Source organism: Xyrauchen texanus, chromosome 42 (assembly GCF_025860055.1).
Source record: "Xyrauchen texanus isolate HMW12.3.18 chromosome 42, RBS_HiC_50CHRs, whole genome shotgun sequence".
In the NCBI taxonomy this organism is placed as follows: domain Eukaryota; kingdom Metazoa; phylum Chordata; class Actinopteri; order Cypriniformes; family Catostomidae; genus Xyrauchen; species Xyrauchen texanus.
The window spans coordinates 22,430,947-22,541,908 of NC_068317.1; the positions used below are offsets into that span (position 1 = coordinate 22,430,947).

The 110,962-nt window shown below is 37.6% G+C and overlaps 8 protein-coding genes across 13 annotated transcripts; 3 read left to right on the forward strand and 5 right to left on the reverse strand.

Moving 5' to 3' along the window:
- Window positions 1–21,733: 21,733 nt before the first annotated feature.
- On the reverse strand, window positions 21,734–28,195 carry arxa (aristaless related homeobox a). The gene is made up of 5 exons (XM_052115223.1): window positions 28,002–28,195; window positions 27,067–27,616; window positions 24,867–24,912; window positions 23,023–23,348; window positions 21,734–22,795 (listed from the first exon to the last, which is right to left on the reverse strand). Exons 1-5 carry the CDS (start codon window positions 28,183–28,185, stop codon window positions 22,540–22,542), a joined length of 1,362 nt encoding a protein of 453 aa, XP_051971183.1. The 5' UTR covers window positions 28,186–28,195; the 3' UTR covers window positions 21,734–22,539.
- Window positions 28,196–42,048: 13,853 nt separating this feature from the next.
- On the forward strand, window positions 42,049–47,257 carry hgd (homogentisate 1,2-dioxygenase). Its single transcript, XM_052114428.1, has 14 exons — window positions 42,049–42,241; window positions 43,158–43,229; window positions 43,314–43,402; window positions 43,539–43,644; window positions 43,784–43,843; window positions 43,957–44,048; window positions 44,139–44,173; window positions 44,385–44,464; window positions 44,583–44,682; window positions 44,799–44,923; window positions 45,883–45,987; window positions 46,086–46,212; window positions 46,300–46,481; window positions 46,567–47,257. Exons 1-14 carry the CDS (start codon window positions 42,227–42,229, stop codon window positions 46,708–46,710), a joined length of 1,332 nt encoding a protein of 443 aa, XP_051970388.1. The 5' UTR covers window positions 42,049–42,226; the 3' UTR covers window positions 46,711–47,257.
- A 406-nt stretch (window positions 47,258–47,663) lies between these two features.
- Window positions 47,664–49,059, reverse strand: LOC127634759 (NADH dehydrogenase [ubiquinone] 1 beta subcomplex subunit 4-like). Its single transcript, XM_052114432.1, has 3 exons — window positions 48,853–49,059; window positions 47,988–48,134; window positions 47,664–47,793 (listed from the first exon to the last, which is right to left on the reverse strand). The coding sequence occupies exons 1-3, from the start codon at window positions 49,027–49,029 to the stop codon at window positions 47,731–47,733; spliced, it is 387 nt and encodes a 128-aa protein (XP_051970392.1). The 5' UTR covers window positions 49,030–49,059; the 3' UTR covers window positions 47,664–47,730.
- Window positions 49,060–49,124: 65 nt separating this feature from the next.
- c42h11orf65 (chromosome 42 C11orf65 homolog) lies at window positions 49,125–64,297 on the reverse strand. Of its 6 annotated transcripts, XM_052114425.1 has the most exons (10): window positions 53,549–55,274; window positions 53,044–53,100; window positions 51,255–51,378; window positions 51,084–51,176; window positions 50,935–50,988; window positions 50,550–50,762; window positions 50,194–50,327; window positions 49,911–50,087; window positions 49,668–49,723; window positions 49,125–49,516 (listed from the first exon to the last, which is right to left on the reverse strand). In XM_052114425.1, exons 2-10 carry the CDS (start codon window positions 53,082–53,084, stop codon window positions 49,491–49,493), a joined length of 918 nt encoding a protein of 305 aa, XP_051970385.1. In that variant the 5' UTR covers window positions 53,085–53,100; window positions 53,549–55,274; the 3' UTR covers window positions 49,125–49,490. The 6 variants fall into 6 exon arrangements, 3 of the variants coding, with proteins under 3 accessions (XP_051970385.1, XP_051970384.1, XP_051970383.1); XM_052114424.1 differs by lacking the exon at window positions 49,125–49,516 and having other exon boundaries at window positions 49,526–49,723; window positions 53,044–53,097; XM_052114423.1 differs by lacking the exon at window positions 49,125–49,516 and having other exon boundaries at window positions 49,526–49,723.
- Window positions 64,298–72,871: 8,574 nt separating this feature from the next.
- On the forward strand, window positions 72,872–80,847 carry chodl (chondrolectin). The gene is made up of 7 exons (XM_052114429.1): window positions 72,872–73,148; window positions 74,826–75,171; window positions 77,328–77,485; window positions 77,565–77,615; window positions 77,723–77,809; window positions 78,443–78,539; window positions 79,709–80,847. The coding sequence occupies exons 1-7, from the start codon at window positions 73,073–73,075 to the stop codon at window positions 79,791–79,793; spliced, it is 900 nt and encodes a 299-aa protein (XP_051970389.1). The 5' UTR covers window positions 72,872–73,072; the 3' UTR covers window positions 79,794–80,847.
- Window positions 80,848–82,251: 1,404 nt separating this feature from the next.
- On the reverse strand, window positions 82,252–84,065 carry lyz (lysozyme). The gene is made up of 4 exons (XM_052114431.1): window positions 83,869–84,065; window positions 83,529–83,684; window positions 82,940–83,015; window positions 82,252–82,751 (listed from the first exon to the last, which is right to left on the reverse strand). The coding sequence occupies exons 1-4, from the start codon at window positions 84,002–84,004 to the stop codon at window positions 82,652–82,654; spliced, it is 468 nt and encodes a 155-aa protein (XP_051970391.1). The 5' UTR covers window positions 84,005–84,065; the 3' UTR covers window positions 82,252–82,651.
- Window positions 84,066–87,597: 3,532 nt separating this feature from the next.
- abcc13 (ATP-binding cassette, sub-family C (CFTR/MRP), member 13) lies at window positions 87,598–101,448 on the reverse strand. Its single transcript, XM_052114820.1, has 22 exons — window positions 101,387–101,448; window positions 101,176–101,305; window positions 100,800–100,975; window positions 100,518–100,697; window positions 100,053–100,311; window positions 99,859–99,924; window positions 99,562–99,699; window positions 97,982–98,128; window positions 97,815–97,893; window positions 97,273–97,321; window positions 95,385–95,445; window positions 95,029–95,248; window positions 94,799–94,953; window positions 94,547–94,702; window positions 94,230–94,381; window positions 92,850–92,970; window positions 92,663–92,764; window positions 92,313–92,448; window positions 90,722–90,882; window positions 89,060–89,226; window positions 88,073–88,267; window positions 87,598–87,941 (listed from the first exon to the last, which is right to left on the reverse strand). The coding sequence occupies exons 1-22, from the start codon at window positions 101,446–101,448 to the stop codon at window positions 87,860–87,862; spliced, it is 2,994 nt and encodes a 997-aa protein (XP_051970780.1). The 3' UTR covers window positions 87,598–87,859.
- A 2,422-nt stretch (window positions 101,449–103,870) lies between these two features.
- zgc:112408 (uncharacterized protein LOC550260 homolog) lies at window positions 103,871–108,263 on the forward strand. The gene is made up of 7 exons (XM_052114430.1): window positions 103,871–103,976; window positions 104,074–104,177; window positions 104,505–104,574; window positions 105,412–105,494; window positions 105,575–105,778; window positions 105,976–106,110; window positions 108,075–108,263. The coding sequence occupies exons 1-7, from the start codon at window positions 103,880–103,882 to the stop codon at window positions 108,261–108,263; spliced, it is 882 nt and encodes a 293-aa protein (XP_051970390.1). The 5' UTR covers window positions 103,871–103,879.
- Window positions 108,264–110,962: the final 2,699 nt, after the last annotated feature.

Here is a 110,962-nt window from a genome sequence, read left to right on the forward strand (position 1 = left end):
GCCGCCTGTAGCCGACGATGGCTACTTATCCACAATACTTTTTGATTGATGTCATTTGATTAAAAAGGACCTCTTGGAATAGACTTGTACATTATTTATTTTTACATGTGTCGATGAGGTTCCGAGTCGAGCGCGAGAGCCGTAGATATATATAATGTGTAATCAATAGATGACCACTCAGAACGTGGAGCAGGCCGAGGGGAGTGTGTATGGGGGGGGGGGGCTAACATGATTATAGACTTGGCTTCTCTGTGGAATTTTATTTCTTTTTCCCCGACTGTTGTTTCTGCGAGTAATTGTGGCCAATCTGCGGCATTTCTGTCAGCCACACTGCCCATCACTGCAGCCGGGGCTCTAACTCCTAAACGAGTGATTTTAACACTCTAGCCCTGATTTTCACCAGGTGGAATGAGAAGTGACGTTCACTTCTCCTGTCCTCCCCCAATTTTCCTAGAACGTTGTTCTCAGAAACCATTTCTTTACAATTTTTTTGGTTATATTTAGTAAAAGGCTGCATTATTATGTCTAAAGTCATAAATGTTGATTCTTTTGCTTGATATTGTAATCACAGTTTTTCATTTTTATGAATAATTTTCAGCTCTACGACATCTATAGAATCCAAAACAATTCCAACAAAGAAAGCTTTGGTTTTTCAGTATTTCAGAATGGTTAAAAATTACACTTTAGGACTGGCTGTTACTAAGATCTATAGGCAAATATGAACAACTGACTTGCCAAATAAGCGCACAACGATCATGTCTGTGATTGATTACAATTCTAAAGTGCCGCAAATAGGAAACTTGGACGCAATGTATGTAGACCTAAATGAAATGCTGTAATTGGCACTTTTGACAATTAGTTAATTGTGGCAGCCGTAATCGCATTCTCTAGTATTTTTCCAATTAATTGCACCTCCCTAATTTTGTATTTTGATGACAGATTAAGGCATATGCACTTCACAACAGTTTTCTATGCTGATTTATAATATTTTTTTTAACCCGCTGTATATACACCTATCAGCCACAACATTAAAAACCACCTACCTAATATTGTGTAGGTCCCCCTCATGTTGCCAATACGGTGCCAACCTGCATCTCAGAATAGCATTATAGCATCTAGAGATGCTATTTTTCTCACCACAATTGTACAGAGCGGTTATCTGAGTTAGTGTAGACTTTGTCAGTTCGAACCAGTCTGGCCATTCTCTGTTGACCTCTCTCATAAACATGGCGTTTCCATCCACAGAACTGTCCCTCACTGGATGTTTTTTGTTTTTGGCACCATTTGGAGCAAATTATAGAGAGTGTTGTGTGTGAAAATCCCAGTAGATCAACAGTTATAGAAATACTCAAACCAGCCCATCTGGCACCAACACTCATCCATGCGATTATCTAATCACCCAATCATGTGGTTGCAGTGCATAAAATCATACAGATACCGGTCAAGAGCTTCAGTTAATTTTTACATCAACCATCAGAATGGGGAAAAATGTGATCTCAGTGATTTGGACCGTGGCATGATTGTTGGTGCCAGATGGGCTGGTTTGAGTATTTCTGTAACTGCTGATCTCATGGGATTTTCACACACAACAGTTTCTAGAATTTACTCAGAATTGTGCCAAAAACAAAAAACATCCAGTGAGGGGCAGTTCTGTGGATGGAAACGCATTGTTGATGAGAGAGGTCAACATTGAATGGCCAGACTGGTTCGAACTGACAAAGTCTACGGTAACTCAGATAACCGCTCTGTACAATTGTGGTGAGAAGAATAGAATGCTATTCTGAGATGCTGGTTGGCGCAGTTTTGGCGGCATGAGGGGGACCTACACAATATTTGGCAGGTGGTTTTAATGTTGTGGCTGATCGGTGTACGTAGGCATGTGTGTGCATGCACGTGTGTATTGTGGGATTAGTGGAGGACATCACACACAGAGCTTTGAAGTATAGCCTTGAGACGGTTATCTCCCCTCTCACTTTAATACTACACATTACTGTATTATAGACCCCCAGGTTTATAGGGGTCTAGGGGTGAAATTACAGGGCTGGATGGCTTGTACTTTCTTTACCTGGTCCAGTTTCTTATTTATACCCTGGGATGTAACTCTTCGAGTTTAGGGGTTGTGAATATACTCGCTCAATGGATATTTGTGCCGTTACTGCAAATGGGTATTCACATGCCGTAGCTCCAGGTGCATCACGTTGTGAAAGCTATGTGGCTAGTAGATGAATTTATGCATGCATTTCTAACCCTAGAAATATCTGGGAAGTTTTAAAAATTTTATTTCCAGGCCTGGAAACATCATGGAGATGCCTAAGGGGAATATTAATCTTTCTTAGTTGTGCACATACCTAAAATATTTAAGTTGATGGAAATAGATTGTTACGTGGACAATTACTATAGAATATGTTTAAAATGTCCTTATCCAGTAACAAATTAATGGAAAAGTCATGGAAATTCATTGGTCAAACAGTATAGGAACCCTAAATGTTAGCCTTCCATGAATATGTAACTTGCTAGCCAAAAGGCAGAAGACAGAAATTGTTTAATTTCATTGCAATATTTTTATTCCCTTCACCCCTTAATGCATTTGACCTAATCCAGTTTAAACCAATTTTAATGGTTTAGAGATGTGTTCACCTAAAACTGATCTGTAACGAGCTAAAAAGCAGACTGGTTAGATTGGTCATGCCAGAGGTGTTTCGTTCTATTCTATAGTCAAATGGAAAAATGTAAAGATCCCAAACATAACAATAAAACACATATCCGCTTGTCAAAGGTTTTATTTTTTTTTTTCTAGAAACCTGTTACACTGTACAACCAAAGTGTATTCTCTTCAATGAATTTGCACCAATTATCCGATTGCTACAAACAAAAGCAGAGGGTTGAGCTCTGGTCTGCTCCTGTTGACGTAGTTGGAAACGCTTGTGAGCGATAGTGGAATAAAGTACAGTTCAGAAAACTTTTAGCTGCCCTCTTCACACACACACTCTCACACATACACGCGCCTTCCCATAATTTACCAACCACCTCCCCCTCACCATAAAACATTTAGTGTCGTATCTGCCAGATTTTCTGTCTGTCTCTGATGACGGAGGAATTGCTTTTAAAGTGGGCATTATGCCAGACCAGCAGCACAATAGAAAAACCAATCTTCCCCCTATTCTGTCTACTCCGTTGTTATTGTGGCGCTTTAGATAACTGGAGACGTACGTTGCTGGTAGATAGAGCGAGAGAGAGACGTTTCTGTTGGACACTGGGGTTGGAGGTTAGAAGCCTCCAACTGACTTTGGTCGCTGGAAGCCTTTCGAACAATAAGAGAGGGTGAATGAACCTTTTGGCCAGTCTGGGAAGTTAAACTCGAAGAAGCGTTTAAATTACTTGATTGATGTAGTTTGTTTGGATGTGGTTGCAGTGTGCCGTCTTGACCAGAGGTGGTACTGTGGTTCAGTTGTACCGGGATGTATTTCAGGGCTGTGATGGAGGAGGTCCATGGTGAATTCATCCATCTGTTGCTTGATGGTGAAATTGCTGGTCAGTGCTTTATCCATTTGCAGTCTTTTCCTCACTAGATTACCTGATTCCTTCTGAGAGGAAAGACTGATGGAAATTGGCCTCCCAACCCCCCTCCACACAAATACATACTCTCACAATCACATCCAGAGCACCATAAAGGAAAGAAAATGCTTTCTTTCAAGTATGTATATCAAAGTGAATGGCCAGAGAATGCCAGTTTCTCTACCCGTCCACTCACCATTACCATACATGTCACTGTACATTCACACCACTGGATGCATATGTGCCTTTGATAAGATTGGTGTCTGCTTCTCAAAGAAGCCCAAGTCTTCTTACTTTAACAAAAAGTTTTTTTTATTATTATTTAAAAGATGGATGTGGCAGCAGTTCTCCAGTTGCAATGCTGCATTTCACTTGTAAATATTATTTCATTCTTGAGCTTCAATGATAATTAATTTGTCATACAAAGATTGTATATAACTTTTGTTAAACATCCCATCATGATTTGATTTATAAACAAATTTGACTTGAAGACCTTTTACCACCATTAACTAAACAAGATAAACAAGCACCTAGGGAAGTGGTTCCCAAACTTTTTAAAATGTGGCACTCCTTTATAGTGTTTTCCCCTCACAGCTCCCCATCCACTGAACAAATTTGCGATTGAAAACACTCATTTATTTAAAAAGTTTAATATTGATTTAAATATTAACAAGTTAAATTTAAATAATGTAGCCATCAAGTGGTTCTCCTAAACGTTGCTTCAAGTTTTTAAAGTTATTATTCAAGAGCTAATAATAAAATAGAGAAATAAATAGTGAACAGTGCTTTAAGTTAATATAAAAAAAGTAATTAAATGAAGACTAGAACAACTTGAATTTACTATGTGATTATTAGATATACAGTGGGTACGGAAAGTATTCAGACCCCCTTAAATTTTTCACTCTTTGTTATATTGCAGCCATTTGCTAAAATCATTTAAGTTCATTTTTTTTCCTCATTATTGTACACACAGCACCCCATATTGACAGAAAAACACAGAATTGTTGACATTTTTGCACATTTATTAAAAAAGAAAAACTGAAATATCACATGGTCCTAAGTATTCAGACCCTTTGCTGTGACACTCATATATTTATCTCAGGTGCTGTCCATTTCTTCTTATCATCCTTGAGATGGTTCTACACCTTCAATTGAGTCCAGCTGTGTTTGATTATACTGATTGGACTTGATTAGGAAAGCCACACACCTGTCTATATAAGACCTTACAGCTCACAGTGCATGTCAGAGCAAATGAGAATCATTAGGTCAAAGGAACTGCCTGAAGAGCTCAGAGACAGAATTGTGGCAAGGCACAGATCTGGCCAAGGTTACAAAAAAAAATTCTGCTGCCCTTAAGGTTCATAAGAGCACAGTGGCCTCCATAATCCTTAAATGGAAGACGTTTGGGATGACCAGAACCCTTCCTAGAGCTGGCCGTCCGGCCAAACTGAGCTATCGGGGGAGAAGAGCCTTGGTGAGAGAGGTAAAGAAGAACCCAAAGATCACTGTGGCTGAGCTCCAGAGATGCAGTCGGGAGATGGGAGAAAGTTGTAGTAAGTCAACCATCACTGCAGCCATCCACCAGTCGGGGCTTTATGGCAGAGTGGCCCGACGGAAGCCTCTCTGTGCAAGACACATGAAAGCCCGCATGGAGGACTCCAAGATGGTGATAAATAAGATTGTCTGGTCTGATGAGACCAAGATAGAACTTTTTGGCCTTAATTCTAAGCGGTATGTGTGGAGAAAACCAGGCACTGCTCATCACCTGTCCAATACAGTCTCAACAGTGAAGCATGGTTGTGTTTTTCAGCTGCAGGGACAGGACGACTGGTTGCAATCGAGGGAAAGATGAATGCGGCCAAGTACAGGGATATCCTGGACGAAAACCTTCTCCAGAGTGCTCTGGACCTCAGACTGGGCCGAAGGTTCACCTTCCAACAAGACAATGACCCTAAGCACACCGCTAAAATAACGAAGGAGTGGCTTCACAACAACTCTGTGACTGTTCTTGAATGGCCCAGCCAGAGCCCTGACTTAAACCCAATTGAGCATCTCTGGAGAGACCTGAAAATGGCTGTCCAACAACGTTTACCATCCAACCTGACAGAACTGGAGAGGATCTGCAAGGAGGAATGGCAGAGGATACCCAAATCCAGATGTGAAAAACTTGTTGCATCTTTCCCAAAAAGACTCATGGCTGTATTAGATCAAAAGGGTGCTTCTACTAAATACTGAACAAAGGGTCTGAATACTTAGGACCATGTGATATTTCAGTTTTTCTTTTTTAATAAATGTGCAAAAATGTCAACAATTCTGTGTTTTTCTTTCAATATGGGGTGCTGTGTGTACAATAATGAGCAAAAAAAAGAACTTAAATGATTTTAGCAAATGGCTGCAATATAACAAAGAGTGAAAAATTTAAGGAGCTCTGAATACTTTCCGTACCCACTGTACATTAATAAATATTCAGTACAGCGTTTGACTGAAAAGCAGACCTGTTATTGACATTTATTGGGCTTAAAGCTTCTGAAGTTATCCAGCTAAAGAAGGTATGGAATTGAGTCAGTACTGGGTACTGCAGGCTTTTAACAATTTGGGAACTGACCTAGGGTCCTCACCTGGCAATGGCAAGGGAATTGAGAGAATTGAACATCATTGAAACTATGCATTATAACATTCTTTTTGCCTTATTTTTATTAAAAATATAGTTTTCTCATAAATAAAGATGAGCCACATTCTGTCTCCTAGAGATAAACATAGTTTGGTGCGAAACGTGCTAATCAATCCCAGAACAACAGCAAAGGACCTTGTGAAGATGCTGGAGGAAACAGGAAGACAAGTATCCACAGTTAAACGAGTCCTATATCGAAATAACCTGAAATGCTGCTCAGTAAGGAAGAAGCCACTGCTCCAAAACTGCCATAAAAAAGCCAGAGTACAGTTTGCAAGTGCACATGGGGACAAAGATCCTACTTTCTGAAGAAATGTCCTCTGGTCTAATGAAACAAATATTTAACTGTTTGGCCATAATGTCCATGCACCTAGGTTACTAGGTTATGCTTGGAGGAAAAAGGGTGAGGCTTGCAAGCCAAAGAATACCATCCAAACTGTGAAGCATGGGGGTGGCAGCATCATTTTGTGGGGGTGCTTTGCTGCAGGAGAGACTGGTGCACTTCACAAAATGGATGGCATCATGAGGAAGGAAAATGTTGTGCATGTATTGAAGCAGCATCTGAAGACATCAGCCAGGAAGTTAAATCGCGTCACAAATGGGTCTTCCAAATGGAAAATGACCACATGTACACCTCCAAAGTTGTGGCAAAATAGCTTAAGGACAACAAAGTCAAGGTATTGGGAGAGACCATCACAAAGCCCTGACCTCAACCCGATAGAACCTTTGTGGGCAGAACTGAAAAGGCGTGTGCGAGCAAGAAGGCCTCCAAACCTGACTACGTTACACCAGTTCTTTATGGAAGAATGGGCCAAAATTCACAACTTATTGTGAGAAGCTTGTGGAAGGCACCTAAAAATGTTTGACCCAAGTTCAGCAATTTAACTCAATGCTACCAAATACTAACGAAGTGTATGTAAACTTCTGACCCACTGGGAATGTAATGAAAGAAATGAAAGCTGAAATAAATAATTCTCTCTACTCTTATTCAGAAATTTCATATTCTTAATATAAAGTTGTGATCCTAACCAGACTGGTCATTCGGGTGTTGCTAGTCATCTTTCCTACTTCACTCTGCGACCTCTAAAAGAAAATGTATTAAATAATTTGTACTCAAATGAATGTTTCAAGGCCTTTTATTTGATGAGTAGCCTTGTAATATACAGGATAATGAGCAGTGATATATACGTTTTGACAAATAAACACCATAAGAATTCTGATGCAACCCAGATGTGGAATTCAGCTATTTGTTTCCATTCACATAATGTAATTTCAATGCAAACCAACATTTCGTGTCCATTTATTTATTTGGTTGGTAGCCATGTAATAAGCAGGATCTTTTACAGTCAGCTAGTCATTATAGCAAAAAAAGCCCCTTCAGGGGGATATAAGATCACCTCACTGACATTGTAAATATTTACCATGCCCTCACCCCAACCCAAACGAAAGCCAGTTGTTGATTCCTGACCCCAATGCTTGATCTGCTGATCTTTTTCTGAGTTGTCCTTAGAAATCACAGTAATCTTAAAAAAAAATTAAAAGCTGTGATAAAAAACAATCCATTACCGTGTTAAACATACTAAACGCACTCGTACGTTTTTTGTTCACGTCGTCTTGGACTTAAACTGACACCTTGGGGCATGGTGCAGCATCATTCAAACTCACGTTTTCAGTTACTGATGTTAATAAAGAAATTCACTATTCACAGTCAGCCAGGATTCATTTATAGTTATAGTTCACCCAGAAATGAAGGTTCTACTATCATTTACTCATCCATATGCCATACCAGAAGTGTCTTTCTGTCTTCTGCAGAACACAAACAAAGATTTTTTGAAGAATATTTCAGGTCCTCACAATTCCAGAGAATGTGAATGAAAGACCTGAACTTTGAAGGTCGGAAAGTGATAAGTAATCCATATGACTGTAGTGGTTAAATCCATGTCTTCTGAAGTGATATTATACTGTAAGTGTGGGTGAGAACAGATCAATGTTTATGTCCTGTTTCATGGAGAATCTACACTTTCACTTCCACATTCTGGTCTGGAAGTTTCTTTACTTTCATTTTCACCCACCTATTGGTTGGAGCTGGTCAAAGATGGTGGAGATTGATAGTAAAAAAAGTAATGATCTGTTTCTCACCCACACCTATTGTATCACTAAAGGAGATACATACTGTATATTGTGTATATATACAATATACATGCTGTATATTTTTCTAAAAATCTTCATTTGTGTTCTGCAGAAGAAAGTCATACACCTGGGATGGCATGAGGACAAGTAAATGAGAGAATTTTCATTTTTGGGTGAGCCATTCCTTAAGTCCCTGACACAAAGTGTCCAATTACAGGGTGGTTACTGAGATTAGGCTGGTAGAATTCAACTGGTCATGAGATTTTAACATGGCAGCCCCAATGAGGAGACCCTCTCTATCAGAATGAGCTTTATTGCCAAGTATGCACATTCAAGGAATTTGTCTTGGACAGAAGCATCCAGTGCACAAACGATATATACAGTATATATAGAAATACACAATAAGAATAAATATACACTACCAGTGAAAGGTTTTGAAACGCTTATTCTTTATCATTTTTATTTTTTTTCACATTTTGAATAATGGTAAAGTCACTTGCTTACCATCATATCAAACACAGTTGAAAGTTATTTGGTTCGTTAAATGAAGCTTTACTTTGTCTTTGTGTTTGTTTTTGAGTTGCCACAGTATGCAATAGGCTGGCATGTCTTACGGTGAATATTAGAAAACAAATGGCAAAAAAAGAAACTGCTTTCTCTAGAAACTCACCAGTCAATCATTGTTTTAAGTAATGAAGGCTATACAATGCTTGAAGTTATCAAAAAAACTGAAGATTTTATACAAAGGTGTACACTACAGTCTTCAAAGACAAAGGACAACTGGCTATAACAAGGGCAGAAAGAGATGTGGGAGGCCAGATGTACAACTAATCAAGAGGATAAGTACATCAAAGACTCTAGTTTGAGAAATAGATGCCTCACATGTCCTCAGCAGACAGCTTCATTGAATTCTACCCGCTCAACACCAATTTCATTTTCAACAGTAAAGAGACGTCTCAGGGGTTCAGGACTTATGGGAAGAACTGCACCGAAAAAGCCACTTTTGAAACAGAAAAACAAAAAGAAAGTTTGAGTGGGCAAAGAAACACAGACATTGGACAACAGATAATTGGAAAAGAGTCTTATGGATCTTAACTACATTAAGCTTTTGTGGAATCAGCTAGACTGTAAGTTGCGTGAGAAGTGCCCGACAAGACAGCCACATCTATGGCAAGTGTAGGGTTGCAGCGGTATACTGGTTTCACGGTATACCACGGTATGAAAATTGACGGTATTGAGAGAAAAAATGCAGCCGGATGGAGAATCTCACCTGCGCATGTCAGACTCATCAACTTGCACCACACACACACACACACATGCAGCGGAGAAAATATCAGAGAGAGGCGAGGGGGTCTGACATAAGTGAGTGTGTGTGTGAGTTAAATCAGTGTTTCTCAACTGGTGGGTCGCGACCCAAAAGTGGGTAGCAGGTCTATTCGGACTGGGTCGCGGACAGCAGAGAAAGAACAATGCCATGGTTCTCCCATTGAAGATATTTTGACAGCCGCCCAAGTGGTAGCCTATTTAGGACTGCCGAGACCGATTTAATGGTAATCTTGCAATCAGTTAAAGGCTTCTCTTCTGCACTTTCGCACAAGTGTAACAGAACCAGCTCATGATAATGATCTTCTCTGGCTTGTGCAACAACCAGGCATCCCTCGATATTGCAGAGTGCAGACCTCAAAGCTGATGCTACCAATTTCAATTCTAGTGAGCCTTTTCTAGTTTAAAGCGTTATGAAGGAAGTCAATTCAAACCTCTCAAACAGTAGCAGCCCTGACATGCCAAACAGCATTGAGGAGGAAAAGAGCAACACTGTGCTATGCGCAATTTATTATTTTTTTTTTCATTATCAGTCCTTTACAAAATTGTTAAAGTGAGTAAATACAACTATATATTTTACAAAATGTTAGTTTCATATGAAATAATCTAAAGGTAGAATCTATTAGACCTCATTTTATATCAAAAGGGGCAGTTGTAGTTAAAGTTTCAAGATGTGTTTCAGCTAGTATTTATTTTTTCATAAATACTATCATTTGTTATTATTATTACTATTATTTAAGACTAGCTACACTTACCTAACCTTGGTTATTAGGAGACTTTCCTCCTGTGTAATATGCATGTTATGAAATTAGGAAACAAACGGGATAATAATGGGCTCATTTAAGTAAATATGCTCTTCCATTTTTAAAAGGGGGGAGAGAAAACTTCCTGTCGATTTTGTTGACATCCTTGTCGTCCTTGTACTTGAAAACCATGAACAAATATATGCAACATAAAAGGAAATGCGACCCAGGATACATTAATTACAGTTTATGTTTTTACTATGGTGGGATGGTAGTTACTATACTTGTTTTCCAATGTAAAATCTGCGTCTTTTAAAGGTACAGACAGAAGCAGTCTGGCTGCGCTGTCATGCCCCTACAGTATATGTTTATTGTTAATAATAATATGAGATTACTTTAAAAGCTCACACAGCTGATGTTTTTTTTCATTTAGTAGTTAATTTAACATGCTAAGCTAACATGTAAACTAATTTGCTTTTTGTTATATAACAAGTTATAGTTACATTATATTTGTAATCATGTTTATAATTTGGTTTATTATTATAATTCTGTTAACTTTCTTATTTATTTTCAAAAGGGAGACTTTTTTTTTTTTTACACATAGTTCCATAAAAAAAAAATTCAATTATAATAAAGCATTTGTTCAACCAAAAAAAAAACTTCTTTTTTCACTCCTTTAATGGTCATTTTAACTGATAATAATAATTATGATATTTTCTGAGACTGTTATTGTACCATGATAATCTCATACCATTGCAGGTGCTACAGGAAGCATGACGTGACATGTTATCTAAGTATATGGACAAACTTACAGCTAGAATGCTAAAGATCTCCAAAGCTGTCATTGCTGGACGTGGAGGGTTTTTATGAGAGCTCTTTGAAGTAGATTTAAGTAGTTTAATTTTCAAATTGAAAAATACATTTCTCACGTTGTTGATGTCCTGCCTATACATTGTGATCAGCTGAATCCCACTTTGGTGAATAAAAGTACCAATTTCTTTCCATAAGAGCAAAATCTCTACATTATTAAAAATGTTGGCAGCATGTGTGTGTGTGTTTACACGTATGTACAAATGCAAATTTGTTATTTACAGATGGAAAGAAATGTATGGTAGAAGAGGTAGGATATGCTAGATGAATATAAATGGACTAAGCTGTGTATTGCACATCATTATTGCTCAATGGGGCAGTTATTAACTGTTCATGAGATGGCTAGCTTGAGGGAAAAAAAACTGTTCCTGTGGCTGACGGTTCTGGTGCTCTGTAGCGCCGTCCAGAAGGCAACAGTTCAAAAAGGAAGTGGGCTGGCTGAGTGGGGTCCATAGTGATTTTTCCAGTCCTTTTACTCACTCTAGAAGTGTACAGTTCATGAAGGGAGGACAGGGGGCAGCCAATAATCCTCTCAGCAGTCTGAACTGTTCTTTGTAGTCTTCTGATGTCCGATTTTGTAGCTGAACCAAACCAGACAGTTATTGAAGTGCAGAGGACATACTTAATGACTGCTGAGTAGAACTGTATCAGCAGTGCCTGTAGCAGGTTGAACTTCCTCAGCTGGTGAAGGAATTATAACTTCTGCTGGGCCTTTTTAACAATGGATTCAAAGGGGGTGTTCCACTTCAGGTCCTATGAGATGGTAGTGCCCAGGAACCTGAATGACTCCACTGCTGCCACAGTACTGTTTAGAATGGTTAGCGGGGTAAATGTTGGGGTTTTCCACTATCATCTCCACTGTTTTGAGCGTGTTCAGCTCCAGGTTGAGCTTAACTGTAGGTTGAGTAGCAGGAGGGGGGTTGTGGGAGATGTGATGTTTGTGTGAAGTGAAGGTCAGTGCGAGTGTGGGGTGTGAGACTGGTCCTTTCAAATCTACAGTAGAACACATTCAAGTCGTCAAGCAGTTGTTGGTTTCCTACAGTGTTGGGGGAAGGTCTCTTAAAGTTAGTAATGTCTTTCTGGCCACTCCACATTGATGCAGGGTCGTTAGCTGACAACTTGTTTTTCAGCTTATCAATAGCCTATAGCTTCTTATAACCACACATATTTCCTTATTCAGTGTGTTCCTGGCCTGATTGTACAAGTTTTATCCCCACTTCTGTAAGCATCCTCTTTGGCCTGACGAAGCTGCCTGAATTCTGCTGTAAACCATGGTTTGTCATTGCTGTATTAAATAAGTCTTAGTAGGAATGCACATGTGCTCACAGAAACTGATGTCACAGTATCTGTAAGCTGTCCAGATTGGTGTCTGCAGCCTCATATACCCTCCAATCAGGGCAGTCAAAGCAGGTTGTAGTTCCAGCTCTGCTTCATTGGTCCATCTTTTTGCAGTCTTTACTACAGGTTTAGCTGATTTTTGTTTTTCTGCATATAGGTTTGAAGAAGATGAACCAGACAGTGATCAGAGAGTCCCAAAGCTGCTCTCGGGACAGAGCGATATGCATCCTTTATTGTTTAGTAGCAATGATCCAGTGTATGTAACAATGACCTAGTGTATGTAGCAATGACCTGTCTCTGGCTGTGCATGTAATGTGGTGCCTGTTTTTGGTAGTTCACAGGTGAGGTTAGCTTTATTAAAATCTGCCAGAATAATAATAACTGAGTCCGGGTATTGTTGTTCCGTGTCTGTGATGTGATTAGCCAGCTGTTACAGCGCTGCGTTCATGCACGCTTGTGGAGGAATATAAACACTCGCCAGAATAAACGAGGAAAACTCCTGTGGCAAGTACAAAGGCTTAAAGTTGATGAAGAGCACTTCAAAATTAGGAAAGCACATCTTCTTAAACGTTGTTACATCTGTACACCAACTTTCATTGATATAAAAGCATGTTCCACCGCCTCTCATTTTCCCCATTAAATCCGCAATGCGATCCGCTCTGAATGCTGAAAACCTGGAAGATGTAACGCGCTGTCTGGTATGGCTTCACTTAGCCAGGTTGTTGTGAAGCGCAAGGCAGCAGAGTTTGAAAAGTCCTTGTTTGTACGGGTGAGGAGATTAGTTCATCCGTTTTGTTGGGAAAAGTGTGGAGATTCGCTAGATGAATACTCTGTAGCACTGTTCGAATACCGCACTGATGAAGCCTGACCAGCGTGCCGGCTCGTTTCCCTCGCCTGGGTCTCATAGCGCATTTAAACAACAGAGCTGTGCCTCAGACTAAAATGTCCAGCAAAACATCAGAATAGTCCAAAACCAGGAAAAGATTGTCTGGTATGAGCTACCGAATGTTCAGCATTTCATTCCTGGTAAAACTGATTGGAAAAAATTACTAAACACAGGACAAACAAACAAAGAATTGGAGAGTTCTACACCGAGGCAGCCTTCTGTGGCACCATCTGGATCGATCCAATGTATAATAAAACAGCTTTAATAAAGTTACTAATATGTCTGGACTCTGGAGTCTTTTTACAATTTTTCTAAAAATTACAATTAATAACTATGGAAACTTGTGAAAATGAAGTAAAAGTGTGCACCTTTAACCTCAAGGTAACACATTATCTCTGTTATGCCATTATATCTAGCTTGGTTTTCACCATGAAAATAGCCATGAAACAAATAAACAATACATTCACTCTGACAGCCCTAGTTTGAACCTGTATTCCCTGTGTGCCCACTTCTAGTTTGAGAGTGTAGACTGCTGAACATCCACTCATGCACATTTTTGGGTTATTCTACATTAACTTAGGTCTCCAGACCCACTGAAGACTCTGCCCTCCTGACAGTGAAAAGAAAAGTCTTTGCTGCCAACCCATTAAACTCCCATCCTCCTGTCTAACTACCTTCATGTATTCAGTGTTCTCAGTGGCTCTGAAAGCAGATTATATCACACACACACACACATTGTGTCTGCACACAGTATGCGTGGGGTGCTTTTCTTTGAGTATATCTGCATGCGAGAAAGTGTGAGAAATGAGAGGCATTTAGATGCAGACTCTGAGTCTGATCTACATGTAAACCACAGTCCTCCGCCTGATTGCAGCTACTGAGTTAAATGTGGAGGCAATTTCATACACGGCAGGAGTCCTTCCATAATAAAACAGTTTTTTTCTCCAGTTTTGAAAAATTAGATATCCCATATCAATGACTTCTAAATCATGTTGAACTCTGATTTCATTCTTTTCATGAAGAGCAATTCATAACTTCATTTAGACAAGCCCTTTGCTCCCTGTTTTACATTTCCTTCTCTCTCTTTCTCTCGCTCTGCCATTCCTTCTCCACATCGCTCGCTCCTCGCCGTCACTCTCTGTGTCTCTTGATCTTTCTAATTCACTCTCCCTCTCTGCCTTGTCTCCTCTTAAGTGTGGGCATGTGATTATGTTGAGGCAGTAATGTAATTTCACTGCATTGATAAAATAGAAATTGTCCTTTATCTGTGTGCTGATAGTGCTCAATTTGCAGGCGAGCTCCTCAGCAACCTCTTCAGGGCACGATGCGCATGCCCTCCCTCACCCCTCCTCCCCCACGCTCTGCCTGCCTTGAGCTGCTGGAAATCTGCGGGTGCGATTGTCAAATCAATTATTCATTCTGTGCAATTACACTCGCACAAAGAACTTTTCTCTGCTCAGAATGATGATTAAATTAAAAGCTATTCCAGCTGCCTGATAACATCTAATAGAATATTCATAAGCAGCCCAAATGGAATGTATGATCCCCATTAACTTCATCATGCTCACTTAATTACATGCTTGTTATTGTATTTACACCTTGTTAGAGCGCATGGAAGTTGATACACTCTCTCTGTTTCTGGACTAGCTTAGCTGTTCTCGGTCACAATGTTGTCGTACCCACATTCTGTTTTATGCTCCTTAGCTCTGCTCATTTTTTTCTTTTGTCTCTTTCCCTCACTATCTCTTCACATCTTTTTCTCCTTATGCTGTGTATTGTAAATGTAACTCCTGCCGGGCTGGGAGGGAATGTGAGGTCTCGGACAACCTCTTTGGCATTTGGTTTCTTTTATACATTCTGCACACAGTGATTGAGGGAAAAGAATGAAAAAGAGGAGAAGAAAAAGAGGGAAGAGAAAAACAATTCTCCCACCTTTCAAAAATGATGACATGATTGCTTTCCCTTGATCATGCATCATCATCAACCCCTCAGGTAAATAGCCCCCTCTCCCTATTTCATGTGCTTGCCTTCTGTTTTCTTTCACCATCTCTTTCTTCTTAGGTTGGTAGAATGTGTGCGATAATGGTAGCCAGTCCTGCAGATGGTGTGTTTGGAATACTATGTGTCTATGCTGTGTCTGACCTTTCTTCCCCATGGGATGACACTCTGACTCTGTTCCTACTACAACTGCTAATGGTGACAGACTGTGATTGAATCCCAGACCACCAATTGGGTGCTCAAAAACATTAAGGAGCTCAAATTCAGTCATCTTTCATGCTTGAGAGTCTCTTGCTGTGCTTAAGTCTTTTGGATAAGGGACAATGATGATGCCAATACAAGCGTGAACACATTTCAAACTAATAAATGGTAGAGAATCATATACATTTTATATTCCTAAATTTGCACACAAGCTACTTCTCACCTGGCTATTTACATACTCTTGTAATGTTTTACTTGAATGGAAATAAATCTCTTCTCACTTTTTGAAGAAGACCCTTGTGCAAAGAGTTGCTTTTAACAAAAGTCTTTGGTTAAAGGCCTTTGATTCAGCCTGTAATTCTCTTTCAGTCCTACTAGCCTGCCAGTGACTCCTCTATCGTCTCTATGGTATTGAAGGCCCTCCTGATGGGATAAATGACCTTGCATATCGACCCGATTGCATGACCCCATGGCCCCCTGGCAGAAGAGTCTATTTAGCTTCTGCAGACACCTAGCCCTTTTTGCCACTGCTCTACCCTCAAACTGTCTGGATTGCTGGTTCCTTATCGATTCTCAAAGACTTTCATTTGAAATGATACTTGATAGAGCTCTCCAAGAACATGTTCGTGAGCATAGTTCGATATTATGACTGATATTTTTCTATCTGATCATTTTTGCCTTAGTATGGCTCCACACAAGCCCTACCTTTTGCCCTAAGGAATATTCTGGGTTTAATACAAGTTAATCTCAATCAACAGCATTTGTGGCATTATGTTGGTTACCACAAAAAAATATATATTTCTACTTGTCCCTCCTTTTCTTTACATAAAGTGAAAATCTGGGTCACGTTTAGGCACTTACAATGAAAGTGAATGGGGCCAATCCATAAACATTAAAATACTCACTTTTTCAAAAGTATAGCCACAAGGCATATACGATATGCGTGTTAACATGGTTTGCATATGAAAAAAAATCGCTTACTAACCTTTTCTGTGTAAAGTTGAACATGATGATGAAACAATGTAAACCCTGTAATCCTGCAAAAAAATTATATTTAAACCAATTCACAGCCAAAATAATACACTAGTTTTAACAGAATTCATGTAAGTGTTTTTATCCAATTGTAAGCTTCATATTACTGCCCTTAAAGCCTCCAAAAATGGTCCCCAATCACTTCCATTGTTAAGTGCCTTATCTTTATTTTTTTTCTCGTTTTTCCCCCACTATTTTTTCCCCTTCTCTTTTTTTGAGAAATAGGATATACATTTCATTATATGATATTTTTAGTTCTTCTATGGTGTAGTCTGATGATGTTAACACATTATCCTTTCCTCAGTGAGATTCAAGAGTGGCTGGAAAGGAGAAAAGGAAGTGTACAAAATGCTGAAGGAAGTAAAGACAACATCCTTGGCACCAGTGGATACTCTGAAGTTAACCTTGCCAAACTTTTCCAGGCCTTTATGTCACTCAAGTAATGACTGACTGTCCCAGAGTGAAACTTGGTGATCAGGTGCGGCATAATATTTGTCACAGCTAATTTTGTCTTCAAGGTTCTGCCCACAACGGAAACCTTAAAATGTTTCCAGCTCCCGTTTTCTCCCTGGCTCAATTATTTCCATCTTTTAAATCCAGTCTGATGTAAATACACCATGTGATTTTGTAATCTATGCTATTTTATGGTCCTTTCTTTACAATTGTAATCTGTGATATTGTTTTTGTCCCTGACAGATTGGGCATAAATTAAGGTCAAAGGTGATGAGCTAACAATCAATCTGCATGTAATCTCAGAACCTTTCCATGTTGGAGCACCTGTCTCTCACTCTAATCTGTGTTCTTGTGTCCCATCCTATTTAGCCTTTGTCCAGGTCTAATCGATGATGAATCTGTAGTAAAATGACCATGATAAGGGGCTAAAGACACTCAACACAACCCAGCACCCATTCCGCCAGTAGCACCCCACACAGGGCTCAGAAAACAATCAGGGTTAATGACAGGCAAGTTCATGGGGAGCTTGTAATGGTTTGAAGGGGTCTTAGTTCAGTAATGACTTCTCTCTGTACTCCCTTCATCTTTAACAGCACGGCAATTAGCCAATGATACAGAGGAAGCCAGTGATTTGTGTAGTTTTGAACGATTGAACTCTTGTTTGAAATCCTCTCAACTGGTATGTTGTGAATTTATAAGATGGATCAAGTTTTTTGTGTCTCTGTCTAACACTTGGTTTAGGCGAGAAGTTTTTCCAGTAACATCTCGCAAATGTTTTCACTTGTCAGATTTCTTGTTTCATGTTGTCCCTTGGGTTTTTTTTCAATGTTCATCAATGGCATTTTGATACAGAAACATCAATAAAAGGATTTCAGAAGGCAATTTATTTTTTACCCATTTTTTTTCCATTGATTATATTATTTAGCATGTTGAAGGGAGAGATGACATTTACACATTTGAAGAGGGCGAGTTAACTTCTTCAAATGGATGGCTCCATTTTCAAGACCTGGAGAATGGAAAGCCAAGAGTGTGTGAAAGCGAGGAGATTAGTCCACTTAAATAGAGTCTGTTTTAAGAATGTGGTGCTCCACTCGCTCATTCCATGAGTTTATAATGACAGTTAGATGATGTCTTAAACCATTTCATCAGATGTCAATTTCCATAAATGCCATGCTTGAAAAAATCGCCTTAAACGGCTACGACTAATGGCACCAACCTTGGAGAGTGCAGCAACACTTAAGAGGTACTTTCTGTCCACAGTGTGACAGACAGCATTTTGTGCTTTGTGGGCCTTTCCTGCTAATGTATTAAAAATACATAGGCCTATATATAATTTGTATTAACATCTCCTCTTAGCTTGGTATGATACTTAACTGATGCAGGTAGTTTCTTAATGTTCTATTGTTGTACTTTTACGAGATTAAGTCATTGCATGATCTAGGGCTTTCAATTGGACATTCCTTTAATCGTGAACGCGCATTATCGTGCTCGCGGAGGCTGTTTTCAAACTGGGCCACTCAATGCCGACGAGGCTTTGCATTAATTTACCCCACTAAGCTAATAAGAATGATTCGTTTTTGTTATGCTAAGCTTTATTGCCTGTCTTTTTGACCAGAATGGTGGTGTTGAGCAAAGCGGTGGACAAGGTTCTCTTTGATGAGAGAATTAGTGCCCTATTCTTTCTCTATTATTCATGGCATCGCGGAATATGTAAGTACCCGTGGGTGTCAAAAGGAAAGCCGGCCCTATTGCAAAGTGCTCCTCTTGTTTCTCTGAATAGCAGGCTATGAGATGATAAACCGCTTAATACACTGGACTAATTGGATGAGGGTAAAAGAGACGAAAGAATTAAAGCACACCAAAAGGGGACAGGGTTCCAGTGGCCCGCCATTCAGTCCCTTTTCACCGTTATTTCTTACTCTGCTGCTCCAATGGGAGACGAGAGGCTCATCAAAGCGCCTTTAGAGCTTTCGCCTTTACCCCCGGTGTCTCGAGCTGCTTCGGGATGGAAAAGAGTGATTATATTCGGTCGTGGTTGAAGCGCAGTTCCAAAATCACAGGGAATAGACCCTATTTGTAGCGCAATTTTTTATTTTTGACGGAGATAAAACGAGGCTGAGGAATAGAATTCTCCTCATTGGTTGACGTGCACTGTATAAAGCTGTCTAAAAGTCATAGAGCACAAAAACATTTCATTTTCACAACTGCTGTTTTGCTTTTTTAAGCGGAACGATCAAAACTATTTAAATGAATTTCCGACTTCATAATGTTGTTTATGACAATTTTTTTATTACAAATATTGGTTGAAACTTAATATGGAAGTGAATGGGCCAATCCGTAAATGTTAAAATAGGCCTACTCAAAAGTAGGCCTACAGCTGTAAAACGTCAAAAAGCTACACTCGCTTGCCAAGTTTTTTTTTATTATTTTTCTTTTGTAAAGTTATATTATTTGCCATTTGCCATTTAAACGACGTAAAATTGAATGTTTAAACAGCTTTACAGCTCAAACAATACAATAATACAACGCTAGTTGTAACAGAAGCATTAATGTGTGTTTTATAAAGATATAAACTTCACGTTTCTGCCTTAGTGACCACATTTACTTCCATTGTAAGTGCCTCGCTATAATCTCCATTTTTATGTGGGTAATTAACATTATTTCACAAATGCTGTCGATGTGTTTAACTTGTAATGAACCCGGAATTTTCCTTTTAACAGCAGTAGCCCTACAACATATTGAACAGCCTCAAAGTCTATAGCCTCGTTTTCATTCCCCGGAAAAAATAAATGGCGCACTTTGAATTTATCTTTTTCTTCTGTTCGTGTGTTTTTGGCCCTCTTGGGTTTACTTTCTGGTGTGAACATTGGCTATAAATCATCTATATACAAATTTAGTCCCCACCATGCCAGTTTCTTCATTCATGAATTGTAACAAAATAATTAAAGAGAGAGGCGGATTAAGTAGCCTATCCTACTTCTGGCAAGTTCCTCTACAAGTGTGGCGATCATTCCCCAGATATTACTAGCAAATTGGTTTGCGATTCATTAATAGTGTTCACAATAAGATTAAGGCATTCTGGAAAATCTCGTAAAAACCCCAACCGAAGTGGGCTGTACGCTCCAGAGGTCCCTCTCTTGGAGGTAAGGCGCAGGAGAGAAAATTAGATTTCGTTGAACATTCTGCTGCTGACATGCATGGCACGTCAACATGTTTTATACGGGCTTGCTGCAAGAGGGGGGGTCCTTAAAGCACGATATTTAGAAGAATTTGTTGGGCGTTATAGCACTGATCCCCCCCACCCCCTATTTGTGGCGTCATAATGAAACGGATTAGCGCGGGTAAAACAAGGAAAAGAGAAATCTTTTCAACAGCGCACGTGATAAAGGAGAAAATTAATCCTAGGGGTAATTTCACGCGATTTGGTTCGACACCATGGACGGGTCAAATGGGGGAAAATGACTTGGAATGGAGCGCATTGATTGCAGTAATGGCATCGCTTCTCGCGTGAGATCCAACGGAGAGGGATTTGGGGAATTAAATAAGGAATTCGAAAGAAAGACTTGATAAACTGGTTGTTACTTCATTAATGAGAAAAGGGCCTTTACAGAGTTGGGCATTTACAGATGTTGTGTCCAATTTGGCGCCTCTACAAGTTTTAGTGCCTGTTTTGTTAACAGACAAATTAAATAACAGAGTAGGCTAATAGCAAGCCGACGCTTTTGTCAAGATTGGAGATGTCATGAATATGCAGGCATATTTCGTATCTGCCAGACTAAACCATTTATTTATTTTTTTGTTTCATGTTAAACACAAGTTATTCCAAATCATCTACAACAAATTCAAGCAAGCAAAAAGTCGTATTTCCATTACGTAAATGTTAACTTCACTGATCTACCGTGTTAATTGATCCATGTTTTAAGTGACTGCTTAAATCATTTCCTCATATGAACTCCGGATTCCCTTCGAATTTACAAAATAATATGAACTCTGCATACAACAAAACAAGGAGCGAGAATAAACTTTATCATTACATAGAAAATGTAATCTGTAATGAACTGATGTATTACCCTCTATAATGACGTTGACGAATGTATAAATATATTTCTTATTATCAATTATCATTAAAATGTTAAATTTATAATTAACATTCCCGCGGCTATTCATGTATTCAAGTCAACATAAACAGCGCTGATTTTTTTATTTATTTATTTATTTATTTTTTAATACACATTCAAATACCAAGGCAATATTATGCCTATATTATGGTTATCCTATTTGGTGATTTTTAGCCTTTGAGATATCATTTCTCAATGTTGAAAATTAGTTTTTAATGATACCCTCAAAAATTGAAGATGCCCATATTTTTTTTCAATTCACTTTTTTTTACTGTATATATCACTTGTCAACAATGCAAAAGGGTTTTAGTTTCACCAGTTTATTTTATTCCAACTTAACTGTTCTCTGTGCGCGACAGGGAAAACTCACTGAATAGCAAAACTCCCGGCCTGAATTTCAAGCCCTCTACCAGGTAAACATAAATAATCATCGAAAAATCAAAAATTTTAATCAAACGAACATGGGATGAATCTACTCGAAACCATTTCTACAGTACTACACCGAGAGCAAATTCTCAAAACATGTTTTGAAATGAACTTTTTTTCCCTTGTCCTTTGTCCACTTTTCATTCCCTTTTTACCAGAGCTCTATGTACAGGATATCCTTAACAGACCAGTAAACAGGCTTAAGTTTAAAAATTTCCCATTATTCATCCTTAAAACATTACATTTCTTTTTTTCATTATTTTCTCCTAAATATCATATTTAACATAAGAGTTGGAAACCAACAGAAAGAAAAGCTGAGTATCAATTTTCAGAAGTTATTTTTCCATTAATGATGCCAAACATGAATGAGTGATTCAGGACTGATAAAAGTCAGGTTAGGGTCACAGGTTGTGGCAGTTCCCTTTGGCATATTTGACCCATCACTGCTTCAGCACTGAGAGAAGACTAAGAGATTGGATTCTGTGTGTATTGCAGTGTGTGTGTGTGTGTGTTTGTGTGTCTTTACAACACTTCCTGCTGACCTGGGTTTAATGACGGTTCCAAGCACAGTCTGTCTAACTTACCTTACACTCTTATTATACCCTGTTTTAAACAGAGGGCAAACGTGTTTGCTTCACTGTGTGAAATAGGTAAGGATGTCCAATGGGAGACACTGTGATTATGTGATGACTTCAATGTCGGATGGATCTCCAGAGTGCTAGTGCTATGTGGATTTGGTCATGCTTCTTTTTGAGATGGTTTCTTTTATATATTTTTTGTTTTTAAGGAGAAGGATCAGCACACTTCCTTCCCTGCAGTGCTGGATGGCAGGATGTTTAGCTGGGTCAACTGGGCTGAATGTTCTTTTGCTTTGAGACGCAGAGCTGCAATGCTAGATGCCCTGCGGTCTGCTGCCATAGAGGATGAGGAGGAAGAAGGTTCTGGCAAGGTTGCGGGTGACTGCACTGGACTCTCCACTGGCAGTGCAGTTTGCCGCAGAAGAGCAGCGGCCGTGGAAGCACTAGTCAGAGGACCCATACTTGAGAAAAGTCTGAACAGAAAGACAGAATTCCTGTGATCCATTGTACTGAACTTTCATTAAAATTCCACTCTCCTTAGTCTCTCATACATGCTCACACCATTGGTGTAAGTCAATGTTCTTTACCATTTTAAATTGCCACAAACCTAAAACAACTATTCTTTTTTTGTTGTTTTTTCTTTAAACGGTTTATTTATTTTTTGTTATAGTTACAATATGCTTTTTCAAATTGTCTTTACCTGCCAAATGTGGGTCCAATGAACGCTGGATGCCTGAACATTGCTGTACCCAGGAAGGTCCCTAGGCCGAGGTGTGTGGCAGGAGGGAGGGCAGAGCTGTTGGGTGGTGGGGCCAGGCCTGGGAATGCAGCAGCCGCTGCAGCTGCAGCGGTCCATGCTGATTCCAGAGCCGGGTGAGTGTGAGGTGGGAATGGCCCTCCTTCCAGGTAGTGACTTAGGGGGTGAGCGGCTGCCAGTGACCCAGGAAAGGGTAAGCCTGTGGGGTGAGCCTGGACACCTGCCTTCTCACGTTTCCTCCACTTTGCTCTTCGGTTCTGAAACCAAACCTAAAAGTTGGAACAGGAGCTTGAGTAAAAAGGCCAAGGACCCTAACTTAAACTTTATAGTTAACTTCTGGTGTTCAGATGAATGCTTCTAATTTCACTAGCAACAAAACATTAAGTTGTGCTTCCTTAAAATGTACTTAATAGTTGGCCTGGAGAAGTTCCTCTCTTCACATCCCTGATATGTCCATTAATATTCCACCTGACAGCCTGCATGGCCGTTTAAGCATGAGCTTGTCACCCTTGTTCATGTGCAATATTTGGTACGCTTTAATGAGGTGACAAATAGGCTGGAAGTCAAGGGTAATTACATGGCCCCAAATTTACGGTCTGTTACCCTAACTTTGCTAATTAAAATCTGGTTTGGGCAGAGCAAAAAACAGGGTGGAGCGTGGTAATTAACAGTCCTGTTAACAAAAGACATTGAAAACACAGCTGAACAGCTTCCAATAACAATTAATGCTCTTTAAATTAAATTCCTCTAAATGTAAGTTGCTTTGAAAGGGTATTTAACTTTCCCACGATCCCCCTCCCATCCTGCTAAACCCCACCAGGTTATGCCATAGGAACCTGACCTGCAGACAGGGACTAGTATTGAGGAAAGTGTCAACAGTGGAACCAATAGGGACCTTGGCCACTCACAAGTGTTTTGCATTACATGGCTCCTAGGGAATTTATTAGCTTTATCACCTCCTGATCCAGCCTGTTAAGTGATTTGTTCTCCCATCTCCAAATTGACATCTGTTGTTTTACATGGGCAATAACCCTGGTAGCTTCCTAATGTTTGCACCGTCTCTTTGGTTATGAGAGTTGGGCTTGAACATGCGAGGCACGCTTTGAATAGAGAAAGGAGGGGTGACAAACACCGTTAATAGTCTCTCATTCGTTCCAAGTGCAAAGCATCGGATCAATGCTGGTCTATTGCAATCACAAAATGGGAAATCAAATAGCATTATCCCCCCTACCCTTCCCTCTCCCCGCGCTGGCGATGAGAATTCAAACACCATTTTCTCCCTGGAACAGCAGTGTTTGCTCTCTCGCTAAGTGCGCTTTTATGAATCAAGACCGGCTGTGTAATTGCTGCTAAAATGTTCGCTCTATTGTATATAATAACTTTCGATAACAGGAAAGACCTTGCCATGACGTACAGGGTCATTTAACCAAGTTTACGATTGTCACTTTAAAATGAAATTAAATATAGACCATTAGGTATATTGTCTTAACGTCTATGAAAGCCAATTTTAAAAATTCGTGGGCCTACATCATTTTAGTTCAACTTTACCTTCAAAATGTTGACAAGTTGCCAAATGTAGGCGGTAACATTGTCAATTTATCTCAATTCACCGCATTTCAAATCCCTTTAAAATGTTCATGAGATCAGGCTATTAAAATCAACTATATACATTGAAGGAAGTGATGCTTCTCATTTCTGTTGTCTAACAGCATGTTAACAACAGAATGAGTTTTATTTGTAGTATTATGATTATTATCATGCTAATAATAAAACAATCAAGCACTTACTTGCACGCGCGCTTCTGTGAGATCCAGCCTCATCGCGAGCTCCTCTCTGGAACAGAAAATAGATTACCAAAATGTGTGCAAGGTTGTTGTTTTTTTTTTTCTTCTTCTTACACAAACAGTGCAAGAAAACAGATTTTGCCTAAATTGTCAAGAACCTGAAAGCTGATGAAAATCGAACGGATAACTTTCTACCGTTTACACAATGGCTTGTTTCTTTGAGCGAGGCTTTAGTGTGCACTGTAACGACATAATGATGGAAATAATAGCATCCAAACTATTATATGACAATAGAGCATTTACTGAAAATATACCTGGCTAAATTTACGACAATTATCTGCCACTGGAATGAACAACGTCAATATAAACATCGATATTTCATGATCAACACCAAAATTTTTTGTTAAAGAAAAACGTTCCTCGGGTAAATTTGTCTATTATTAGGCAGGTGTTTTGTCAGGCATGTATATATATATATATATATAAGTAAGCTTTTGTTGTGTGCTATATTGATTGCTTGTCTTTCATACAACGTGACTCTACGAATAACGTGTCTGTGGGGCAAAATTTTGAAAATAAAATTTATAGTAAAACATTTATAATAATACAAGTCTAACAAAAGTCTCATTAATGCTCATGAACAATTATGACCATGTTCATGAACAAAATACTTCATCAATTGCACAGCCATATATTTATTTTATTATTTCAGTAACAAAATTACGATTGTTGCTAAATCAATAGCAGCTGGAGTAGCTTAAATCAGTAAATTAATTTTAGGCCTAATTTTATTAGACTATTAGCTATTTCAAGAAAGAAAAAAAAAAAACATTTTAAAAAGTTGATAATGGGAACCTTTATATTTCTTGTGGACAGTATCACTTATAGACTAGTGCTTTTTATGTTGTTTCACACTTAAATTGATTAGTGTAAAATGAGTGAATGTGAATCGTTTTAAACATTATTTAATGCATTTATTAATCAGATGATTGTCCGTCCTATATTTCCACGATTATTTTCCCATGTTGTCAAGTAAAAATCCACTACACAAAATGGGTCTAAACCACAAACACATTCACAGCAGTCAAATGCAAGTAAACCACAAGACTATTTGAAAACGATTAATTTATATATTTCAGTTGCCTAGAATTCAAATGCCTAGAATTGTTCATATATATATATATATATATATATATATATATATATATATATATATATATATATATATATATATATATATTTATATAGTAGCTAAGCAAGCAGAATTAATTTATTAGCCCACAGAGATATCAATCACAACAATAAACTGTTCAGTCATGACATTAGACGAGTATAAACTACACCTTATTCCATTATGTACAGAATGCTGCACAGAATTATACGCGTTGTGCCCCGTAATTATTGCGAAACTGCATCAAAATCTCTTCAGAAATTAAGGAAGACATTTCGATTTGAAACAGAATATATATCCACATCAGAAGCTGCTTCTAAAAAGGTTTTTATTCTTGAGTCCATCTTATTTGAATTAATCAAAATAATAGAATATTATTATAGTAATATTAATATTTTCATATATATATATATATATATATATATATATATATATATATATATATATATATATATATATATATATATATATATATATGGGATGTGCATTTTTACCAATATATGCTGAACATTATTTAATTTATATAAATATATTAAAAGCATACGTTTTAATATTTATATCACCGATTTAGCCCTACAAAATTTGAGCCTGTTTGTTTATTTGTTTACAATTTGTATTAACAAAAGTAAAACGAATAGACTAATAGGCCTAATATTAATGTTAGATATAGGCTATTCATTTATGTGTTGGAGGAAATCTTATAATAATTTTGTTTAAATTATCGTTGCAGGCCCATTTAATAATTTTGTTAAAAATAATAATAATAATAATAAAATACTGATCTAGAACATGTAAATTCGAACTATTTTCGGGCAAGCTATTTTGAGGAATGCCGTTGCTATAAATATTCTAGATTTGTAAATATTTTTCCAAATATTCCTATTATTGTTAATTTGTCTGTCATCCTTGTCAAAATCTATTAAATGTCATATACTCTGTTCAAACATTATCTCACTGAATAACGTTAGAAACCTGTTGCAACTGGCTCACAGATCTCTTGCAACCACATTGTCTTTATCTTTCTGTATATACCTGGTAAACACGTCAGGGTAGTGTGTCTTCTGGAAGGCCCTCTCCAGTTCCTCAAGCTGATAGCTGGTAAAGGTAGTCCTGTATCTTCTCTGCTTCCTTTTAAGCATGCCCTCCTCTGAGTCGCTACCAGCCGACATGCACACACTGTCCTCTCCATCTTTTACATCCCCATCGTTGTGCAGGCTCTCTTCATCCTTGGGTGACAGACTAGCCTCTCCGCACGCTTCCTCTTTGACAACGTCCTCTTCAAACTTCAGAGTACTGAGTTCCACCAGCTCCTGGGCTGTGTGCTCGGGGCTTTGGCCTTCATCGCTCTGGCTGAAGGGCGCATTCTCCCTGTACGACTTGCTACGGCTGATGCTGACTTGTGGTGCCTGGCTGATTTTGAGACTCTCACATGCTTGGTCCAGGAATCTCTCCCTCTCACCCTTCTCTAGGTGCTCATGAAACCCCCTCCCGGAGTCCAGGTACTTCCCCCCAGGGCCGTAGAGCCGGCGTAGTTTGGGCGGCAGGTGCATGTCCGAGTCAAATGAGTTTTCTTTAGAGGTGACTGGTGGGAAAACAAAGCGGTGGAATTCAAGGGTCGCAGTTTTAAAATGATATATTTTTAAAACGTGCCATAAGCTCTGGGCATTTACACAACATTAAATGCTCGCCTTCACCTCATTTCAACCCATCAGCTTCAGGCATTTAAAAATGATAGGCCTACCTATAATATAATTTAATTCATTTTATTAGACCAAGGTAGTTAAAAACATTTCAGACTGTTTTCACACCCAAAGGCACTGTTAGTGTAGCATCTGACCGGACACTGTTTCCCTAACTATGAAGTTGAATGGACACGAAATCTATTAACTGTCTAATGTTTGTTTAAAACACTGCAAAATAAGTATAATAACATTTTAATATGGAATGCGTAAACTGCAGAAGCTTACCTTCAGTTGAGTGGTCGTGGTCCGCTCTGACGGGTGCTGGCAAACTTTGCGCTCCCTGTTGTCGGACTTTGCACGGGCTTCTTCTGCCCAGTATACTGTCTATGCAGTACGAGGAAAGCACGGTGGGCGACTTGCTTTTATACTCGCTTCGGTCGCGGCTATCGTCGTCGAACTGACTACTCATATTTGTATCGTCTAAGTTTTTGCTTGAGTCGGTGACTATTAGCCTGTCGCACTATATCTGAAACGTCTCTCTTGCCTATCCCACCCTGGCCGCTAATGCCATATGCACTGATCCGCGGTAGCTCCGCTCTCCATTCTGTTGCATTGACGTGTAACGCAAATCTGATTGGCTCCCAAGGGAACAAGGGGGATCTTTATATATTTTTCTATTAACGTTAAACGGTTTGAACTGAGCGAATGTTTTGATGGATTACAGAAGTTAGCTGGATGAGCACCTCCAAATTTAGATAAAGAAAAAAAGACAAGATAAATAAAACCTCAGAATATGTACTGATCTGTCTAAACAAGTGGAAAAAAATATTTAGAAAAACATTATATCTGTAGGCCTAGTTTACCCCTGATGCTTTGTAAATGTAAAATATTTTTAATAATGATATCAAAATTATTATTATTATTATTAGGCTATTATTATTTAGGCTGATTTTTTCCTATTTTTATCTGAAATAAATTTCTCCAAAGGAGAAATAATAATACAATTAAGGAGAAAGCTTTAAGTTGTAAAGAATCAGGTTGAAAGAGTATATTACAATTTTTACATTGACTGTTTTACACTCTTAGTGCCACACATCTATTTTCTATTTTGCCATTCAAAAAAGGAGAGACAGACAATTTACTTGAGGCAAGGCCTGACCGGGAGAATCGTACATACACCGCTCAGCCACAATATTAAAACAACCTGCCTAATATTGTGTTGGCCCCCCTCCTGGTGCCAAAACAGCGCCAACCCGCATCTCAGAATAGCATTCTGAGAATAGCATTCTGAGATGCTATACTTATCACCACAATTGTACAGAGAGGTTATCTGAGTAACCATAGACTTTGTCCTTTCGAACCAGTCTGGCCATTCTCTGTTGACCTCTCTCGTCAACCAGGTATTTCCATCCACAGAACTGCCGCTCACTGGATGTTTTTTGGTTTTGGCACCATTCAGAGTAAATTCTAGAAACTGTTGTACATGAAAATCCCAGTAGATCAACAGTTACAGAAATACTCAAACCAGCCCATCTGACAATCAATGCCATTCTGAGGTGCGGGTTGGCGCTGTTTTGGTGGCACAAGGGGGACCTACACAATATTAGGCAGGTGGTTTTAATGTCGTGGCTGATAGGTGTATATACACTTAGCCTAATTGCCTGTCCTCTCAGAGTGAAGCGATCAGATAGCCATATATGATTGACTTAAAAAGTAAGGGGGGTGATAATAGGCCGCTGAGAGCGTGCTCCAGGCAACTGGACTCCAGAAGACTGGAGAGACAGATTGAGAATGTAATTTTAAATGAAAGTCTATTTAACCTGCTGAGAATGGCATGACCCTATCCGCCGCTCAGACCCATCAATGTTAAAAGGATAACAATTCAATCCCAAACTTGCAACGATGCTGCAATTTACTCTCTCCTCTTCACTGGTTATATGATTCTGCTCTGGTGAAATAGGGTTGTGAAATGTGAGAATGCTCGAGCCTAAAAGTTTTTATGTTTTACCTGATTGGACTGTGAGTTGTTAGGGATAACCCCCTAACATCTCAAATAGCCATGTGAACACAATCTGAACAAACATAAGACAAATTATGTATTTCCTGAAACTTACTAAGACCAACTACAAGCAGATCAACAGAGCAGAGTAATGACAATAATAACAATATAAGACATTTTTTCTTGTTCCCAAACAGGCACGAAATGCAGACGGTATTTAAAGTCGCTATGTAATTTGGGGGCACAATTTGATTCATTTATACGCGCTCTGTTATTAACCCAAGAAAAGAAATGTCAGGGACTATTACCTCCAGCAGGACATCCGCGCTTTGTTTAAATGCTCTAATTACAAGCACGCATTTGGAGAAGAAAAAAAAAATGCGCAATTTTCCCACATTCAATCCTGAGACTATTTAGAGCTCTACGTGCGGCCAGGCAAGCTGTTAGTGGGTGCCAGTCAGTTTCACGCTCCTCTATTACCCGATACCACAGTGTGTCATATTTTCACAACAGCCTAACTTGATAATTTCTACAATCGTCTTCTGTTTTGCAGGGTTTGCATGGCCCATAATCCGTTGGGTTTTGACTATGCATTTGCAAACCACCCCCTGTTCCAGTAACGAGAAGCTTTTCTAAAACTATAGGCCTAACAGTAGGTGACACTTTACATCGTTTCAGTGATGCTAAACCAGACAAGTCTACAGTCAGCTGAGTGTGTGTCTAAATCCCCGATATGGACTTTATTACTCCCATGTTTTCAAGCAGCGCCATCTTCTGGTTTTAGCGATAGCCTAAAACATGGCTTATGTAAAAAGCCTTCAGGTAAGATAAGACAGCACACTTCATGATCGACGAATTCATATGGATGAGATCCCGTTGGTGATGGAGAATCATGGATAATTGCACTGTAATTTGTACAATCTTCATTTTTCTATTTAATCATATTGACTCAGATGACCTCAGAACAACTTAAAACCATATATCGCAAATAGAAATGAGCAGGAAGATAACATTATCAATTAGTTGGTGTAGCAGTTACTGTGTGGTTAACGGGCTCTATGTTGAATTTAGGAGCCCCACACTGATGACATTTGAGCTCCAGATGTAGTGTGTCTTCATTTCGGTTGCTGTGACTTAATTGGATGCTGCTCTGCTTGAAAGGGCGAACAAAAAGACGTGCACTCAGACGCGCGCGTAAGCAAAGTTAATTAGTGGTTATTAACACCACAAATAATGAGAGCGCGAGGGAGTCAAGTTGTTAGACTTTGTTAGCTTAAGTTTAGAATGACAGTCGATGATCGGAACAACAACAGCAATCCCGAACGCAACGATCATCTGTAATTTTCAACCGTAATACGCACTAATAAAAACAAAAGGACTCTAATTTTGTTCATCTGATTCGATAATTTGAATTTATTTTCAAAAGAGAGAAAGAAGAGGAAAGACGACTCAAACATGTTAACCAAACATTAGCCTGTCCATGAAGACACAAGTAAATAGGACCAATTGTGTTATTACTTGCATGCCAAATAATTATTGTTTATTTGGATGTGTTCCTTAAAGATGCTTCTGCGCAGACTGAGTGATAGCACTTAATTGACTACCATTCTTTGATCCCTAATTGCTCTCTTGCATCCATATGAAATTAAGAGCTATTGCAACTCACAAACATTAGCAGATTTGCATGCCTTCAGATGCATGACTTGCAGTGGCCATCCAAGTTCACAACCACAATTATTCAATGTGCGTAATATGGCTGCAACAAAGTTAATTAGCACAATCAAATGGTGAGTTATTGATTTGACATATTGTCAAGCAAAAGTAACAATCACAATAGGCCTAGATTGTGATGCAAATTCAACCATTATTTAATGTGTCATACATTGCTTGTCTAACCATGATGTGTTGATCACTGTAATTTCAGATAATGAAGATGATACAGACAGGTCTATCTGAAAGATATTAAAAGTAATTGTCATTGCTCATGTGGATTGTATGTATTGCTATCTTACTGAGGTTGAAGATGAAGTCAATGGTGCACCAGTAAAGATCTGTTACCCTGTAAAAACAGCTCTTAAACTTCACCTCACCACATTTTTTAAAGAAATAGTTCACCCAAAAATGATAATCATCTCATCATTGACTCGCCATCATGCCATCCAAGTTGTAAATGTTTTTCTTTTTCTATAGAACACAAAAGAAGATTTTTATGAAATTAATCTTAGCTCTGCAGGTCCATAAAATGAAGTGAATGGTGGCCAGAACATTACCCCCCAAAAAAATTCACATTAAGGCATAAAAGTAATTCATAAGACTCAGAAGCGATATGATGGTCGTGAATGAGAAACAGGTCAATATTTAAACCCCTTTTAACTAGAAATACCCACCTTTGACTAGCCCAGACCAGTAGGAGGCGATATCAGAACCCTTCTAATTGGGGAGCCAACAAGCTTAGCCTAGCATAATGCTGCGGTCCCATAGAATTTCTATGGTGGTACCCTGCAAAGAGAATAGAGGCTGTACTTTTTGAAAGGATGTCTATAGAGGAGATGCATCAGTCTGATGAAAAAAGCTGCTTTTGTTAGGAAACAGCTTAACACTTAATGAATTGACCACCTTTCCTCAAATCTTCAACATGTTTAACACTGAACAATCCTTTTGGATTTAAATACACTGTTCAAAAGTTTGGGGTAACTTGCCCCAAGTTTAGTTTTGTAGACAAAAATACAATTGTGCCAACATATGAATATATTTAATTACAAAACTAAAATTTTATTTAAAAAAAAAAGTTTTTGAAATGGATGACTTGGAACGAATAATTAAATAAAGTAGCCAATATGTGCCCAACATAGATGGGAACTCCTTCAATACTGTTTAAAAAGCATCCCAGGGTGATACCTTAAGAAGTTGGTTGAGCAAATGCCAAGAGTACATTTCTGCAAATTCTAGGTGACTACTTTGAAGATGCATAAATGTAACACAGTTTTTATTTATTTAGTTTTTTTTTTAACCACAACATAATTCCCATAGTTCCATTTCTATTATTCTATAGCTGTGATGACTTTACTATTATTCTAAAATGTGAAAAAAGAGTAAGTGACCCTAAACATTTGAACGGTAGTGTATGTGTGGAGTTTACTATGATAAATTGCTGTTTTATAAGAGAAGTCACAAATGATTTTGCAACAGGTAGATGTCACTTTATGGCTCTCCCCATATTTGGTAAACGGCAACTTACTGTCGTAACACTCCAGTTCACCATTACGCTCTCTCCTATTGTAGAGACGAGGAGGTTGTTATCTCAGTTTATAAAATAATCTCTATCGATAAGCACGAAGGGTGTGAATTGCCTTTTTTTTTTTTTAAAAGAATGTGGAAGTGAAAGTGGAAAAACAGACATAAATATTTAACTGTTTCTCAAACACAGAGAAGTTTTCTTAAAACAGAAATATACATTTTGTAAAATTAAAACTTTATTGTTGTGCAAACAAACAGTTCTCCATAGATTACTTTAAAATATGGTTCCTGGATAAAGATGACAGGTTTTTGTTAGCTATTTCTCTTAAACTGAGCTGGACAAGGCCCCAGTTGATCATAGTTGCTGCTGACGGGTCTCATTTGGAAGTTTTTCAAGTTTATTTTTTCACATCATTTCATAGATGTATGTAATTTTTTGTAGATTATGGGAGATGGTAAGGTCTCCTCAGTATTCTTATCGATTTGTGGAACGTGAAGCGTGGAATGACTTCTTTAATAATGCATTTGGGTGAAAGGTCACAAAAATGAGTTGGAGCAATTTTGCTTCCAAGATCTTATTATCGTTCAGGTCTGAAGAAGTGCACAGTGTTACTGCTGGACTTTGCATTTATTTATTTTATTTGATTTATTTTTCCTGTAAAGAGGGTCTGTGTGCGCTGATGATCTAAAGAGGCACTCTTGCCCTTTATTGATTGCTTCTTTGAAAAAACACGAATGTCTAAATTCAAGGATGACAATCCTTTTATTAAGTTAATCAAAGTAATACATGCAAATTCTTCTTCTTCTCCCATGAGCTTATCAAAACCTCCCTCCTTGAGTTTGAAGAAGTCCATTTATTCAGTTAGCATCAATAACACGTGCTAATATCGCCATGCAAATTTTGTTGATTAGAGTAAATTAGGGACTTAGCTGCTATCTGACCTTGTCTGAGTTTTATGTAAATTTTGAGGGGAAAAAATAGACACAAGGACATAAATGACATTCAGTCATTCGTATAAAAGAGGTAATCAAGAGATTTTCAACAGAAGGAAAATAATATCCGTATTTCTTTCGCTGAGCTATATCAAGAGCTAGAGAACATTACCCTACAGAAGGATGGAGACGTATAAGGGTAATGTATAAATACATATTTTACTATCTTGAAGCATAAAGGCCTAAACAATCATCAAAGTTAACCTTGAGATGCATGATTTATGCTTCAAATATGTTTATAAATGTAAATATACAGTCCTAGACACCCTATTTTTATATTATTTACCCCATGATTTTATAAGATGGAATATAACTATGCTGGATTGGAATATAAGCTTAATATTATGACAAATGGTCATATTGTTTGTGATAAATGACCAGTGGCCAACCCAAAACATGTTCTGTTGGTTCTGCTAACAGCTAGTGCACCTTTAAAGCATCCGGAACTTAAACCATCAAATGTGTGTTGCACTGTGAGCCATAACTTAGCACCAAATTATTTGCTTGTCTATATAGGTAACTAATTCTGTGACGCCCAGAAGTTGATAAAACACTAAAATGATGCATTGGGGTATTGTTAATGAGGTCTGTAGATAATCCTCAGCAGTTCATCAGAGACTTTATCTCAAATGAAATTCGCTTCCTGCATGGTACTGAGATGGCTTCTCTGGAGTTCAGCTGTGATGGTAATGGCTGTTGTGACAGCTTTGCTCTGTCCAGCTCTGTCCCAGTCTCCAGTTATTCTATTCCCCTCTTTCTTGTTCTCCTTCAGGAAGCTAGCTCCTATAGTTATGTTTGTTTTGCTCCCCTGTAGCTTGCAGATTGGAAGTGGCCAGGGGTGGCTGACAGTGATAAAAGGGGATATTTTAGTTTGTGTGTTTGTAGTGTACCAAGGTATGTGTGAAAAATGAATTTCACAGACTTTAATCAGAGAGGTCTGAACATGTCCAAGAATTTTATGTGAATGTATCAGAGGGCATCATTAGGAGAAGTTGCCTGCACCCTAAGCTCTCCGGACCAATTTAGTGGGAGAGACAGAAGTGTTTTGATCCCGGGTTGCAGCTCTGAACAGCACGATGGGGAGCCAAGTGAGGCTATGCAATCTATATTGTATTTCTTACTTCTCCATTTCTAGGTGCTTGGAGTCCCTGTGGCTAGGAAGTGGTAACAGTAAATTTGGTCTGTGTTTCAGGGTCATGGCAGAGTCTCACCTCTGCTTCTGACAGCAGGAATTTAACTGGGTCCAAAAGTGACGGTGGACACCAAGAAATCGTCCATTGGATTGTCCTTCTTTCTCATCTCTGTTCTTACTGTTGTTCTCTCTGCTTTTCTCTTATGCTTTCTCTATCTTTCTCTCTCTCCCAACAACCCACAGACACAAACCACATTTACTCATTTGACACTACACAAGCAGAGTTCTGAATAATGTGTTTGAGGCTAAACACATGTGGCTGGCAATGTTCAGTGTCAGACTTGGTGAATCAATCAGATATTACCTGCATCCCTGCTGCTCTTTGATATTGGGCCAGCTGACGATTGCAAGTTATCTCACCACATCGCAACATCTGAACCATTAAAGGAATATTCTGGGTACAATATACAAGTTAAGCTCAATCTAGGGCATCTGTGGCATATTGTTGATTACCACAAAAAAAATACTTTTCTTTAAAAAAAAAAAGCAAAAGTCAAAGTTACAATGAGGCACTTACAATAGAAGGGAATTGGGACAATGTTTTGAGATTTTAAAGGTGTGAAGCTTATAATTTTATGAAAGCACTGTTAATTCTTCTGTTAAAACTCATGCATTATTTGAGCTGTAAAGTTGTTTACGGTCATTTTAGGGTTTACAGCATTACATTGTCATGGCAACAAAGTTGTAAAATAGGAGATAAAGTTCACACAGAAAAGTTTGGTCAGCGATTTCATCACACAAAAATCATATTAACTGGCATGTTGTTTAGGTCTTGTGTCTATACTTTATTTATTTTTTTATTTTTTACATTTATATCCCCTTTTCACCCCAATTTGGCATGCCCAATTCCCACTTCTTACTAGGTCCTCGTGGTGGTGTGGTTACTCACCTCAATCCTGGTGGTGGAGGACAAGCCTCCGCTTCTGAGATAGCTAATCTAGCTTATCACATGGCTCGCTGTGCATGACTTACCATGCGCCCCATTGAGAGTGAGAAGGACTTAATCACGACCACGAGAAGGTTACCCCATGTGACTCTACCCTTTCTTGCAACCGGGCCAATTTGATTGCTTAGGAGACCTCGCTAGAGTCACTCAACACACCCTGGATTCGATCTCATGACTTCAGGTGTGGTAGTGAGTTACCCAGGCCCCTTGTGGCTATAATTATGAAATCGAGAGTATTTTAACGTTTCTAAACGTGTTTTAACGGTTCTCCGTTTAAACTTCTCATTCACTTCCATTGTATGTGCCTCACTGTAACCCAGAATCTTTCTTTTTATTTTTAAAGAAATGTAGGAAAAAGTCAAAATTACATTTTGCGGTAATACACATTATGCCACAAATGCTGTTGATTGAGCTTAACTTGTATGTGTTACTTGTAATATTTATTTAAGCTTCAAGCTCACTAGTTACAGTATCTCACATTTAGCTTATGCAACGTTGTGTCAGTTATATTATACTTAGTGCATTAATATTGTTCCATATAAGAATGCAGTTTTTAGTCTCTGTTAGTGCATGTTTTTCCTACACATACTTGCACACACAAACACACAGATGCATTTCCACATAATTCTTTCAATAAATACTCAGCAACCAGCAGCAACAACTGCCAATGAGATTTTCAACACAAGTAATTCTGTTTTTGCATGTTTTTCCCCCCTCGTTCCAAAAAAATCTTTATAACTAAGCGATTGAAAGGCAATTTTCTCTGTGGGAAGAGAATGTAATTTGCTATTCTGTGACATTCTGATGTGTGAAAAAGCAGGAGCTGGTGGTAAAAGGTATCTCTAAAGTCTGTGTACAGTACATTAATGGGCATAACTGCGGAAGGAGGGGAGAGATGTCAGGGAGGGCACCATTTAATGACTCCAATATAATCCCTCTTTCATTAGTGAAGGCTCTGAGGATCCACCAGGGCTTGAACTGGTTGAGCGTGGCATGCCGCTACAGTCTTTATCTTCATATTAAACCATTTGCATAACATTACAGCTGCTGGAGAGACTCCCTTAACAAAGCCAGTTGCTCTTCATTTTAAAAGGGGACAGTGAGTGTCTCAGCAAATCTATTCAGCAGTAAGTGGAGTTACTGCCGGTAAATGCAGCAAGAGGTGAAAAGGGATCAGGACACATTTGGCATAAAAAAAGCATTGTGATGCATATTTATCATACAATATTGGCATACTTGCTCATGTATTAAAACTATCACCAGATACTGACTGAAAGACTGGCCTCTTTTTGGTGTCCCTCTAGAAATCTAGACACACCAGCTGCACCATCTTTCCTTAATTGAAGGGATTTACGAACAGTCCTGCATCCTGTGATTGTAAAGCACTGAACAGAATATGTGGGAGACTGATTTCAGGCCCATCAACATGTAGTTTTATCCAGGGTGGGAAAACACCTAGGCCATCTTGTAGAAAATGATCCTGCTCATCTGTGCACCTATCATGATGCACTTTCGTCTTTCTATCGCCTGTGAAAGATCACAGCTTTCTGAAAGAAAGGGGAGAGAGAGATAGAGAGGCGTAACAAAATTAAAATCAGTCATTTTTTTCCTGAGGAGCAGATCAATTTCCGCAGACTGGGTTGAGATATTTTCCAGCATTAGTCTTTCTCAACTTGAGCACAGCACCTAAATGGCCTGCCAGCGGGAGTCTCGGAACAGCTGCACGCTTCAGTAGAGAACAGTTACTTCTGCTGCTCTGAGTTTATTTGCGCCTCGCCATGAGAATTGCCATAATTTACCCCACCAACACATCGCCTCCCCAAAAGATGAGAGAACGGGAATAGTGTGCGAAATGAAAGAGGCAAATTGATTCGACGTGATATTGTTTTCTGTTTTTTATTATGGCTATTCATTTTCTCAGAAAGAAATGCACAATTGGACCAGCGCCCAAATCTAGTGTCATACTGTGGAACCTTATACACAAACATACATAATGGATTTGCCTATTATTGGCTATGTTTAAATTATGGAAACAATTACAACATTTGACAGCTTTGGCCTACTGACACAGTAGTGGAGGGTGAAACATATAGAAAGTACAGATTTCATTTTAGTAAGTGATCTACTCCTCTCTAAATTATATAACAAGGAATACAAAGACATATGGAAAACCTGGGCTAGTTGTCACAAAGGCTGAATCCAGGTGTGGAATATGACTAGTAAAGGCCCTGGGACCAATTTTCTTTTAGGGCCCCTCGAGCCAATTATCTTTTAGAGAGAATTATCTTTTAAAATTAAGATCCAAGCAATCCATTTTCATTTCTGTTTTTCTTTTTCTTTTTTTCTTTTTTTTTTTTTTTACAGTCAAATTAAATCTAATCACAGATAGAACAGATGTGGTAAAAAAACGCTCAACCGAAACATTTTCACTGAGCAGATGCTTTTCCTGAAGAGACAGTATACCATTTTAGCACTTCTTATACTGTACATATCATTATTAAATATCACAAATTATGCATACAAAAACAAGTATATAACAAAATGAAAAATAAATGTGTAAATATGCATATATTTAAAGGGGCAATAATACATGAGCAAATATTTTAACTTCATCAAACACTTTAAATATTGATGAATTTAATAAATAAAGTCCTTCAGCATCTATGGATGGGCTTGGGGAAGGGGCCTGGGCTGCAAGGTGTCACGGCACATTAACTTGAAAAATAAATATTGATATACGCTCAATTATGTGGTCCCCAAAGCCTAAACAAGGCCCCTTCAATAGGGCCCTGTTTCTGTGAGGGTTAAAGGTGCACTCAGTAATTTATTTCCTCATTTTAAATTTTTACTTAAAAAATAAAATACAACATGTTATAGTAATTTTAACATATGTATAAAATCAAGACCACTCATGTGACATGAAGAGTTCAGTCATATCAGTAACCTTATAAAAGTTATTTTATTTTACATGGAGCAGGGGCGCCTCATGTGGGCAGCCATCACATGACCAGGTGAATACTATTGGCTTCATCTCAGTAACTGCCCTATTACTGGACACTTTCATTCATGGATTAAATAAATCCTGGTTTACTGTGCATTGTAAATTTAAACAATGGCATTGGAAAACTATTGTGTTTGAATGATGCAGCATCCAGGCTACTAGGAGTCATGTAAGAAATACTTTGACATTCTTCAACAATTACTGAGTGCACCTTTAAAAGAAAATTACAAAATATTATCTGATAGAGTTAATTAGACACATTTTTTACAGGTATTAATCTTTGATACAAGTTCGTACAAGAAATGCCATAAAATCAGTGGACATTACAATTTGGGCAAAATCTTCTGCTGTTTTCCAGTGGACTTTCCTTTAAAAAATATGAACAAATGGGCAGATTAAATTCATATAAAACCTTTTTGGCCAGAAAAACTTGTTTACATAGCCAATTCATTTTTTGACACTATACATAGATGTACAGTAGGCCTATAACATATTGAATGCTGAAGTTTAATTTGCTGAAGTTTAAAATCTCAAAACTGTTATTTTCACTGGCTGCCATTCAGTGGTTCAGATGAAAGTGAATGAGCGTTTTGGGGCAATGCAAAAGTATCTCTCACATGCCTGGTTCACCGCTTGCGGGGTCAAGTCTCCATTCTCCATACAGTATGCACTCCCATGTTTATTATGCCCAGGACATGCATTGAACTGATGAACAAGTGTGCACTTCTCCAGACAATCAGTTTTTGTACTCGGATGTGCAGTCGAGTTGAGCGTGTACCTCCTAAAAAATGTATATATGGTGGCCTGGGTAGCTCAGTGAGTAAAGACGCTGACTACCACCCCTGGAGTTGCAAGATCGAATCCAGAGCATGGACCCAGTCACCTGGGTGACTCCAGCCAGGTCTCCTAAGCAACCAAATTGGCCCGGTTGCTAGGGAGGGTAGAGTCACATGGGGTAACCTCCTCGTGGTTGCTATAATGTGGTTCTTGTTCTCGGTGGGGCATATGGTGAGATGTGCATGGATGCTGTGGAGAATAGCATGGGCCTCCACATGCGCTCAACAAGCCACGTGAAATGATGCATGGATTGACGGTCTCAGACGCAGAGGCATCTGAGATTCATTCTCCGCCACCTGGATTGAGGTGAGTCACTACGCCACCACAAGGACTTAGAGAGCACTGGGAGTTTGGCATTCCAAATTTGGGAGAACGGGAGAAAATCCACAAAAAAATAAACAAATTATATATGACAGTTTTAGACATATAAAGTGGGGTAAACACATTAGGGAAGTTTCACCCATTGTACAAAGGCCTCTAGGTTTGTTTTGTTTGTGGGTTTGTTCCAGTAATGCTGAGTAGCCTGTAAGGAACAACTCAGGACACCTTTCTTCAATCGTGTGAAGTTTCAGGAAGTAAAAAAAAGGACACTGAATTAATTGCGTTATTTTGCTTATGTGTTAAACAAAAAAAATATGAATCACAGAAATGAATGCATTAAAATTTCCAGCCCGTGTTTACACGTTCATACAAATAATGAATTACAGTATTTGTTGGTCAACACAATGGTTTTATGTTTTTTTACATTACCTTTTAAAATTATTTTGCTGTCATAAATGTGTATCATAATTGTTTTAAAGGGGTCATGACATGAGAAACCAAATTTGCCTTGATCTTTTGGTATATAAGAGGTCTTTGTATCATTAAAACGTCCTGCAAGTTTAATATTTTAAGACGTCCTCCCCATTCTAAACGAATCATTTATTTAATCAAGCTCAAAATACAGCTCGTTCTGGATTCATGGTTAGAAGTGACGTGTCGGTTAGAAGTGACGTACCAGCGTTTGCATATGACCGCCTCCAGCACAAGATAACTACGCTTTAAGCGCAAGACAACTACGCTCATTTCGTATCGCCGTGCACCTCACAAGTGTTCAGTCGATGGACAGCGAGCTCTGACAGAGACTACTTGTGCACAGGAAAATTACGATGCCACACAGATGTGCTGTTCCTGGCTGTGGTCAAACAAAACCTCTGAATAAGCTGCCGAAAGATCCAGACGTCAGGGAAAAATGGATGCAGTTTATTTTTTGCGGACGTTCCAGTCACGGCAGTGTTAACTTAAGCGTTTGTTCTGTACATTTTAAGGATGACTGTTTTGAGAACAAATCTCAATATGATGCTGGCTTTGCCAGAAAACTGTTGCTCAAAGATAAGTCCGTGCCGACTATTCTGGGAACAACAATGATGCAAACTGTAAGTAATCTATTTTAAACTTTAAACTACTTTTTAAAGCGCAATTTCATTCATTATGAATAATCACAGTGTTTTTACTTAGTTTACTTGCATATTGTTCTGGCTGGGGGCGTCAATAATTGATACATAGGCACTGACGTTAGCCAATCATAACAGTGGGCGTTAACACTGAAGTCTTAAATGGAAAACGCCCCCAAAACAGACTGTTTGAATCAGAGGATGAGAAACAGGGTGGGAAAAGGTCATAAATCACTAGATTTTAAAAGTTTTTCTTAAAAAAAAAATATATTAATACTATAATTGCACCTAAGGGAACATAATAATACAATAAAAAAAACCATGTCATGACCCCTTTAATGTTTACATTTTGCTGAAAGGCCTTTAATAGGATGTGCAATATAGCAGATTTTATTTCGACAAATTACCCTGTATAGTGTGACAACATGCCTTGACAGTGGTAATGTTCAATCACTTTGTTGTAGCCATGACAGTAGGCCTACCTATACAGGTATTTCAAAATGTCTTTCAAACAGACCTACCATTAGAAATATTCACTGGAATAAAAAGTGTAACAACTATTGTAAAAGGCCTGAGAAATAGACTTTGTGGTGTTGCCTTAATTGACATTTGCTGTGCCCATACCAGAGCCCCCCTCCCCCTAAACTCCAAAACTCCAAAACTCTGGTTGCGTCACCAGTCGTCTCTGTGTGTAATTAAAACCATATTGAGAAAAAGCGTAAATACGCTCTTCAGCAGGAAGAGAGCGCAGACTCGCTGTTCGAGCGGTTTCAAGGGGCCTGTTCTGGCGATAGATCCTCAGTCATCTGTGGAAAGTTGTATCCCATTAAGAAAGGTTGAAATATTACCAGTCTATACCAGTATCAAGCAGAATGGCCGGTTTGAAGGTAAGTGTACCTTGGTCTGAATGGACGAATGCTTGCCTAAAATCAAACTGGTTAAGATAACTAAACTTGCCCGTGTTTTACCATTGAAATGTATCGAGTTGAATTCGAGAGGTTTAGTTTAGTTATCGGTTTCTTCTAGTTTTTTATATATAAAATAAATATATATTTTGTCATATTTTTTTCTCCTTAAGCGACACATTGATGGACATATTACACTTTGGCCGTACTTTAAAAAAAATTATAATAAAAAAGTAGGCTCAGTTATTAAATTTTTTTACTTTGCGTTTTGAATGGTATATTATGCGCTGAAGTCTGGGGGCGTTCCAAACTGACCAATCAGGTCACTGGAATCAGCAGCTGCCCAGATGTGGTTGATCTTCTGTATAGCTGTTTACAAAACTTGTTAAAATATTCTGTAGGTTTATACATGCCTTTTCGACAAATACATTTGACCACCGCTGGTTGAAAGCTCAATGTCCAAAGGAATTAATTTATTTAGTCGTTCAGACGGAATGTAAACATCTTGCCCGATAGAAACATTTTTGAAAAGTTTTATGTCTTTCATATGAATCCCTTGAGTTTATCGCCAGATTTAACCCCATCGTGAACTTAGTTTCAATTATGCAATTTTGACTTGAGATCTTTGAGGGCTGCTCAAATCAGATGCATCTGATGACGCATGATGACTAAGCACATTTGTTGGATTGTTGCCCACTCATAGGAGGGGACAGATACAGAATTAATTATTAACTTATTTTGTATTTTATTTCTCCTTTATCAGTTTTATATTATGGCCCCAAAATAAGCTGAACTGTCACTGTTAAAACAAGAACACATCTATCTATAATTCTATTATGGGTGTTTAATGTTTATAATCTTTTCAATGAAATTAAAAGGTGCTATTGCTGTGTTGTAGTACATGAGTGGTTTTGACAATGAGTTTGCCTCTGAGGATCCTCGTTGTCCAGGATCTTTACCTGAAGGACAGGTAATGCCAAATTTCCTATTTATCACCTCACCTGACCAATTAACATTATATTTCAGATGCTAAATTTCGATTATTGTCTTGCAGAACAATCCACAAGTATGTCCATATGGCCTATATGCTGAGCAACTGTCTGGGTCTGCCTTCACTTGCCCACGATCTACCAATAAGAGAAGGTATATTTAGTCAATATATTATGTATCATAGATGTTACTGTATGGTAGTATGTAACATTAAACAGTCAAACTTAACCCCTTATGATCTGTACAAATTTAAAGGAAGAATTGTGACAGCAGACTTTTTTGTTTAAAGCTGGCTGTATCGCATTTTACCTTCTGTGCGTCATAAGCCCTTCACTGCAGTGAGCTGTGGAAATCTAACAGAGAACTGGAATCAAGTGGAACCTGATCCCAACCAGGTAATAATTACTTCAAATTCAATGAGAAGCAAAGGCAAGTACTTGCCATTTTAGAATGAATACATGTTTAACATAGTAAGTGTTAATAAGTAGTTCTTTGCCCATGTTTTCAACAACCAATTATTTTGTTTTTGAACAGCTTCGATGGAGGCCATTTAACATCCCCAAAACCTCAGAGAAAAAAGTGGATTTCACATCGGTATAGTTGACTGAAAATATTTCACCCTTATGTTCACTGCATAAGAGTTATGATTAGCTGTGCACCTAAATAATCCCCAGTCTCGATGATGCCCATTATTGTGTGATGTTCAGGGACTTCAAACGATCTGTGGAGCGGGAGATTCTAAATCTCGTAATGGAATCGCCATCCACATCTACACCTGTAACACTTCAATGACTGACAAGTCAGTTTGAATTGACTCATCAATAACCAATGTTAAGTATTGGTTAATTGTAATATAAAGCCAAATACAATTTGTGTTTCCTTTTAATAGATGTTTCCAAAACTCAGATGGGGATTTCCTCATTGGTAAGCTTGTTGAGCCCTTGGTCAGGCAATATTCCTATAAAATGAGCTTGCCTTCTTAAGTAATACTGTATATATATATAAAAAAATTATACTAGTAATAACTTTTGATTAATCCACAAGTGTGTCTTTGTTTTATATGCTGATCAACTTTCTGGATCTGCCTTTACTTGCACACAATGTAAAGACTGCTCTGATGTAATCTATGTTTTAGTGCCTCAACAAGGTGAAATACTGATTACTACAGAATTTGGGAAGATGATGGTGGAGCCCAATGAGATCTGCGTCATTCAGGTGTCTTGCATTTTCATAATTGTCATACTCAATATGTTCTACAAGTTCTATTTAAGTCACATTCATCATTGTTACAACTTTCTGCACTTTTCCACTTTCATTCTACTATATTTCTCAGCAAGGGATGCGTTTTAGTGTGGATGTATTTGGAGAAACCAGGGGATACATCCTGGAGGTGTTTGGGGCCCATTTTGAGCTGCCTGACTTGGGTCCCATTGGTGTGTATTGGGCTGCCTTGTGTTTCCAGCAAAATTGCATGCCTTTGAAAAGCTATTTTTATTTTCTCCCCAAGGTTGCTGAGAATTGTTTTAATTAGATTGGTGCTATATTGCAGGGGCCAATGGACTTGCTAACCCCAGGGACTTCCAAACTCCTGTGGCTTGGTATGAAGACCGCACTGTCGCCATTGGTTATACTATTGTCAATAAGTACCAGGGAAAGTTCTTCTCCTGTCAACAGGTACTATAAAACTATGTTGCCTTGCATTAAGTAAATTCTGTTGTAATTTGTGCCATAGCATAATCTATACAATCAATGAAGGATACATCTTTAATAAGAAAAAGATTTCCTCAGTTAAGCATTCATTTCACACTAAATGTATTTCCTCCTAGTGTCCTGTCGAGTGAATAATTGGATTGACTTGTTTTGGCTGTCAAGAGCAAATCAGAGATAGGCCAAACCTTGTAAAGAAAGTATCATTATCCCCCCCCTCAATAGAAGTTGTTAATGGTGGTCTATATCTTGAAGGAGAATGTACAGCCATATCTTGCGATTTTCTCCTCCAGCTGAGTGCTAAAATTGCTCAAATTAACTTATTATTTGCTTGACTGGGAAAATATGTTTGTTTTGTGCATACGAGTGCTTTTTCTTTTTTCATCTTTATCGAGTCTGGTAAGTTATCTGGAGAACAGTTATGTTGGCGAGATTACAAATCTTGGGGTCCCAGATACCCAAGGGAGCATGGAGTGTGTAAATTAATGTAACTGTAAATACAGTCATGTCCTTGTTTGAGTTTGTGTGTAAAGTTGCAAGTGACTGATGCATTACCTGGTGTGTATATGTGTTTGTGCATGTGGGTGGGTTGAAACAACAGGAGGGGGCATGAATGTCAGGACGGCAGGCAGTCGCTGCTGTAATTAATTATATTGATTTTGCAGCCAGCATTCAAAATCTCTTTACTGCAACATTATCAACTGAAGGCTTTAGAAAATAGCAGTTTTTAACAATGAAGATACAGAAATTTCTGCACTCTGTAACCAACTACTTAGTACAGAAACAGAACATCAAAATAAAAGAAAACTTTTAAATGCTTTGAGTTTGAACTATTAGTATTGATTGTATGCTTAAAGCCTATAATGTGAGGCATATTAGTCTTCCAGAGTACTCATATTCTTTTTATTTTAAATATGTTTTAATAGGATTTTTCACCATTTAATGTGGTGGCATGGCACGGAAACTACACACCCTACAAATACAACCTGGAGAACTTCATGGTCATCAACTGTGTGGCATTTGATCATGCAGTGAGTGTTCCTCAAGTTTTCCTACATTTAATGTTTTCCTTATCATCACATTTGCTTTGTGAATCAACCTCTTATTATCACTATATATGTTTTTTCAGGATCCATCAATTTTCACTGTATTAACAGCCAAGTCCACACGTCCAGGTGTGGCCATTGCAGATTTTGTGATCTTTCCTCCTCGCTGGGGTGTGGCTGATGGTACCTTTCGGCCCCCTTACTATCACAGTAAGTCTATGTTGTAGACTACATACTTGCTTTGAAACTAAATCAAGTGTCTTGTTGTTAAAGTGCACCCTCTGTCTATTCTACAAGGGAACTGCATGAGTGAGTTCATGGGTTTGATCAAGGGCCACTATGAAGCAAAAGAAGAGGGCTTCCAGCCTGGAGGAGCCAGTCTCCACAGCATGATGACTCCACACGGCCCTGATGCTGACTGTTTTGAGAAGAACAGCACAGCCATTCTTAAACCAGAGAGAGTTGCTGGGGGCACTATGGTAATGTTTATTTTAATACCTCTACTGCTTTATCACACATTTTGTAAAGGCTATGACATAGTCTAACCTGTGTTGTGTCTAACAGGCATTCATGTTTGAGTCATCCTTCAGCATGGCAGTGACTAAGTGGGGGCTTGACACCTGTCATCGCCTGGACAAGAATTACTATAAATGCTGGGAGCCATTAAAGAGTCACTTCAACCCTACCTGGAAACCAAGCAGCAAATAGAATGGGAAATATACAAGTATAAACCTCGCTTTCAGAAAATGATGCAGTTATCTTTCCATGTATAAGCATCAGTCATTCACAGCTGTCTCATCTCTTGATACTGAAGCAATTTGGAAATATTTAGTTAACCAGAGATGTTCTATTGTGTCATGACAAAATATGCTTTTGGAGTGTAACCACTACAATAAAATGATATAAAGACACAGTGATTTCTTACTAGTGATGTGCCAACTAGTTGTTGGATGACTGATTAGTCGATTAGTGGGGTCCACTACTAAACATTAATGTTTTTAGTGGTGGTGGTTTTAATGGGAAACGTAATTCTCAAATTAATTGAGAGATTTTCCATGATTATAGCTTGCTGTGCTTAAAAGTTAATACCAGTTAGCACAGTAAAACCTGCAAATGTTTGTCTCTTTAATGCTTTAAGTTTAGTCCATTTATGTATCGCTGCTGTTTCAGCCTTCGGATGTTAAATCCACTGCTGCGAGTATTGTTCTCGAATTTGTGGTGTTTTGAAAGGATTAAAGTCTTTTGCTGATTCTGACACTACATGCATATTTGCAGTAAAAAAGGTTTAAACTGCTTTATGTTGTGAACTAGATGTGTACCCGGATCATTATCCTGCTGTTCTGTGCTTTTGAATGCGCAGTGAGGATCACCCTGAAGCACTCTGGTTATGTTGAAGTGCATCATACTGTGTTCAGGATGTGCATGAGTAGTTTTGTACAATAAGATGTTATAGTTATTAAGCCTATATTTTTGTAGAATATTCGTTATTTACTATATTGAAGTGCTGTGCTTAGCATCTGAATATCCCCCTGAATGGTGTCTGATCGGGGTCAAGTGAACATAACGTTCAATCAACTGACCGACTGGTCGATTATGAAAATTGGTAGCTTTGCACATCTCCGCTTCTCACACATCTGTCTTCAGTCACATTAATCAAGGAATTTTCACCAAGAAAGTATTTTTATTTATTTGATACAATATACAGTTAAATCAGAACACAACTTGCTCTCAGGATGACAGCTTATAGGGGCGCTCATAGTTCCCTGCCTTTATCTTGTCCTCCCTTTTGTCCTGGAAAAACAAGAAAAATCTGGTTTAAATAGCTGACTCACTGCAATGAGTCATCTTTACACATGGATGCATGTATTCAGTATATTATTTTAATTTACAAAATGTCAATCAATAAGAACACTAAACGGAGAGTGAATCAGTGCAAAAGTTAGTGTCAGCAATACGAATCGGAAGAAAGATTTATTTCAACTCACCCTGTCGGTCTTAAACACGAAGTACAAGACAAAAAGGGGTACAACTCCAAACAAGCCACCCAACAATGACGTTTTAGGAGTTGGTCTGAAGTTGGGGTATACATTGCTGGTGCGTGCATATGTCCATCTTGTGAGAGCAGGATCCTCCTACGAATAAACAAACACATGCAATTGGATCACTTGATCTTACCAAACAAATACAGCTTGAACATGTCATGTTGCCCTTTTGGAAGGTGTCCTTGATGCAGTCTTGAGTATTTGAAGCAAAAACATGACAACAGGCTGGAAGTATTCTGCATAACAATACTACATATTCTTATACAAATTCAAATGGATAGTTCACCCCAAAATTACAATTCTGTCCCAAATCCACATAACTTTCTTTCAATGGAACACACACAAAACAACTTTTTGTTAGGCAGAATGTAAGCCTCAGTCACCATTCACTTCCATTTTATGGAAAAAGGATGCAATGAAAATGAATGGTGACTGAGAGACTAACATCCTGCCCAAAATCTAATTTTGTGTCTGATGGAGAAAAGTAAGTAATAAGGGTTTGGAATAACATGTAGGGGTTAACTTTTAATTTAATATTCCTATATACAGAATAGTGGTACTTCTTGTGGACCAAAACAACAACTGCTAGCCAGCGAACATTGAAGGTCACTCATTAATGTTCCAAAATATAACAACACTGACTTTTAAAATAAGCATGTATAGTAAACTAAAGTGTATATAAGGACGTTATAAAAAGGATAATTTATCACAAAGTTCTATGGAAGCGAATTATATAGTTATATGAACCGATTTACTCCAAGCGAATGTCTTCGCAGGCTATGATCTGTGGTACATCTCTGTCTCTTACGATAAGCTCTTTCCGGTGAGGGTTGTTTAGTTGCACCAGATATTGCCTCTTCAGTTGACTCCTTAAAGCCGCTCTCTCCTCCTCAGCCCGTCTGTAATCAGGTGAAAGATTAAAATATTCGGCTGGATCTAATGTTTTCGGCCGTGTAGCCAGATGAGCCTCCTTGTAGTCCGCCATGACAGCAAACTGCACAGACCACGCCCAGAAGCAGAAATCTGATTGGCTGCTTGTTTTTAATAAGTCTCGCGATATTTCAGAACGTCCAAAAATGTTGGTACGTCTCAAAGATAAATTTCTTTGATAGGCACTGGCATTGACTATTGCTATATATTAGAAGCAGATTAAATACATAAAAAAAAAAAAAAAACACGATAGGAATTATAGGATTCGATAGGATTGATAGGAATTTCTTCATTTTATTAATAGATGAAAAATCCAGCCTTTACCCATGTAGACACAAAACCAGATTCGTTTATTGCAGTTTTATTGGAACGGAATATTTCACAATAACACAGAACATCAGACTTTGTGAAGAATATTAATCGAGCATGGTGCTTGCTGCACCAGAATTTCCAGTCTCAGTTGCTACTCTGTTCTGGGTCACTGCCCGACTCATCCTGACCGATATGAGGGAACTCTCAATAATCAAGAACAGGCAACTTATCTACAGGAAGTGTGAGAGAGAGAAAATTGAAATTGAGAAAGAGAGCGAGAGAGGGAGAGGTCAATATCCATTTTGGCCAGCAGATGGGTCTATAATTCAAGAATAGTGCTTAGAACTGAGTACAATGTGGGACATAACCTAGGAGTCTTACCTTTGTTAAATATGCAACATTTACTGGTACCTAAATCCCTCCATTCATTGGCATACCTAAGTATGTGTATATTAAAAACAAACAATAATAGACAGTTATATCTAATGTATACATTAAAGTTACACTAGGATATTTAATTACTGACACAATGTACAACTTTGTTTTTATGATGCACATTTGGCTGACATCTCATCATGTATGCTAATGGTGTGTATATTACATGTATAAAAATAAATTAATTACTCATCAAAATTGAGAGCATTGGTCCATGCAAGCAGTTCATCCACCTCCTGCTCTGAAATTGAATCTGGTCCAACCTGTTCCAGTGAATTTATCATTCTCTGTGCGCATTTCTCCTCCAACAGGGCTGTTTCTCTGTGATCAGTAGGCCTACTCACGAGCAAGAGTCCTTCAGCATACCTATGCACAGGTAAGAGGATCTGTACATGCTTTAAAAGGCTTTGAGCACAAAGTGTAAAGACAATACAATTTATACTGTATGCGAATGTACTTTATATACACAGACATTTTCCTCATCCATTGAATTTTTCGAATCTTCTTTTTTCTTGCAACATCCTGTCGTCGATGGATTTTGCAGTGGTGAAATTCTGTCTTCTTGCAATTGGTACTTTGAGTAATTGGGTCTTCAATCATAGAAATCTTTCACAAACAACCAAATCACCAAGTAATTGATAGATTTTCAATCTCAGTCATCCAAAAACATTTTGCATATATATTTTTTTATTGTATTCAGATTGTAACTATATAATTTAAATAGCAAATAACTATTGAAAATAGGCACAAGTTCATGGATGAAGAGTCAAATGTATATTGTATTGAGTTTGGTGACAAATGATAAAGTGTCCAAACTAGAAATATCACCTTGCAAGACAAAATCCTCCAGCCATTATTCTCCACCCGTTGGTACCACCCAGAGTGATCATCATCACAGACCATCGGCTGGCCATTATGGATCTGGCTTGGAACAGGTTTCTTTTGCCATGCATGTTTGTAATCTTTAGGGCTGGAGGCACACAGGTCCACTATTGGTGCACGAGTGTAGATTTTATAGTAGATGTTGGGGGGAAAGGTTGTCTGAAACATTTACAGATGTTAATGATCTGCAAATTGTTTTTACCTGTGTGTTAATCATAATAAGCTTCCAAATAAATTAACTTTCTACAGCAGAACACAACACATCAACAACTCTACAAAGTTCTTCAGCATCAACACAAATGATGGAAATATAAATAATGCAAGCACTCACCCCACCCAGTCTGAATCGGACGAGTACCCCTGAAGCAGCATCCAGAATGTTTGCCTACAGTAAAAGAAAACATTAATGCATACAATTTTGCAAACAGAGGTTGTGTTATAAAATATCTTAAACTTCACTTGCATACTAATCTAACTTACCTCTGCAGGGTTAATAAATCTGAGAAGAAGATGTGGGTCCCCTTGATTATGGAAGCTCACAAGTTTCTTAAGGTGTTTGAAAACAGCAGTATCCTACACATGACAAGTGCTGATATTTATTGGTGTATTTAATGTTAGGAAAAAAAAATACTTAAATGTAACATCACTAACAACATGTGCTCTCCATGTTCGTTGGATTATCCTGGCTGCTTGGCTGAAAATTGTTTTCATCTCTGGGATAAGAATCTTATCGCTCTCTGATGCAATATCCCCAGGTTGAGATATTGTGTGATCCCTAAAAGGAAGAGAATGACTGACTTTTCTATCACCACTTCTTTAACCCTTATATGCATACCTCAGGTCTTTAGTGACCCGGGACCTCATTCCACCCCCTGTACGTCATCGATTTTATTTGGGGTTATGCCCACATCTCTTTAGTATTCCTCAATATTTTGCTTATTAATAGTGTAACACACACAAAGACAAAATTGCAAAAAAATAAATATATTTTTTATAATGCTTAAGTACCAAAAGTGTAAAGGGTTATCACAGACTCCAGGTAGTAATAGTGTAATTTTCTTTTTTTGGCACTTCCATAAATTATATTATTAGGATAATTTCATACATATATAAGTTTACTATAACATGATACATATTTCTTTGTTTATTACAAGAGAAATTTGTACTATATTCATACAAATAAATACTATATCACATTGATTTTCTGTGCAACAATGGTGAATTATCAGTATCTCATATGCCCCGTCAACACATTTATATTATATAGCCATGATTTGGCTATTGTCATTTGGATGTACTACTGAAATTATGTAAGTTGTGCATCTATTTATACTCAATAGGTGCCTAAGAAAATACATATGTGGAGGTCAATATGTGTTGCGTCTCATGAAATTTCAGTGTTAAAATAATGAATCCTGTTCTAGATTTGTCCTGATTTATCTCTTCGATATATGAAAAATAAAACATCAAACTATATTTTGTTCTATTACTTTCTAATTGTCTTGAAAATATTTGGAAAATTTTACACGATCTGGGCATTTTGTAGCTCCATTTCAGATAGATACACACTGGCGGCCAAAAGTTTGGGATAATGTAGATATTTTGGTGTTTTGGATACTTTAATTCACAAAAGTGGCATTCAACTGATGTAAAAAACAGCACCATCTCTACTTGAAAAAGTTATTTTTGATCAAATCTAGACAGGCCCCATTTCCAGCAGCCATCACTCAAACACCTTATCCTTGAGAAATCATGCTAAATTGCTAATTTGGTACTAGAAAATCACTTGCCATCATATCTAACACAGCTGAAAGCTATTTGGTTCAATGAATATGAATGGTTAAATGTTAAATTAAGTTTAACATTGTCTTCGTTTTTGAGTTGCCACAGTATGCAATAGACTGGCATGTCTTAAGGTCAATATTAGGTAAGAAATGGCAAAAAAAGAAACCGCTTTCTCTAGAAACTCACCAGTCAATCATTGTTTTGAGGAATGAAGGCTATAGGGTGCTTGAAATTGCCAAAAATATTTCATACAAAGGTGTACACTACAGTCTTTAAAGACAAAGGACAACTGGCTCTAACAAGGACAGAAAAATATTTTAAAGGCCAGCTGTACAACTAAAGAAGAGGATAAATACACCAGAGACTCTAGTTTGAGAAATAGATGTTTTTTGCTGATTAAAAATGTTTTCAAATTGTAATAGTAATTTTTCACATTAATGTCCTGACTATACATTGTGATCAGTTGAATGCCACTTTGGTGAATAAAAGTACCAATTTCTTTCTATAAGAGCAAAATTTGTACATTATTCCAAACTTTTGGCTGATAATGTATGTGCTGTGTCTTTAAAGACCCAAATATGCAAGAGTATTTGGTGAAATTACCATGCATTTAAGGGTTAAAAGTGAATCTATTACATATTTTGCTGTTACATACCTGTCAAAAGAGCATGTGTGGTCTACCATTTTCTTGCTCATGCTTGCACATATGCTGCTAAAGGACAAGAAATAAATAAATATTATAAACCATTAGTCTAACAAAGCTAAAAGAGCACTCAGCTCCTGGTCAGAAAACATGTTAACTTTATATCTAAGGCTATATCCAAAGCTCTGCACCCTGATTAAGCTGTCTGCCATGCAAGGAATCGGAAATAGCCTTGTCCAACTGGGAACTTGATGCATTACTGATTCAAACTACACCCAGAAGTTTTAGGCTATAGACAGTTGCTTTGAATAACTACTTCAGTTCTACCCCAAAATATCACTTACTGGATCTATTGAGTCCACTTATTCCTTGAGATACAGAGTAACAAAAGTCAAATATACTTAAATGTAAAGGTTCTAATAGTCAGGCCTACAATGTGCATATAATTCGACGGGTTAAAATAAGTTGACATTTTTCACTTTATTAGTATTTAGAAACTTCTCTGAGTAGTTTGCACCTGTTGAAGCTTGAAGCAAAAGCTTCTCTTTATGATGCATGTTCTGATGCCTGATATCCGAAGCAAATCCAGCTTCCGGTGAATATCGAATAGTAAACAAAGTGTTTGAACATATGTTCACAATGACATAAACCAGTTAGAAGCAACACAAAACAGCAGTGCAGGAGGCTAAAAGTGCAACAAAAGAATAAACATCCGTGCAGAAAAAAAAATGACAAAATCAAGCTTGTCGGAAATATGACTGAATTCCTTTATTAGGACGGGTGACTACACGCAGAGCCGAAGAGTCGTTTCCGGAGCAACGTCAAAACAAACTCATTCAAAACATTCAAAGGTTCAGCAGATATCTATGATCACAGTCTCTCTGAACAAGTACAAATTGTGAAAATATAGAACAATACAGTTTTTTGTTATTTTGTTAATGAAAAGAGTGAAGTTATTTTCAAACAGCCATTTAGTTGCGCAAGCTTCCACATGCAGCATTAGTTAAAGATAAACACAGAAGAGCGCCTATAGGGCTGCGATTTCGAGGTATATCACTGTACTGCGTTTAATTACATTTAATGTTAAGAAATATAAATATAGAAGAACACGCAAGACTGTGGCTGACTTAATCAGCTGTAATGCGGTTTCTGTGTAATCAAAGGACATACAGTTTACCAAGGCATAGCAGCTAATTGCTGTGTTAGTGATTAACTCTACAGTTTCACTTGAGTCACGGTCAAATGCGTTTTAAATGCGAAATTACTCTTTTTATTTACAATATAGCTATATAATTTTTTTTACACAGTGATCAATTTTTGCAATGATCATTAATATTCTTTTATAACGTTGTTTCCTTTCAATATAACATCAATATTAGTCAATATATTAAGCCTATGGTCTTTTTGTAGAAATATGACAATTACCCGTTAGTAATCAAGACATTCTTGAAATGACCTTACAAGAATACACACACGCACACAAACCACATTTGTTGTTCAGTTTCTTAGTTGGCAGTTACTATGTATAGAATGTCTGTCTGAAAGAATAATGGTTTGTGTCTGACACGCTGTGCTTTCAAATACCTGTATGAAACAGCTTATGACCTACAGGAGGCAGCCCACTACAAAAGGAACATGACGTGAGAATTCACAATGTCAAGGCCACAGTATCCAGTAAGTATCAAAACACCTCATAAAACAACATTACTTTGCATTGTAAATACATAACTAATTAAATAAAATCTTGTTATTCTCAAGTACCAGAGATTTTACAAGCCCCTAATAATAGTAATATTTTTTGTTTTGTATTACGTAGAAAAGATATTATCAAAAAAATGATATGAGCTTATTAAATGAGCTGTACTGCAATTACTAGATTCTCTTGTAATTTAAGTTTGGTCTGACTGAGAACTAATGTTTCTGTGGTTTTAATAGATTTGCCATATAAATCCCATTGCACAGAATATAGCCAATTTTGAAACATCCAGTATATATATCCGGAGTGGTGGTGGCATAGTGGGCTAAAGCACTAAACTGTTAATCATAAGGGTGCTGGTTTGATCCCCACAGCCACCACCATTGTGTCCTTGAGCAAGGCACTTAACTCCAGGTTGCTCCGGGGGGATTGTCCCTGTAATAAGTGCACTGTAATCGCTTTGGATAAAAGCATCTGCCAAATGCATAAATGTAAATGTAAAATATATCCAAACTACAAAAGTGATGAAACTGAACATTTAGAACGCATAATACTTTTCACTAAAGTTCTGTTCCTTCCTCATCACCATCATCAAGGTAGTATTCATCATCAGTTGTGGTGTCAGAACTAGACTCCTCAAAGACAGTCAAGCTGGTTGTGTAACTCCTTGATGGCCGGATTCCACGAGGAGATAGATTGTCTGGAGTTGTTTGGATGGGGGAAGAGTTAGCGGGTGCCTGGGACATGCGACGAGATGAAGGGGAAAAAGGTGGTGAGGGAGGTGGTGTTGGGTCTGCATCATCCCAAAAGCCGGACGAGATTTCCTGTTTATCTGGATACCAAAAATGATCATCTGACAATGTACATCCAGGTTGGGTTTGGATACCGGTAACATATTTGGCACCATAGCTAGGGGAATTGCTATTATTAATTGGAGAGTAAGATTTTGAATAGCTCCCCTTACTGTCAAAGTCATCTAAACTTGAAAGGTCACTGATGCTACTTGTTGAGATTATTTTAGGACCTGATGGGCGGCTTGAAATCACACTGCTGACCGAAAAAGACCGCCCATTCTCCAGACCGTACTTTAAATCAGCAGGAGACGAGGACAATCGAGACCCCGTGAGGTTTTGCTGTTCAGTCCTCTTGGTAGTGCTCAGCTGAGAGATGTTGTCATACTCACAAAGCAAATTCCTTTTTTTGCTCACTGGACTATAAAACACATTGTCATTCTGAATGTCTTCTGAATCAAAATCAAACAGATAAAAGGGTGACGAAGGACCAACCGAGGACTTTTTGTAATGTGGCAAGGAGGCAGAACGGTTCATACCATGGGGCTTTAGCATGCATGGACTATAGCTGCTGCTGCTAGACTGGTTTCCATTTTCATCACTACACCTCTTTTGTGATAGTTTTAATAGTGACATGTAATCCAAAAAGGGTAATGTTTCATCCATGGTCAAAGATGAGTTGGAGTGCTCCCACTGACTCTGAGAACACTTTTTTTCATCCTTAAACCTATTTTGCTGATCCACATTTAGTGTATTATCAGATTTCTTTAATGTTACTGGTGACAATGATTCAGAAGAGGGACAAGGTGCTTTATCAGTCCTCAAAGATGAGGTGGGGGGCTCCCATTGGATCCCAGAACAGTTTTTGTCATCCTTACTCCTGTTTTGCTTGTTCACATTTAGTGCATTCTCAGATTTCTTTAATGTTAATGGTGACAGTGACTCAAGAGAGGGCAAATATGCTTTATCAGTGACCAAAGATGTATTGGGGGACTCCCAATGGATCCCAGAAGATAATTTCTCCACTCTCATGTTTTTTCCCCAAGTTTCAGTGTGAGAGGGTTGCTGAGTGGCAGTCCCACTTTTATTTATGACTGTTTCAAGAGTGCTTTCTGAACGTTTGACACTAAATGTCATTTTCAAGCGGTTTAACATCTGGTCAATCCTACTGCTTGTTTTAAATACAGGTGAATTTCTTTTGGTTTTTAAATACTGAGTGGGAACAACTTCTTTCTCTGTCATGGGATCTAAAGTGACAATGTCTTTCTTAACCCGTAATGCAAAGAGTGCTCTCTTTGAATTGGGGCTCTGCATTTCCTGCAATCTCTCATGTATATGCAAAGCGGTAGTCTCCTTCTTGGCTGTAAGTGGGGTCTCACTTTTAGCTGTGAGTTTATTAGACAGTAAATATGTCTCTTTCTGACTCCTGCACTTGGGATAAACATTAGCCTTATCAAACTGAAGTGCCATCAAGCCATAATTTTTTTGTTGCTGCCTTGGGTGTGGGGTTATACTTGGGCTTTCCGAGACAAAACTTGCAACAGGTGCAGTTTGTGAGAGGCATGGCTGGACAGGTCTGTGATTATCTAGGGCACAAGTATAAGCATGAACTGAATTTTCTGTTCTCTGTTCTTTATCAGGTGGTGTTACCTGTTCCTTTAGTCTCCTTGTCATGCTTGTGTATATGGAGGGAGAAGAGATTTGGTCACCTTTTTTAGGGTCAAGACGTATGGTTGCAATATCAGATGTAGATCGATCATGTCGTTTGGGTGGAGAGGACAGTGCTTGTAAAGTGCTGTTGAGGGCAGGCCTTGAGGAGATTAAGGTAGAATATGGAGACATGCTGAGACAGGGTACTGATCTTCTTCCAAAATCAGGAGGCAGAGATTGAGCTGGAGTTTTATGAGCACTGGAGCCATGAGAGCCTCTTTTTGATGCTTTTACATGTGGCTCGATTGGGCTGAGGTCAAAAGAAAATCTTGATTTTCCATGTGGTATTATGGCTTCATCTTGTTTAGGAGAGGAAGAAGTTACAACTCTTTGTAAGTGGAAAGAAGGGGTGGAAGGGGAATTAGGGGTGGATACATTTGGGCTTGACTCTCTTAGGTATGAATAGATGCTCGGAATACAAATGCCTCTGATAGGTCTACTTGGGGAGAGAGGACTTGAAAGGTCCATTGAACTTTGACTTGAGCCAGAATGTTTCTTAGAGTCCAGATATATCTGCCTCCCAATTGTTGTGGTGTTTCCATCTACAGGAGAGTTTTCTTTACTGGGTGAGAATTTAAGACTGTCTGTGAAGGTTTGCATGCTCGTTGAATTCCTGACAGGAATATTTTGTGTGCTTTGTGATTCTAAATTTCTAACAGTTTGAGGATAATCTAATTTAACATTAGTTTTTTCTTTGAGAGAAGTTGTGGTGTTCGGATTATGCAGCTTTGTCTTGTTAATGGTATTTATTTTCACTGAATCACTGTTCTCTGTATTGAAATATTTGCTCAAAAGAACTGAATGAGAATGCTGCTGAGCTTTGACAATCCTAGGATGGCTGGATGTGGTTGTGGAGGGAGGGAATGGCTTCTCTTCAGCTCTAGCAACAGAACCCTCTGGTCTCTTTAACCTTTGGTCTGTCTCTGATTTGTTTAGCAACTGTGGTGTCCTTAATGCCACAATCCTCTTAATTCTGGGTGAAAAAGATAAATGATTTGTGTCTGTTATTCCCTCTGTTTTTGAATGCATGTCTGGAAATGGGTATGACACAAGTGTTTCTACGGAATGGCCATCAGGGGTAACAGAAGGGGTGTATGATTGAGCATTCTTCAAAACACTCCTGTTTGGCAATGTTTGGGATGTGACAGACTTTGTTATCTGAGACTCCATTTGTGTGGGTTCAGCATTGGACCTTCTCAAATTTGATCTTCTTAAGGAGAGAAGTAGGCTGCTTGTTGTTGGCTTGGAGCTCAATGATTTGAAATGCTTGCTTTGATCTTCAGTCTTTGACATTCTGTACCCTCTACGTTCCTCAGAGTGGGGCCACTTGAGTACCTGACCAGTGTCCAGAGATGTGGGAGAACAGTGTAATTCTGCATTGTTGTACATCGTGCCTCTGTATGTGTCTACAGAGGAACATTTCAAAATGCGTCTTTTTGACTGAATTGCTGTTGTGACATTTGGGGAATTGTTCTCTTTTTGCCAATCAGGAGAGTTGTTGCTGGTTTCAGCAGTAAACTGCATGTAATCGTCATTGGATACTTGCAACACATGTTCAGCAGGCTGCCTGCGAGCTGTGATAAACTGTTGTTGCAGACGATCTTGGTGGGATAAGGTAGATGGGTTGACATTCTGTCCACAATTTTTGGGTTCACGCTCTAGCTCACTGCTGCCTTGTTTGGGTCTTCTAAGATGACCACTCCAAGGTGGAGAAAGAACTGAGGTCGTGGCAGATGTTAACATATCAGAGGCAGGATTGATGAGACTCAGTTCTGGCTCAGGGGTACTTCCAGAATGAGTTGTGTGAAAAGATAATGTTTGGTTTAGTACTTTTAGATTATTGTGGTACTGTTGAGTTGTTGGAGTATCCTCTCTATGAAGGTCACTGGCTCCAGATTCCTTGTTTGCATTCGAGCGCTTGCTGAATTCTGTTTGTATCTCAAAAGCTGGTTGAGTAAAATGTTTGTGTGTGTCACTGTGGACTGTTTGCAAATGTTCATTAAGGCTTATGTTGTGCTGTATTCCTGTATCTTGTCTCTGGTTAGGTAAGTTAAGTATATGTTTATTTTGCAGAGTGGAAATGCGATCTTCATCAAAGGGTGCTTTTGGCCCATCTCCAGCCTTTAATAATTCACCACACGATTTGTTACAGGTTGGTGAAATTATGTCCCTTTGCTGTCAAAAAAAACAAACAAAAAAACAAATAAGCTTTTGATTAGTGTCAGTAAGTTTAAAAAAAAATGTGTGCATATAAACAACTACAGTGACATTTAAAAAAATTTGACACTAATGAATTGAACTCCAGACTTGCTTGTGAAAATTGTGTAGAATGCTTCTCACATACATTTGAACTATTTGAACAAATCACCACTCCCATTCCATAACTCTCTTTAAACAAAGAGTTCAACTTCACAGTTGAGCTTTGTATTCCACTGACAAACATACTCTGAGTGCATTCTAGTAGAGCCGAAACATACTGTAGTGCAATAAAGACAGTTAATTAAATAAAAGATATTCAAAAGATTAACAAGGCAAATATGCCTTGATTTTATATTTACATTAGATTTACATATACATTATCTTTTTATAATTATAAATGTTCTCATTCTCATGTTTCCATGTTTTCTTGGATGCTTACCTCTGTGTGGTGTTGATTAGCCGTTTTCTTTTTGGCTCCATCACTATCAAATTGAGAAGAAAATGTTTAATAAGCATACATATGATTATACAAAAACCTTTCAGATAACTGGAAAAAAGTTTGTAGATTAAATATTACCTTCATGTTAAATTTGATATGCCAAAACACACATATTCACAAAGATAAGTTCCCTCAGGCAGATAAACAAAGATAAATAAGCATTGAGGAAAACAAAGCTCTTGCCTAACTCAATGTTTCACACGCTATGCTTAGTGCTCAAAAATGCTTTTTTTCCACTTAAACACCTTTCAAATATTCATCACGACAATGCAGGGAAACAAGATCAACGGCATTCCATCCTTCCACTCTGTTTAAGAGGTCTGTGGTTAATCTGTTTTCTAATTATGTTACGATCCCGTGTTGTCCGCCCCGTGTTTTCTGTTTCACTCATCACTGTTCATATTCCATGTCACGTTTTCCTTGTTGTCCTCCCTGTGTTTCACTAGTCTATTGTCTTAAACTACAATTCCCACAATTCCCGGCCTCCCTCACTGCCTGCACTGATCATTGTTCTCACCTGTGTCTCGTTTAGTCATTATTGTGTTTGTATACTTAAGCCCGTGTGTTTGTTCAGTCTCTGTCGATCGTTGTTTGCTCATGTTGAATGTTTACGTGTCATGTTCTTTGCCGAGGTACCCTGTTATTGCTGTCTTCTACTTTACCCTTCGTGGATGTTTTCTCCTGTGTGTCGTTTTGTATTTGAGTTGGTTTTCCCATTGTGGGCTTTTCCTTTGTTCCTGTGTTTTGTATAATTATTATTTGTTTGTTAAATAAACCGCGTTTGGATCCGCACCCCGTCTGCCTTCTCCTGCTTCCCACACACGCATTACAAATTATTACAGTGTATCACATACATTAACACATGCAGTCAGAAGCACACACACTCAGAAAACAAACACATCTTTAAAATTTAGTTAATCAAAGATTTGGACCACAATTACAAGCATCTGGCTGGTTTTTGTAATCACATTTAACTACCAAAAAAAAAAAAAAAAAAGGTATTGCAGTCAGACTTTTGTAAATGATGCACTGTAATAGTGCACTCTTTGTATTTTGACACTTTTGTACTTATGTATTATGTTTCCAAGTAAAATTGTAAACCCTCCTGTAAAATTTGATCATGTGAACACACCTAGATACTGTACGGTCAAGCAGCAAATCTATGGATACACAACCATTAACATGCTCTCTTTCATGCCCATTAAAACACGACTTATATAAGGCCTGTTACTGCCAGTTATGCGTCTAAAGGACATTTAGGCTCCTCTTGCTAGGACTTAGCAAATGACACAGAACATGATGTGCTATGGCATAATCCATAGGAAAAGAGATATTATAATGTAAATTGTCTGTATTTTGAGTGGAAGCTAATTTTCACAAAACTAATAGCGAGTTTAGGAGTTTAACAGTTTAGGAGTGAATAATATGAGGTGCCAAGCTTATCCTTCACATTGTTTACTCCACACATGCATTCTATCAGCTAAACTGCTGAATGGTTATGAATTGGCATGTGTACCCATACCGGTGTGTGAAAATGTTGAAAAGACCATGGCACTCACATGTCAATCTCAACTGGCAATGTTTCTTCAGTGTCCTCCGTTGTGTCTTTTTTGTTTCCTTTGGTGGGAAGACTGATATAGATAACGGTAGTGAATCTGGCAGATTCCTTTTGATCCTTAGATGTCTTGTTGAAGTCTTTCTTAGACTGGAGCAGTATTATCTGCCTGATCTGCACATCTGATAAGCAACAACCCCAAACAAAAAGGACTTACATTTATAGTGGCCCCAAAAGTCTTGTCACTTTTGGACACTTCAGCCACATTTAAAAAAAATTATGAATTTCATTGCATTAGAATCAAAATATCAAAACCAAGTGGCATCTGAAAACAAATTATGCTTCACTAACTAACTTTGTTTGCCATTTTGTTTTTCAAAAGAAAGAGTGGTCAACTCAAGTCCGAAGGTCAAGTTCAAACAAGTGTACCATCCTAGCAGCGTATCCACAGATGTAGTTCATCACATTAACTATGTATATGTTATATTAACATTTGACAACCCATAAATGTCCACAAAATGCTTGACAATGTTTGACAATTTATATATTGTTTAATAATCTGAAACCTAAAACATACTTCTCTGTGTGTCTGAATATATGTATGATCTGGATTTATAAACATACCTCTGCTGCTTTTCTGTTGGCCTGCGATGTGCAGTGACGGTGAAGAAGTCGCAGCAGCTTCGGATTCCTTCTTATTGTGGATGTGTTGAGCAGATGGTTCAGGATGTAACTTCCCGAGCCCACTTACATTCTGAAAACTAATCAAGCATTGGCATTACAATGGTGCAACAGTACAAACTGCAGAGAGACAGAGAGACTCTCTCAATGGACACATGAGATCAACATGTCTGGAACTATTTAGTGAAAACATGATTTCAAGGTTCACTCCCATCAGGAAATATATACAGGGTTGGGAGGGTTACTTTGAAATGTAATGTATTCCACTACAGATTACAGAATATATGCTGTAAAATGTAATTTGTAACATATTCCGTTAGATTACTCTAACGGAATATGTATTCTAAATACTTTGGATTACTTCTTCAACACTGGTAGATAGTTTCTCTTGTTTTGACTATAAAAACTCAGTAAGACAAAATACACGTGTTAAAAATACATTCTCTGAAAAATCTAAATATCATATGCAGTGTTGTTTCTAAAACAATATAAATCAAACTGATCTTGTTTTAAGGATTTTTAGATATTTTTACGGAAAATAATAAAATAATTACTATCAAAAATATGATGTTTGCCCTAATATCAAAGGTCTTACTAGAAAAAAGAAATTACGATCCAACGTGAAATTTCTTGATAGAAAAATATGATTGTTCTGGTAGCATGTAAAATGGCTAGAAATAGCATTATAGCTTAGCATAAAGGTTTAGTTCTATTCTGCTCCAAATTTACTTCAAACTTAATTCTCTGTCTGCTCGTATGAATGTAACACATCATAAGAAAGTGTTTCACTGCTGTTCAAATGCACTTTGGATCACATCATATACTGTATATAGATAAATGTTTTCCATCTGAAAGGACTAAATATTAAATTAAACAAATGACAATAAAATGCAAAGTAATCTCTCCAGTAGTCAATATATTTTATTGTAACTGTATTCTAAATACCAATGATTTAAATTGTAACTCTAGTATTATAAAGTTACTTATATTTTGTATTTTAAATACGTAATCCTGTTACATGTATTACTTTACTCCATAACCCTGAAAATATATATATTGAGAGGAACACCCAGAGATGTTATGGCACTACCAGTGATATATCATTTAATTGTGTGCAAATACTTCTGTAGTATAAGATAATTCGTTACCAAGTAGATGGCAAAGATGTTATTTATTTCTCTCTGATTGATATTAATATTGAGAATTGTTATTTGTTTTTATTTTTTGAATGAACTTACTAGACAACATGCAAAGGTTTTTACAAACTGCATTACAGCTTCAGAATTAGCATATACATGTTAACACATGCTGAGCAGCAGCTCTGTGCCTAAACATTCAGCAAGAGATAACAAATGCTCGTGAGATGTATTGTTATGAAGTTATGTAGGTAAATAACTCGAAACTGATCCAAGCAAACATACTTATTAAAGATGATATTGTAATCTTTAATCCCCTCTTTAATCATTGTTATTTAATCTGCTTGTGTGCTGGCAACAGGTAGGCTACTTATTACATAATTGGGGTGGTGCCAGACAAGGGATCAACACCCATACGCAGAAGAAATTAAAGATTTACATTATCCATCGGAATCTTATCATTATTGACTTATTGAAATATAATCAATTATTAACTACCACAGACCCAATTTACTTTAAGGAAATTAACGTTAATGAACATTTACACAGGCTCTTGTAAAAACATCAAATCTCCAATCTGTCCAGTTAAACCTAACAATGTTATTATTTGCAAAGGATCAGTGTCATCTACTAATTACCTCCTGATTACAATTAGAGAAAAATAAGGAAAAGTGATAGGCTACATGAACAGGAGTTGAAAACATCTTCGAAGTGAAAGTAAAAACTTTGAAACTTGTACCTACCGTGTTTTGTCAGTATGTGTGTTAAATCTCTCGCGATTTGAGACAACATCGCAAGGCACGCTGGCTGCCTCTCCGCTTTGACAAGTTGAGCGCTGCAACTTCAGTTCATGAGTTGTCATTATAGATTGTAGCTGTCTCAGCTAGTTTGGTTACCTCCCCTTATTCCCTGCGGGCAATCACTGTACCTTTAAGTACTCTCAGACAGCGTAACTGTACATTTCTCCGGAGGAAACAAATCGCGCATAGTGAGACAGACCCATTATAACGACGACCGAATGACCCGACGCCGACTGTCTGATGCGTTGTTTCCCCACCCAAGTGCGTGTGATCAAGAACAGATCCACGGAAGTGGAACGAGGTTGTTTTATTGACAATCTGTGTACTTTGAAATATCAACTTTATTGCTGGACCCAGACAACGATAAGCATTTGCTAAAAACGGGAAATTCTTCGTCATTTTCTGTTTTATGTTTGCCTTTGGGTACAGAAACTGCGATAGGCCTACTTATTAATATAAGGTAGCCTGTGCACTAATAAATACAATATTAAAGGCAGTATATTTTTTAAAATGCATTTCAATATTTAATACATAGGCCTATAAAACTATTTTTCTCTTGGGGCTTATCTTTCTCAAAGATAACAAGTGATAACTGAATAATAGTGTGTGCGTTTCCACCAATATCAGAAAGATGGGGCCATAAGAAACAGTGGTTCAAACACAAAATGTGTCACCTGAGTTCTAAAGTTCTTAACAAACATTCTGAAGGCGAAACAATGCAGCTCTGAATTCTTGCAGCCTATTATACACTCTGGGTTATGACTGAAGATTGCATTAAAACAATGAAACAGATGTACCTTATACCCTTAATCACTCTGACAATGTGCAGCTACATTTTACTGTTGAGCATAATGTTTCATAAGTGGTGAATAAAATGCAAGGAAAATCAATCTTAATTATTAAGGTTTTTGTATCAGTAATCAAGAGCGATTGTTGGTCTGGCATTTGGTCGATTTGGCAAAGATTAATAGGCCTAGTTGAGGATTTCAAATTATTTTACTGTATGTACTATGTAGAAATACTAGAGGCCACCAGTTTGACTCAATATTAGCCCCACTGGCAAAAGGCAAGATGTCTAAACTCCAGATCACAAATGCTGCATTGTTTAAGGGTGTGCCTGCTGTGCTGGCATTGATAAAAAACATAATTGTGATAAATAATTATTGCGTGAGCTTGGAGGGAGGGCGTCATTAGCAGTGTTCTTTAAAGCTGTGATGTTTATTTCCAGACACAACCAAAATATTCAGACACCATGATTATAAATCTGGTCATGGAGTGATGCAACTGTTGATCCATTATAGCAATGCAATTTAATTCTGTAATAAAATCTAAAGTTTAAATGAACTCTGTTGATTAAAACAGAAGCCAGTATAGTTCATTATAGGACATAACATGTATGATAAATTAATCTGTACCCTAATGTATATCGGTCTCTCAAATTTGTTGGCACAGGCTCAGTTTGATCATAGCGGTGGTTGGTTTTAGTAGTCTATTAGTTAGAAGGGTTACATATTTCATTGGTGGGTTGTCATCTGCTGTATAAATCAACAACCATTGCTGGAAAATGCATTATCTCCTGGGGAGATTATGACATAGGCCAATTCATAACTGTGAATTGATTTTCTTAAATGCTGGCTGCAATATGGCAGTGCATTCAGAGCACGTATTGTGGTGGTTCACATAATCAAGTTTTTATATGTTCCTAAAATAGTAATCACAAAACATAATCAGCCAATCAGACTCAGTATATTGAAGAGAACACATTTTCCTCTAGGTAATCAGTCAGTCAGTGCTTAACAATAAAATGGGTTTACACAATCCAACTCCAAACAAACACATTTGTGTATCTAATGTAGATCTGTGAGTGTAATATGTGTTTTGGCTAGGTTACAGATTTGATCAAGATTATATTATTTGAGGATATGACAGAAGTGGATGACATGGTTCATTACTCATCAAACTCTACCATTGTCTTGATGGTGGTTGTGGTGTACCTCACTGCTTTCAGTAACCTTTAATGAAAATCAGGGCACCTGGCACCAGCAGAGCCATTCTTAAGCTGCATGAAAATGAAATAATACTAAACTAATAGACATTAGAGAATAGTTTAATGGTCACTGAACTGGATGACACAAAGATTATCACATTACTTCATGTATGGTTCATACTAAGAATGATTTTGCCAGATAAAACTAACTATAAACTCAGCTTCATGGAGGACATAGGATAATTAAAGCTGAGTCAAGATAGGGCATGAATTAGATGATACACTAATTGATGCTGATTTTTCTACAGCTAAACTACAACAATCTGCGGTAAATGCAGTTCCCATGTGGCTTCAAATCTGCAGCTGATCAAAGCAAATTTTAAAGATGCCTTGAACTCATTAAGTACCAAGAACATCTTTGTTAATTGATGAGACAATCGTTTAATTAAAAATCCAGAACCGTGTCATTCTGCCAGACTGAGAAGACATTTGAGTGGGGATGCTTGTCACTGGTGACTCAGAGGTTAACTGTGGCAGCAGCCTTGCAGTATATTGACTTTGGTAATTATACTTAAGTGGTGACTAGAGGAGGTAAATGGAAGTTACAGATGATCTGTTTTGAGGGGATGCATTTTTAGAATCAATAAGAGTCCATTTGTGAAAATTGTGGCAATTTAGGGAAAAATACACCCCTATTCCTGGCCCTAACAGAAGTCAAACTCCCATACTACCATACTGTAGCTCTCTATTTCCTTTTACTCTCTCTCATAGTTCAATTAGGAAAGACAGCATGGAAGTTTAAAAGGGAAAAAAGCAGCCATTACAACTACCTTTTTTGGATCTTTGCCAGTTTTCAGTAATTTTTTCACTCTGTGACTCAAAATGACTTTAAAGGATAGTTTCCTGATTTTGGGGTAGGATTTTCTTTCTTCTGTGGAACACAAAAGTAGATGTTAGGCAGAATATTATCCTTTGTTACCATTCACTTTCATTGCATCTTTTTTCAGTGAAAGTGAATGGTGACTGAGGCTAACGTTCTGGCAAACATCTTCTTTTGTGTACTACTGAATATAAAGTGTACTGATATAAAGTCATAGAGGTTTGGCACAGCATGAGGGTGAATAAATGATGACAGAATTTTTTTGGGTGAATTATACCTTTATTAAGAACTATGTGACTATGGTGAAATTTTTGCTAATTACGAGGTTCATTACACCTATCCCGGAAGTTGTGAGGTGAAATGTCCACTGTGTGCAGGCAAATGCAGAGGGGGTGGCTATAGGGGCTTGAGCCCCTGCCCTTTTTCCAGAGGTGCCCCTCTTAGCAGTTCCAGGGTGTGTAAATGCCACCCAAAATGAAAGCTTGCACACCCAAATGAAATATCGTTTTTTTTTACACCTAATAATAGTAAGTTGTAGGCATGTAAAATTGTATCATATTATGCTGAAACTTTGATGCATCGATTGCTGAATTTAATAATCAGTTATAATGACTATAATAATACCCAATAATACTCAGATTACACGTGCACTCTCGCAACAAACGCACACTTTACATCAAGAAAGTTTAGTTTGTATTTCTGAATCATTGTTCATAATCGAACGCATCTATATTAGCAAAATAAGTTAACTGTTGTTATTTTCTTGCCCCAATTAAGATTTATTAAGCATAATGTGGAACACTTGGAGAATACATTTGGAAAGGTAAGCAAGACTATACTGCGCCTTTACTCATGATAATTATTTGTCCTTAACGTGTTACATGCCATTACATTTTTAAGTCTGTGAGACTGCTTGGTTTAAAGATCAGATTTATATGCTTCTATAGATTACAGTTTTCATTTAGTATTGTTTCTGTTAATGTTCCCAGGACGATTTACAAATCTATTATGCATAATCAGCAGTCTACTTACCGTCTGTTTGTGTTAGTGCCCATAAATTCAGACATGATATTATCCTGTTGGTTTTGTCATTAACATAAAAACAATTTTTTTATGTTAGTGGTGGTGGCGTAGTGGCTAAATCACAGGGCTGTTAATCAGAAGGTCGTTGGTTCAAACCCCACGGCCACCACCATTGTGTCCTTGAGCAAGGCACTTAACTCCAGGTTGTTCTGGAGGATTGTCCCTGTAATATTTGCACTGTAAGTCGCTTTGGATAAAAGCATCTGCCAAATGCATAAATGTAAATTTTTGGCTTATTCATTAATGTAACAACAGTTTTATTTATGGTTTATTCATTAATGTAACAACAGTTTTATTTTTATTTTTGTATGAACCAAACCTCCCTGTACTCCATAAATACAAAGAATTCAGAAAAGATTTAGAATTTTCTTACAGTTTTGCAAATTACATTTTTGAACCAGTGAATGTAACCTAAACCCAGGTGTTTTTTTGTTTGTTTGTTTGTTAATTATCCTGTATATTGCAAATTATCCTTTACATTTTATAATAAATCTAAAATACCAAAAAATTATAAAAACAAAATAATTTTTATTAAGGCTAATATTTCGATAAATTAACAGGCCTACCTACTCCATTGGTTAATTTTCATTAATTAGTTTAGTTAAGCATTAAAACGTAACAGAGCTTTAAAAAAATTATTACAGCGAAATATAAATATAAATTGAGATTGTGCATGTGCATGTGCACCCACCCAGTCCAACGAAAATCATACAAAACACCCCTCCCTGTAGATAGACAATGTTGAACTGACTGCCCCTCAAAATTTCTGTGCTCACGTCCCTGACATTTTCTCCCAAATAGATGAGGTTTTGTAAGGTTCATGCTCTGTCAAGTTTTAAATTGATAACCTCTCTACCCTAAACCTTAACTTAACCACATAATTTTGTGGTGCTTCTATGACGTTTTTGGCTCATGTGCTGACTCGCAAATTCTTCAGGACTCGTACCATGGTCCTCTGCATCACAAGTGCAATGCTCTTTCACTTGTGCTACCACATAATTTTAATACATTTGAACAAGTTCATAAATGTAGTTGTTTATGTAACGCAAATGATAAAACATATTGCCTTGCAAGTCATTCACCATAGTAAAAGTGTTTAGGTGTCATAATATAGCATTGTGTGATCCATGGGTGACTTGTTTGTTTTTGCATGTTTTCATGAGCTAGGCTGCTCCTCTGACTCCTCTGATTAATTCTGTTATGAGCACCCAGTCAACAGCTGATGTCAGCCCAGAGAGCTAGTGCCTTTTTGGACAGGAAGGCTGTTGGGGAATTCATTGGTCTCTTTAAGTGATGAGGTAGAGCAGAACGAGATTGGAGCATGGTCCATTCAGGTCTCATAGGGTTGTAAATGGGTTTGATTTTTCTGGCTGATTTTACTGCACTTTCACTTTTTTCAAGTCTTTCTTCCTCTAGTTCTCTCAGGCACTCTCCTGAATTTTTGCACAAACACCCTACAAGATGAAAGAATAAAAGCAATTTCTTGTGACGGATGTGAACTGTTCCTCTCAGATGTACCCAACACTTGGCTTGCAAGATATATAGGGCCAAATCACTTAGACCAACTCTACAGTCAATCAATTGCATTTACATCTATTGCGATTCGGCCAACAAGACTCTCCCTTGGAGACAGCCATTAAATGGCTTGTGCAGTGGTATGGACCACTGATCAATCCCAATCAACTCATGTGAAATGTTAATAATAGAGCACTAATACTTATGCAAGGCAAGCCAAACTCACACTTACGATATCCAAGAAGTGAATTATTGGAAAAGATGATACAGGTCAATTGTCAGTTGGATATGTGAGCTATTGGATTTGGAAGAACATTTAGACTCAACATGCATATAGATCTGAAACCAGGGACTCTAAAATGGATCCCAGGCACTCACTCTCCTTAATGTTCCCTTAATCTCACATTGCCTAACTGTAGACTTTAATCCAATCAGCAAAGAGCCTGTTCTCATTTAAACAGAAGGCTTGAGAGGCCAATCATACATCCTTGGTGGGGTTAGCCATGACAGGACAGTATCTCTCACCCTACATGTCTTACCATGTAATTTTTCAGCCTGCAGAGTTTTCCCTTATGTCCTCTTTAGAGGCCTCTATTCCACAGAACCAGCAAAGAAAGGTGATGGAATAAGACATTAGGAGTCATCAATGGATTTTTTTTCTTTCTGTCAGTCTTTATATATTTCCAAGAGTGCAGGTTTGTGTAAGAGTGTAAAACTGAAAGGTATTTGATGCTAAAGCAAAGACACAATTCTCAATGTCTCAGAAAAATCCAGATGAAAGATAAATAATTTGGTTAAGATCAAGCTTTTAACTTTATATTTTTGTTTGAACCATTTTAACGAAATATGCTTTGGGACGTACTATTCAATTACAGCTGAAAACATATTTTCCATAAGCACTGGACCATACACTCATTCTGTCTTTGTGTGTGTGTACTGTATATTAATCTTGTTGCACTCTAATATGTCTTGGATTGTATTTTTCTGATGCAACTGAAAATTTATAGTGTAGCACTTTTCGTACCACTGTCTCCTTTAGATGAATCGCTTATGTTGTATTATTATTTTGGCTTTGGTTATGTTATATTATGCCAAATTAATAAATGTAAATTAATAGCAAACGTTAACTTTTTTTGCAACAATGCTCAACCAAATATGCAGTGGGGTCTAATATCCTAGTATAGGTTTTAAATTAGAATTATGCTCCTCTTGACAATAGGAGAACATACTAATGGGGAGTTATGTTTACAGGGTCAAAGTTCATAGGTCAGGGCATCCTAAAGTGGCACAAATGAACAGTAAATCCTATTACATGTGTTCTATTAAAGGATATGGCTTTTTGTCAGATTTCCACCAGGTTTCCATCTAACTAATATCTTAAAATGTGTCTGTGTCTCAGACTGGTGTCTACAGTGTCAAAAAATGTGAATACATTTAAAGCCAATCTTTTAAAAAGTGTCAAAGCATCTGTCAGCATAAAGTACAGCATTACATCCCTTTGGATCCATCATTTCAGAGTAAAGCACAGTTAATTCCTTTAATGTGAATCAAGGAGGCCCTAAACCTGATGTCACTGATTACACCTGGGCAATTAAACACCGTGACAGAAGGAGCTCAGAGATTGATCTGAAAAATGAAAAGACAGAGAGACCAAGAAGCAGATGACAAGAATAAAAAGAGTTATGTGATGTTTTGGCAGAGCTTGCAGACTGGGCCCATTGTCCAGGCTTGCAAAATCAGCTCCATCCCACACATGTGGCCCAGTTAAGGGATTCTTTCTGCAAGCTGGCTGCTAGCGCACTCAGCTTCCATATTTTTCGTGATTACCCAACATTTCTCTGCTGTCAGTGCTTCCTGCCAGATCTCCTTATTACCTCTGCAGACAAGGGTCCCGATAATAACACCACTGCTTTTTTATTGATAATATGTCACAGAATTTCTCTGTGTCGTTATCGAACACTTGAGGAACAAAATGGCATTTGCAGTGGGAAATAAGTGATCGATAGAGAACAGCAAATAAGTAATAACATTTTTGTGTTGATGCAACAGCTTTTGGATCGGCTAGGCTCCACGGTACAAGATGAGCAAGATGTTTTTATCATTCTCAAAATGTGGCTCCCTCTGGGCCCCCGTCCCATCATATCAATAAGGCTAAAATACCTCTTCATTGACACAAAAACTATTTAACGTATACTGTAAAAAGTGAGGTGTAGACTTGTGGAGATTTGCATTGAGCTACTTTTGATTATTGCAATAAGTAATAATTCACTATTACAATTGCATTTCTGGTGTGTTTTGATGCAATTTGAGAAATAATGAATCCGTTATTGTTATTAAGCTGCTTTTAATGATATTGGTTTCTTTGATTTAAGACGTGATGGGAGGGAATAACGTTAAAAGTGTTGTAAAGGAGAGAGACGTGTGAGTGAAACAAGTAAAGAGCACTGTAGAAATATAACTATGAGAGTTTTGATTTTATTTTTTGTATTTTTTTTTAAGCAGGCCTACCTGAAAAAATCATACCATTAATCATGATGTTATTTGAATCTATTGATAGCACTGCTGTTTTTGGTTTGCTTTTCGGTTTTAGACAACAACAAAAAAAGCTAAATTGAAATCTTCCAAGTACCCCCTGGTATCTGCTTTAAGTACTCCCTTGGGTACAACTGTAGGCTAGACAAAAACAGACAGGAAGTCTACTTGAGCATACATTGGGATTCATTTGTAACAATACAAACAATAGTAAATATGCGGTCTAGTGGTTACAAGATAGTAGCGATAAACACAATGGCCTATGCAAAAGGCTATGATGACCAAGAATAAGAATATAATCCAGAAGAAGAGTAAGATACGTACACTTATACTCAGTCCACCTGTGTTTATGTTTATACTAGAGCATAATTGTGTCACTGACCAATCTAATCAAGTCCATCATGCAATCTACAAACCTGTTTATCATTAGCTTTATGTCACACCTGTGAACCTAGGAACCCATATAATAGACATACTAAATTAGACTACGCACTTTGGTCATCTAAACTAGACGCATTTTAGTCAAGAGCGTTATCAACACCTCACTCTCATAAACATTTACCCAATTATGCTTAAATCATTTCATACTCTCAAACACCATGTGTTTTTGACCTGTCCCATCGAGACGTGTGTTGCGCTTAATAAAGGAGATGATGAACATCTGCGCCCTGTTCGATTACCTGCAGTACAGCCCAGCATGCCGCGAGGGAAAGATTGTAGAGCCGCCGCGCGCTCTCGCGCGGTTTAGTGCACTTCGCGCAGCAACATCTCACTCGAGAGGAGGCGCGATTTCATCCTCTTCAGAATTCAGAGGTGTTTTACAAAGTGTCAGCCAAGCTTGGTGGGGAAAAACATGTCTTTTAAAACTACCAAGAAGAGTTTTTTCAAATAAACGGTAGAAAAAGGCGACTGAAGACGTCTGTGTGCACTTCAATCCATCATCTCCTCATTCAAATGCGCCAGTGAAGCACGCGAAGATGCGCGCGGCACTCCGGACCCTTTGTGCTTTGACTGTTTTGGTCTCGTGCTGCCATGGCGCGAGAGTTGTGAGTGGTAAGTTTGAATATATTTGGAATAAATATATTTCTATGCATCTCAGATGACCCTGTAATTGAGAGCTACACATATGAACCTTTTCCAGTTTTCTAGAAGTTCAGATTATGAGGATAAATGTGTCCAGATGTTACTTTATTTCTAAATGAGCAAAAGCTTATTTATGTTTACTTTGTTTTTATGATCATCTTTAGACCTATTGTCACGCAATAGTTTGCTAAAGTATTTGTTAATGCTTGTGTCCTGGACTTTTGGATGAATTAATATTTATGCATTTTTATATTTTTATGATTATGTCTTTATGATTTAAAAAATAAATGTGTTTCTGTGCTTGGATAATAATAATTGTAAAGTGTGAAATAATCACCACTAGTTGCTGTCCCAAAATGTAAAGTGTTTATATTCTGATATCATCCTTTGGTTTAATGGACTGGTTTAAAACATGTCAGTGAGTCTTTCATCATTCAGTTCATTCATTCTTCATTAGACTTTGTAACTTTATTTCTGAGGAATTTCTCGGAACATGACAAAATCATTTTCCCACTCAGTCAAAGATTATTGGTCCTGTAGGTTTGTAAAGCTTTGGTCTGATTTTGTAAAATAAATAAATAAAGATAAATGTTGCTTTTAATGAAATTGGCTCTCTTGAATGATCTCTATAGATGATAATTCTGGGCTGAAAGTACTAGAAAAGAGACCGATCATCAGACAGATTACAGGTTATATGCACTTAAACTAAAATGATATACTGGGTGTAATAGAAATGTTGAGCAATTTTATGTGATATGCTCCGTTTAATGTAGGTGGAAAGGAAGTGGCAGTGTTAGAGAGTAGAAGTGACAGAACATTCCAAGCTGGAAGGAGAAAAACTGTGCAAGAACGGCAATAATTGAGGAAGAAAGCTAAGGAAGCTGGTTGGAAAATGCTGAGTCTAATTTTCCCTAGTTAAACCCAGCCCATTACAGGGCTTAAATTGATGATAAAGCAGATCTGGACTAAGCAATTATTTAAAGTACCTCCCGGGCAGGGAGCTAATGTTATTATTAGACTTTTAACAGTCTGTGTATTAATCACAGTTACCATTTGGGCCCACTAGTGTACTTACACATTTTGTATGATGGAGATGCTTTATTTATGATTTCTCCCAAAAATTAATTCCTTGCTTTTTCTCTTTAACTATGTAACTCACAGGCCATTTTGACCTCAACTAAGCATCCTTTAAACATCTAAGTGTGGGAAGTTGTAATGATTGTGGGAGCACTTACAGTTTCATGTTAGTAAATGTTGTGATGTAAAACGTCCACTTCTAAACACTAGATGAACACAGGGATATTCATACTATCACCTGTGTTTATTCATTACTTAATAGCCACTTGGGCTAATTTTAGATTAAAAAACAATGCAATACAAAGTTGTGCAGCATGATATAGCTGCAGCAACTATCATTACATGAATACAATGTTTTCTGAGTCTTTCTCATTATATATGAGAAACTCTATCATACAACTAGAAACAATTACAGTTGAACAGAAAGAGCTTTTGTTGTGAGGATTACTTGTCAGTAAGCGTGCCATCCATTAGAGATGTACTGTAGTGAATACTGCATCATGCATGTTGATGTTCAGTACATTAATATGAAATGCAGGAAATCATATAGTATGGATTTTGTCTTATCAGGTCAGACAGTGTGTCAGGGCAGTCCTGAGCATCCGTGCTATAAGATTGCATACTTCAGGGACGTGACTAGTCGTGTTGCCTTCTGGGAGGCTCTACAGGCATGTGAAATGGATGGCGGTTCATTGCTGAGCATTGAGAATGTGGCAGAGCAGAGACACATTGAACACCTCCTAAAGGAACTCAGCATTTCCTCTTCCACCGGAACTGCCAGTGGGCCGAGCATCACAGACGGTGATTTCTGGATTGGCCTGACTCGAGCAGAGAATGAGAATGCTCAGGAGCCTGGCAGCTTTGCCTCATGTCCCAACCTTTACAGATGGACTGATGGAAGTGTCTCACAGTTCAGGTAAAATAGGACATGGATTGGTAACTAACACATTCTTGACTCTCCAGAAATTAGGAAGCAGGAGCCAACAAATTTCCACCTTCTCTGGCATTTATTTTTAAATCACTTTTCAGTGATACACCAAAATTTCCACGTAATCACACACACATCCAACGCATGTCACCCCTCTCCCTGCCGGCAGTCTGGACTGCCCTTATATCTCTCCAGCTCTCACTGCAATACAGTACAGCTGTTAGAGATAATTTTCCCCAGGTGTAAATCCTTACACTTTCCTCTCCCGGCCTCAATCTCCACAGAACATCGCTTGACCACGCCCCCATCTCCACATTGACTTTTTGTGCATGTTTCATGTTCACAGATGAATCACTTTTATGGATATAACAGTTTTACTTTTGTGGTTTAAGGGAATATTCCTGGTTCAATACAAGTTAAGCTTGGGGAAACCTGTAAACCAGACTGCCGGCAGGGAGAGGGGTAACACGTGTTGTGTGTGTGTGTGTGTGTGTGTGTGTGTGTGTGTGTGTGTGTGTGTGTGTGTGTGTGTGTGTGTGTGTGTGTGTGTATTTATGTGGATATTTTGGTGTCCTTCCTATTCTTAAAAAAAAAAAAAAAAAAGATTACTTACCTTGTCTTTGTAAAGTTATATCCAATTTTACAACTTTATTGTAATGAACATGTAATGCCGTAGAGCCTTAAACCCTACATTGATCCTAAAAATTATGATTTGAACAACTTTACAACTCAAATAATACATGAGTTTTTACAGAAAAATTATTGTAAGTGCTTTAGTAAAAATATAAGCTTCACATTTCTGCCTTTTAAACTTTCCAAAAATTGGCCCATTCATTTCCACTGTAAGTGCTTCACTGCAAGCTCGGTTTGTTTTTTAAAAGAAAAGTAGTTTGAAATAATTTTTTGTGGTATTTAACATTGTGTCCCAAATGCTGTCGATTTAGCTTAACTTGTATTGAACCAGAATATTCTTTTGAGTGTTAGCACTCTTTATTATGTTGGCTTGACAAACATACAGTTATTGTACAAACTTGATTTAGGTTTTTTCCAAAATCCCTAACCAAAGACCACATTTTTAAACGGTTTGAGACATAAAGCAGCTGTCAACCAACCTCGCACAGACCTTCAGCATTTTCTGACTGTGATTATTATATCTTTTCTATCTGATCAGATGTACCTTATTCCTGTTGTAGCAAATTATCAAAAACTCCATTGACTAACATTGACAGAATGCTGGCTGGATATGGAATCCAGAATGCTGGAATATTTGTGATTTCAAACTTCAAATGTCAAACAATTAAATGTGGGGGCCTGGGTAGATCAGTGGTAAAGGACGCTGGCTACCACCCCTGGAGTTCGCTAGTTCAAATCCCAAGGCGTGCTGAGTGACTCAAGCCACGTATCCTAAGCAACCAAATTGGCCCGGTTGCTAGAGAGGGTAGAGTCACATGGGGTAACCTCATCATGGTCGCTATAATGTGGTTTGTGAGTTGCGCGTGGTGAGTTGAGTGTGGAGGCCGCGGTGGAAGCCGGTTGACGGTCACAGATGTGGAGGCATCTGGGATTCGTCCTCTGCCATGAGTCACTACACGACTTAAGCACATTGGGAATTGGGCATTCCAAATAGGGTGAAAAGGGGGGGAAAAACACCTTAAAGTTGCTGTGAGTGATTTTGCCATTCTGGAACTTCCACGAGACTGAGCTAATAAATTAGACACGCCTCCTCTTTCAGACCATCACCAGACAACTGACAACTGCAATGAATCTGAATATGGTATTAAACCTGAATGATCCACTACAACTACTTCACAATGAGAACATGCAAAATGATTGACAGGCAGAAAGCAAATCAAAGTCTTCTGATTGGCTGATGAAAGAATTTACACAGTCTAGTCTTGTCACAAAGATTGGTGAGATATCTCAGGACACTTATTTCAGTGATATCTTTCAGAGAGGAGGATTTTCTGCATATCATTCCATAATAAATTGCTTATCGCACCTTTTAATGCAGTATATTTGCTTCATTCCATAAAAATGTTTTTTAAACTTTCAAACACGACTTTGTCAATATTACATTCAAAGTTTGTCATGACGAGCTTTTCTTATCTGGTTTTTCATTTTTATTATTAATCTTGGTTCTACAGAAACTGGTATGCTGATGAGCCATCCTGTGGAGGAGAAGCTTGTGTGGTGATGTATCATCAGCCTACTGCTTTCGCGGGGCCTGGTGGGCCATACCTCTATCAATGGAATGATGACAGGTGCAATATGAAGCACAATTTCATCTGCAAGTATGAACCAGGTACTCGATTTGTATAGTATTTTCATTTACTCATGTGGATTAGCTAAGAGCTTTACAATGTTTATGTTGTTCTGAGCAGAGAGCTATCTGGTTAAAGAGCAGGGAGACAGACCTGTAGCGCATGATGCTGGTAAGCAGCCAAGTATCAAATCAATCATCATTTGACTAAACTTCTGAATTGAAGATTTACAGATGTTTGACACTGATAACCAAATGACGTAATAATATTCCCTCCAGATCTTTCCACAGAAGAACAAGAGGAAAGGAGAACACCTCCTGGCAACGAGGACGAAAGCCCCCGACCTATAGTGCCAGGGCCTTCAAGTAACTTTTATTTAAAGCTTTAAGCACTCAATGAAATCAATAACAAATTTTCTCTTAAAACAGGATGTTTGGGTGGGACATATTGAAGGTATTGTCCCTTTTCTGAAAATGGCTTATATACTTTAGTTTCATCACAGCCATGAACCATTATTTGCTATTTGTTGGTATTATTAATACGGTAGCTCACTGGGTAGCACTGCCGTCTCAAAGCAAGAAGGTCCCCGGTTTGAGTCCTGGCTCACCCAGGGTCTTTGTATGTGGAGTTTGCATGTTCTCCTTGTGTTTTTGTGGGTTTCCTCCTGCCTTCGGCCCGAGACTCCAGCATGGGTGGATGGATAGATAGTAATATTAGGAGAGGGACATTCTCATTCTAGAGTGCATTTGATTGGTTAAAAATCTTTAGTGCTAGATAAGTTCCCAGGAGAGAAGGAACTACAATTTAAATGTGTATATCTGCTTAAGACTAATTTTGTCAACTTTTAGGATTAAACTTAAATATAGATGACAGCAAAGCTAATAGACAGCAACTAAAAGCAAACAAACAAAACAAAAAAAATATCAGATTTTGATTTAATTTGATTTAAAATAAACCAAGCCAAATAACTGCTGGATGATTTTTTTCCCCCTTCACAGGTATGCTGCTAATCTATGTGATTATTCCCACCATTCCCCTACTTTTGCTGATATTGGTTGCTTCAGGGACCTGCTGTTTCCAGATGTTGAGCAAGAGGTGAGCCATCATGACCAAATCACTGGAAATGCTGCTAAGACTAATGCTAATGTGCTGTCCTATTAAGCAGTATGCTCCAAATACTGCAACACATCAGGGAGTCAGTGTCGCACCAGCATCTTTAGACACTAACAGCCTTTACATTACTTCCTGATTAATCAGAATGTATGCTCACTAACAGAGATCTGACACTGCCCTCTTATTCCCCTGCAAACCCAATATTTTACCATGATTAATTAGATTCAGCTGTTTGTAACTGTGCCCGGCAAAATAGCTTAGTCTGTACTAATCACCATCAACACACTTATTATAGTGTGCATTTGGCATATCTTGAGGGGGGAGAGGCTTAGCCGACGCATTATGTCACATTGCGCTGGAGACAGAGTCCAACTCAACTTCTCTTCCCATCAATATCCGGATCAGCAGGGCAGGGGCCAAAAGAACTGCTGAAGCAAGCCATTCACATCCTTCACTCCCCCCACCAGCACCCCCTCAAGACAGAGCATGAAACACAGTTCATCTCCCTTTAACCCCTGGCTCAGGCTTGGAAAGACATAACATAGTGCCTTATTTTTGTAATTTATTATGTTTATACGACTCCTGTTGCCACAGAGTGATGTCGTTTTAACATATTTTCAATCACTGGGGCAGACTGTGGATGCACAGACAATGCATTTAATCACTGGCAATGACTGAGTGTGCTCTATTTAGTAAAAGGCTTCCTGGAGCAAGTTCAAAGCTTTTGGGTGAATGTCTTGCCTCCTTAACAGATTATGCTTCTCAGTTTTACGATGTTTGATAAATGTTCTCATAATTAAATACAATCTTGGATGCATAAAACCAGGAGGCATATACCTGCTGCTCTGGTTCAGTCTGTTAACATTTGCATTACATACCTAACTACATTTACAAGCTTGTTTTAAGACAGATTTTAATTTGCAAAAAGACAGATTCCAGTTTGCAAATTGGGTGGTAGACCTGCTCTTTAGCCCTACTGAAATCCAATTAGTCCAAAAGTAGCTATTGTATCCCTAAATACAGTACTTACTAACATTAACAGGTTCACTGCAAAACCACATGAAACACCAGGGTCACCACATTAAGTCTATGTGAACAAAGTGGAAGAAATAAGCTTTTCTAACACTTAATATTTACTTTGTTTTGTACAGCAAACCACGGACCAAAACAAGCATTAACCAATCAACTCTCTGGATCTCCAACACGCCAAAGTTAGACAGCGGCATGGAGGTTTAAAGATCCACAAATCATTCCCACGATTTAAGCAGCTTGCTGGATTTTTCAACCATGTTGCTTAATCTGCAACATGCACGTCTCTGGTTGGTAGTTGTGTGTGAGATTTCATAATACAAGTTCAAATGTGCAGTGTAGTTACATGTATATCACTTTTTTGTACAAATGTTGTACTTAAAGATTCTCCTCAGCATCTCACAATCTACTGAAATCTATGATATTACCTTTGATTTTCCAAGAACTGTTCTGAGTTTCCAATTCATTCCCATGACCTTCTTCTCAATTTCATGTTTCCTGTCAGATAGTCTGACCTGATGTACTGAGGATTGCTTATAGTGAGGGTGAATACTAATTGACGCCGAACACAGTGAGCAATTAAATTACTGTAATTAAGACAAGTGCAAGCGGGAACCACATAAAAAGTGGAATTAAGAGTTCCCGCTGACAGCGAATAGGGTCACAAAAACTGAATCAAGTAACACAGTAAAGAAGATAATCTCTAAAAGAGCATAAAAAATAAAACCGCATAAGACGGTTAATCAAGTATTAGAAAAAGGGGACTTTATTTTTAACTGAAGCCTATTTAATAGCTTTTGTCAAGTATTTCTTCTCATACAGTATGATGCACATACAATGTTGCCACAAAATAATGTAGTTACATACAACTGATAATTTAAAGGCCCTAAATGTATGTTAAAACAGGATAATTCTTAAAATTATGAAAGTATTGGCTTGTAGTGACTGTTATTTAGCTTTGTAGCTCATGGGGAAGTAAAGAACATTAAGATTAAGCAATCAGAAATGTACATAATTTTGGTAAGATGCAACACCTAAGCTGCTTTTAGCTGTCACTGTTATAGTTTTTTCGCATGTGAATATTTAATAATTTTGACCTTTAACAATATCACTCGCATAAAATAAGCAGTTACTTGTGCTTTCACAGCTAAAACATTGTAAATACATGGTTTGCATCAGTAATAGTATCATATACCAAAATTAGTTAGTTTAAAAGTCTGACTGTAGAGGAAGATGAACAGTATTCCGTTTTCAGTTTCTGTGTGTGAGTGTGGGGGGTCTATTGTGCATTTAAATTGGGAATGTGCTATTAATACTTTTTTATATCATTGAGACAGGTGAAAAGTGTAAATGGATTAAAAATCTATAATTCTGAAGATGTTTTCATATGTTTTTATGGCTTTAAAATGGTTACCTCTTTTTGTAGTCTCCATGCATACACCTGAACCAAAAAGTGGTTTGAGTATAGATATTTTTAATGGGAATGACAATGAGGCTGCGAGGGATAGACTTACCATCTCTTCAATGGGCTGTACTGCAGTTTAAAGTGTCTCTGGATCATTCTGTGGACAAAACATTGCTAAAATATCGGTCCAAGAACATTCAGTATACAAAGAACTCCTGACAACATGAGTTGTGGAAAATCAGATGTGATCTAGGAGCTTTATACCGTTCGTGCCATTGAAGAGATGGTAAGTAGGCCTATATCACTCACCGCCTCATTGTCATTCCCATTAAAAATCGAAGATGGTGCTAGCGTGAATAAGGTCTAAATGAGATAAATATCCTATTTCTGCAGTATATTATGTTTTGTGAATTGTCGCAGAATCAAAAGCTTTATGTAGGTTGTTGTTGTTGTTGATACACTTTAACTGTGAATAGCAACATCCTTATCTCTGCTTTTCATTTCCTCAAACAAATGTTTCTTTTGTGAAAATAACTTCGCTCTGTCCGACCCATACATCAAGGCTAAATTTCCACACCATTCCCACTGGCAACTGCATCATTAACATTGATGTTTATGAGACACACAGTCAGAACGTTCATGGCCATGAAGTTAATTAGGGCAGAGATCAAAAATCCTTTAGGGGGTCCAGCTGGCAGGCAGAGTTAGAGCGAGACATAAGACAAATGAACTGGACCAAATTAACACCAAAAAGATGTGGTACTTTGTATGCGATTTACCCTGGTCTGCAATTAGTGACAGCACAGACTTTAAAGCACACTGCTAATTACGGAGCCAATTAAACTAATCAGTCCTCGGCTTCGACAGGAGAACTCGCGTCACACACTCAGGATCTGGTAATTATAGATACGACTGTAATCACTAGTCTGATGGCACAGGGTACAATTAAAGAAACAAACCTTTTACCATCTGGAGAGGGGGGTGATTTTAGCCCATTAGAGATACACAACACAAGCATCTCACTCTCCACCCGACCAAGATACAAACACAGCTCTTCACATCTCTCTGTTAAAACTGGAATACAGTAAGTCAATGATGAAACTGGGAATGAGGTCACCCCCATTACCCCATCCTACAAGCTGTAAATCTTAACTGTGCTCTAAATGTCAAAGCCATCAAATGCTAATCAATCAATGTAGTTCCAGTAATATAATCAGTGTACATAATTGCACTCAGTTGGGTCTTTGCTTTTTTGTGATGGTGGATGTATTTCATTTATTGTGGATGTGTACACAATTCATAGAGTATGGGAATAACCCAGATGCCAATGAAAGTGGGGCAGAGAATCAAATCCTACTATTAACTATGATTCAACTATTGCTACCAAACCTAATCATACATTTACCAATAGTGGCAATTAGTATTTGATTCTGACTAAAGGAAAAGGAATGGATAACTACAAATATTCATCAATGTACTTAAGTCAGAAAGAAAAGCATTACCAGCACAGATGGTTTACAATACACATTGGGAAGATCCTTTAATATACACTCAAACACCTGAACAAAGCATTGTTACAAATATTTTGTTTCATTTCAAAATATTACATTATCAAGAGTGTAAAATACATTTAATCACATTCAGAGGGCATTATAGCGAATTAAAGTTTCCCCTGGCAATCAAGGCCTTGTTTGTGCTCATCACAACCTTTCACCCAGCGTGACATTTTACGGCCATTACAGTTACTATCCCAGGTGTCCCTGTGAAAACAAAGATCAGCAAAACGATTGTCAAAATCATAAATGCATGACAGGATCAATATAGGCAGATATTGTGGAATTGTTAGCAGAGATTGTGGCTAAATTCTTCAAGAAACAAGTATACTTAGCAGATTATGGGTATTAATCCTAGCAAAGTTTATAGCAATGTGCATCCAGTTAATACTTACCATGATTTCAGGCCTTCAGCTTTCACAATGCGCTTTGCACATTCAACTGAAGCCTTCAAGTCATCCTTGAGCAAATCTATCGAAGGAGAAACATTTATGTATAATCTAAACAAATGATTCATATATAAACACCAGAAATACAGTAGGGTTCAAAAGGTTGAGGTCACTAGTGAAAATGCTTCCATTTAGCATCTTTCTAATTTAATGCACAATCATTTTTTTTTTTTTTTGTGCAAATTATATTACTAGCATAAAAATGTAAGTGAAAAATGTACATTTCAGTATTTCTTTGTATTTCGTATGTCTCCTTTTTGCTTGAAGCAAGGAAATTTCGCCTTTACAAACAAAAGAACATGATCAATGCCACAAATTTTGTTATTAATCATGTGTTTGTTTTAATAATAATGATAATATTTCCATTTATTTCAGGATTAAATAAATTTTTAAAACCCAGACTTTCAATATGGTTTCAGACTTTTGGACCCCACTGTGTTTTTCACATTAATAAGCAAACAGCAAAACCTTATCCATTTTTAACTGCGAATCATGTGTGACATGGTCACATGGAATTTATTAGGGAGTAAAGTACCTGCACAGGGCACATTGCACAAGTTTTTTCCTCCTGGAGTGCCATCATCACACCATTTGAAACTGTTAATCTGGAAGATACCATAGTCTTTTCCAACGTCAGCTGTTCGCACTTTGTGTGTCTTAAACTTGGTTTCCCAGAAGGCTGTGCACACATCTGTTGAAATGAAGTGAATGGTTTAAATAAAAGTTAAAACAGATATCATGTCAAAAAATATATAAAGTTAAAGATGTTTGCTTTGCATGTGGATCCAGCTTATTAATACAATCATATCAGATATTTAACAAACACTGATGCAAATCAGTTGCATAGAAAAGACAAAAGTCATGGATGTACCCACAGTTGCCAAGTGAGAATCCTTCAAAGCCATCAAGTCCCTCTTTCCTGAATATACGGACAACATCACAGCGACCCAACCTGCGGCTCTCACATGAGGATAGCCACATCAGAAACAAGAGCATTAAAGCCACCCGCATGATGTCTGCACTTCTGCTCTGAAAGACACTATCTGCTCTCTAAAGGAGTACTGATGGAGGGTACAGGCAGTCAAGTGGGATCATTTATAGGTGATTTGAAAGGCTGATGTTGCAACCTGTTTTGCAACCAGTGCATGCAGTTTGATTTCTAGATGCTGTTGCTCCAGCTCTTGATGCCATAACTGACTTCTGGGTGTTTTTAAATTATTTATTTTTGTACATCTTGACATCTGTAAAACTTTCTTTCTTTCACAAATAAGAACTCAAAAGTTGCCTCTTAAACATTCAAGAGCTTTGAATCTTGATGATAATGAGAAACCCAAATATTAGAAACCATAATTTCCAAAAGCATAGGCTATCAGAGAAAATATATATATATATAAAAACAAATATCTTGATTTTTAAAAAGTAATTTCATTCAGAAATGTTATTTTCCAGTCAGAGCAGACAGTTTAACTAAAATGTGCAAATAAAATGTTACATCGGCATGCAAAAGTTTGGGCACCTCTGGCCAAAATTTCTGTTGCTGTGAATAGATAAGTGAGTAGATGAAGAATTGATCTCCAAAAGGCATAAAGTTAAAGATTAAACATTCTTTTCAACATTTGAAGCAAGATAAGTGTATTATTTTTGTTTTATAGAATTTTAAAGTGAAAAAAATAAAAGGAGTACTATGCAAAAGTTTGGGCACCCCAAGAGATTTGAGCTCTCAGATAACTTTTACCAAGGTCTCAGACCTTAATTAGCTTGTTAGGTGAAGACTTGTTCACGATCATCATTTGGAAAGGCCAGGTGATCTGTCAAATTTCAAAGCTTTACAAATACTCTGACTCCTCATACCTTGGGCCCAACAATCAGCAGCCAGGGCTCCTCTAAGCAGCTGCCTAGCACTCTGAAAATTAAAAGAATTGATGCCCACAAAACAGGAGAAGGCTTTAAGAAGATAGTAAAGCATTTTCAGGTAGATGTTAACTCAGTTCATAATGTAATTAAGAAATGGTAGTTAACAGGAACAGTGGAGGTCAAGTTGAGGTCTGGAAGACTAAGAAAAATTTCCTTTTTGACAGCAATAGACTTTAAGGAAGATTTAGCAGACTCCGGAGTAGTGGTGCACTGTTCTTCTGTGCAGCGACACAAATAAGAAATTCATCGAAGAGTCATGAGGAGAAAAACTTTCTTTCATCCTCGCCACAAAATTCAGCATCAGAAGTTTGTAAATGAACATCTAAACAAGCCTGATGCGTTTTGGAAACATGATGTTGTTAAAATCTAACTTTTTGGTCACAATGAGCAACGGTATGCTTGGAGAAAAAAGGGTGCAGAATTTCATAAAAAGAACACCTCTCCAACTGTTAAGTACAGGGGTGGATCAATCATGCTTTGGGCTTGTGTTGCAGCTAGCGGCATGATGAACATTTCACTGGTAGAAGGATTAAATTAATACCAGCAAATTCTGGAAGCAAACATCACACCATCTGTAAAAAATCTGAAGATGATAAGAGAATGGCTTCTACTAGTGTAACGATCCTAAACACACCTCAAAATCCACAATAGATGACCTCAAGAGGCCCAAGCTGAAGGTTTTGTCATGACCCTCACAGTCCCATAACCAAAACATCATCGAAAATCTGTGATTAGACCTCAAAAGAGCAGTGCATGAAAGACGGCTTTCCAAGAATATCACAGAACCAGAAGCCTTTGCAAGGAAGAATGGGTGAAAATCCCCCAAACAAGAATTGAAATAAACTAAGCTGGCTACGAAAAACTTTTACAAGATGTAATACTTGCCAAAGGGGGTGTTAATAAATACTGAACATGCAGCGTTCCCAAACGTTTGCTTTGAGCCCTTTTCCTTTTTTGTTATTTTGTAAAAGATAGAAAAAATAAAGTAATATTGGTTAAAATATTAAAGAAAGGTGTCATCTTTAACTTTATGCCTTTTGGAAATCAGGCCATCTTTTGCTCGCTTGGCTATTCACAGCAACAGAAATTTTGATATACCAAAGAAAGTGCTTTTGTAAAATAAGGGCCAAGTGTTTTCATTTCTCATTTGAGTGGCTTGAGCTGACCAGAACGGAGCACAAACAAAGATCCAGAGACAGTTAAATGTGGAAAATTGTGAAACGAAAACTGCCCCTTATCGCAATTCAAAGCGCAATTAACTGACTAAAATGGCAAAGGCATGTGTCGACAGACAACTGATGTTGGTCACTGGCCATAACCACAACTAGTCCTTAGAAGGAAGTCCCACAAGTCCTGCTGCTTGGTTCTTGTTTATTTATCATTTAACTTCATATGCAAATTCTGATTCATTGTAAAACACTCCAATAAGTATCAAAAGTGTAAAAATTCATAAAAATCATTAAACATACATTTGGCAAGGTGTATGTGTGTGTGCTTATTTTTGTATGTTTTTCCATCAGATACGTGGCAAAAAAACTAGTTGTGAAATTAAGATTAAAATATTTAACATTTAAAATAACCTCCCCCATAACTTAATTCAAATATTTCTAAAAAGGTTTGGGGAAGTTTTCAATTTGTGTTCCATTTTGCCCCCCTTTACTCTGTAATCTGACTAAAAGAATTACAAATATTAGTAATAAAATGCTTACTATAAGTCAATAAACTGTTTTTTAAGGAACCCATGACTGATGTTGATGAAGTAATCAGCATTAGATGTTTGAACCCCTTAATAATTAGGTTAAGTTAGAGCTGAAAAGACTTATACATTTTTACTGGAATAAAGCTAAATATAAAAATTAATTCAGCTGCAATTGGAAATTGTTAAAATTTAGGAAATACTTAAATTCAGTTTTAATTTGACAATCAAAACGTCATGAAGAGATGAAAGTTGTGAGTTTATTTAAATGAAGTTGGGGGGTTTGTTCAATACCTAAACCTAAAAATGATACTCTTTTCCTAGACAACTGGAGTCAAATTGTAATGCTCTGAAAACTCTGTATGCTGGAGGAAATAGTTCAGTGAAATTAGGACATTGTACAACACAGAGATTTGTTTTAGAAAGAGGAATTCGGCAAGGCTGCCCAGTCTCTGTATATCTATTTTTTATTGTAGCTCAGGCCTTTTGTCATTTTATTAAGGATAGCACAAAATTATTTTTTAATAAGCTGGTTTGATAGAGGTATAGTTTTAGTCTATCAGTTGTTCAATTCTCAGGGATACATTATGACCTTTGACAAATTTATTTTGCATTTTAATCTTCCTGTGACTCTCAGGAAATTCTCTCTCGTATTTTCTGCCATTCATTTTGGGGTAATTTATTTATGTAGAGAAGTAATGAAGCCGGCTGATATGCCCATAATTAATCCAACTGATCCAGTATGTAGTAAAATTAGTTTTTACAATCCAAAAACAACAACAAATCTATTTGTTCTTTGTTTTAAAGGAGGTTGCAACCAAGTCTGACACTACTGCTTATTGGGCCAAATTTGTTAATGACCTTCTTTGGGAAAGTGTTTGCTTATTGCCTCTTGGTGGTTTTCCTCTTAATCTGTTTCTTCTTATTAATCTGTTTATATTATTAGTCAAATTTCATATTCATAAATGTACGTTTTCTTAAAAAAAGCCCCTTTTTTCAGTAGTTTTTAAAGGAATTGATAATTATATTTCTACTATTCCATATAGTACTAATAGTAAAGCTATAAAAACTGTTCACCTGCAAAATCTTTGTATAAATCAAAGGTCATTTGTCTTTGTGAATGTACCTTTTTCTTTTTTCTCCTTGCTCCCCTGGCACAAAAATATATGTTGTATTGTAGTAGAATTTTGTTGTTCAAAGCATAAAAATAAAAACATTTAAAAAAAGAAAATTGCTTCCTTAAATCAGGTCTCCTCTCATTGACTTAACAGCCTCTGCTGGAGGAGAGTGGAAGGGGCGTCAAACTTCAAAGCTTGTCCTTTTTTCAGTACCAGCACTCTGGGGGAGTAACAACAGGTAAACATATAGAAGTTGCTTGGATCCTACACATTGATCAAATAACTGAATGACTCATAGGTTGAATGAACAATAAAATAAATAAATGAATTAAAATAAAGGCTGATCCTGACCTGTCTGTGTGCATGACAGTGAGTGGATTCTGAGTGAGCCACAGTACAGTGCAGTCTTTAAACTCGGTGTGGATCAACTGTTGGGCCAGGTGCTCAGTTGCCAAGTCCACACAAGGAGGAGCCTCTTGCACAAGCAGGATTTTAACCCTTTCCAGCATGGCTCTAGCCAAACATAGCAACCGCCTCTGCCCAAGGCTTATACAATACAGAAAAGAGAAACTTTTAACCCTTAACAATTATTTGTATGTTGTGCCAATACATAAAGGTTCGCCATAGAGAAAACAATATTGCATTATAATGCAACACAATCATCCACATAAGACAACTTATTCAAGACAACTTTACAATAAGGTTATGTTAACATCAGTTAGCAAAATAGATAACACATACTAAAAATAAAGAAGACTTTTATCTTATTAATTTCGACATTCGCCAATATTTTTATTTTTTATTAAAACTGAATAGGTTAATATATATGCATTATGAGCCAACATGAACTAAGGATGAAGAGTAGTATACTGTTCATCTCAATTGCCATTTAGCAAGATTAATAAATGCTGTAAAAATATTTTCATTGTTAGTGCATGATACCTAATGCATTAACTAATGTTAAGGTATAGAACCTCATTGTAATGTGTTACAGATAACTACGCCCAAATGGAATCTGGTGACCTTTTTCCGCATTACCTTCACTGATTAAATGGGAAAATGTTCGGGTTGGATTCAAGTGTGGTAAAATGTGTTAAGTAGAACTGAGTGTGCTAAAATATTAGCTAAAATATGTAATAAATTAAACATGCCAGGGGCAGGGGAAATGTAGAATTTCACGAATGACGGAAGTTCCAGTTCAGTGGAAATTTCTGCTGGTGCATATTCCATGTGGGCATCCGAATAGCTACATTTTTGGTACAATATATTACTTTGAATGTTACATAAATATGTATATTGGCTCGAGGCATCAAAATATCTACCAGAACTCCCACACACCTGAGAACAAAAGATGTCCTCTGTGTTGGGTGCAGCAGCTGAGCAGGCAATTGTCGAACCTGCTCCTTTAAATGGCAGTGTTCCAGAGCCAGCCACACCTGTGCATCAGTATGCCGAGTGAACGGGTCCAAATTAGCCCTGAGGGGACCCGAGAACAGTACAGGAACCTGTAGCGCATAAAATACTGTTGAAGATTTTGAAGGATCTTGAGGATACTGAAGACGATTTGATACTGTTGATCATGCTATACTGCTCTCCAGACTAGAATTTTGTGTGGGATGAAAAGGGGATGTTCTTAAATGGTTAAAATCCATTTGACTGATAGCATGTTCCAGGTTAAGCTCTGCAGATTTACCTCTTCTGTGGCCCGCCTCACCTGTGGTGTGCCTCAGGGCTCTATTCTTGCACCTGCACTTTTGTTCTCTTTATATGCTTCCTCTGAATTCCAATCAAATCAAATCAAATCACTTTGATTCCATTATCAGAAAGCATGGGATCTCCTACCACTTCTACGCTGATGACACTCAAATACTTACCGGTTAAACGAAATGATCACATTGCATTACAATCACTTCTAGCTTGCCTGGAGGAAATAAAAGGTTGGCTAGCCAAAAACTTTGTTTTTGAATAAAGATAAGACAGAAGTGATTGTCTTTGGTCCTACAGATAATTTTGATGTCAGTAATGCTGATTGCGGAAATCTCAATGCTTTCCTCTCTCATCAAGTACGGAACCTGGGTGTCCAGTTTGATACCCAGCTGAAATTTGACAAACATATTAGTGCCATCATAGGTTCCAGTTTTACTACTCTAAGGAGTCTGCTCTCTAAAATTAAACCTTTTTTGTCTGAGAAAATGTTAGAGATAGCGGTTCATGCTTTCATCACTTCTCATCTGGACTACTGTAATTCTCAAATCTCTTATCGTTCAACTTCAATTAGTTCAAAATGCAGCAGCAGAATTTCTAAAAGGAGGTCGGAAGTACGATCATGTTACCCCCATTTTAAAATCACTTATCTTGCTGCCGGTTCAAGCTAGAATTGATTTTAAAATTCTATTGTTTGTTTATAAATAATTACACAACCAAGCTCCCAGTTACTTATCAGAATTACTTCATCCTTACAATCCACCAAAAAGTCTGAGATCCGGTGATCAATATCTTCTCAATGTCTCACGCTCGATGCTAAAGCGTAGAGGAGGGAGAGCCTTTTAGGTTGTGGGTCCCATTTTATGGAATGGTCTGCCTATCAGTCACCTTAATTATCTGTTTTTAAATCTTCTCTTAAAACTCATCTCTTTTCACTGGCTTTTAATAGCATGTAATGTCCTGGTCTTAAATTGTTGTGTGTTTTTATAATTTTGTATTGTACAGCACTTTGGTCAGCCTTGATGCCGTTTTTAAATGTGCTATATAAATAAAAGAACTTGAACTGGAAGATACAATACAACTGGATAATGTCTGTAACTGCTGGAGCCTGGGTGAAATTCTGGATTGCGCAGATTTTTTAATAACATTCTTTCTACCACACTCAATTAAATAGTTCTGCTACCTGCCAACACTCCTTCCCCTCAAGTCTTTAATCGGTTTGGCTCTGGCTGGATCTAGCTAGTTCCATCTCTGCAACTTTTCTCTTGTATGAAAATGTAATATTGTTTAACTTGCCTGAGAAATTATTTGCAGGCGGCTGCGCAGGTCGTGTAGACCCACACAGGCAATGTTTACACCGTCAATCAGAACAGCACCACTGCTGGCCTCCACTGCCCGGAACAGACAGTTCACCAAGTGGTCAGTGTCTGCCTTTTCCGTGCTCACAACCCCAATCTATGCACACACACAAACATCAGCCTGAAATTTACATAATTACAATATATGCTCGCTCTCTCTCTTATTTACATATACACTCACCTAAAGGATTATTAGGAACACCTGTTCAATTTCTCATTAATGCAATTATCTAATCATCCAATCACATGGCAGTTGCTTCAATGCATTTAGGGGTGTGGTCCTGGTCAAGACAATCTCCTGAACTCCAAACTGAATGTCAGAATGGGAAAGAAAGGTGATTTAAGCAATTTTGAGCGTGGCATGGTTGTTGGTGCCAGACGGGCCGGTCTGAGTATTTCACAATCTGCTCAGTTACTGGGATTTTCACACACAACCATTTCTAGGGTTTACAAAGAATGGTGTGAAAAGGGAAAAACATCCAGTATGTGGCAGTCCTGTGGGCGAAAATGCCTTGTTGATGCTAGAGGTCAGAGGAGAATGGGCTGACTGATTCAAGCTGATAGAAGAGCAACTTTGCCTGAAATAACCACTCGTTACAACCGAGGTATGCAGCAAAGCATTTGTGAAGCCACAACACGCACAACCTTGAGGTGGATGGGCTACAACAGCAGAAGACCCCACCGGGTACCACTCATCTCCACTACAAATAGGAAAAAGAGGCTACAGTTTGCAAGAGCTCACCAAAATTGGACAGTTGAAGACTGGAAAAATGTTGCCTGATCTGATGAGTCTCAATTTCTGTTGAGACATTCAGATGGTAGAGTCAGAATTTGGCATAAACAGAATGAGAACATGGATCCATCATGCCTTGTTACCACTGTGCAGGCTGGTGGTGGTGGTGTAATGGTGTGGGGGATGTTTTCTTGGCACACTTTAGGCCCCTTAGTGCCAATTGGGCATCGTTTAAATGCCACGGCCTACCTGAGCATTGTTTCTGACCATGTCCATCCCTTTATGGCCACCATGTACCCATCCTCTGATGGCTACTTCCAGCAGGATAATGCACCATGTCACAAAGCTTGAATCATTTCAAATTGGTTTCTTGAACATGACAATGAGTTCACTGTACTAAAATGGCCCCCACAGTCACCAGATCTCAACCCAATAGAGCATCTTTGGGATGTGGTGGAACGGGAGCTTCGTGCCCTGGATGTGCATCCCACAAATCTCCATCAACTGCAAGATGCTATCCTATCAATATGGGCCAACATTTCTAAAGAATGCTTTCAGCACCTTGTTGAATCAATGCCACGTAGAATTAAGGCAGTTCTGAAGGCGAAAGGGTGTCAAACACAGTATTAGTATGGTGTTCCTAATAATCCTTTAGGTGAGTGTGTGTATATATATATATATACACACACATACTATATGTAAAAAAAAATCATGCATTTTTAATTGTGGCTTAAGTGTCCAAATAGTTTTGGGGTAATTTTACTGTATATGCATCCTCACATTTAACAAAGTTCCTTCTCTCCTTTTAAAATGATGAGATTAAGTCCCCTAATAGTTGGTGTAAAGGGGGCTTCACATTCATAGTTCCTGAACTTCACCTCTCCCTGTTGTGGCCAGTCAAACGGTGCACTGTAGGTGACTCTCCATGCTGCCTGAGTTAAAGAGGGGAAAGCCATTATTTCAATACCTTTCTTAGAAGGTTATTAAATCCAATGACACTATTGAAAACTAATGAGTGACAAGGCATCCTCTTTGGAATGTAGTTCACAATTAATTTATCCATTTATGGTTAGGGGTGGGGTGGCGTGAAAGGAAAAACAAATGGAGATGCATATATGCGTTAACAAGCATTATGTTACCCTGTACCTCCTTATCCATTTTGGCGAATTCACTGACTCTTTGTATACTCAACAGGTCAATGTCAACATCAGAAGCAGCCTGAGAGTATCGATGAAGAGGTTCTCTCACCTGTAACAAAAACCGAATCATTATCATAATCTTTAGAATCAGATTAAATAAAATTTAGGATATGTATTAGGATGGCTGAACTCACTTTGAAAGCAGAGATTAAGACCAAAGCCACAAGTCCAGAGTTCGGCTGAGTCTGAAGCAGGACCAAACTGATCAAGAAAAGCACAATCCCAGCAACGGCGTCTAATTGCAACACAAACCAACTGCACAAAGAAAGATAAAATGATTGGATATCAGAAAGCGATGGCATTATCCAAACGAACTATTCTTGGCTTCAGTAAAAAAATTCTTAAAACAAGATACATTTACTTGAGAACCAAAATGACAGATGTGTATCTTTCAGAGAACAGCAACTTATGCTTATAACAAGAAATAAAAAACAATTTGCTAATGGGGAATGAAAAAAAAAATAAAAAATTTCAAAGGGAAATCAAATTTATTTTTAATACCCCATTGGCACAGTCATTTTAAATTAACACCACAAAATTTTGTTACATTTCTCTGAGAGAGAGAAACATTTTTTTTGTAATTTTTATTCTTATTTAGAATTTCTTTTGAAAACTCAGAAAGAAAGAAAAGAAAATTGTTGCAGTGTACAGGTTTCTGTTTACATTTTAATTTAAACTGAATTAATTAGTGCAAAGCAAATAGAGTCAGGTTAAACAAGTCCGCATTAAAAAGCTGATCTCTTTTAAATAAAACTATAATTAGATTTTAAAATATGTAAAACAAAGAAACGATATTAGGTAAATGAAATGTTTAAGATTCTGCACAATTTTTAGGTCATTAACCAAATTTAAGCAAACTTTTGACATTGACCAAGTTAACTCCTTTCTACAAAAGGTCAGATTTCCTTCCATAAAAGCACACAAGATGCTCTTGGAACATTCGCAAATCATGATGAGATAGTACGGATCATCAGGTTCATCAGGTTTTGCACAAACTTGTGGAGCCCATGCCAGCACGAATGCATGCAGTTATTAAAGCAAATTAGGACATACCAAATAGTAAAAAATTCTGAAATTAAAGTTAAATAAACTTTCCACAAACTGTATGAAAATACAAAACAAAATGCAAAATAGATGCATTTTCACAAGTTTAATATTTATTTAGTTTTAATGCCATGTCAGCAACTAGGCTATTCACATGGCAAACAAGGGATCGTCACTACATATTTGCAATATTAGATAAGACACAAAGTTTATACAAGATAAAAACTGTAACATCTGTTCAGGTGATACTTTTTAAAAAATATCTATTAAACAAGTCTCTGTATGCATTTTCACAAGTGGATTTTTGAGCCCCATTGTGTGTAAAATGAAAGTAGGTTGACCTGAATATTCACACACACACGCGCGCACACACACACGCGCGCACACACACGCACGCGCGCCCTCTAGGGTACAACTATAGTGCTGCAACAGAATCGTCGCATTGAGGGCAAATAGTACAAATTGTTAACCTTTCTGTGATGGTTCTGTTGTACTTGACCAGCAGGTTTTGATTCATGGGTAGGAGCCAGTGCTGCTGACACACCTCCTTGTGAGAAGTGACTGAAACAATTGGGTTTGTCTCCATGGGTCTGATTTGGATGTGGGCCAATGAGAAATGAGACTGAAAGATGCACAAGGAATGCAAAAAAGGCATTTAAATATAATAAGCATTTATAAACAAATTGCCTAAAACATGAATAGAGTTAGATTTTAGGTGGTGATTTGATTATGTAACAACCTTTAAACAGTTAAACATGTAAAACACATTTAGGGCAATCACCCATACCTGAATATGAAGGAAGAGGATTATCAGTGGACACACAGCCAGGCTGAAAATTGGCATGATGAAGCAGATCACAGTAATGGTGCTTAATATCTCCAAAAGACTCCACAACCAGCTGTGCAAGTGTATCGGAAGTTTTTCATCAATTACTTGCATATCCTGAGTCAACAAGAGAACACAGTGAGACTTTATTATGGTTTAGTTAAAGGAACAGTTCACTGAAAAATTAAACTTCTGTCATAATGCGTGAATCACCTGAGTGAAGGTGTGTAATAGATGTTTGGTATCTGTTGTCTGAGCTGTATGCACAGGCAGGTGAAGAATATCTGACAGCAGTTCAGAGTGTAGAGAATCAGATGCCCTGAGAGAACCACGGGTCTGACAGTAGGCAGAACAGCACACAAGCATGGCTGAAACACAAAAACACAAATAAATTGAAAAACCCACATAGCCTCTAATTTATCAATCTAAAGAGTGACAATTACCTTGCAGGAGACCTAGCAGTCCACACACAGATAGTCGAGAGTTTCTAAGCTCTCGCCACTCCTCTAGGCCCTGCACTTCTTTGGCTTCACCTGTCCATACACTCAGAACCCCGTCCTGTGCTATACACACTGCACACACACATAGGAAGCCTACAGAATAACAAGCCACCCAGTGCCACCCAAAAGCACTCAGATACAGCCTGCGGGCCTCTCCACTGCCCTGGAATGACAAAATCACATTACATCACTACAAGATATTGAGAAGTTTTTCACAGCAAAAAATAAATACATGGAAAAAAAAAAAGTGATACTCAGCTTATAAACAAAATCATTAAAAAATAATTATTGGTCAGTACCTTTTGGAATAGCTGGTGATCTCTTGCCTCATCAGAATCACTGTGCTTATCTCTTTTACACCTGAAAATCACAGAACATTTAGGCTGTTTGTATACAGGTATTTAATATAAAATAATGTTGAGAAGTCAATGTATCCTGGGTGTGACCTAAAACTATTTAAAGGGGTCATGACATGCTTTTTTATTTTATTTAATATGTTCCTTGAGGTTCACTTATGATGTGAGTAAAGTTTTTGCACAAAAAAGTAATATATTTGTAAAACATCATCATTTTCCACCGTCATTCTGACCCTCTGTTCCGTTGCTGCTTCTCCTTTAAGACTTGACAGTAATGCCCACTGTTCTGATTGGCTGTCTGCTCTTAACTAACCTGCTCTTTCCTTGCCATCTCACTGCTACTGGGCGGGTCTACGGAAGTCATGAGGTAAAGTAGGCATTGATATTTTGTTGTGGAGGCGGTCAGATGCAAATGTCTACGGTGACATCACAATGGAATTAGAGAACGAGTCGTTTTGGCAGCTTGGTTACAACAAATGCTCTTTTTGCAGTGAGGAGGAAGTTTTGAGTTCTGAAACTTACAGTATGTTTTCATATACAATGAACTCTTATGTTAAAAAAAAAAAAAAATGGTTAAAAAAACATTTAATTGCTCATGTCATTGACCAATGATAAGGGACTACATAAAATATTTGTACCCTAAAAAATGCATTAAGTCACACCACAGGGCCATTTAAAATAAACTAGTGAAGGAACAAAAGTGATTAAAAATTGTGTAAAATTTTAATTAAATTGTGACAGCATCAAAATATACACGATCGCTTATACAATTAGATACATTTTAATCTAAAATCTTGATTAAAAAAAGCTCATGGACATGTTCTGGACCAACAAATCATATACTAAAGGTAGGTTTGCATCGCAGCACAAAACAAATGCAGGTAGGGTTGAGAAACATGTTGTTGTAGCTTGTTGATGCATCTCCCAGCTCAATGTGGAAATCAAAGGGAATTTCAGCAGCCCTGTTTGGTCAATAGGAAGAGGAGATACAAGCTCATGATTTTATTTTTATTTTTAGATTGTATCAGGGCACCATAATCCTGTGAGTCACAAGCCCCGCCTTTTCTTCTTTCAACTACATCTTTTCTTTTCCTGCACTTACAGTCATGAATAAAACAGGGCTTAAATTGGGATTGAGAATAAATTTGGAATGGCACTCTGCAACCTTCAACTATAATAAATAGATGCCATTTTATTTTACAATCCATTCAATTATCTATGTACATACTCCAGTGCAATGTTTTATTCGTTTCAATACAAACATTTCAGGATCACCACCAGATTTTCACCTCTGAAAACCCAAATTAACCCCTGACAAGCCTCCATAGTACAGATAAGACAGTATAAAAAATCATGATTAATTCTTCCAGGGATATCAAAAGGATCTTAATAATAAGAAGCATGGCTAATGCTCTTAACTGCATGCATGTTTGTCTTGGATTAAAGCTTTTATAATACATTAATGCTGGATCCCAGTGCACAGAACAACGCTGACCCATGGGTCAGATCACACGGAGTGCTTAACCCATTGTTCTGGGCTGTCTCCAATCAAATGACAAAGAGTAACACACGTACACACACGCATGCACGCACACACGCACAGTCTTCATCAGAGTAAAGAGTGGAGATAATGCTGTCAAGATCATGCTGTTTCATGCAGTTTCACTCCATGTTAGTAATGACAGTAGATGAAGTCATGTAGGACTAATTTTACATTGACCTTTTAACCTATTCTCAAATATGAAGTCACTATAGAAGGGCTAAACATCTTTACTGGCATCTTCAAAGACAATTCTTCTTTCTATCACAAACAGAAACACAAACAACTAACCTGTGGCACTGCTGTTGGGAGCTGTCAGGTGGAAGCTCTTCTGTAGTACCTTGGAAAGGAAAGGACATTTTTCAACAACAAAGACAATTATTCCCAGAGCAAAATGATATTATATTGCAAATTATATTGGATCATTTGTTTAATTTAAGTATCAGTCTCAGAAATTACAACAAACACAAATGAGAACAGTTGGCTATAGAAATGTATGTTTATAGAATAGCTCAGATAATTTGGTCTGTTCATATTGAATTTTCTGACATTTTATATATTTTGGAAGTGGCAAATCTGAGCACAGTTTGAGACACTGTTCTCTCCTGAAACTCTAGAGGTTACACATTTGAGATCACTAGGGTCTTTTTTAGGAGGAAATTCAGAGAATCAATTAATTTGCTCTCTTTTTAATCTCAATAGTCTAAGAGAAGCATTTGAGAAATTAGAGATCTCTTTTGTGATTTTTCTTTCCAATGGGTTTGCAATTCAAGCCATATAAATAAAACTACATTACTTATGGATTTGCGACCATAAATAGAGTGTGACTATACCTTCCGTAGTAACTAACTGAGCGGTGCCCAGATCCTTACTGAGAAAGACTTTCTCCAGATTGCAAAGAGACTGCTGTGCCTGTGTAAATCATGCAAAACATGAATGTTTTGTAAGTTTTATTAAATCTAATAATATATGTTTTCATGTTATGCCAAATGCACATCACCTGTTTAAGGCCAGAGAAGTGTGCAGGAAGCTCCAGCAGAGGGAGACGCAGCAATCTGAAGTAACAGAGGCATGAAAAGATCTGAGATGGGGTGAGGACATTCCCATCATCCACCAGGACAAAAAAACCAAGACCAGAGAAAGAAACCTTCACGGAGAGACAAAATAATAGTATGGGATATAAAGGACAAAGAATAGATGTACAGTCCATCTGGTCTTTACAGAATAATGGGGACTGTGGAAGAGGATAATAGGTTATGACTAAAGCCTGTTCTGATGTTCTGAAAGAGTGGCATCACTGGGACCTCAATGTTCTGATCTCAGATTGTAATCTATAATAAACTTTGGTTTGGGTTTAATCTCAGAGCTCTGTGGATTTATTTTGTTAGTAAGCCTCTCTGCATCTGGAGAAGAGAAGCATGGTAATTTGAAGTCATAATCATTGAAAGGGTATTGCAGTGTTAACTAAAAAAATTGTTTTTTCAAAATGATCACAGGGGACATGTTGCTAACAAATGTCCTGATAGACTGATATCGACCCCATACGGCCGAGTTACAGAAAAGTGCAATCTTCCATAGGACATCTTTGCATCAATACATGCACCAATCAGCCACAACATTAAAACCACCTGCCTAACATAGTGTAGGTCCCCCTCGTGCGGCCAAAACAGCGCAAACCTGCATGCTATTCTTCTCACCACAATTGTACAGAGAGGTTATCTGAGTAATCGTAGACTTTGTCAGTTTGAACCAGTCTGACCATTCTTTGTTGCCCTCTCTCATCATCAAGGCATTTCCATCCACAGAACTGCCGCTCACTGGATGTTTTATGGTTTTGGCACCATTCTGAGTAAATTCTAGAGACTGTTGTGCATCAAAATCCCAGGATCACAGAAATACTTGATGTGAACATTAACCGCTCTATACAATTGTGGTGAGAAGAATAGCATCTCAGAATGCTATTCTGAGAAGCGGGCTGATGCTATTTTGGGGAGCTACACAATATTAGGCAGGTGGTTTTAATGTTGTGGCTGATCGATGTATGGGCTTACCTTTTCCTGTGACGCTACTGATTGCATGTTGCGTGAGCAGCCTCTGAGATACGGGCTCTGGAGGTGTGTGGATCAATGAATCATGCTCACATAATCAATGAGGAGTGCGATTCAGAGGCATTTTCACTCTAAGGTAAAATTTCTACTCCACTGATGGTTAGGTTTAAGTTTGGGGTTTGTGCATATGGTTAATAAAATATGCATTCCTGTTGACTGTGTTGGATCATTTACAACCAAAAACAACTCTCTTTACAAACTGCTTTTGGCGCCACTCTGTGGACATTTCACCCATAAACCAGAACACACATGCATGCGTACATTCAACACCACTCCCATTTTGGCAACTGAGGGCAGTGATTCAAATATTCAGTAAGCACAGACCGATTTCAACTGGAGAACTTTCGACCTACTGTTGCCAAATTCACTGTTGGATCATTCTGGATTTTTCAGGAAAGAAGTCTCACAAATCTTCAACACCAACAGTCAGCACTGACAATAATTTATGGCAATACAATTACCAAGCACTCACCAGGAAAGGCATACAGATTGAATCAAGCATAGAGAAGGCTGTCAGATATCTCAGAATTTGTAGTATTTCCAGCTCACTGGCCCGTGACTCTGAAACTCTCTGATGGAACCATGGCTCCCATGCAAGAAATTTCAGTGCCTACACAGATTAAAACAGCAGTTTCAAAATCCAATCAGATTGAAAACAGTACAGTATAGCACTATTTAACAAGTGGTTCATCTATAAATCTATCAAAATATTTTAATGAATTCTAGTACCATGACAGGATCACATGCAAGTATTAACAAGTGAAAAGACCTGAAGTTTATGCAGCATTTCCTTAATAAGCTGTTCACTCCTTTCCCTGATGATCTCCTGAGATCTCTGAGGATCAACAAAGATCATAAAACATTGCAGCATCAAACATATACATTATAATATCCTTGTCTAATTGTAGGTTCATATATACACACACACTCCTGGCAACTCTTGAGCAGTGTCCCCTTACTAACCCGAAGCTGTTTGACTTTGCGCTCCACTGCTGAACGGACAGAGATGAGGACTATCAGTAATACTGCCCCCACCAGCACACCGGGGCCTAGTTCCCTCCACAGTAAGCTCAGATACAGAGCGACTCTCAAGGGGGAGGACCAGAGACAGGCCAGTGTGACTCCCAGTCCTGCCACACGCTCAACCTCCACTGACAGTAGAGTGTCAGCATCAGTGGTGTTGGATTGCATTTGAGATCTATGGGAAAGAGACAGTGTCTTTCAAATGTATAGGAGGAGGGAGAAATGGAGGGAACATGAAACATGGATGAAAAAGAGAAAAATTTCAGCAAATAAATAAGCTTTGGGTATAAATGAAGAAATGTATTGCTAGCACTCTCAAAAGAGGTTTTGGTGGGAGAGAGAAAAAAAAATAAATCACAATCAGCCTCAAGAGTGCTCATCTTCAGGAGTGAGATAATTATCTTTACCTTCCTGTAGAGGGTGTCAGCCAGAACAGCCTGTGCATTGGCTATTGTTACCCTGCTGTGTCTCTCAAGCTGATATTTAGAAACAGCAGAGCAGAAAACTGCCCCCAGCACCACCAGTGAATATGTGTATCCCACCCAGTCAAACACAGGCTGCCTCTCACAGAACAGGATAACCCATCTGAGGTTAAAAGCCACAGATTAGGTTAAAAGTCTGAATATTAAACACCCAAATTCAAACATAAGGTTTTAATTGTGGCTTGAAATAGTGTCATGGTCATACCTGAGAGTCAAAGGCCCGAGAATGCCAAGAAGATCAGTTGACAGTCTCAGAAGCACAACTTTGATTAAGTTTGGACGGAAAGTCTTCAATATTGCATAGAGGAGTGAGTAACCAGAAAAAGTGTTACTGGAGAACAGCAATGTCTCTCTCCCTGATTCCTCTTCTGGGTTCAATCTCTGTATTATCCAAATAATGAAAAGGTTGCATACTGTTTACATCATGCTTTCCATAAAAAGAATCTCTCTGATACAAACAACAATGAAAGCCCAGTGTCTGGAGCTGTGAAATATTCCAGATCAACTGTCTAATTAACACTGTGATAAATCAAGATACACATAAACACAAAACCACACTTGTTTTGTATCTTCACAGTTACCTCATAGTAATTCTGTTGTTTTTTCCACTCATGCTCAAACAGAGAGCATAGGGTGTGTACAGAGTCCTCATTATACAGCTTACAAAGGTCAGCCAACCGCAGTGGTCCCCTGTGGCCCATGACAACCAGCCTGAAAAGAGAATATTTTTTTTTTTGTTAAAGGCTCCTGGGTAGAGAGCATAGATTCTCATGACAGAATTACCTTATTCACCAGCAGTTTATTTGGCTAAGGTGGTAAGACACTTTTGGCACTGAACACAAATAGCTGGACATATCTCACAGTAGGAGGCAAAAGAGTCTCTATTATGCATTTACAGTAGTTGACACTAAATGAATCAAGCTAATATGCATTTATTAGATAAATATTATAAAGCTAGTATTAGGTGTATCAATGTAATGTATATGATCTTTCATCAAAAATAAAAAATAAGTAAAAAAAAATATTATTAATTTATTTATGCTTACAATCATTGAACTGAAATATTTCAGTTAAAATAAATATAAATAAAGCATAAATACAAATTATTTAATTTAAAAAATTATTATTATAAGTATTTATTTATATAAATTCCAACAGTTTCAAACAAACACTGTTTTCAATGTATTGCGAGTACTTATAATAATTTTTCTACCACAACGCGAACTTCTCCAATGGTCTTGACTCAATCAAACATAAATTCCGTTTCTGTATGAGAAAGCATCAGTGAAAATTTTAAATGAAAAATGAAAGTTGTGCTTACCTCAATTCAATAAGTCTTCTAGGCAGCTGGCAGTGGGTAAAAACAAAAGGAGCAGTGAAACCCTGCAAGGCTGCATGCGTGTCTCATAAAGCGTGTCACTCTCAACTAGAACAATAGCACGTTATTGGAAAATAGATAAAGTAGCCAACCTTTCACGAATTTTAAACTTCCCGAATTCATTCACGATTTACACCTCCTCTAATGTGCATTGCAATCGTATTTTACGTTTTATTTGCAGAATAAAAGCGTTTCTAGAGAATAAATTGAGGGGAGCGCATTTGGATGAGGGCGTGTCTCCCAGCTGTCAACAGCACGGTGAGGTGTAGGTTCATTTTGAGTCGGGCTAGATAACATATTTCCAAAACACTCATTTAAAATACTATTTGAAAAATACGGTAGGGTTAGGGTTTGGTTTAGGGTTATGTTTAGATACACCTTCTAGCTATATAGACCATATTCAGAGTAGCCATGATTTAAATATTGACAGGAATGAAAACGAGGCTGTGATGAGGGATTCATAAATAAAACATTTATACAATAGACAAAAAAACTGTAGACAAAAAACAAAACAAATACAGAAAGAAACTAGTTAAAAAAAAATTATTCATAGAATCTTCATGGGCGAACAAATACTGTCAAGAAAATGCCATGGTGATATTTAATGGTGGTGTGTGTGTGTGTGTGTGTGTTTACCATTATGTGTTTAGGATTGTGACTATTTTCAGAACAAAATTTCTGGAATAAAATACTTTTTTTCCCCATCCCAGCTTAATATGCAGAGACATCTGGAATTCTTCAGTTAATTTTCTCAAAAACTGGAAACAATAAGTCTCTGTTGGGGCAAAAAATACCTTTTTTTTGTTTTGTTTTTTGGACATCCAGCCTAACACAACAAAACTGACCCTAAAAATAAATAAATAAAATAAAAACCTTTGATTTATTTCCATTGTTTTCTGTGATTCTCGTTATTGTAACACATTTGTTTTAACTATATTGTAAAAATATAGTATCCTTTTTATTTCATTAAAATCTGTGAAATGGAGAGGCAGAATCTAGGGAGCACCTAGATACACTAGTGTATAAATACTTCACATTTAAAAATATATATATATTTTTGTTGTTACAATAAGAATATCACATTGACTATATTTTCTGCATTGCGATAATGAGAATTGGAGGTAAAATGTGCATAAATTTCTTAAAAATATGAATGGCCCTAAAAATAGGCTGAAAGTTCTGTAAAAAGAAAGGCAAAGTATATGTAAAAAATAGACAACATTAATGAGAGTTAGTTTGCTAGCTAAAATAATTATTTATAATTAAACATTTAATGAGGCACATATACGACATATTAAGAATTCATCCTTCATTAATTCAAAATCCTATTGTACCAAGTGCACATTAAGTAACCCACAAAAGAGGGATTTGTTGTGGATTATTTGATTGCAGCAGGTCTTAATCCAAAAACAAAATGAGGATGCATTTTGAAAACACGCAGGTGCTTTCACCAACATGCTACAAGATCGTAACCTTAAAATAATATATTTTGAAGAATAAAACAGCTTCTTTTCACATTAGAAGAGAGAGAGAGAGTAAAAGCAATATATATATATATGTTTGTTTATTTAAGCCTGTCTAAATCTCTCTCACTCTTCTGGCTCAATGTATCTGTAGAAACAAAAAACAAAAGAATTTGTTCATGTATGTGTAAACAGATGGATGATATTTCATTTTGTATTAAGTGGTGTGGGGGGGGGTCAGGACAAGAATGAGCAAATAATGAGTTAACTTTCTGGTTTAACATAAGCCCAGTTTTGTTGCTGAGCAACTTGACACACAAAGGCCCATGTTGTCTTGTGTGTGAAAAGGGGTGGTAATGGAAAAATAGTGTGTATTTAATTTACCTTAAATATCTCATGCAAAGTAGATTTTTACAATCTGTTAAACAGAAAACAACTACCAACATGTCTTTAATGCTGTCTCCTCAGAATGAGAGGTCCAGTAACAAAATTGAACCTGCAACAAAGGAAGAGAGTGATACAAACAACATAATCCAGTCAGGTGATTACCAAATTTCTCTTGCAGTATGTTTATTTAGATTAATTTTATGTTGAGACCATTGAACAGGGACTAACCGTTTACCGTTGGGTTTTATCAGATGGTGATCAATCCAGCTCTGGGTTTTGTGGATACCTCCTTACTTTTTTCTCAATTCTTCTTGTCATTTTTACATTTCCTTTCTCAGTGTGGGGTTGTATTAAGGTAAGTTAAGAATTACTTTTAATGAATTACTGCAGATATAATTTTAAGGTACTTATCTGGGAATTGTATACTTAGGTCACTTCAAATAATGAACTGATCATTAATTTAAGAAGCTGAGAAGGATTAGATGAGATATATTTTAAATCCGTAGTTTAACTTTTACCAAATATATAAACAAAAACTTAATTCCCTAAATAAGTAAGAATTTAATGCAAACAGACAGCTGCAATTATGAAGACACAAATTGTACAAGCAAATGTGAAATCAGATCACACCAGATAAATATGCACATATTAAATCCTCATAGTTTTTCCTGTTCATTAAAAGGTCGTCCAGGAATATGAGAGAGCAGTTATTTTCCGTTTGGGAAGACTCCGCGGCGGTGCTAAAGGACCTGGTGAGTAATTATTACTTAAAGGGATAGTTCACCCAAACATGAAAATTCCCTCATCATTAACTCACCCTTATGCCGTCCAAGATATGTATGACATTCTTTCATCTGCTAAACTCAAATGAAGATTCTTAGAATTTCTCAGCTCTTTTGGTCCATACAATGCAACTGAATGGGTGCCAAAATTTGTAAGCTCCAAAAAAAAAATCACATAAATCAGCATAAAATTCATCCAACAGACTCAAGTGGTTGAATCAATATCTTCAGAAGTGATATGACAGGTGTGGGTGAGAAACTGATCACTTTCACATTCTTTTTCTTGTGTTTTTGGTGATTCATATGCTTCATGCATACCACCCTCTACTGGATAGGGAGAAGAATTTCAAGCAAAAAAGGACTTAAATATTGATCTGTTTCTCACCCACACCTATCAAATCACTTCTGAATATATGGATTAAAACACTGGAGTCATATGGGTTAATTTTATGATGCCTTTATGTGCTTTTTGGAGCATCAAAATTTTGGCACCCATTCGCTTGGTCATTGGTATGGACCAACAGAGCTGAAATTTATTTTAAAAATCATAATTTGTGTTCTGCAGAAGAAAGAAAGTCATACACATCTGGGATGGCATGAGGGAATTTTCATTTTTGGGTGATCTGTTCCTTTAAGGATTATTTCACCTTTAATTAAAAACGGACCAAAAGTCTATATTTAAAAATATATATAAAAAAGGAAAATGTTCACCTTTCTTCACCTATCTTCTGAAACGTGTAAATGATTTTTAAGTGTTTGTTTACAGTACAACTGCGCTGTGCTGACAGTTGACATATCATTTTTAAGGGTTGTTCTGGATTATTCCATGTGTGGACACATTTCGGAAGGTAGATATGCGGACAGTGTCTTTCGACATCCCTCCTCAAGAGGTGAGTATTGCACCTGCAGTTCTAAAGGGCCAAATATGTCAAAATACAGTTAAAGATTTCACAGTTACATGCCTCCTCAGGTGCTGACCAAAGACTCTGTGACTATCATGGTGGATGGCGTGGTCTACTACCGAGTCTTCAACCCCACTGTCTCTATTACCAAAGTAGAGAATGCTAATCATGCCACACAGATGCTGGCACAGACCACTTTAAGGAACATGCTGGGTACCAAGAGCCTGGCAGACATCTTAAAAGACCGTGAGGAGATGTCAGAACAGATGGAGGTGTGAAAACTCTCACAAACCACAAAATAGCGTGTCTAAAAAATCTCAGTATTTCTAAATATACCAGATAATTTTTCTTTTTCACTATCTTTGCATTTTGGACCAGCAATGCAAAAGCAAATAATTTAATGCTCTGTGACAAACACACTGGCAATCAAAATACTCATGGAGCCTGCCACATATCCTTTGCCTAACAGGCAGTGCTGTATGCCGCATCCAAGAACTGGGGTATCAGAGTGGAACGGGTAAATCTTAAAGATGTCAAACTGCCCACCGCTTTGCAGAGAGCAATGGCAGCTGAAGCAGAGGCCTACAGAGATGCCCGGGCCAAGGTAAGAGTCACTGAAAGACTATTACTTGCTTCACACACAAACACAGCACGTCTGTTCTCCATAGTCTGCCAAGTTTAGTCTTATCAGCTTTGCAGCTTTGTGTTGTGTCTGTCTGGGGAGACACAGAGTTCTCTGATTGGTGGATGAACACCTGCAGCACCCTGCACGTGCTCAAAGGGATAGATGAACTGTAACCCCCCCTAAGCCAATACATTTCCATAACAAGAGCTGCGGATCAGTAAAGCATTGCAAAAGCTTTGCTGTTCTAGACACTTACCCTGTTTTTTTGTCTTTGGTTTATTGTTACATTATCTAATGACTTGGCAAGACGAAAGAAAATGTATTATCTTTTCACTCATTTATCTAACATTCATTCAGTTGTTCTTTAAGGCATCCCTCTGCTGCAGTGATTATGTTGCTTATGTTTGTCTGATTTCTCATACACAGCAAAAATAGATAAATCATTAATTTTTTATTAGTATTTTTTACCTGTTTTCCAGTGAAAAATTCTTTAAAACAAGATACATTTACTTGAGAAGCAAACATACATTGTAAAAAAATCCTGTTAAATTTACGGTAAAAACCGGCAGCTGATTCAAGCTGTAGTTGCCAGAAATTCACTGTAAACAAATACGGTAACTACATTTCAGGCTTTACGGGATGTCATTTTGATGCCTGAATATTTTAGGGTGCATTCTTGTCGTTTATTGTATTAAATGGTAAACTTGATATTAACCTTCTGATTATACCTCTTTATAATGTATTTTTAATCACTGTATAATTACAGAAGGCACATGATGACATGAAGTTAATCAATAGTGGCCGTTCCAGGATCAGTGACCAATAAACACACAGAGACAGTGCTCAGTGTCACTCACACAAACATTAAACAACATCAGGGTAACACATGTGATATTTAAATAATGCAGTAAACATTAAACTACATTAAATATCAAACAGAACACCCCAATGTACATTACTGATATTAAAAATAAGAAGAACCATAACTATTCCCATAAAAATTATAAGTAAATATAATGGGTCACACAGGGAAATCTGAACGCCCGATTATTGATTTTAACTCTAAATTTAACAATAATTTACCATAAAAAGTATGTAAATATATACTCTCTTGTTAAACATGACATACATTTTAACATTAATTATACGGGGAAATCAGATTTTTACGTCTAAAAAATGTAAATTTTAAAAGAAATTTCCGTAAAACTACACTTATTGTCTTTTTAAATATATTAAAATTTTGTACCGTATATTTTAAGGTAACTACACGTTTACCAATTAAGGGTTTTTTATTGTAGCATTTTTACAGACTTTTACTGTAAAATTATGGATCTTATTTTTCACAGTGTATAGATATTTAAATCAAACCCTTTGGCTTGTTTGAGGTCTATATCTAGCTAAATGTATTGAGGTTTATGCTTAAAACAAGAAAAAATTAATTATTAATATCCAATGTGGTAAGAATATATATTTTCTAAAAACAAGTCTTATCATCTAACTTAAATTAGCTTCTCAATTTTTTGTAATTTAAAGGGTGTTTAGACATTTTACTAGGAAACAAGACAAAACTTATAAAGAAATAATTTTTGCTGTGTGAAATTAATTTTAAATGCTCATTCAATGAAGACTATAATAATGGACATTATATTGTTGACTGGAAACCTAAGCCTGTACGTCCTCACACTGTGGCACAATGCAATGGAAAAACAAACTGGATTTGCTCAATGGAAATTTCAGATTAATTAGAGGTGTGTGCCAGAGGCACTGTGAATTTGGTGATTATGATAATCACTGTGTTCATATGATAATCGCATTCATGATGTTGTTGTCCAGTGAACGTCATGTGTTACCTTTGTAAGATAAGCTCTTTTAAATTTGTTCACAACCTCAAAAGGTTCAAGAGATTCCCCTATATTAGAGTGTGTGTGTTTTGTCCTGAACAGGTTATAGCTGCAGAGGGAGAGGTGAATGCCTCGCGTGCTCTGAAAGAGGCGGCAGATGTGATGTCACAGTCACCATCAGCTCTTCAGCTGCGTTATATGCAAACACTGACGGAGATAGCATCAGAAAGGAATTCTACCGTGATCTTCCCTGTTCCTATTGACCTTATTTCTCATTTCATGCATAGGTGACTTCCTAAAATGAATTTAAACCATAAAATAAACAGAAAGTGTTAGGCTTTTCAATATTTTAAAACAACAGCAATTAAGTTATGATGTTAAATTAATAAGACATTTTTAAGTTTAGCACTATTTCTAGGTCACTAATCAATTAAGCACATTTGTGATATTGACCCTGTGTGGCATGTTTTGTACTCCTTGGTGCGAAACGTCAGATATCCTTGGTTCCACTGAAGCACAAATGATGCTCTTTGGAACATTCTCAAATCATGCTGGTGTAATATGGGTTATCAGGTTTTGCACTAGTAGAGTCAATGCCAGCTTTAGTGCATGCTGTCATTATAAAAGCTTAACACTTAAGTTTTGTCACCCTTTAAAAAAAAGTTAACAAATGTTGTGATCTGCTTTATAAAACTTAGAATCAACATAATAGTGAATTCTGTTAGGGTACATAGGTAGGTAATATGTATAGTACTTTGCCTTACATATCTTACAGCCTACCTCTGATCTGATCTGCCTGGGCAATTTATGTAGAAGAGTAATCTTGTAAGGATGTATCAGGATATAATGGAAGTGTACTCATGTGATTCTCATTGTGTATGCCTGTGTGTTAGCATACCTACCTAAAAACCTTTAGAGATAAAAGCAATTAAGTTACATGACAATATGGTGGTTACATTTCTTGACACTATCATGGCAAAATACTTACTGTCAATCTGTTGGCCTGAAACTGGTAAAATGGGCCCAGTGAGCCTTTATCAGTGAGCCCTATAATTGGATTGACTACATCAGATGCAAGAATTGGTGAACAGTTTAGTAAAGTTACCGTAATCTGCTATCTAATCTGTTTCATCCTCACATGTGAATAGCATCTGTTCTGACCCTGAAACCTAAAGACACACTCTCATTTCTACTGTCCCCATGACACAAAATACTATAACTCTTAGCCCATTTAAATCTCAATTTGAATAGCTATCTTCCGCAGGTCATTATGGAATTTACTAATTCATAGAGTCTTTCAGCCATGGTTTTAATATTAATAGCAATACAGTACTGTAGAGCATTTTTGCTTAGGTGTTACAGTAATCGCACAGTAACATCCATTAGCTATAATAAGTAATTTTTTTAATTATGTCATGGGAAGTGATCTGCAATTCACCTGTTGGAGGACTGAGCCAGATATCAGCCAACTTGAGCCATGAAGCATTGCTTTATATAGAGTTAACTAGTTCCTGAATCTATATACTCATATCACCGTTACATTCCAAATGTTTAGGGGCTGGATGTTACGGGTTTGAAGATCAGTGCGGAAATTTGTAATAATGGCCTTAGCTAGTAAATATCATCCCACCACATTATTGTACTTACAGTACATGGTCTTTTTGCCATAACAGGGTTGAACTTGAAAAGGCCAAGTGTAAATGCAATGACATACTAATAAAGACTGTTAGAGAAACATACAACTGTTTTAACCAGAGTCACAGTCATTTCTGTTTCTGCAACTACTATGCATTTCTACACAACCGCTCCACAAACACACACAAAAAAATGCTCTTAAGTAAGTTAGATTACAAACCATTTTTTAGTGTTAATTTCATGCAGGACATAATTTTAGAGGAAACAATGTTTCAAAGCACTTAGCAGGGAAGAATGACAGGTAGTTAGAGCTGGACTATACAAATACTGTATATGGATTATTGCTTCTCTGGAGACTACTACAACATAACAATAACAACTTCTCCCAGTCTCTTACAACCAGTGTTGCTCTTCTACATTACACCGATCAGCCACAACATTAAAACAACCTGCCTAACATTGTGTAGGTCCCCCTCGTCCTGCCAAAAGAGCAACTTGCGTATCAGAAAAACTTACTATTCTTCTCACCACAATTGTACAGGGTGGTTTTCTGAATTACTGCAGACTTTGTCCGTTCTAACCAGTCTGGTCATTCTCTATTGACCTCTCTCATCAACAAGGCATTTTCATCCACAGTACTGCCTCTCACTGGATGGTTTTTGTTTTTGGCACCATTCGTGTAACTCGAGTAACTCAGCAGTTACAGAAATACTCAAACCAGCCCATCTGGCACCAACAATCATCCATTATCTAATTATGCAGATGCAGGTCAGGAGCTTCAGTTAATGTTCACATCAACCATCAAAATGGGGGAAAAAATTTGATCTCAGTGATTTGTACCATGGCATGATTGTTGGTGCCAGATGGGCTGGTTTGAGTATTTCTGTAACTGCTGATCTCATGGGGACAGAGAATGGTCAGACTGGTTCGAACTGACAAAGTCTACAGTAACTCAGATAACTGCTCTGTACAATTGTGGTGAGAAGAATGCTATTCTGAGATGCAGGTTGTTGCTGTTTTGGCGGCACAAGGGGGACGTGCACAATATTAGGCATGTGGTTTTAATGTTGTGGCTGATCGGTGTATATGTTCGCAATGTGAAAATTACATACACGTATTACTGGCAGGGTATGCTTTGCTAAGCCATATCTTGTGCCTGCAATGCTATAAATATACTGTACCTTTGCTGATGTGGCCTACTCACTGGAGTTTGAAAAGAGAACCATTCCTCATCTATGAATGACCTTGTGCCCCATGATGCGGAGCAGAAGACTTGGAAAGCAACATGAGTATTTTGTGCTTTGAATATTGGCTGCTGAGAGCATGAAACCATTACAATTCAAGAGACATATGGA

Bases quoted from the DNA above. Each gene is read 5' to 3' on its own strand.
- arxa (XM_052115223.1), bottom strand. From the start codon at position 28,185: ATGAGTAGTCAGTTCGACGACGATAGCCGCGACCGAAGCGAGTATAAA. The intron at 27,617-28,001 runs GTAAGCTTCTGC...TTTTCCCACCAG, and splicing joins CCACGACCACTCAACTGAAG to TCACCTCTAAAGAAAACTCA. The intron at 23,349-24,866 runs GTAAGTGCTTGA...TCCAACTTTTAG, and splicing joins TCACAGAAGCGCGCGTGCAA to GTTTGGTTTCAGAACCGAAG.
- hgd (XM_052114428.1), top strand. The intron at 44,049-44,138 runs GTCAGTTTGAAT...TCCTTTTAATAG, and splicing joins AACACTTCAATGACTGACAA to ATGTTTCCAAAACTCAGATG. The intron at 46,482-46,566 runs GTAATGTTTATT...TGTGTCTAACAG, and splicing joins GAGTTGCTGGGGGCACTATG to GCATTCATGTTTGAGTCATC.
- LOC127634759 (XM_052114432.1), bottom strand. From the start codon at position 49,029: ATGGCGGACTACAAGGAGGCTCATCTGGCTACACGGCCGAAAACATTA. The intron at 48,135-48,852 runs GTAAGAGACAGA...GTTTATTCGTAG, and splicing joins CTCACCGGAAAGAGCTTATC to GAGGATCCTGCTCTCACAAG. The intron at 47,794-47,987 runs GTGAGTTGAAAT...TTGTTTTTCCAG, and splicing joins TCGTGTTTAAGACCGACAGG to GACAAAAGGGAGGACAAGAT.
- c42h11orf65 (XM_052114424.1), bottom strand. From the start codon at position 53,084: ATGAGCAAGAAAATGGTAGACCACACATGCTCTTTTGACAG. The intron at 51,379-53,043 runs GTATGTAACAGC...TCTTCCTTTTAG, and splicing joins CACACATGCTCTTTTGACAG to GGATCACACAATATCTCAAC. The intron at 50,989-51,083 runs GTAAGTTAGATT...CTTTTACTGTAG, and splicing joins GATTTATTAACCCTGCAGAG to GCAAACATTCTGGATGCTGC.
- chodl (XM_052114429.1), top strand. From the start codon at position 73,073: ATGCGCGCGGCACTCCGGACCCTTTGTGCTTTGACTGTTTTGGTCTCG. The intron at 73,149-74,825 runs GTAAGTTTGAAT...TTGTCTTATCAG, and splicing joins TGGCGCGAGAGTTGTGAGTG to GTCAGACAGTGTGTCAGGGC. The intron at 78,540-79,708 runs GTGAGCCATCAT...TGTTTTGTACAG, and splicing joins TTCCAGATGTTGAGCAAGAG to CAAACCACGGACCAAAACAA.
- lyz (XM_052114431.1), bottom strand. From the start codon at position 84,004: ATGCGGGTGGCTTTAATGCTCTTGTTTCTGATGTGGCTATCCTCATGT. The intron at 83,685-83,868 runs GTGGGTACATCC...TCATTTCAACAG, and splicing joins AGGATTCTCACTTGGCAACT to ATGTGTGCACAGCCTTCTGG. The intron at 83,016-83,528 runs GTACTTTACTCC...CTCCTTCGATAG, and splicing joins GTGCAATGTGCCCTGTGCAG to ATTTGCTCAAGGATGACTTG.
- abcc13 (XM_052114820.1), bottom strand. From the start codon at position 101,448: ATGTCCAGCTATTTGTGTTCAGTGCCAAAAGTGTCTTACCACCTTAGC. The intron at 100,698-100,799 runs GTATGACCATGA...TTTTAACCTCAG, and splicing joins CTCGGGCCTTTGACTCTCAG to ATGGGTTATCCTGTTCTGTG. The intron at 92,765-92,849 runs GTGAGTTCAGCC...TTTTTGTTACAG, and splicing joins TCTTAATCTCTGCTTTCAAA to GTGAGAGAACCTCTTCATCG.
- zgc:112408 (XM_052114430.1), top strand. From the start codon at position 103,880: ATGTCTTTAATGCTGTCTCCTCAGAATGAGAGGTCCAGTAACAAAATT. The intron at 104,178-104,504 runs GTAAGTTAAGAA...GTTCATTAAAAG, and splicing joins CAGTGTGGGGTTGTATTAAG to GTCGTCCAGGAATATGAGAG. The intron at 106,111-108,074 runs GTAAGAGTCACT...TGTCCTGAACAG, and splicing joins ACAGAGATGCCCGGGCCAAG to GTTATAGCTGCAGAGGGAGA.